The sequence below is a fragment of the Sciurus carolinensis genome, chromosome 11 (genome assembly GCF_902686445.1).
Source record: "Sciurus carolinensis chromosome 11, mSciCar1.2, whole genome shotgun sequence".
In the NCBI taxonomy this organism is placed as follows: Eukaryota; Metazoa; Chordata; class Mammalia; order Rodentia; family Sciuridae; genus Sciurus; species Sciurus carolinensis.
This window is the reverse complement of record NC_062223.1, coordinates 49,781,776-49,891,990: the sequence shown is the minus strand read 5'-3', so window position 1 is coordinate 49,891,990 and position 110,215 is coordinate 49,781,776. Positions and strand designations below refer to the sequence as shown.

At 37.4% G+C, this 110,215-nt stretch overlaps 2 protein-coding genes across 2 annotated transcripts in view; both read right to left on the bottom strand.

Moving 5' to 3' along the window:
- Positions 1-2,514: 2,514 nt before the first annotated feature.
- On the bottom strand, positions 2,515-93,649 carry Lgr4 (leucine rich repeat containing G protein-coupled receptor 4). Its single transcript, XM_047517362.1, has 18 exons — positions 92,988-93,649; positions 46,041-46,112; positions 27,966-28,037; positions 26,675-26,746; positions 20,711-20,926; positions 19,807-19,878; positions 17,835-17,903; positions 16,867-16,938; positions 16,611-16,682; positions 16,213-16,281; positions 14,463-14,534; positions 12,987-13,052; positions 12,180-12,251; positions 10,318-10,389; positions 9,891-10,016; positions 8,568-8,683; positions 8,226-8,309; positions 2,515-5,409 (listed from the first exon to the last, which is right to left on the bottom strand). Exons 1-18 carry the CDS (start codon positions 93,170-93,172, stop codon positions 4,133-4,135), a joined length of 2,856 nt encoding a protein of 951 aa, XP_047373318.1. The 5' UTR covers positions 93,173-93,649; the 3' UTR covers positions 2,515-4,132.
- Positions 93,650-109,036: 15,387 nt separating this feature from the next.
- Positions 109,037-110,215, bottom strand: part of Lin7c (lin-7 homolog C, crumbs cell polarity complex component) — a 10,178-nt gene continuing 8,999 nt past the window's right edge. Inside the window, exon 5 of the mRNA XM_047519139.1 lies at positions 109,037-110,215. This exon is cut by the window's right edge and continues 2,533 nt beyond it. The gene's annotated coding sequence lies outside the window, so the exon portion shown is untranslated.

The window sequence follows — 110,215 nt, the reverse complement described above, 5'->3', positions numbered from 1 at the left end:
TGCTAAGCCTCTAATCTTTGCTAAGCACTGGGGCAAATGATGGTCTTACTCTAAATTCCTCAACCTTTGGTGGTGACAAATTTACAATTAAAATATGCTGTGATATGTATTTTATGAGGAAAGAAAATTTTGTGGGAACTCAGGAGCATTCTCAGGGATTGGGGACGGGGATATATGTAGCAAGAGGTGACTGACACTGTAAAGCTGGATGCTTTGTTCATACTGACAAAACAGTATACACAGATATAAATGTAGGTGTCCGGTTCATAATTTGTATTACTGGTAGAAATATGTGAAAACGGACAATGACTAAAAATAGCACATAAAAGTTGTGACTGATCAAAGAGTAATACAGAATTCTTGATGAAATTTAGATCTACAAAAATTCAACAAAGGACCGTTAGATATGATAAATACTAGCAATCAAAGAATTCTGGAAGCAGGAACTATAATTAATAAAATATGATATGCCAGCTAGGGGTGTAGAGTGCTTGTCTAGAGCATATGAGGTCCTGGGTTTGATTCTGTGTCACAAAAAATAAATATGCATGCTTAAAACTACTTAAATGGAATGTTTTTAAATTCTAGTAACAACAGTGAAATGGAAGAAAATTGGAGCAATCCTATTGAGTAATAAATTAATCAAGGAATAAAACTATTTAGTGGAGGTTTTTAATTCTCTACCCCAATTATTCAATATTGGCAAGTATGGCTAAAACCTTTCATTAGAACATCTTTAGAATCAGTAACATCAGAAGACCCTGGGCTGTTTTAGGGCTTCACAAGAAAGCTTGAGAAGCAATTTCTCCACAGACATAACCTAATGAAAGTGTAGTAGAAAAATCATAGCTTTTATCTATGAAAGAAATGAGAATTTGAATCAATGATCTTCCTCTTAACAAATTTCCACAAACAAGCTGTTACGCTTTCAGATCCTAATTTCTCTGTAATAAATTAGGGAAATAATCTACCTCAATAATTATCTAATTAATCCTCAAAATTTCTAGCTCAGGATCTGACAGATATGAGTAAATTGTGTTACTTGAACTCAAAAACTTTTCCACTTTTAACTTTTTGGTACAAGAATCTAAAATGTCACACATTTCCCTTCCTCCTTTAGATGCTTTATAAACAAAAGAATGCCCTTTCCTTGATGCTTCAGGGTCATCATTATGACAAACAATTACATTATATTTTAGCAATACTGGAGTCCTAAAGGCTATGGGGCAGTTATGTGGTGTGGGTGCAGGTATTTGAACATAGTCCAGTCCTGTGGTCTCAACTGCCTTTCCATTACTGGAGCTAACAAGTCATAAAGGGTATAAAAAGCATTAAAAGGCAATCTTTCCCCTTAAGTTTTAGGGTCTTTTCTTACTACTCATTTATTTTCACTTTCATGGTATGTTTGAGAATTTTTTACTGGTTCTATAACTTGTAAGGGAAAATTGACTTTTCCTTAAAAATGCCTCTCTGACATTGTTAAAAGAATCATGCCATTTTCAGTCAGCTTTAAAATAATTGTCCCTAGACATTTATAGATTAAATAATATGATTCCTTGGATTGCTTCAAAAAAATATAAGAGGCAGAAGGATTGAGGGGGCTAGTGAATAGGGTAAAGATGAAACAGGGTTTACTCTATGCTGTGGATAACTATGGTGGTGGGCATGGGGAGGGGGTAGAGGGAGGGGTACTTATACCATTCTTTTTGTTATGAAAATTTCAAACACATATGAAGTTTAAAACAGGCACAGGCATACACATTTGCTAACACATACGAATACACAAAATATGTCCAGAATTAAGAGAACAAAGTGTTGATTGGGGTCTAATTTGCTGTGGTTCAGGGATTCACTTAAATTTCAATTGATCCTTTGTTTTCTCATTTGTCAAACGAGGGCTTGGGGATTGTGATACGTTTCTAGGCAATTGACTACATTTAATATCATGTAGGTATTTTTAATCATTTGCTTTAAATAAAGACTGAATGGTGGTATTCACTTATATTTCACAATAGTTCTTCCATGATATAGTTCAGATTTAAGACAGGATAAAACTTTTAAATTTCAGCTAAGTGTTCTTAAATTTTTACAGATGAGTATCAAACAGTATTTTCTAATGGTTACTTCCAATATTTTTCCTAATAATCTCTTCTCTATTTAAAAATTTAAAAATTTGTCCCCGTAATACTAATATAATTAATATACTTGGTTACAAATTAAGGCAAGATAGGTTGCTTTCTAGAAACTTTAATAATTCAAAACATTGAGTACAATATTGTATTTCATACAATATATAGCACAATTTTCCACAGATTTTATATATCTGCTATTCTATTTTTTAAAATGAATGAAATGAAAAGTTTTCAATAACTTGAATTTTGAGAAAAAACATTTAATTAGGATTCTTACCAAGTTAGGATTTAATATTTATCAGATGTGTAAATATACAAACCATGATAGCAATTTTTAAAACTTGTAAATAGTTGACCTTACAAAATTACAACACACTGTAAATAAATCCCTCCCACATTTTATACAAACTACATGATTTTGATATACAAAGATTCTGTTTTTACACTGACAATGTACAACTGAGCTTATTTACAATGAAAAAAGTATATAAACCACAATTTAACATTCAGCTACTGGCAGCCACTATAGTTTAGGAGGTAGGTAGCTTTAATTAAACGAAATGAACAGAAGCCACGTTTCCCAACTTGTGTTCTAAAAATAATTTACATAAGATAAAAATTCATTATATGCACAGTATGTACAGTTTAATTATTAAACTGCAATCTAGCTTAATATTTTTTAGTATATCCAGGATAACAATATGGCAGTGGGTTTGCTATTTAGCACATTGTTCAAAAAACATATTGCCAGCAATTATAACTTTAAGACTCCACAAAGGAACATGGCAGAAGACCCTAGATGAGAATCAGGTAAAATTTTTAATTTTCAAAGACATAGGACTAAGCCTTTTCTTTTTTTTCTCTCCATTAATGACATACCTGTCTTGTCTAACCAGAGCTCAGCATACGAGCTATTGAGTAGGGTTTTTGGTTTGTAAATCATAGTATGGGAAAATTTTATGGAAGCTTCTAAGTAATAACCGAAGTCCAGAAGAATCCAGCTCACTAAGAGATAAATGTAAGTGCTTTGTGTCATAATTATTCCCAGCTTCCTCCAATTACAAAAAATAATTATTTACCACAGTTTATTTTCTGTATAATCCATACTATAAAAAGATGATATAACAAAACTGGAAAATATCAGTAGAACCAATGATAAAGAAGCATTTATTAATGGGAACATTACAGGGAGCCATCAAATCCCTCAGGTACTATTAAAATCTCATTAGTTAGTAGTTTAGCCAAATCTACTTAAACTCACACAGCAATTAGCCATTTACTTTGTACTAGTAGTGTAATTTGCAAAACACTGAAAATGATGGTGATCGTACCAAAACAATGTAAAATGACCCCAAACAAATGTTCTGCTGGGTTTTTAAAAATCTAACAGCTGTTAATATGGTTTTTAAAACATCTTCAGGTTTTAGATTTACAAAGCACTTGAACAAAATTTATGATTCTCATGTCAAAGTGGAAATAGAAAACACTGATACCTCCATGTACTCTCACAGTTCTAGATGGGAGACAATCCCTTTTTTGGCCCTATAGTAAGTTGTCCTGAGATTAATGATGAAATATTAGGTAAAATTAGCAAGACTTTTTTGTCAGTTATATAAAGTCACATGTTGAACTATTTTTTTTAAATAGTAACAGCTGTCCTTTATCTTGTGCTTACTTCAGAAATACGCATAAATTTGCTCCTTATGGATTCGAAAAACCTAAGAGTTATATTGCTATACCACACCCAAAATCCTTTTAAAGTTGCATCTGTTTCAAATAGACTACACATTGCTTGGACATTGCATTTTTCATCAATTAATAATTTAGGCACCTGTTCTTTGAAAAATGTCTGGTTTGAGAAATAAACTGCCACCTTCCCCTTTTACGTGACACCAGGCAGTGATTACAGAAGTGCTTCCTAGATGAAAGAACAGAATAGGGTTCACTCTATAAACACTGTAATTTTGGTTGATGGGGAAAACAGTTACAAACACAGTAGTTCAGTCTTTAACTCTTGGTAGATTGTAAGCGTAGCGCACCAAAGGGAATCCTCGACTCTGATAGAAGCAGGCTCGTCCACAGGCCTGCACCTGGTCAGAACTGTCTGAGACAAAGGAGTCTTCTTCATCTGCATAGTCGGAGTGGGCTGACTGCGTGCCACAATCAGACCAATATCCCTCTGGTCTTTGGCAAGAAGCCACTGCCAATGCAGGACAGCTGTGTGATTTTATTAAGTGTTTGCATGATACTGGCTTTGTCAAAAGAAAGGATTCACAGCAGTCACACACAGTCAGGTTACCCTGCAAGTGTGAGTACATGCCACAGTCGTAGTAGAAATCCTGTTCCACACAACCACCTTGGCTACTGATGGAAACTGAAACTGATCCACTTTTCTTGGTAACGCGTCGCTTCAGTAACTTCCAGTCTTCTTTAAATTTTGGATTGAAGAAAACATACAGGACCGGATTTAGGCAAGCAGGCAGTGGGAAAAATATCAGAGTAACAGACTTCATTATTTCAGGACTGATAGAGATTGCAGTGATCAATGGTGCAAATGAGAAAAATGCAACAGGGCAAAAAAAGATGCAATTGGTGAAGATTAGCCAAGCAACATGCTTAATCATGCTAGACTGTGAGTTTTCTGAGAGGTCCTCTTTTTCCAAGTTGCAGTAAAGTTTAGTGTAGATGACGGCCATTAATAAAAATGCTAGTGAGTTTAACAGCACTAAGGTTACAGTAAATCCTAATGATGGCGTCTCTCCTGTGGGAAACGGCAAGCACAAGGGTGATGCAGAATATTCCCCTCTGTGGAAAAGGGGGAAACAGCCTGCTACTGCAGCACCCAGGAAAGCAAAAAGGGCAGCAACCCGGAACTGCTTGAGATGACTGCTTTTCCCATTTTTCATGATATTTTTTGCAGATAAGCTTCTTTCAACTGCTGCTAACATTAATAAAAATATGGCACTTTCTGAGGAGAAAACTGCAAGAAACCCAGCTGCTTTGCAGCCACTGCCAGTCTCCCACCAAATGCCAAATTCAGCAAATCTGCCCCAGGATACAGCATCAAGAAAAGTTAAGATGCCAGTATAGATTCCCATGAATAAGTTAGACACAGAAATCAAGCCTATGAACAACTTGGAGGAAGGCAGTGATGTACAAGAGGCGAAAGTTGTTAAAATGACTAGCAGGTTGAAAAACAATGCAACTAAGAAAATGAACCACACGGTAAGACGAATCATCCAGCTTCCGAGTAAATATTCACAGGGCTTAAAAGCACCTAACATGAAAAAGAAAGAGAAACATGAAAGACAATTTAGAAAATACCATATTTCACATGATATGCTTGATAGAATGACTAATGATAGTTAAATCTAGAATAAATCAGCTACCTAAATGAATTGAACCAAACTGAAGAAGCTATTACTTTTAAGATATTTCAGTCTAGGCTACTTTAAAAATTAAGCAGCTTTATCTGGGTGCAGTTGGCGCACACCTTTAATCCCAGTGATTCAAGAGGTTGAGACAAGAGGGTGGCAAGTTCAAGGCCAGCCTCGGCATCTTAGTAAAAGCCTGTCTCAAACTAAAAAAAATTAAAAAGCCTAAGGGTGGTACTCAGTACTAAAGTGCCCCAGGGTTCAATCTCCAGTACCAAAACAAAATAAAACAAATTGAGGATTAGTTTCCTTTATTATTTGGTAAGGCCATATAGGAATATTTCCAAAAAATTTCTACTTTTTCTTATGCCAAATATACAAATCACAATATCTAGCACATAAAATTACTTGAAATATTGAGGGTCTAGAATCAGATGGTTCATAACTTGCTACTCTTACCTTGAAAAGCAGCTTAAGTCTAATAAGTTGAATTTTCTAATATGTAGATAATAATGTCTATTTCATAGAGTTGACAGCTTAAGTAAAATTACATACATAAGGTACTTAAGCAGGCTACTGGTCACATAGTGGAATTTCAGTAAATGTTAGCTTCCTTCTCTTCCTTCCGAGTCCCTATATATTTTATTTTTTTAATATTTGAATTAGTTATTGATGAATCTTTATTTATTTATTTATTTATATGTGGTCTGAGAATCAAACCCAGTGCCTCACACATGCTAGGCAAGCACTTTACCATTGAGCCACAACCCCAGGCCCCTATATATTTTATAACTGTATATGTGTATGTGTATACATATATGTAATATAGTTTTAATCCATTTCTTATGGCACTCAAAGGCAACCTGCTGAGGCTCGTTCAGGTAGGCATAATTATCCCCACTTTCCATTCAGAGAAACTGACACATCAAAGCCTTTGTGACCTGAGAAAGGTCATTCAGTAAGATACACCAAATCACAATGATGTTAACTATTCATACAAATCTTGACACAAAACAAAACCCCTATATAATACACAATAGGATTGTAAGAATTCACTTAGTAGCTGAATTGCTGGTTCTAATAACTGACTTTGACAGGTAATGTCACAAATGACAAATATTTCATTTATAATTAAGGAGTGAAATTTTTGACTATAAAGAATAAGAAAACTATGTATTATAATTGCCTAAAAGATATGTTTTAACATTCTCAACTGTCATGAAATTTGACACAGACAATAAAGTACTTTCATCATCCAGATAGTCATAGACCTAAAAAGTCAGTTCTGCATTTATCATTTTTATCTGCATTTATCTGATTTTCAATGAACACTAATTTTTTTAATTTAAATTTATTTTCACTCCACCCTCAGGAAGTGCTACAATGGAAGTTCTTTATCACATTTTATTTTGGAAGGCAAGAGGGGGGAATACAGGGATTAAACCCGGGGCACTATACCACTGAACTATATACCCAGTCCTTGTATTTTCTATTTGGAGACAGGATCTCTCTACATTGGCGAGGTTCTCATTAAGTTGCTGATGCTGCCCTTGCACTTGAAATCCTCCTGCCTCAGCCTCCAGAATGGCTCCAATTACAGGCATACCCAGTACCGCAAAAGAATGCTGTTTCCTGCTGGGCAAGGTGTAGCACGCCTGTAATCCCAGCAGCTCCGGAGGCTGAGGCAGGAGGATTTTGAGTTCAAAGCCAGCCTCATCAATTGAGCAAGGCCCTAAGCAACTCAGCAAAACCCTGTCTATAAATAAAATATAAAAAAGGCTGGGAATGTGGCTCAGTGGTTAAGCACCCCTGGATTTAATACCTGGTACAAACAAAAACAAAAACAAAAGAAACTCAAGAATGCTGTTTCCTTCTCACTGGATCATAAGTTCTATGTACATTCTCCAACACTTGAATCCTTTGGGGGCAAGAGAGTGAGCTGCTCTCCAAACTTTCAAAAAATAATATCTGTACAATAAAATAAATTGCATAAACTTAAATGATTCTTGCTAGTCCCACATATTCATTTGGCAAGATTAAGCTTGTTCTCCACACAAGGAACTGGGTTAAATATTCAAAGAATACATATGTAGCCCCTCAAGCTCACAATTCACAGCACTGATGGTTCTGAGTTGTAAAATTAATGGCCAGATCTGCCTGTTACATCATACTAACGGGAATTTATTTGGTAGTACATGATTTAATAAAATATTTAAAACCTTGCCTTTATAGTAAAATGATAAATCCAAGTTCTTTGGTAGGCAAGGCAGAATATGACATTACAATCAAGTAAATATGTGGCATTGTTTAATAATTTTCCTAAAACTACAAGTTCAATGAAATAAATCAGAAAGAGAAGACAAGATTGCATTTAAAAAATAATAATAGGACTGGGTGGTGGTGTAAGCCTATAATCCCAGAGGCTCAGGAGGCTGAGGCAGGAGGATCACAAGTTCAAAGCCAGCTTCAGCAACTTAGTGAGACCTATCTCAAAATAAAAAAGTAAAAAAGGGCCAGTGATGCAGCTCAGTGGTTAAGCACCCCTGGATTCAATCCCTAGTACCAAAAAATAAAATAACAGCTGCTGGTACACTGATCACATTATGAATCAGAAGGTATTATAGGATCATCTAGTCCCACCCATCCCCAGGAAGATCAGATATATTTGCCCAATGATTACTTAAAGTAAAAATATGCAACCAAATGGGATGGGCATTACCTGTTGAAGGTGTACAATGGATAATGATTTGACTATGTTCTTCATTTTCAGCACTGCTGGTGACATTTGCTGCATCAGTGGTACCTGTATATACAATAAAGTACACTGAATTAAAATTTGGCAATTCAAAAGAACCAGATGTTCCCACAACTTTCTCTCTTCTGCATGATGTTAAAGTTCAGTGTATATACTGAACTTGATAATACATTAAACATGCCGGTAACACAGGAAAGACCATTTTTTTCACAGACCTCATATTGATCCTTCCCAAACTGATTACAATACATACACTTTGATTAATGCCTTAAGGAGTGTTCTGTTTCTAAAGGTTCATGTACTTGCCTTTCTCCTTTGTCACACTATGGTCTTGGAGGCTGTTATCTTCTGTGTTTAAATTTGCGTAAGAGTCACAGCCCCAAAATGCACAGCACTGATAAGCATATGGTACTGATAAAGACCTACGAAAAAAATTGTAAGATACACATTGAGTAGCAACTTCACTGACAAGATTTTGTTTTGTAAAAAGTATTTTAATCTTTGAAAACCACAACCCAAGGGTTGGAAAAGTCTGACTATCATGCTTTAGTCTGACCATTTATCCTCTGGGTACCTCAGTTTCCTTATCTATGTTAAGAGCTCTGGTAAAGCTCACAAAATGATCATAAAGCTACACCACAAGTTTCTCCCTTTCTATGAAGTGTCTCTTAAGAAAGTTCAGTGCAAATAAAGTCATATAAAGTTCATAACAATTCTGCAATTTAAAGTAAACCCGTTGTCAGGTGCAATGGCACAGGTCTGTAATTCAAGCTACTCAAGAGGCTGAGGCAGGAGGATCATGAATTCAAAGTCAGTCTCAGTCTCAGCAACTTAGCAAGACCCTATCTCCAAAAAAAAAAACAGGCTGAGGGTATGACTCAGTGAGTGGTAAAGGGCCCTCTGGGTTCAATCCCCAGTACTGCAAAAATAAGTAAATAAAATAAAAATATATGATTTCTTTTACAGGTTATAACCAGGTCAAATTTATCATACGAGACTGATAAGTTTCATTTAAAATTAATACTCTAGGTCATCTGTAAGTTTACACTATTAAATGAATTTACCTGGTTCATATAAATGTAGTGGAAGTACTTATTCTCTTCTCTCATTTTTTTGGTTTTGTTTTGTTTTCTCCAACCCACGGTGCTGGGGATTTGAACCCTGGTATTTCCACTTGCGAGACAAGTGCCTTACGAGATGGGTTATATTGTCAACACTCTCTTCTCTCATAATAACATTCCTGATCCTTTTTCATTACATTTAATAAAGTCCCTCCATAAGTCTCTGAAGTATTATAGCACTGTATCAATTTTCTGTTAAGTTCACACTTAAGTGGCTTCTGACATCTTGTTGCTCATGAGAAGTTCATGATATAAAAAAAGTTCTGATGAACATTTACAGGATGTTCTTTGAGAGCAACAAGGGCTTCAGTTCATGTTCTGAACAATTATGAAATAATGTTCATTTTCTATTTGTCACCAGTTTTTCAAGGATAGAGGTAGAAAACTCTTTTAAATTATAGCATACCAGAAAAATAAATCTAGGGACCACAGCAAAAATCCAGGACACTGTATAATTTGGGAGCCTAAATAACTCCAGTGGAAAAAAAAAAATAAGCAAAAAACATACCTGAGATTAACAAAATCTTTTGCTGCTAAGGCTTCTTTCAGCTTGAAGTTGCCCACAAGTTTCAGTTGATTTAGCCCATTCAGGCCTTCCGTAGGGAATGAAGTTAATTCATTGAAACTTACATCTCTAAAAATGTGAATGAGATTTTAAGTTAACTCCCTAAGGTGCAAATCACATAAAAACATCTGTATCTGTATTAACATCACAAATATTTGACTCTGAAGATGAAGTTTATGGATACTAAAATGATAGATCAGGAATGCATCTTGCCATCCAAAAAGCTGTATCAATGCAGCTTAGCATTTATGAAAAAGGAACCACCAAACAGAAAAAAAAAAAGTTTTATTTGACCATGTTAAAACACAAGTTTCTGTAACACTGTTTACTGCTTTCATGATATTACGAATACAATCATCTGTCTACTTACAGGTTAGTTATTGGCCCAAGTTTCGCAAAAGCTCTGTTGTGAATTTCCTGGATCTGGTTTCTACTCAGATCTCTGCAATTATAAAAGTAACACATGCAGTTTTTCAAATAAATGCTCAAATGCCAGTTAGTGACTTAGACCACACTACAGAATCTGAGGTAGTAACATCATTCTGCTGATACGATAGCAAAGATTTTCAACCTTGTCCAATAAGATCTGTCATGTTTATGTTGATTACCTCTCCTTTACAACAATCTAGTTCTTAGAATACACTCCTTGCACCTGTAATTCTCACTGGCATCTACTTCCAAGCAGTTGTGAATTTTCTCCACTTTATCATTTTGGCACCAGTTCAAAATTAGAAATGAAATGATAATAATCCTGGGTACTATTGACTAGGGGAGAAAAAGCCCAACTCATGACAAAGCTGAAAATAAAAACTGCTTCTTATTTGCCTTCTCAAAGGTTAGTGATAAGGCCCTGAGGGAAGACAAATAATCAATAAGCAAACATGAGAATTCCAGGAGGGCTTCAGATAGCATTCTTTCCCTAAGCAGGAAATAAAAATCATATCAATAGCAGAGATAGCTCTATATTCAAGAACACACCCTGAAGAATTCTAATACTACAGAATTAACAAAGCAAAGAAATAACCTGTAACCACGCTTAAATTGGGCCTGACTAGACATTTAGATATTGGATAAATTCGTTCCATAACACATCTCAGGGACAACAGAAAAACTTGACAAACTTGATTGTAAATCATGAAAAACAAAACAAAACAAAACAAAAAAAAAAAACAGTTTTTCATTGTTATAGCTTATCAGTGCTTCAGAAGTGATGGCAGCTTAGAGCCAGCCGGTTCTCATGCCTACCCAGGTCCACAGAAAAACTGATCACAACAAAGAAAAGTCCAGAAACAACCCAACCACCAATTAATTTTTTTTTTTCAATAGAACTCATGCTTGCTGCCTTTCTTTCTTTCTTTCTTTTTTTTTTGTTATAGTGCTGGGATGCAACACAGGGCCTGGACATACTAGGCAAGGTCTCTACCGTGGAGCTGCACCCCTAATCTCTCATTTCTTAAATGGGATCCACTGGGAAAACAGACAATAATATAAATTTGCTTCACTTTCAATTGTTCTAATTTTTTCTATTTTAAAAAGTAATATAGTATATTATGTTTTCTGCACTAAAGTTCTATAAAGCCTGTTAGTGACAAGTTTTGTCTTAGTTACCTCTATATTCCCAGGCTTAGTAGGGTACCTGGCACAAATTTGTACTCAAAAACAAATAATTTTTTAAAATTAGTACTTATTGCTGCTTATGAGCTCTATTTATCATGATAGATAACCGAGCAGAGGATTCAGCAAACACTTGGGTCTGGTCCCCTGTGGCAGACCAGAGAGTAAGTACTTTCACTACTCAATTCTGCCACAGCATGACAAAAGCAGCTTTAGATAACACTTCAACAGAAGGTCTGCCTGAGTTCTAGTAAAACTTAATGTGTAAAAATGGAAGGCAGGCTGGATTTGGCATACAGGCTGTAGTCTGCCTATCCTTACCATAATGAATTGACAAATCTCACTACTATAACTTGACAACTAACAAGATACATCTCTTAGGTTACATGCACTGTACTTTTTTCACTCACTAATGTACAGTATCATCAATTTGCTAGAGTAAGGAGTACTGAAATAGATATTTATATAATTCCAAGTGGTAGAGTTTCAAAAATACTATGTAAATCATATCTTTACATATAGCTAGTGACATGGAATAGTCCATTAAAATGGAAATACTGATATATTAACTTGTAGCTTGACAAAAATTTTGTCTTTAATAATCATAGACAAACTTACAGAATCCTTAGGGATACCAGGCCTTGAAAAGTACCTTCCCTTATTTGGTAGATTTGATTTCGTTGCAACGAACTAAAAAAAAAAGCAGAAAAAAAGAAAATAAAGAGAAAAAAAATTTCTATTTTGAAAAATAAAAACCTTGGTTAATCTTTCTATAAATGTAAAGAACTATTCATACATAACATATATTAATCTTTCTCCAAGTAAAGAGAACTGCTCTTCCCTCATTTGTAAAATGAAAAGGTTAGAATAATTGACATTCTGCCCCAAAATTATACTGAGAGTTAACTGATTCACTATTTAAATTTCTTTATGAAGCCTACTTAAGTGTGAGAGAAGGAAGATGACATAGTGAGAAATGATCCAATTAAGACCATAAAAGTTGCATGGGAAATTTGAGAAGATCAGAAAGAGGAGAATAAATGCCTTCCTCTCCCTCATCTTCCAATCCAACTTCCTCCAGAGCTGTCACTCTCTCTTACACACACACACACACACACACACACACACACACACACACATACAGTAGGTACCAATATTCATGTTCGAGTTCCCTCAATAGCAAGGACAAGTTTTTCCATGTTTGTTTTTTTAATATAACCACTCTCCTTCTAGAGCATCTAATAGAATACCTAATAAATTCTGACTCCATAGAAAGATCTGGTACAGTCAGACATTTTACATATGGGAATACCTCATTATACAAATCTCTAATTTCTTAATATTAAAACCATTTATTTAAAATAGGAAACACTCAATGAACTAAGAATACACCACAGTAAAAAGATAAGTCAAAGGCCAACTTACATTTCTTCCAGTGCATAGCAACCATTAAAACTTGGGAGATCTCTTATATTATTGTAAGACAAGTCCCTTAAAACAATAGAAATTAATAAATTAATGTTATCAGAATACTGTTAAAAGTTCTGAAAGCTGAAGCACTGAATGCAGCATTAACATATCTAAAAAAAGATATGCCTAACAACAAATCCCATCATTACATATAACTATACTGCACCAATAAAAAATGTGGAAAGAGAAAGAAAATATATGACTGAGTGGGAAAAGCAAAATATGCTGGGCATGGTGGCACACACTTGTAATCTCAGCAACTTGGGAGGCTGAGGTAGAAAGATTCCAAGTTCAAGTCCAGTCTTAGCAACTTAGGGGGAACCTCAGCAACTTAGTGAGACCCAGTCTCAAAATAAAGATTAAAAAATAAAAAAGGACTGGGAATGTAGCTCAGTGGTAGAGTACCTGTGGGTTAAATGCACAGTACAAAAAAAAAGAAGAAAGAAAAGTATCTATTGTTCTCTAAAGACTTATAAGTTTCTAGAAAAAGTCAGTGATACAATAGGCTTAATATTTGTAAGTTCAAGTACATACTGCTGAATATGGACAACATAAAATGGGTTAAAACATATTAAATTATATAAAAATATTTAAAATATACAAACATAAAAATTTTAAGTGGCAAATTGCAAATTTCTTAAAAATTGTATTTTTCTAAAATTGCTTATGCCACAAATAATTTCTATGTTGTTCTTTAACTTAAAAGCTATAAGAGGAATCGTATACTTATTCACATTTAAAAAATTATTTTAAGTGAAATGTCAGAATTGAGCTAATGCTTAATCCTACTGCAGCTCTCTGTCATGTTAATGGAGATCACCATGTTTAAGTATGAGACTCCACTACACCACTAATTACTTGCTTAGTCCAATCAGTCACTTGCTTTGTTACTATCTCTTGCCACTGAATACTTATTAACATCCTAGTAACTTAATTGTGTGTCCTGGTGAAACTTTCACATTATTGTTGATTTTTACTTTCAAGGTCAGCTTAAAAGTTTTTAGAAAGTTGCATATTCAGTTCATTCCAAATTTAAGAAAGCTTTAGGCTCTGCTTAGGTTACTGATGAAAGACAGAGGTTAGGGGGATAGGATACCCATGGGGAAATCAGAATAAGAACATGGAGTTAGGATGTGGAGGAAAAATATCAAGGGAGAAGCTAGCTTGGTTTTACTTTGTTCAAAATAAAGCCACAAAATACGTGATATGTACATATTGTAAAAAAAAAAAAAAAAAAAAAAAGGCAAATTCAAATGCACATTACCTTCCTGACTACCAAAATGCTTGTTGCTATTTACATGAAAGGAACAAACAAGAAATAATTATACCTCAAAAACCTCCTTAAGAAAATAGTTCATTAAAAAAAAAAAAAAAAAACCTAAACATTTGTAAAGTACATAAAAGAAAGGTAAGAGAGGGAATATGACTTACAAAGTTCTAAGCATCTTTTGTTCTTGGCACAAATTATCAGGTATACTGCTTATCTTTGTACCTGTCAAGGTCCTGTGGAAAAACATTGTTCACCTAAGAAATAATCCAAGTCAGGATAGTAAACAAAATAAATGCCTACATATTCACATATGGAGAGAGTCTTTGCATCCCACTGCCTAATTAATTACCTCATAAAGCTAGGAAGGTGAATAAACCCTCAATTCTGACACATCATCTTCACAGAAATGCAAAAAAAAAAAAAAAAAAAAAAGCCTGTGACACATGATGTTAATATTGTCCAGATAATGGGCTTGATTTCCCAGATAGACCACAAGAAAAACATGAACTCACAGTTGCAGCCTGGTCACAATCACTTGTAAGCTTTTTCACATCCTCATACCCAACACATTTGAAACCAACTTAGTATCCTGCCCCCAAAAGTTTTGTTAATATTAGTCAGCCTGGCTCAGCATTCTGAAATAGTCTTTTACTTTCCTTCCTTTCTATGCTCCCATTTGCAAAACCAATAGTTCCTGTTATTTCTTCCTTGGTAGTGTTCTAGAATCTGACTTTTTCTCTCCATTTTTACTGCTACTATGTAGATCAAGGGTGAAATGTTGCTGAGAGGAGTGAAGGAATCTGACAGATCATGCTATGTGTCCTGGGGCAACTCCAATGATGGACCTAGAGTCTCATGGTTACATGTGTGCATTTGGTCAAATGGACTATTCCCTTGCCTCCTCACTGTTCTATCTCTAGTCTCTTTTTGCCCTCCTCAATCCACCTGCTCAAACATTGTCAACACCATAATAGGTCAAGTTTAAACTCTTTATCTTAGGGCTTCCCAACTTTCTTTTATTTTTAATTTTTTGTCTGGGCACACCATGGTAAAACTCCTATGGTTAGAGAGCCTAACTGCTTCAGTTGCCACACCCCCAACCCACCACTTATCTGCAGGGTTGAGAGCAAGAATTAGATGCCCCTGAAACCCATTCACAGACCACTCACAGGGAAACTCTGCCATAACCAACTGTTCAGTGTTCAAGGTCTGTCATTTAAAACTCTGGTCCCAAACAATTTTCCAAATCTCTCTATAACATACTTTATCACATTATAAATATGTAATTCTTAGCTATGTTTAATCATTTGCATGCCATTCCTGAGAATATCCTTGGGACTCCCAGTTTTACTGAATTCTGCCTTTCTAAATACGAGACCCAGCTCTGAGAAATCTGACATTCAATTTTCAAACACTCTACTTCTTCCATGAAGACTTCTCAGATGGCCTACACTAATTAATCCCACTTCTGAATTTCTAATGCACTGATTTTACTTTGGCACTTAGTCACTGCTTTATATATTCAGTGACCCTTTCAGATCTTCTGTCCACATAGTAGGCTTATTCTCTTATTCTTATTCTTCTCCCTTTCTATGCTCTCATTTGTAATCACCAGTTCCTGTTATTTCTTCTTCTGTAATGTTCTAGCATCTGACCTTTTCTCTCCATTTTTACTGCTACTCTGCAGGTAAGGAGTGAAATGGTGCTGGGAGGAATGGAGGAATCTGACAGACCATGCTGTATATCCTGGAGCTAAATTTTGTCTGAGCCCAAACCCAATACATTCATCTCTGTGCATGATAGTCACAATGGGAATCTGGAGAATAAGCACAAACCCATCATCAACACTAAAAACCAAAGGCACCCTACTAGCAGACTTGGCACAAACCCTCCTCAAAGAGCCAAACTTACAGACTCTCCAGATGGATAGTTCCAGTCAGATTGGGGAACCACTGCACCATGCTTGCACCACGAATAACTCTTTGAGAAATTGAGAGAGGAGAAAGTTATTCAAAATAAGATCGTTTTCGTCATAGTATTTTCATTTTATCTTTTAAAGAGTTTAAAATTACAGTACCAACCAAAAACAAGCTATTTTCATCTCTATCTTACTTGAAAGTATGATACTTTGGTCAAGTGTTCACATCAATAAGAAGTACTATAAATTTTCAGAGTCATACTTTGGACTTCTGCCCAAGGGGGGGGAAATAAAAGATTTTCTTTTTTGAAGCTACAATAATAAATTCTTGTTTTCCATTAAAAGACCTGAATAAATATTCAGGTATGTTTTAAACTTGCATAATACTTACAAGGAATGCAGATCAGATAGATTGTGAAATGCTGAGTTCCCCACAAAAGACAGAGGATTATCATACAAGTGTCTATAAAGAAATCCCAGAAAAAAATAAGGTTTTCATAGGTTCACCAGCACTCTAATACTAAATCTATGTTCACAACGTATGCATATCTAAAGCCTGAATTTTTGTTCTTCATCTAGGTGTTTGACAAGGTATAGACATAGCTTTACATGATTTTATTCTAAAAGAAACTTTTAAAAATACTTACATAGTTCTTAAGAGTGGATTACCACCAAATGCTCCATCAGGGATAACAGAAATAGAGTTACTATGAAATCCCCTAGAAAAATAGGAGAAAAACATTTTGAGATATGTGTTGCCTGTGAAATAATAAGCTAAAATAAGTTAAAACTTAAGTGTCTACTGCTGTTCAGCATTACATAAAATACTACTGATAATTATTAAACATTTTCAAAAAGGTGAGAAATCTGAATTAATTCCATCTCATCTATTTCAGGACTATACCTAATTCTTCTTAAACTCACTACTCAGCATAGAATCTATCCAGTCCCTCATATGCATTTATGCATTGCTTCATCATTAAAGAACTTCATGCTATGAGAATCGTAAGATATTCTAGTCCCCAAATCTCTCTCACTGTAGCCTACATTCTGTCTTTAGGCAACGTATGTTAGGTTATTAGCTGTCAACTCGTAACACACAATCTCTGTTATGCTATATACATTATTCCTATCTCCGCTCATGACAAACCCAATACCCAAAATTCTCCCTCATGCCTTTCATTTATTTAAATATTTTCATTCTTTCAAGTCTGGTAAAATTCCTTTGCTTTAGTGATGCCTTTTCCAATGACCCCAAGCCTCACAGAGGTCTTTTTCTAGAATGATTTATTTATCCTATTCATTCAACACTCATTTCTACCCAGAAACAGCTATCTATCCATCCTCCATGGCTGCCTTCCTAGTGAGCCTAAGAATCCAAGCTTTTTAAAAGCAGAGATCATACTGTATTGTTTTAGCAACAGAATCTAACCCAATACAAAAATCTGCTCAAAACTGTTGTACTAGCCAACACAATCTATCAGTATGATTATGCATGTGCTTGTGCGTGTGTTATGGATACATGTAAGAGGACAAAGACAATCTAAAATCTCATAGTTAGAATATTAAATGGCAAGTTCTTGAGACATTAAAACAGGAATAAAGCAATACTCACAGCTCTTTTAGGCTAGGAAGAGCTTTAATAGCCTGAGGAAATTCATCCAAGTTATTATAATTCAAGTCCCTAGAAAAAAATGGAGAAAAATATGTAGAATATTGAACAGTGGTCATAATTTATATGAAATTTTGGCACAAATCTTTGTTAAAAGATCATAACTTCTGATTAATAATCTTTCTTTACTAACCATATTGTCATTTGAAACCCTGTAGAACTTTAACTAAATTTATATCTTATCGTAAAATGTTAAATAGGAAAAAAAATTTCCTCTTCTATGATGTTTTGGGTCAACATATTTACAAGATCAAAGAATTCTTAGAATCATGTAACACGGGAGGATTACATAAGCAAATTATACAAATGGTACTTCTCAGAAAATTCACTGTACAATAGAACTTACTAAGAATTCATTTATAGATGAAAGATACTTAAATGAAAGTGAGGCTTCCATTTGGATTTCAGGGGCTTCCTAATATTCTGGTATTTGGGGAGCTGATTTCAGCCCCATTGTCAACACAAGAACTTGATATAAGAATAGCCAGAAGGACCAGGGCAGATTCACATTTTTATTGTCCTTCTTTGTGCAGGTTATAAATTATTTAAAATGTTATATTAATTAGTAGAGAGATAAGCCATAGTGATCTATAATAAAAAGTCTAGTCCTTAGCATGTTCACATTTCAATTTCTCTTAACATAAAGAGCATGTAGACATATGATTAACAGTTGATTACAGGATGAGAGTAATACAAAATTCAAAGCCTAGCTCCTTTGAGAACTATGTTGTTTTCCTTTTCTTCATAGAAGAAAAATGGCAGGTAAAAATCAAACTAACTGGGAGGAAGAGATTTAATTTTAATATAATTTGAATAGCACACATAGCCTACACATCATCCTCTCAAGTTTTTATCTGTGACACTAAAGATTACACATTTAGCAAAGGAGGCCTGAGTTTGAAACTATCTTCTTGACAATGCTGAACTTTCAAATATCCATTGATGTCTTCTCTTTTCATTGTTTAGACAAGAAGGTAGATTAATAGAGTACTATAAGATTTGAAGTCTTCTCAGCAACTGACCTTAACCAGAAATTTTGGTAAAACAAAATACTACAAATCCTAAGCATTCCAATCAGGCTTCACTTGCTGTCCAACTGAGATCTTCTTTGAATCATTTACTAGCTCATAATGGCAAATATATGTTATCTTTGAATAGGAAATGAATGTACTCATATAAATTAAAACAACAAAAATAAACATCCTACTCTCAATTACATAGAGTGGGACAATGTCTGTTACTTAAATAGTGGTGTGATGTACAGTTGAAACAGCCAGAGTCCTGAACACCTCAGCTAGTGGAAACAACAAGAGTATGGTGTGCAAAATGTAAAATCGTGACTTGCTACATTTTAGCATGTGAAAGCAGATACAATATTCAACTCCACTGTAAACAACTAGCAAGGCAACGAAGATTATAGGGAAAAAACAACAACAAAAATTATCCAGAATTCATTTTAGAAGTTTCAAAGTTACAAAACTGCCATACATTTAATAAAATCATCATTTTTGAAAAGATATAAATCTTTTCAGATTGAGCTGCCTTTAATTCATATTTTGGGAGCGAGGGGCATGAAGTACACACATGACACTTTTAGTCAGAAATGTAGATTCATGGGCTGGGGTTGTGGCTCAGTGGCAGAGCGCTTGCCTAGCATGTGTGAGGCACTGGGTTCGATTCTCAGCATCACATATAAATAAATAAAATGAAGATCTATTGCCAACTAAAAAAAGCTAAAAAAAAAAAAGAAATGTAGATTCATAACTGGGTTATTTGATGGCAAGAATTTAGTCATGAATTAAAGCAAATTAATAGTGAACTGAAGTCAAGAACAGCATCTTTCTTTTTTCTGTAGTGAAATATACAATTGCACTGTTTATCACAGTGTGATTCCCCAATATGTGAATATACTTACAAGGTTTCCAGATTATCTAGTCCATCAAAACAGTGTTGACTCAGGCTTTTAATTTTATTGTTATGAAGATGCCTATGAAAAAAAGTATCAAAATGACTTTCACATTTCCAGTAGCAACTATTATAATTATTTCATATGTCTAAATTGATATGGCTTGAAGGAATGGTATAGCTAAACATTTCAACACTTGTCTATGGAAAACATAACTGGGTATTTACCTTTTTATCTACACTGCATGAATTCATTGAACATAGGATACCAATAGAAAAGGAAAATCTCTCTAATGGAAAAATGGTCCACACACTGAAGATTATTTAATATTAACTTATATCAAAATCATTGTCTTGATTAGCTCAATTTGTATGAAGCAAAACTTAGATGATGATGATATGGAAGAAGCATATGAGCTTTCATCAGAGAGATCTGTAAACAGACTTTTTTAAAATACCACTTTATCATGTCTGAGTGTTCAAAGATTAAAAGCAAAAAAATCACATACTGTATGAATAGGAAAGCTGGAAAAATATGAAACAACCTTGGGACTTATTTCTGGGAGCATCTCAAAATGATTTCACTTCTTTTAACACTGAATAAATAAATTCATTTCTGGGACACAAGCAAAAGCTGTACCAGTGTTTGCTAAATGACCTAATTTTTTTCCCTCATGATTACAAATGATCATTTCTATTATGGACATTCAAAAAGCATTATCAGATACTAATTCTTTAAATTCTTCTATTTTATATTTCAAAAAGTCATCACCTTTTAACTTGTACAACAGCAGCTGATCCAAACACTAACTATTCAGAAGCAGGATCTGTGAGGTATTTTCATACTAACTTGTCACAAGAAACTTGTTTTGAAATTAACAAAATATATGGTGTTGAAAGGGGTGAACACTTACAGAACCACCAGGCTTGACAGGTTGGTAAAGGCAAAGTCAGGGATGCTGGAGATTCTATTGAGAGCCAAGGTCAGCGCCTGCAGGGTGGGCAGGTTGCTGAGGGGATGCACAGGCACCTCCGTCAAGCTGTTGTCATCCAGCCACAGATGTCGTAACTGTACGAGTCCTTCAAAACTGTCCTCGGGGACTGAGGTAATATGATTGGCATCTAAACGCCTGACAGAAACAAACAACCACCACGTTCAGTAACAAATTCTAGCGGAATGAGTCGATCCGAGTCAGACGACTCTCAGAGCTTTCAAAAAAAAAAGTTATAAAAACGACCAAAGCTATGTATCCCTTACTTCTTTAATGTCACTAAATCTCATAAAATCTAATACCTTTTCCAAGTACTTTTTAAAAGTCAGTTCTTTCCCTTCCTTCACAACAGAGGGATGTATCCAAATCTAAATCCTTCAACTCTCTTTGTCTAAGAAGTTACTTTTTAAGAGAGATACACTTTAAAAAAGAAAGAAAACTCTCAGAAGCTCGAATTGGAATTTGTATTTCAGAGTATTCCTTAAAAAAAAAGAAGAAAAACTAAGCCAGCAAATAAGTTATTTTATATCCCAATGTTACTTTGTAACTAATGTTTTATACGTTTGGTTGCTACTCTGATTTGGGACCAAAGAGGAAAAAATCAGAAAATATTTGTAATTTTTTAAATAGCAATGAACCATTTCAACAGATTCTCAATTACCCTTATTACCACCACACAAGTTAAAAATATAAGTGTCACATTTGAGCAAAGCAACGTCTCTTCTTCTCTTAGCACATTCAAATACTTTTGAAAAATTAGTTTGCAAAAATTACCAGTTATTAAGAAAAGGTCAAATTGTTCACAGGAAAAATTAAGAAGCACCTCCAATTGATGTTACTATGGCTTTAAAACTTCTTCAATTTTTCCAAAAATTCTGGAATTAAGGGACACCTTACTAATAGGATTACTCATACTTAAAATTAAGTCCCCATCTGCAAATCTGGAAACTAGGTCCTGAGTGTTATTGTTGGCACAACCAGCTGCAATTGTTGGAATAATCACTTTTCAACACAAAGACGACCATATTAATATTAATATGATGAGGGGCAGTAGGTGCCAGGCAAATCACGACTTTTCTCATAAATCCCTTGTTGATGTTCAACACTTATATTCATGCTTCACAGCTTTGGACTTCTCTGTCAAAATTAGGGATCAGAAAAAAACTGATGAAAACTCAAACTGACAGTATATTTCTAAAGAGATGGAGGCTGGCAACTTTCTAGTTCAGGAAATTGTGAGTTTTAGAGATTTCTGTGCCTCCTGTTTTCTTGTCCTGCTCCAACTTCAGTTCCTGCCATAACTGTCCCTTTCTCCAGCTCAGTTCTAGGATCCTGCTCCCCACTGCTGCCCTAAACCCCAGATTCATTCTCCCTCCTAGAGGCAGAATAGCAGGAATTAGTAAGCACTGGTCCTGGTGAGTATCTGAAAGACACTTGCCTTCTGATAGAGTCAAGATAACTAAAGAACACTAGAAGGGGTGGGGCGGTTTAGGATACTGGGTAGCTACCTTAAGAATCTACCTAACAACAAACCTTTTTAGACTGGTCTACTCCTTGGGCTTTCTAGAATTTATCCCTGAAAACAAACCAGAATCCTCTATATTACAGACTAGCAAAGTAATGTCTACAGTGTTGTTTAGGAGATCTGCTTTAATGAATAGACAGGAATGTGTTCAAACATACTGATACAATTTGCAACCTCCTGACAGCTTCCATTCTTAAGAGACACTAAACATATAATCACACAAATTAGCCATATAATACAACTAAATTACACTTGTAGCTAATTTGATTTTCTGCAATGCAACTCAACATATTTAAATTGAGCATCTTGTTAGACACAAAGGATAAAATGCTGAATCACACAGGCCTGAGGTCTCTCCCCATGAGACTAACAAGGGAGAGGAGACACAAACTATAATAAATTACAGAATGTTTACAAAGTGCTATGAAATAAACAGGGAAGAGAGATGCTAAGGGGGAGAGAAGTTACTTAAAATGCACTTTGTCAGGGAAAGCATCTTTGGGAGACCTAGAAAGCACACAAGAAAAAGTGGAAGCAGGAACTGGGCACGGCAAGTATTAGGCAAAAGGTAAAGGCGGAAACCAGCTTGGTGAGATCCAGTAACTCCCAGGTCAGAGAGATTGGAAGGCAGGAACAAGGGAGTAGAGGGTCCAGTGGAACTCTGCTGGGGATACAAGTAGGTTCCAAATTATGCAGGTCTCTTTAGGTCAGGCAAGGGGATAGGCTTGCCTTTTAATTACAAATAGAAGTTCCTCTCCAATTTTTCAGAGTTACAGCAGTTTAAAAGTTTAAATTGCTTATTTTAATCATACTGATGACAATATATATGTGTATACACACACACATATATATCAATAAAACAATAAGCAAAGCACCCCCAAATACATAAATGAAAGCCCAAGAAATTAAGTCTTCTCTATAGAAGTCTTTCATTAAGATATGGTAAAACACTCTAATAAAGAAAGTTGTCCATATCTTTCTAACATAAATCCAGTACTATATACACTATGCTTTTGTGGATTCTATGCCATACCATCAAAGAAAAGGGATAGCCTTAACTTATAATGAGATAATGAGGTGAGTTTTGAGCTAAGATAGAGATGACACTATTTTGGGGGTATGGGGGTAGTGCCAGGTATTGAACTCAGGGGCACTCAACCACTGAGCCACATCCCAGCCCTGCTGTGTATTTTATTTAGAGTCAGAGTCTCACTGAGTTGTTTAGCACCTCGCTTGTGCTGAGGCTGGCTTTGAACTTGTGATCCTCCTGCCTCAGCCTCCCCAGCAGCGGGATTACAGGTATGCACCACTGCACCTAGCTGAGATGACACTATTTTCTATACAAAATAATAACACAACAATAATAGAACAGACACAGTTTCCCCTGTTTAAAAGTTTCCCCAAATTGTAAACTTGCACATAAGCTAGAGATTAAAATGAAGAATAATGGAAAATGGAAAAAGTTAAATAAGAAAAGGGATTCATGGTGGTAACTCAAATGGTTAATCCACATACTTCAATTCACAAGTGGGCATCAGAGACACACCCATAAATGGTAAGAGTGAGCATTTACACTGAGATCAATACTTCACAGAAAAACTGTCTTAAAATCCTGGCGTGGTACCAATGGCCTGAACTATTATTATTCATCCTAATAGACCAAGAAAATACTACAATTGATTCCTTTAGGAGGTGCTAATAGCATTATATCTCAAACTGGAGAGATTACAGGGGCTTCTTTAAGGTATTCTACTACTCAAATTACATATTGTAAGAGACAACCATTACTTTTAAGAACAATTTTATTATGAAAAGAATGACATGATATTAACCCTGACTTATTTTTGTCTGGAAAATGTGTTCCTATTCCCTATTCTCAAAAACCTATTTTAAATCTGAATCATGCATATTTTTTAAAACTTCTTGTCTTATATGGAATTACAGTGAAAATAATCCTACATACAGATATTTAGGTTGAAAGTTTATGTTATCAATAAATACTGTATAATCAAAAGTCCCCTTTTCTCTCTACTTCTAACTTAACAATAATTTAAATACAGTTTAAAATATACTTTAAAATTATTAAGGAAAATCTAAGAAATTTGATCTTTGAGATGCTTTAATATTCAATATAAATATGATCTAATATAAACTAAAACTTTTGGTAGAACTAATTCTGACATGTCATTTTAATATCCTGCTCAGGTAATTCCATAGCTAGGGCTTTAGCATAGCTGTTATGCTATCTTTTTATTAATACCAACAATTCATTATCAGATTTTATAGTAATCATCAAGCACATAACTTGTATCAAACCACTTCTGTTCAATTTCAACCCCTAATGAACTTTGTTCTTTTTAAGCACTATTCAAAACCACAAGGAAATCTTTTCATGTAATTCAGGTCTGAAGATCAGATTTTCAAACTGACTCAAGTGCTGATAAGATTGTTTTATGTCATGACAGAACCTCAATTATATCTAACTTGACCACTGCTAACAAACCCACGAATAGTTCCTTCTTATATAAAACAGTACTGACACACAGCAGTAGCTCCTTCAGTTTCTGCCACATATAAAAACAGACCAGTGCCTTCAATAACAAAAACTTTATTTTAAGTCCACTCCTCTTACTTCATTGCAATTTTGGAGATTATTTTATTTTGGGGTACTGGAAATTTAAACCAGAGGGTAATTTACCACTGAGCTACATCCCCAGCCCTTTTTATTTTTTATTTTGAGACAGGGTCTTACTAAGTTGTTTAGGGCCTTGCTAAATTGCTGAAGTTGGCCTTGAACTTTGATCCTCCTGCCTTAGCCTCCTGAGTCACTGGGATTATAGGCGTTTTGTGCACCACTGGTCTGAACAGGCGATAATTTAAACTAAGCAACTCACTCAATGAATGATGAACACATTATATGTTTTAAAAATGTTGTTTTAAAGGGGGAAACCTGGAAAAATACCACTTTAAGTCATCTCCATTATTAATAAATGTCACACATACTACAATGTACTTACTGGTTATTAATTAGAAATTATTTGTATGTTGTTGGTGGTTTTTTGTTTTGTTTTTTTGCTAATTTTCTGTTCTAAAGTTGAAAATGAGACTTTAGTTCTATTTTTGCTTTCAACCTAAGCCAAATATTTAGAATTGAATCATTAAGTGTTGGGAAATTACAATTCCATGCAAAGGTCTCAAATAAAATGAATTTTAAAAAAACAAAGGAAAACAAGAACTATTTAAAATGCTTAAATTCAGATCTAAGGAAGGTCAGATGTCTCCCTCCCTGCCTGAAATACGAGATGGCACAGACTCAGCAAAATAATAATTCTGTAAAGAAACTCATTTTAATAGTACATTTGGAAACTCCCAGTTAGTTGTGGTCCTTATATATCCCCAAACTTACATTTTTTTGTAAAGTGAACTACTTAATATACTCTATCTTAAACTTCTATTTGAACTAGAAATTACATGGCCAACACCCTGGATACTCCTTGTTTATGACAGATACTATTTAAAGTTTAACTTTTACAACATATACTTTATTAGTACACATTTTTATTTTCACAATAACCTCCCATTAGCAACTAGAATTTCTCAAAAGAAGTTCAGATTAATTAGAATTCTGAAACGGGTTTATCTGGTTTTGAATCCCCCACTCTATCCTACAAGTTATATGATGCTGGACATGTTATTTAAAGTTCTCCCTATAGCCATTTGCTCATTACTGGTCATGCAAGAAAAGCACTTACAATTTATATAAAAAATAAATTATTTCTATATAAAGAATGCAAAAAATAACAAAGTGCTATTTGAAAAAGCTTTGGGAAAACAAGAAACATGGAAAAAGAAGACGTAAAACCTAGAACATGCCACATGAAAACCAAGCTTTTTTTTCCAAAAAAGAAAAACCTGGAAAGGAGGCAGCTCAGGCAATTAAGTTATGCCAACATGGATTTGGTATGTTCACAGTAAGGAACTATAATCAATTTGTTCTGATGATTATTACCACCTGGAACAGAAATTTTGCTGTGACTATCAGGGTACAAAGCACTAGACACACTTAGTTCTGGTTCCAAAGAGATGTGACCGCTAGCCATGCACAGTTCATGGAAGGACACCCAGCAGCTGAATACTCAGCAGCTTTCTCTCAGCCTCTGTGTCAAGAAAGGAGGTGAACCGCACCACCTCCTTCTCCCTCACCAAGGATGTTTTCATAACAGCAACTGGTCATACTCATTTTTTATCCCAGAGGATAGGATAAATCTTCCCTTTCCTTGGGACTCCAGTTCTTTACACATTTAATAACCAGAGTGGTTTCCTAATAATTCAGGAATGCAGAAAACCAAAATATTACTTACAAAGACTGCAAAGCACTCAGTCCTCGAATGGCTTCACTAGGTACTGTTTTCAACTGGTTATTCTGGAGAGTTCTGGAAGAAAATTTTTGATAAGTGATTAGAAGAATTGGAACCATTTTTTCCTAAAAATATTTCCAATGGCAAAAAATGGGGCAGGGGTGGAGGTGAAAAGTACCCAGTACAAGAAAATCGCAAAAAAGCAAAAAGCATTAGTTGTAAAGCCAGAAATGAAACTTAATGCTGCTATCCCAAGCCACCTCATAACACAGACCTGCAGGGTAATCCACATTTCAAGGAATTTTTTTTCCTCTCTGAGAATAAAGGTATCCTAGTTAATGTTCATCATCCTAGGTATGGTTAATGTTAATTGGGAAGTATAACAAATTAATAGGGAGGTATAATAAGCAAACCCAATGGAATCCCCAATGCCTTTCAAACTGGAATAAAGCAGAGCCCAGAAACATGGACATTAGGTAAAGTCAGTTTTGCCAGGAGAAGAGCAAAACCTTAATTTAGGGACTACCAAACATGTTTTCAGTGCACACTGGGTAAGGCAGAAATAGAGCTTTAATCATCTAAGAATCAGGGCCTGGAGAACAGAGGCATATATCCATATTGAGAACAAAATCCTTTTAATTTTTGCCTAAAGCCATTCCTGTCACATTAATGAAATGACTGCCTAACATGAATCATAACCACAGAATGGAAGAGATACAGGACCCACCTAGCTCACAGGACCAGAGATCTGGTGACCTTGACCAGTAAGGTTGTAAGGAAAACAGAAGTGGGGGTAGTCAGTACACCTGTTTCTCAATCTGCCACACTCCAAGCTCCTGACCACTGTAGGGAATTTATTTCCTAATCCCTTCCTGGCTCAATAAATCATGGGTATCTCAACTCCTTCAGCTCTAACATGATTTTACCATTTGAAGTTCTTATAAACCCCTTTCCCATTAGGGTTGGCTAATTCAGAAATCTTGTAGCTATAAAGTAAGTAGAAATGAAGCCTATCAGTAAATTTTGATTCAATACATTAGTAGCACAAAAAGGCAAATGTTCAGCTATAATATCCTGGAGGTCAGAATACCTATTGTTTGGAGTTTTAACTTTCGTTATCTAGACTCGAAGTTGCCTAAATCAATCTCTAGCCTCCCATACTACCCATTGGCCACTCCTTAAATCTTTTAATCCTGAACTAAAAGAAACTGTGCTTAACCTAGCTCCAAGCATGTTGACTATGCAGAAAGAAAATACACAGCCAGCTGTGAAACTCCAAAATTGCATTACTTACAGAACTTTGAGTTCTTTCAACCCAGACAAGGCCTTTGGGTGGATAAAAGAAAGGTCGTTGCCAGCCAATTGTCTAGAAAAAAAAAAAGTAGCAAGAGAAAAAAATAGTAATTCAAACTTAAAATTCAGAACTCACAATAACCTAATCTGTGATTAAAGCTCTATGTTAAACATTTCTCAAGTCATCTGACATTAAACATGGACTTAAATCGTTGCTAAAATGATCCCAAGCTTCTTCCAATGAGATGAGTGTCTCTAGAATTTTTTTTTTTTTTTAACTTCCAATGCAATAATTTAAGCAGGCACATTTTTATTCTGGTGAGGTCAAGCAAGCCAAAACACATTAAGCCAAATTAAGTTTGCTATTCACGGTCACTCTCTGTAGCTCGCAGTGTTTTCCAAGGGCCTCATAAATACAGACTACTAGTCAGCAGGCAGTAGTGTTTATACAGATCAGAGCAAACCAGTCTGTCAAGGAAGAATGCCTTGGGGAGGCAAAGCCAGCCTGTTATCTCAGCATAACGAAGGAGCAGGTTCTGTGCAAAACGTGAGAGTTGTTGGAAACATGGCTTTCCAAGTAAAGGCTTATACGTACATTTTTAAAGTAAATATTTCCTTACAAAGTTTTTTGAAATGGCAAATTTATATGGAGATAAGGGTGGAATAAGGAAAAGACAGGAATTCTTTGGATCCTTTTGTAAGAAATCTGAGCACACGATTCACAGAGACTCACTTTTCCTCTCATTGTCACAGGCAGAGAAATGGGAAGAAAAGTTGAACAGATGGCATTAGGAAAAAAAAGCTAGAAAGAGTGCAGCAACTCACTTAGGTCACTTGTAAACAGGTTAAATGAAAAAATGTTTTCCAAGCATGTACTTAAAAAGGATAGTTGTATGTCCCTACAATCAAAAACAGGATTCTCAGTTTCTTAATTCTGTCAGGACAGTATCTCAAGCAGGTAGATTCAATAACAACAGTTAAAAAAATAAATCTACTCTCCTTCCACGTCTTGGGACCACACAGTCACGAAGTCTTCCTTTAAAATCCCTTCTTTGGGCTGGGCATGATGATGCATGCATGTAATCCCCACTACTTGGGAGGCCGAAGCAGGAGAATTGCAAATTCGAGGCCAGGCATACAACATCCTCTCCTTAGATTTTAGGTTCCCTCTTCCAATCTGTTGCACCCACATACCCTTATATTATGAACACAAGGAAGAATCCTTTACCAGCCTTAAAACTTAAAGTCAATGAGGTCTGAAACTCTCTTTAACTGCATTATTTTGTCTTGACGTTCTGACCCAAAGAAAATGCACATAGCCTCAGGAAGGATAAAAACTGTTCTTTACCTAGCATTAACAAAGACTGTAGCATAGATGTATTTACTGAAGAGGGGAGGTGAAGTGAAGCAACTCAGAAATCAAAAACATAAACACGTTGAACACTTTCTTCAGGAGCAAGGTTGACAATGCTGTATTTATTCTCAGGCAACACTGCAAGATTTCTCATACGACATTCTAGCACCTTAGCACTAGCCTTCATACCCGTGTGTGTGTGTGTGTGTGTGTGTGTGTGTGTGTAAGAATACTAAGGATACAGAGTGGTGAGTTTCACTGTGGCATATTCATACATGCATGTAACATAACTTGATCAGTTTTGCTCCCCAATACCTTTCAAGGATTCTCATAATTCAGTTTCACAATACCTTCCTTCATACCATCACATCAGGTTTTTTTGAAAAAGCCTCTTGGCCTTGTACCTCCCAGGGTTCACTATATATATAAAACAAGGGATTGAAGAAGGTGTTCAGTGCTACCATTTAAAAATTTCTCCTTGGCAAATCCTCTTGATTCTCAACCAGCCAGCTTTACCTCTACACCTCTTAAATGCTCCACTTAACAACTTCATTTTTCACCCTTAAATCCCCAACTGCAATGCTACTTCCCTTGAAAGTGTCAGTTTCACAAGCATGCCCTATTTGTAAATACTTAAGAGTACGTAAATGAATTGGTGGTAGGCTACTTTCTACTGGTTGTTCCTTGCATATTAGTCTTGCAGGTCAAGTACAAAGGCTTCCATGAACAGGGCTTGCATCTCACCCATCAATGTCAACACATCAGTAGAAATCACTTTCTCAGAAGTTCCTCCTAGAAAATGCTCTCACCATGTCAATGCCACAACATACTGCAGTCTACCTTGGTGCAAGCTCAGTACAAGCATTCTCAAGGTTTCTACACCTCAAGCTCACTTATCAAATTCAACTGATAATGCTCACAGCTATAATGCAAAGGTCTATTTTAAAAGACCAAATCACAACATAAGGGACTTAGGAGGCAGTAGTCATCTCTCAGGGACCTAAATAGTCATGTGACTCTGCTCCTCCTAGATGTCTGAAAGACCAGTGTTAAAAAGTTAAGAGTCCAGCCAAAAAAGATATACTATAAACAGACTGAGGCTTTCCAGGATTCTTATCTTTTTGTCTCTAATAGTTTTTAATGTCTACAGGCTTTCCTTGAGGAGTTCAGCATATTATGCTGAGCTCATGAAAAAGAGTATTTTATAAAGTAAGACAGGAAGTGGCAAAATGCAGAACACCTGATTGTCTTAACTTGTCAACAGAAAAGACTGTTTAATCACATTAGCCAAAATATTTGCTTCCTTTCCCCAAATCTCTGCCCCCTTGTAAACCATCGAAAAACTAAAGTAACCTAACTTCAAAAAGCATTCTCTTTCTCTTCCACTTACCGTTAATAGAAATGACAAAATGCGCTCTCTTCATGAGACTTATCCTGAAATGCAAACCAACTCTAATGCTCCACAAGAGGACACGCTACTTTGATTACTTTCTTACTAGGGTAAACTTATACCATGCTGGAGCCTTCAGACTCCATCTACCTAAGTTTACCAAGCTGCTGTATTTAATGAATAATAAACAGCAGTTTGGTAAGGGCTCTGCAGCTTCAGCAACTGCAGCCTCCAGAGCATTTTAACATTTTGTTTGTTTTATGAGCCAGTACTTCTTATAGCAGACCTTGAGGATGCTTTGTGTCTAAACATTCAGATCCAGGAAAGAGCAAAATGAATATACAGCAGGATTAGGGACAAAGTCATAAAATCTTTGGAAGAAAAAAAAAAAAAAAGCTATGAGTCCACAGTAGGTACAGGCACTGTGAGAGATAGGGTATATAGACATTCTTTCATTCTAATCATCTCATGACAACAACCCTGCTTCTTTAGTACCTGAGAGGCTAGGTGACTTAGCAGGAGTGGGGGCAGCGGGATGGTAGAGTAGGAAAGCCAGTTCTTTTCTGGCTGGTGACAATGTTTATCAACTTCCTCCTGAACCTCCTGGGGTGTCTCCAAGAGATTAGGAAATAATTCCCAGAGCAGAGGTGGAGCAGAGTGAACTTGGGCAAGTTAATAGCCTTGCTTGAGTATCAGTAGCCCTCACCCCACAGGCCAAAGCCAACAAAACGTGCCATGCATTAGGAGCTGCAATTATGGAGAAATTCCCAACAGACCAACAGTGCCATCCTTCCCATTGCCAAACAGAATGGGGACAGGATCACTGAGTGTCCAGGGGTAGTAACTGTCACTGGGACTCTGCTTAGGACTTAGAGCATTCTCTATTGTGTTTTTCCCAAGAAAAAAGTGGTGACTGGTCCAGAGGAAGATCTTTATTAGCAAAGACCAGCTACTTCCCATTCTGTGGCTGGGTTTGCACTTATGTGCCATGGACAAAAGTTGTCTAAGCGCCTCACTACCTGAGGTCCCAGTGGCTGCACTCAGGAAAGCTTTCTATTGATGACATTTTTTTCCTTTGTCCCATAGACAATCCTTTTTAAATTTTTAACTATTCTTCTAATGGCTGTTAATTCTAAAAGGGAGAAGGGAAAAAAAAGCTTTAGAGTGAGAAATGAAGGATGAAGGTGGTTTAATTTTCTGCATGTGCACATACATAGTTCCAGGCCTCACTTCCCTCTGTGCCCTGTGTCTTCTGCCTCCAAAAATCAGAGGGAGTGCTGCCTTGCAAGGTCTCAATCCATCCATTCCTATACTTCTTACTGTTACCTGAGTTTAGGCCTTATGATTTTTTTTTTTTTTTTTTGGTGGGTGGGGGGGCCTCTAGACTATTGCTATCTACTTCCACAAGACTCCTGCTTCAAACCTCTTAATTATAATACTGCAAAATCTAAATCTTAAAAAGTATAACTCAGAGCAGTTTCCGAAGGGCTCATTTTTTTCCTGCTGCATTAGCTGGACCCTTCAGTATGACCCCCTTCTTCTCCCACCTTAATCCTATGTTCCCTGTCTCCTACAATTAAGCACTGTTATATGACCAAACATGACATTCTTTCCCACCACTGACTCTGCTCACAGCATTTCCTTCAACTGAAATACCTGCTTGCTCATGTTGACCAAGTTGGAAATTACTATCAATATGAAGCCATCATGAGATCACCTGCCTTTAATTCCACAGAGACTTTATATGAAGTTTTTCCCTGGGTGCACCTTAGCCTCTCCTCTCTTTTATTCCTTCTATGACATTATGTTCTTTATGGGTGAAGGCTTATCATATTCATTTTGTATTCCCTTATATGTGAGACCTTACATGCAACAGCACTAGTATTTGCTCTACTGCCTCAACTAGTGTACTGTTCAATATAAGACCAGATTGGAAAACAATTCTGCTACATAAAGAGAGGAAATCTTCCTGATTATCTTTTCTGCATGTTTTCTCCTCTTTCATTTCTATTCCCTTAATCCCCTTCATGCCCCTTACAAGAAAGAAACTACTTGCTGAGCATGGTGGTACAAGCCAGTAATTCCATCAGCTCAGGAGGCTCAGACAGGAGGATCACAAGTTCAAAGTCAGTCCAGCACCTTAGTGAGGCCTTAAGCAACTCAGTGAGACCCTATCTCTAAATACAATACAAAAAAGGACTGAGGATGTGGCTCAGTAGTTAAATGCCTCTGAGTTCAGTCCCTGATACCAAAAAAGAAAAAGAAAAAAAAAAAAAAAAAAAAACAAGAAAAAGAAAAGAGAAAAGAGAAGAATGAATCACTTGGCTAAGTTTTAAAGTATAAAATCCTAGGACAATAACTTTCTCAGCATATGCTGAGAACATATGGGAACTCCAGTCTACCAGTCAACAGTAGTATCTTAATACACTCAATCTCATGGGCATTCAATACTGTGCACATGATCACACAGAATTGAAACAACTCTAACAGGACTTCAGATGGTGACATAGTCAACTTCAATGCAAATCCTTTTTATTCTGCTTGCTACAACAATCCCAAAAGCAAAGAGAACAATGATAGAGAAAGGAGAAAGAAGGCAAGGGTGGAGGAGAGGAGAAGAGCAATGTACTAGATTACCACTGGACTACTGGATTGGGAATCATGCTAGGAAACAGGATATAAGCAGTTCAGTATGTCATGTTCGTATGAAACTGTTCATTTATTATTCATAAGGACTATGGGTTTACATGAAGGGTTCCTTCCAGGGTAAGCTCTTTGAGGAGCAAGAATTTTCAATTATATCCTCATGTAGTATAAGGTATATACTACATGAATACTCTATGTGTCATCCCTTCCGGTAGGGAAAAAAAGCAGAAGCTGTGCTAGTTAAACATGGGACACTAGTCAGTGGTGGATATGAATGAGCAAGTCACATTTCAGAAGATAATCTGGGTCAGAGGGCTAATACCTTCATGAAATACACACAATAGGGCTGAGATTTCTTCACCTGGGAAGTGACTGAAAGAAGAGGTAAGGTAAAACAGAATAAAACCAATTGGTTCCTAGTCTGAGAAATGCCTGGATTTGTTTTTTTTATTTTTTTTTTTTCTGATCTGTTACATAAATTTCATTGAAGCCATTTGGTTGAAATTCTAGTCAAGAATTAGGGAAGTAAGGAAGACAATATATGTACTGACTAGACATGTATTGAGTTGGGGGAAGGCAGATGGGAGCTCAGTAGGTCCCAGCAGCTGTTGTGAGGAGGCAAAGGCAGGCCATAGCAACTGCAACAGGAAGGCAGGAGACATGCTTTGCACACAAACAATAGAGAGCTTTACTGCTGACAACTTCCCTCTCACATTATGGAGAGGCTGGGCACTAGGTTATACAGTTTCCCATTCACCTGTGTGCTTACCTTCATTTTGCAGAGGTGATTACAAGATGGATTGGCATTGTGCTATTGTCAAATCCTAACTGAAAAGGACTTTGGGCACCACCCTTCTCTCTAATCAACATTCATCTACCCCTCAGCAATGTCCTCTTCTACCTGGCTGTTTTTTTCTACACCTACCTTTGAAGCCACGCATATGAAAGTATCATAGATCATACCCAAACACGTCTGGGCTGCCTCTCCTGTGATGCCATTAAATTCCCTCAAGTGGGTGGATCGCCACAGCGTCATGCTACCTGCAAAGCATAACAGGCACAACCACCAGCCGTGACGCTTCCCTTGGAGAAGGCAGTTCCAGTTCAAAACTGAACCTGACAAGTAGAGCTATAGGAAAGCATTTAACAGGAGGTGAGTAACATTCTTTTGCTAAATATATTTTGAAATCAGCAGGATCCAAAATTTCAGTTTTAAAGAGCAAAAGGCACAACAATACATACTTCTATTATAAATCCTAAGTCATTATGCTAATTTAGATGGGAAGGTCTACTGTGTACTCAGAACTATGCCAAAAAATAAAGACCTCAAGAGGTATACTGCTTCCCCTTTAGGGATATTTGTATTAATACCGATAATATAAATGTGAATATTTGCTTAGCACTTGCATTTTTTCATTATCCTATTACAATGACCCTTAAAACAACCCTGTTGCTATGGCTTGGCAAGCTTATCACCGCCCATTCTTCGTGTATGTGTTGGTTTGGGTTTTTCTTGTTTGTTTGTTTGGTTGGTTGGTTTTTAACAGGTAAGGAAAAAGGAATATAAGTTTCTGTATTCTATGTGCCTTGCACAAAGTTCTACAGTGCAGGAAATAATGTAAACCTTAGAAATAAAATAATGTAAGTTCTAGAAGTAGAACAACATTGTTTTGTGTTTTTTTTTCTACCACTGATTTTAAGAGGATCAAAGAATATGGTTATTTTCTCAGTGAATAAAGAAGGTCAAAAACTAAACAGTGTCCATCCTAGTTCCCTTTGGATAGTCTTCCTACCAGAGTGAAATCTCATCAGATACAGTAGATCAAAGTGGACCTGGATCAACTAGCAACATCTTTCTTACCCTATTTCTTCACATACCAAGGAAAACTTTTCATCTCCATACAACTCTTGGGAAAGTATATGTGAAAACTGAATATGTTTTAAAAATATACATGTATTAACAAACCTCTATCATGGAAATTTCTAATGTTTTCAAGGTAGTCTTTCTTTGCAGAGAAGGGGAAAATTATTTCATATATATATATATATATATATACCATATTATATATTTTTATTTAAATGCACAAAAACTAATAATGCTTAACAAAAGTATGTCCCTGCCAAAACTTGGTATACAGGCCATCTAGAACTCTTCTACATATTAAAGAGTTTTATTTAAATCAAAGAAACTTTAGTTCCACCTGTACCAACTGACCTTTTTGTCTCCCATTTCCTGTTACAGTAACCCATAGAAGACTTTATTTTAGAAGTAAATCAATAAAAACCCTGGCAATAGTTAAAATTCCTGAGCAAAGTCATCCTAACAATCTAATCATTTCCCTCTGGCAGTTAAACACATGCAATATCCACCCATAGGAGGAAATGATATGTCACAGCTTTAAAAAACTTTACAGCTAACATCAACCAACAAATATTTATTGAGCTTCTCCCAAAGGCCAAGTGCCACAATTCTGCCACATTCCCTGTGGCCCCCCTCCCTTTTTTTTTAAATGTTCTACTTTGAGACGATCTCACTAAATTGCTGAGGCTGGCTTGGAACTTACAATCCTCCTGCCACAGCCTCCAGAGTCACTGGGATTAAAGGTATGAGCGAACACACCCAGTTCCCTTCTCCTAAATAAGGATAATCCATTAATCATAAACTTCCATGTAATTTACTTTTTATATAGGCTGATTAGGTGTCTTGATTGATAAATTCAAAATGAAATGAAATCCTTTGGCTTAAGCCCTCCTTCCATTTCAAGTTCAAAAATGTGGTTATTGTCACTCAAGGTCATACAGAAATATGACAATAGGCCATGCCTTTAGAGAGAAGTCAACAGACTTAAGAAGCCAAGTCCACAATGGGGCACAAAATAACAAGGCAAACAATCCAATGAGACTACAAGATGAGTTTGGAAAAGAAAGACCAAGGAGAGCTTAAAATGGACTGTATAAAATGGGCGAGATATGAACAGTATAAAGAGAATGTGGCACACACTGTTAGTTACCTACTGACCACTCATTCACGCCTTCCTTGAAGACCTGAGTCTGCTCAAATATCCTTCCTTCTCATGACTCAGCTCCCCCCTATCTTCTCCCCTCTATCCCTCCTACTGCTGAGAATTGGGTTTGGATGGCTGCAGCTGCAATGGACAGTCATCCAATGATCTGGACATGGAAATTATACATAAAAGAACTGCAGAGTAGAGAATATAAGGATCTACATCTCTGCTGACTTTGTGACACACAATAGTAGCTCCTGGTCACCAGGCTGTAGACTTCATATATATGCAAATAAAACAAAGCTTTATGTGTTTAAGTCACTGTTATTTGGAATTTTCCATCATAAAAAGTCAAATTTAATCCTAATGAAAGAATTTAGGAGAAAAGCACATGGGGCTGTAACAAAAGTTACACAATGTAAGATAGTACCTTAAATACACAAAGACTAGTAGGTTAAGAATATTTGTAAAAGTGCTGTTTATATATGCAAAATAAACACTGATTCTCAGCCTTTTGGCTAAGATCAAGCATATAATAATAAACAAATACTTCATCAGTAAGAAATTGGTTATGTAAAATGTGAAGCATCCAAATGATAAAATACTACATACTCACTAAATGATGGTAAAACTTAGATTTATCAATATGGAAACATTATAATATGACAAATAAACCATAAGTGGTATATGTGAGAAGATTCTATTTTTAAAAGAAATTGCACATGTACTCAGAATGTCTGGAAGGATATAAAATGCCTCCCTTGGTTCTCTCTCAGTGGTGAGAGGAGGGGTGATTACTCTTCTATACATCCAGATTTTAAAAACTAAGCATCCATTAACTTTATAATACTGAAAAACAAGCTGAGCTTATCTTAAGTACTTTTGCATTTTATTATTTTTTAAAGCAAGTATGTCTGTGATACAAACATTTCTTGCATCATCTCCAACATGATTTTCTATGAAACATATAAACAGCCTAAACTAATAAGTAGTAACAAACAAAAACTATGAACAAACCCTAAGTCAAATATAAAATATTGGGTGGAATAAGCATGGCCTGAGTAAGAATGGACAATATATGAAAAAAAAATGACTTGGCCTATTTCCTTGCTGGGAAATTTAATCATGCTAGTAGAAAATCAAGCACATTTTCATTAACTTGTAAAAACAATTACATTCAGCCAAAAGAACAAATAATCAGACTTGATTAAATAAATAACTGAACCAACAAACTGTGCTTTTATTTGCCTTTCTACACTTTCTGAATACCATGTCAAAAACTTTTAACGATGAACTGCTTGATTCTCCTGCTCGATTTTCCCTAGTCCCTTATTAAATTCTGATTTATCAAGCCTAAATTCTGAGTACATCACATCTTTTATACCACTGTTGGGTTAAGCACTATAGGACAAAATTACAGATCCAGCTGGGTACCACTATTCACAATTGGTATTATCTAGGCTTTTAATGAAACCTAACAATTCTTCAACAATTCTTGGTTCATTTCAGATTGACCCAATTTAACAAATATTTTCCACAGCCATGCACAGCCAATAGACTCTAGTGGGCTTTTTTTCTGCCCAACATGTCTTCTTTCTCCTTTCTTTTGCTTTCTTTGGGAAACCACCTCTCCAGTCTGAGTAGTCCTATTGGGGATGAATCCACAACCCAGGTTATACCACCACTATCCTACAAAGAGTGGTCAAGGACAGGCAGAGGAGGCAAACTTGGCCAACACAAGTCCGCCAAGGAGTTCTCTGCTAAAAGCAGTGAGGAATACTTAAGGTATGGATTTTGGGTCAAGATGCACTTGGTACTACTAAATATTATGTTTCCCACTGTATGAAGACAGGCTATTTGCAACAGAAGGGAATAAAGCAAAGAGACAATCAAAGTAGATATAATCAAAGCTAAGAAATGAAGAGCATGAGAAAACTCCCCTGTTGTGTGTGTGTATGTGTGTGTGTATGCACGCACATCCTTTTCTCTTGCTTTATTTTTATTTTTTAAGATATGAATATATTGGTACTGAACAGGAAGATATGTATGTACCATGAATAATAATACCAACTACAGATTTCTTTAAAACCAAAAAGAAACATGCTCAAATTAGAAATAAATGACTATTACATTTTTAAATTAAAACTAGTATTTTTTTTTAATGTTTGATTTCTTTTATGTAAACAAGATTGAGACCAACATGGTGGTACAAAGCAATTCTTTGCATGTAAAGCATAAAATAGCTCCCCTGAGGAGGAAGGAACCCAGGCTCCACCCAGATCCCCTCCCCTCCACCCTTCCCCCAGTCATCTTCGGTAACCACTGCGTCCAGTATCATTTGAAGTCAACTCCACCTCTGGACCTTACAGTTCTACAAGAAATAAGAAATCCTTTATTATGCATCAGCTAGGTTTCTGTCTCTTAAATTCAGTGGATTCCTAAGGTTTTATGCACTCTCCAAAAAAACAGTCCTTAAATGTCTGTTTCTGGAAAATGTCTTCCCCCCAACCCAAGTCACTCACACAACCCTACTAAAATGATCCTAAAACTATTTAAAGAAATCAAGACCTTTTTTTTTTCATTGCCTGGTCATGGGCATCTCTGTCCAGCATGTCATTGTGAATCCCTCAGTTCTCTATAAAACAAAGCTCTTCTCCCACAGTTCCTGGGGCAGAGTTCTGCCCTAGTTCTCTGGCACTTGGTCTCCTTCCCACACCCTGATTCAAGTGTTTCCCAAGGAGTTGTCTTTGGCCTTCGTCCCTTTTCTTCTACTCTCTCTCTCCCTTGACAAGCTTTTTCAATTTAATGTTTCCAGTAATCACCTCAAAATAAAAGACTCCCAAACCCATGGTACTTAATTCTATAATCTATGTTCATGAATTTCTCTTCTGAATTCCACTCCTCCATTTCCAGAAGTCCCTGTCCATATCGCACTCAAACTCAGCAAATTACTTGAAACCACATTTGGTATCTTCTTTTCTGTTACGGTTTCTCTTTCTGTGTTGTCTAATTTTGTCAAAGCTTCACCAAATTCCTAGCAGTCTTAAAGTGTTAGTGAGGTCTCCCCTAACATCCCAGCTGAGATATGCTCTCAATTCTGTTTCCATATATCCTTTTGCATTCTTTCCTCCTGCTCACTGCCTCTCATCTGCCCTAATTCAGATTCTCATAATTCTCACCTGGACTATTGCCATTAACTTCTTCATCTATCTGCTGGACCTCTTTCAGTTCCAAGCTGTATGGTATGAGATTGCATTTACTGAAGGTCATATCTGATCAGGTTATCCCCTACCTCAAAAAACTTCAACAGTCACTCAAGAGTTGAAACTCCATTACTTTTCCAAGAAAGGTCCTCAGTTGGGCCCTAATTCCATTCCAGTTGTTTCCCATAGCTTGCTTTCAAGGATTCAATGCAGCAACCAAACAATATTTTTACTACCCAGTCTGTCTCCCTATCTTTGCTCATGCCCCTTTGCACATCTTTGCACATTTCCTCATGAATAACTTCTACCACCCCTCAAGGCTCTCCAGAAATGCCAACTCTTTGATGAGGTCTTCTTTAATCTTTCTTGCTAGAAGTAATTTCCCGTCTCCTTTGAACTCCCTTAGCTGGAATATACTGTTCCTCTCCCTTGAAGGCAAGAACCTCATTTAATTCAGCACTGAACACAGTGCTTTACCTGACAGGTTTGTCAAATTAATGAATGATCTAGTTAGTCTTTCCTCAACCTCTACATGCATAGGAGCACAGTCAGACTAGGGTGAACACAAGGCCCCGTTACTAATGAGCTCTGTGACCTTGGGCAAGCAATTTAACTTTAGTGAGGAAAAACTCAGTCTCCTCATCAGTAAAATGGGAATAAGGGCAGCTTAAGGAGTTTTATGGGCTAAAACCAAACCAACAAAACAATGTTTTAGAAAGGTCTATGCAGCACCCAGTTAGTACAAGCTGCCTTCCTATTTCTCCCTTTTCATCCTTACTCTGCTCTGAGAGCTCCCTAAATGGCTGATTACAGGAAATGAGTGAATCAGACAAGGAATATCCCTTCATGAGCTCATTATGCACATCCCAACAGCAAGGGCGGAGATGCCCAGTACCAGGTCACCCTACCAGGGGGCATAAAGCGGAACCAGAGAACGCTTCCAAAGAATACTTTTAACTATCAAGCATCACCAAGACAACTGAGGAACTATTTCACTTTTTCTGAGAAATTACTCAAGTCAATAGAAGTTCATCTAGAAGGTTTCATCAAGGGAGTAAATGTTAAGTGAGTCAAACTAGTTTGGAAGAAAAAGGTAATTCCTTTGGGGTACAATATTAGAAGAGAACATTAGTCAGCTACTTTCTCCAGCTCTAAATTGACCCAGTAAGGCTATTTGACAATAATTAATTTTAAATTTATAAAACTATTTTTTTCATAGTCTTTACCTGAACTAATTAATGCAAAGAGTTAACATTGTTCAAACCTGGCAAAGAGAAATTATTTTAGGGTAAAATAGTAACAATAAGGGCAGTCAACGTTTATTAAGAGTTTATTATGTACTTCATATGCTAAAAACTTACATAGTACTCAATTAATGCTCACAAGGCTCCTATGACATAGGCTTTATTATTGTGGATTTACAGATGAGAAGATGGAGGTTTTAGAGAAGTGAAAACCCTCTCTGTGATCATACAGCTTGTATTTGATTTTAAACCTCCCTGTTCAGGACTAAGGATGTGGCTCAGTGGTAAAGCACTTGACTAGCATAAGGAGAGCCCTGGGTCCAATCCCCAGCACCACTAAAGCAAAAACAACCTCCATGTTCAAATTATTTACTAGCTTCCTTTTAAACTGCTTAGAACTGTCCTGAAGATAACCCCACATGACAAATAATCTCGAATCTGTACTCAGGGACCTAAGTTTCACTTTAGCATTGTGAAGTCTTCCAAAGTCAAATTATGTTTTGAAATAAATGGAATTATCCTAGTCATAGAGCATATTAAACAATAACTGACCGAGTGCCAAAGCCGATGATGGCTTCTACTGCTGTTGCCACATCCTAGTATTATCTACAGGGCTTTTCAGGACAACCTAAGGAAAAGTGGTTGGGATTCCTTCCTCTGTTTCTGACTAAATCGCTTTTACAAGGAGATTTTAGCCACACCCCAAATGGTTACCGATGCCCTTACAAGTCTAAAGGAGAGCCCAAAACATTTGTGGTCCCGGTCTATCAGGCAACACATCTTGCCAGTGCAAAGTGATGAATGTCTTCCAAAAATCCTGGTTTTCCTTTTAAATTGGCATAAGAGATACCTATATTGACCTACTCCAATTCCTACCTCCAGGCAAAATCACCTCTCCTCCCAATCTTTTAAAAGGAGGAAAGATAGCCACGTTTGTGATAATTAGTGAAACTTCCCTTCCCTCACATGGACATGACCCTCTATGGTCACAAAGCATTTTTGCACATATCATTCCACACTCCCTTTATAGTAGTCCTCTGAGGAGTCTCATTTTAAAGACTAGCAAAACGAGGTGCAAAAATCCAGAGACTTTCCCAACACTTTAGAACTTTGCATGTATTGCATTTACTGCCAGAATCTATTGTTTTTATATTCCCAGTGAGAGAAGGCAAGGCAGTGGAGGGAGGGGGGAAATCACGGGTAACAATGTGAACTCTATAACTTTCAAACATAAGTAAAATGTGATAATGAAACAGACAACAATATTTCTAATACATCTAACATCCATTGAAAAATTTGAATGAAATATTTCCCTAAGAATAAATACACATCCCTGAAAATAAATGTACTTCCCTCAGTGTTGTCTCCGCAAAACGAAAAATCCGGCACATGAACAGGAAGGAGTTCGGCTCTATCTTTGTAAAAGTGGCTTTCCTCATGGTTGTGAGAATGTACTTCTGTGCGTGGTAAAGCTCGATACACTTACTACTAACCACCATATCTTCATAAAATTGAATTCTTTGCACTCCAAACAGATTGGCTCTCTGTGTTCCCAGTCTCAGTAAAAGGTACTCAGTCATTCAAGACAAAAATTCTAGTCTCATCCTATCAAATTAAATTCCTTCAGGACAGAGTTTAAACTCCTCAGCGTCAAAAGCTCCTTCATGATCTGCCTCATCTCCTGACACTTCTCTAGATTTGCCTGTCGGTCCTGCCATAACAAGCCACTTCACATGTCCTTATACTGCTACCTCCATGCCTTTGCACATGCTGTGGAGCTCTTTCCAGGGCAGCCTTACACCACACTCATCTGGCTAATTCTTAATTCCTACGAGTCTGCAAGACTCAGTGGAAGCTATTCTGGGAAGCCTTTCTCAAATCCTAAAGTCTCAAGTAAACAGTGCTTTAGGTTCTGCTTACCCTGCAACACCTCCTCACCATGATGCCCCAAGTGTTAATTTTATCTCACCCTTAACATTAGATCAAGGTTATCCCACAGAACTTTCTGCAATGATGGAAATTATCTATACTGGTGCTAATACAGTAGCCCCTAACCACAGAGAGATATTGAGTGCTTGAAATGTGGCTAGTTTGGAGGTGGGGATGTGACTGACTGGCAGAATGCTTGCCTAGAACACGCAAGGCCCTGGATTCCATCCCCTAGAACCACAAAACAAAAACAGAAAACAAAACCTTGCAAAATGTGGCTAGTTCAACAAAGGAGCTGTTTCTTGTTTTTCTGTGTTTATTTGAACTAGAGATTTAACCCAGGGGTACTTTACCATTGAGCTACATCCTCAGCCCCTGTTAATTGTTTTTTTATTTTTATTTTATTTTTTTTTTGAGATAGGGTCTCACCAAGTTGCTTAAGGACTTACTAAATTGCTGAGGTTGGCCTTGAATTTGTGATCCTCCTGTCTCTCCAGGTGTTGGGATTACAGGCATGTACCAACACACCCAGCTTGGTGGAACTGTATTTTTAACTTTATTTAACCTTAATTATCTAAATTTAAATAGTTATATGCAACCAGGGGCCATGATATTGGACAATGCCACTCTAGGGAGGTTGTCAACTCCTCAGATAGAACCATGCTTGTGTCTGTATCCATGGTACCTACCACAAGACCTGGCAGAGAGTAGGATTCACTGTTTGTTGAAAGAATAAGCGTATAGATATCTATAAATTTTTCTTATATATTGCTAGAAAGTGATTTCACCCAGTACTCTAAGCATTCTAGATCCCTATATCAAATTTTGTCCAAACTCAGTCACATTTTATAAAGAACACCTCATTAACTAACATGGAAAAAAGCCCTCAGCAAATCACTCACTTCTCAGGGCATTCATCTTCACAATCACTCTTAAATGACTTCCAGATGACTTCTGGACAAATGGTTATGTTGTTTTATGAAATTTTACAATAGTCATGGCATGACATTTGGGAATGTCAGAATCAACTACATTGTTTTATAAAGAAAAAGCCAGACTTTTACCATGTGTATATTAATATGGAAAATAAATTCTTTTGAATGCCTAAAAGTATTGCCAGAGTATTAAAAATTATTTTGGAATTTTTTTTTTAAATATCACTTAGCTTTCCTAACTAAATTTATTTTGGAAATTCCATACCATATTTGGAGAAGGTATACCAGCTTGGTTTGATGGACTTTTTTACTGTGATAGGATACAGAGAGAACATGACCTACCTACAAAGACCTAGTAATCCAATTCAATTTGGTTCTAATTAAAAGCCTCAATTGACAGAATTCATGAGGTTGACATATGCTTGGTCATTTGAGATCTTATGAAATCCAAGATGTGAACTTCACAAAACAGAGATTAGCCAGATTTGACTCCATACCCAGTTCTCCACTATAGATCCCTTAAAGGATAACTGGCAATCAAAGGTATCAACGAAGGTGGTCTGCACACAGTGGACCCCATCCAGAAAGAGGGGAACTTCTCTATTCCCTGTCTGGTCCATCACACATCCCACAGAATTTGTACAATGGCTAAATAACCAATTGTTAGTGCCCTTTCATTACATAATTACTTCTGTAATGAGAGACTAATCCTAAAGCCTAAAACTATATGTGAAATAGAATAGAAGAGGGAAAGCATCCTAAAGCTTGATTAGGAGGTGAAAGTGTAGGCTTCAAATGACAGGTCGCTCCTTTTTAACTCAATTTAAAAATTTAACCAAGAATAACATTATTACAAAGTAATTAATGTTCACTATAGGAAAAAATATAGAAGGTCAAAGATGACATTTCATATGTATTCCACTGCTTTTTCTCCTATGCATTTCTAAAATGGTAAAATAAATATTAGCTAGCATTTACACAACACTCTATATCGTGTATTGTCCTAAACAATTAACATACCTTAATTCATTCCGTCTTCACCAGAATACTATAAGGGAGGGATTATTATTATCATTCACACCTTATAAACAAAGAAATTCAACAGAGACAGGCTAAGTAATCTGACTCAGCTCACAAACCTGTAAGTGACAAATAATCTCTCTTCAATTTTTGCTCTGGAAGCATTATGTTCAACTAAGTAGTGTAGGAAGAAAAAAAATTCTTAACTTTCTAAAATCTTTAACTGCTATTTCAATATTCTGTGAGAAACAGAGTACAACCTATGTATCTTATTTGATTCATATTCTGTGTTCTAAGGGAGAGGCTGAGATAAGAGAGGAGACATACACTGACTTGGATCTGATACTCAATAGTGGAACTGTGTGATGCAATCTGAATATGAATTTAGATTTCTTCAGGGCTACACCTTCTTGATGTTCCTAGTATCAAACTGTCACCTTACTACCTTCATTAACTTGGTCTCTAAAAAACTACATTAATTTGACCCAAGTCTGATTTTGTTTATTCACCAGGATTCCTTTGGGGCAGGGGACATATGCTGGGGATTGAACCCAGGACCTTGTGCATATAAGGCAAGCACTCTACCAACTGAGCTATATTCCTAGCCCTTTTCATCAGGATCCTTAAAGTATAATACATACTTTCCAATTTTTTTGAAAATCAGAAGTGTGTATTTTAATTACAGACTTCAAAAACATGTTCAGAAAGCAGCAAAATGGAGATTAAAACAAGCCAAAACCTTTTTTTTTCCCACAATGCAAACTGTTAAATCAAAAATGTGAGGTATAACTGACAAGTTCAGAAACCTACTTAAAGGTACACTTAGAGACCTGGCCAGGGTGGCCTTCAACCCCACCCTCGAAGGTCACCTGCAAATGTCCAAGGGGTTCTATAATCAGTTTCCTGCTCTCTGCTCACATGCTGTCAGAGCTGTCTGTTGCATCATGACCCTGAAACACTTTTTGTTATTTTTTTATGGTTCTGTTACCCATACAGCAACGCCTTTGGCAGCAAAGGTAATTATGCGGCAGCCTTGTTATCTCAGGATAACACTGTAATTAACTTGTGTCACTGCAGCACTCATGGTTATAATAATTGCAGCCAAAAAGGTCCTATGGAAGTAGCAGTTTTTGGTTCTGGCTTTTAAAAATAACTTCAGTAATTATACTGCTTTAAAAAAATCAAGTTTGTTTCCCCCTAGAAAAATATGATTTCCTTTGTAAAAAAGCCCACTGAAACTAAGCTATTTCAATGTTTCCAGCAGAAAATATTAGGCTACCTCTGTAATGAAAGGTCCCAAAGAGAATAGGGGTGAACATATTCAAAAACATTCCTCAGAGTAATACTTACAGCTCTTCTAGAAAAGGAAAGTTCTTAAATGCATCCTCTGGTAATTGCGTAATGTTGTTCATACTGATATCCCTGAAAAACATAAAGTTAAGAATATTGTTAACTAGGTGGTTAAAATGTTTAATTTAATAGAAAACTAATTCTGTGCTGAAATTTTGTAAACAAGCAAAAAAAATGAGGATAGAAGATGTAAGGAATGTTCATAATTCGGCTTTAGAATACCATGCTCAGAAAACATAGAAAGTTAAGTATTTTATTATAATTTCAGTATAATTTGTCTAAATTATAATTTAGAAAAATATCCAGATACTGGAATACCCCCCTTTAAATGTTCTTAGGAAAAAACTGTCTCAAGCTACGAGTGGGCCAGTGTGGCTTCCCAGTGTTCTGGTATGCGAAATATTGGACCTGATCAAAATAAGCAAATAGACACTGTAGGACTTGATCTAATAGAGTTGTAGGCCTCAGTAGCGTCTGGATTTACTGTCAGGGACTTTAAAAAAAAAAAAAAAAAAAGTCCTAGTTGTTTCTCAGTTACATTTTCTTTAAAACCTATAAAAGACCTCCAGGAAAGAGTTATAAGTGGATTTCATTTTTAGCCTATGAACAGATGCAGGCTAAAAACAAGTGCATACATGACAGGTATGCAGTTCATTTCCAGTTTTCCCTCAGAGCGTCAGCAGAAAGAAGAGAACTCACTCAACAATATAACTTTGTTATTAACTAGGTGAAAGAGCTAAAAAATACTTTATTAACCATCCCTCTCCTCCCTGGCAGCTGCTTTTGAATTGACTTTCTCTTGCATATGCCACCTCATATCAAGACCATGAAAGACAGGTTAAAGCAGTCTCATAAGGGAAGGTCACAGAATGTACTGGGTCAGCTTAGCAGCCTTCTTGAGCTACCTCTGCCTCTTATCTGGGGTCTGACCTGTGGTTGAGCCTCAGGTCTCTCTTTTGCAGAAATCACCATGAAAGTTCAAATGTGGAACATTTTCATTACTAGATTATATGCATTGATAAAAGGAGGCAGAAGTCAGCTAACAACAGTAATACATTTGTTTTCATCAATTTGGTCAGGTAAAATCTTTCTTTTTCTTTTCTTTTTTTTTTTTTTATTTTTTTTTCTTTGTACCAGAGATTGAACCCAGCAGTGCTTAACCACTGAGCAATATCCCCAGTCCTTTTTTGTATTTTATTTTGAGACAGGGTCTCACTGAATTGCTGAGGCTGGCTTTGAACTTGTGATCCTCCTGACTCAGCCTCCTGAGTCACTGGGATTGCAGGCAGGTGAGCCACTGCGCCTGGCAAGTAAAATCTTTTTGAGATGGAAAAAGCTTCAGTACTTCAACAAATAAATCCCATTTTACCATCATTCCTCTCAATAAAATTCAGAAGTGGAATTTGCCTCCCTTATTACTATCCTTTCCCCAAGCAGGTCTGGAAAACTTCTTGGCTTGGTAATAACAGGAACACCCACAGGAGCAAACTCAGCAGGAGCAGTAGACAGTAACACGGAATCAATGCTCCAAGATAAGACTGCACAAAAAAAATCTCACTTTGTCAATGGGGAAACTGAGGCTTACTGCAGTAAAATAACCTCCCCACAGTCGTTCAACAGTGATATAACAGGAAATGAGAACTCCAAGGACCATGATCTTAACTGCAAATCAAGAGTCTTCTTTTTCTTTTTTTTTTTCAAATCTTAGGATTCTGTTCAGGGGTAGACAAGATATAAAGTAAAAGCATGATCAGTGGTAGAATGCGTACAAAGTCCTGAGTTCAATCCTTAGCACCAAGAAAAAAAAAAAAAATCAGAAGGAATAGCGCCCCCAAGATGGTTGCATAATCATCAATGAATCTCAGGAAGTATACTTTTTGCATGACAGATGAGAAGAGAAAGAGAAAGAGAGAGGGGGGAGAGAGAAAGAGAGAGAGGGGGGCATTTGTTTTTACTAATTAATGAACCAAAGTTCATAAAATTTCTCTGAGCAAGAACTTCCCTTTAGATGAATCTTCTGACCACACAGATCCACAAGCATTCCAAAATTTCATATCCTTGAAAACAACTCAAGTTCTACAAAGATAACTTAAAAGAAAACCAAAATTAATATGCTTCTCCAGGTTTTTGTTTGTTCGTTTGGGTACCAGTGATTGAACCCAGGTTACTTAACCACTGAGCCACAGTTTCAGTCCTTTTTATTTTCTATTTTGAGACAAGGTCTTGCTAAGTTGCTTAGAGCCTCACTAAGTTGCTGAGGCTGGCTTTGAACTTGGGATCCTCCTGCCTCAGCCTCTGGAGCTGCTGGGATTATAGACATGCCCCCACCATACCCAGCAGGACTTGTTATTTTTAAATAGCAGGCCCCAATATTATTTTAGCCAGCAAAATCTAGAGAAGGGGAAAGGAATCTCTTTATTTCTCACAAATACTTGGACAAGATACAGGAGAAATAGCAAAATAAGGATGAGAAAAAGCAGGATCAGCTCCTACCACTGAACATTCGACCATGATAGGTTCCTGGGCCTCGGTTTGTTCAGCTGTAAAATGAAGGGGCTGAGCCAATGGCTTTGCTGGCTTTCTGGCCTGACATTACATTCTTTTATGATTCACCTTTTTCTGTAGTTTTTTCAGAGGGGCACACCCTTTCTGATGAAATAGATGAAGTTCATTTTATAGAATATTTCTGAACAATTTATCATAACATAAAATGTAAAGACTATTAGTTTTCCTTTATAAAACTACTGAGTCACTCCTGCTGGAAACACATTTGACCTTAACCAATAAAATCATTCTTAAGTATACAACAAAATTTTTAATTATATTGAGAGACGAAGCAATAATCTGATATGAGCAATCAGTGATTCTGCAAAATATCACACAATATTGGTGCTTATTAGTCATTCCAATAAAGGAAAGGAAAAAAATTCAACAATAATTTATTGCTTTACAAAATGAGGCACTCCATAGTTTTCTTTAAGCTTGGCACACCTCAGTTCAGGTATCAGAAAAACTGATTAACTGCTTCATCAGGAAAAAGGTCTGGAGAGAACTGATTAATTGCCTCACCAGAAAAAGACACATAATTAGAGACCATTTATGCCACACCGTTCTCTGCATTCCAATTTTTAAAAACACACTTACACATATGTAATTCTCATTTTTTTCCCCTCAGAGTAACAAGACATAACAGGCAGTTTTGCTGTGAGCTCTAAGTGCAATTAGTAGATTCCATATTTACAAACCAATACATGTTGAACATACAAATTTTGTTTCAAAGCTTCAGATTTGGAAGCAATACTTATTTCCAATATTTTCTACATTTCATATACTCAAAGAGGTTACTTCACTGTAGATGTTTCCCTTCATACCTTCTGGGCTTCAATTACAAAACATTTATGAATAAACTAAAAAATAGGTGTGTGTTGTGGGGGGTGGTATGCTACAAGATATTATCTCCAGAGAAGCTCTGGAAACATGTGGTTACAGAGTATAAGGTGGGTGGGTACTCATTTAAAATAATGAGGGCTAATGGCGATAAACAATCTACAGACAGTCTTAAGAGTAAATTCTAGACCTGACATCACCAACACCACAAGAGAATCCAAGGTACTCAGACTTCATAAATAAAAGGTTAGAAAGGATGCTGGGAGTGATGAGTTAAACCGTAACAATTCACAAATGGAAGCCCTATGCCAGTAATTACAAATACAGGAGACTCAGGAGCCACGTAAGTTATTAAAACACACAAGTAAAAGAAAGTTGCTTAGGAAATTTTCGGCTGGAAGATGCTCCTACAAATCAGTACCTTCAAATTCACATAAGTAATGTGATCTCACTGGCAACATTAGTAATTAAACTCAGTAATTCGCCTTTCTGGATTCCTACCAAGAAATAAATATAACAGAAAACACAACAACAAAAAAATCATTCAAGGTCAGAGCACTACCAACTCATAAACAACTCTGAAGGGCAATTTCAAGAGAGCTGGACTTGCACAATTTGTACAGACTTTAGAGCCAGACAGGCATGGATTCACTAGTACCAGTGTGAACTTTGGATTTCTGTTCATCTCTCCTGAGCCCTGACTTCTTCATCTGTAAAGCAGAGGCAGTAGTAACTGAACATTGTAGTTTGCTGTAAAGATCATAAAATGTCAAGTCACATATAATAAGATCCCCTGTAGTAGAATTAACTTATTTCACTACCACATGACTTCAGTGGAAGAGACAGGATCGAGGAAGCCCAGCATCACACTGCTTTGGTGACCTTCCCAGAAAAAAAATTACTTTTACAAAAGAGAAATTATAAATGCTACAGAAGAACTACAGCAAAACAACTGTTCCTAAATACTAAAGGAAACTCCAGGAGCTAAAAGAGGTTAAGCTGGAAGAGCCCTTCAAGATCATATGCTTGATTTAAAAAAAAAAAAAAGTTCAAGCCCAGTGATTGACAGTCATGCACTCTTCAATAAAAAGAAATTGAATTTTTATAGTAAATTTTTAGAAGGATGAGGAAAGACAGAATCCATAGAATCCATTCTCAAAAAGATTAGGATGGGTTCAAGCAATTTAATGATAATGCTGGGATAGAAACTAGAATTTTTGCTTAGAATTTTTGTAGCGGGAACCTTTTCTATACAAATTTGTTTTCATAACAGATTTCTTTATAGTTAGATCTCAAGATACATCGACGAGGACAGAGCATGGGTCTGCATTTCGTACCTACACAGCATAATACTCTCAACCTTTACCAGAGATCAGAAATAAAAGAGTACAAACCTGAATGCCCAAATACCAGCAGTCACTGATTTCAACACTAAGATTTAAAGTGTCCAATTGTTTAATTAAAACTGACAAATCTCCCCAGTGGTTAAACTCTCATCTTTTTACCCCATAAAATTCACTAATGCAAAGAAAAGATCATGTTTCAACAAGGCACCTTTTAAAATCCCTGTAAAATGCTTGCTAAGGGAGCCTAACCTGTCTGCAGATGGCCTAGCGTGTACCACTGCAGACTCTGTCATTGCATCCTCTCAGGGTCTGGGCCTTCTGCCACAGAATTATTTCATTTTTTATTCTGTGACTGGCCCGGTGTTATCTTAATTTGAATAAACCCTGTTATTTGTGTTAGATAAAACTGTACTGCTACTGCCATGTTGCTGATTATATCTCAAATATTACCTAGCAGATTAAAAAGTCACTGTATTACATACAGGTTCTAGGGAACATGGAGTTCTCTAGAAGGAGAAAATGGTGATGGTGTCCTTAAACTCAAAAAACATGCTGATAATGACCAAACACTAATCCTTTCCCAGTGACTTTTCCAGGGTCTCTGGTAATCAACCATAAATTTCAGGCCAATTTCCAGCTAACAGATGTCTACAGTATGACCAAAAATAAAAAACTAAAACTAATTTTGAAAAATGCCTCCACTGGAACAAATCTGAAGGGAAGGACTCTCTCATCACCAAATTTCTAGCCAAAGCTTATTAAGAGTTTAATTTCTGACACTATTCCACATCTTTGAGCAAGTCATCTTTTTCTCTCTACAGTTTCTACAATCACAAAAGTAACCTATATTCATTGCTTTTTTAAGAACTGAAATATGGAGAAAACCATCCACTATTATGAATACCCATAGACAACCACTGCCATATGTTATGGGTATCCTTACAGATGCTTTTTCTACAAGCACAAAACCATATAATTCTGAAGATTCCTAAGATTACTCACATGCAAAATGAATATTTTTTTTCTTTCTTTTTTTTCAGTACTGGGGATTGAACCCAAGTCATCACACACGCTAGGTAAGTGCTCTACCATAAACTATACCCACAGTCCTTCTCATTTTAATTTTGAAAAAGGGTCTCACTAGAGACCAGGTTTGCCTTGAACTTGATGATCCTCCTGCCTCAGTCTTCCTCCCAAGTAGATGGAATTATAGGCATGCACCACCATACCTAGCTTTAAAATAATTTTTAATAAAAGTGTGAATATTAAAGTCTAATATATAATGATGCTCTCATGGGATGGGAACATTTTGCTGTTGAAGGTAAAAACAAGATCATGTTGCAACATTCAATATAACTTTTGAAAAAGTGCACTATTTCATTTTTAAAACAAAATTAATAGCCACATATCCAAGAAGACACTGTTCTTCCCACTGCAAAAATGGGACCAAGACAATACATGCGCCATTTTAATCAGACTCTGCTCCACAGATATTTTTATGACACCACATGTTTTAGCACTCCTAGAATCCAACTAGATGTCGCAAAGGACAGCCTTCTAATATCTTGTGCAACATTTCTACAGTGAACAGTTTAGGGCAGCTGTATAAACTGGCTCTGTGCTATCTGGCATCTTCCTTGGTATTTCAAGCACGATGGTTCAGTGCTTTCCAGTGAAAGGAATCCAAATCTTGCTTCTTTGCAGTCTTTGAATCCTTACAAGGATAGCTACCACAACCACCATATTGACACTTAAAAATAAATATAATTCTACAGAGAAAAGTGATCAACTTGTGCTGGGTGCGGTGGTGCACACCTAGAATCCCAGCAGCTTGGGAGGCTGAGGCAGGAGGATTTCGAGTTCAAAACCAAAAAAATTAATAAATAAAAGTTATCAATTTATAAAGCCCTTGTGTGAGATTACTTGAATATATTAAATATATGATTCTCCTAACAACTCAGAAAGGTTAAAGGATATGCCTCTTTCAAATCTTAAAAAACATAAAAATAATATAATTTCTGCTGTCAGAGATAAAGATCACTTTATGATCACCTACTTTTATGGATTAAAATAATTTTAACACCTTTTAGAATTTTTCCATTAAAGACTTTCAAAATTGAATTGCCTTTGTTAAGAAAATAAAAAAATAAAAATAAGACTGAGAGGAAATATTTGCAAAACACATATCAGATACAGGATTTGTATTATAATATAGAAGAACCCTCAAAATCAATAACAGGAAAACAAACCATTTTTTTAAATGGGCAAAAGATTTGAAAAGGTACTTCACCAAAGAATATACACAAATGGCACGTGCATAAAAATGTTTAATATTAGTAATTAAGAAAATTCAAATTAAACCACATTATTAGAAAGGCAGAAATTTTAAAAAATAAAAACTGACAATATCAAGTGCTAATAAGGATGTGGAACAACTCAAACTCAATACACTGTTGGAGACAAAGCAAAATGGTGAAATAACTAAAACAGTTTAGTAGTTTTTCATAAAACGAAGCATACACTTATGACCACATGACCCAGCAATCCTAGATCTAAATAACATAATTGCCAAAACCTAGAAACAATCTGAAAACCCGCCCACCAGTGAATGGATAAAGAAATTCTGTTGTATCTTTTCAATGGAATATTACCCAGTAATCAAAAGGACCAGGTTACTGTTACAAACAAGGTGAATGAATCTCAAAGCAGCCAGATGCAAAAAGTGAACCTATAGTGACAGAAACCAGATCAGCAGTGGCCAATAGCTAGAGAGTAGTTTTGGAAAAGGTTAGCTATAAAGGGACATGATAACATTTTCTGAGGTGGTAAAATTGCTTTATATCCTGATTTTGGTAGCAATTATAAGATTGTGCAGTTTTTCCAAAGTCTTAGAATTACATATCTAAAAATGAAAATTTGCCTATAGAATTTAAGCCACAATACCTCTTTTGTCTTTTTGTAAATGAGAGTGTGTACAATGTATCTCCCTACATCTCTCACTCAGGAAAAAATAATTCATCTTATATCTAGAGGTCCTCTCTCTAAGCCCTACCTAAAATTAAATATATATATATATATATATATATATATATGCAATGGAGAGCACCAGCCTGAGAATCAGGAAAGCCAGGGCATTTTTTTGTTTGTTTGTTTTTTGATTTCTATCAACTTGCAGCAGGACACTGGGTTCAGCCTGTTCATTCTCTCCTTATTGAGCACCTGAGTCCTTATTGCTTCTGAGTCCTGGACCACATGAAACATAGCCTCTACCCTCAAGAGCTTTAAATAGTAGTGGAGAGATAATGACAAAATAAGTAAATGTCACAAAACACATGGCCCAACAAGGGAAGATGATCCAATCAGATCTGAAGCTCAAGAAATAAAAAAATGTATAAATGCATTCTACTGTCATGTACAACTAATTAGAACAAATAAAATTTTAAAATTAAAAATAAAAAAAGAAAGCCTTCCAGCTGGATACAGGGACACAAGTCTGTAATTCCAGCTACTGGGAAGGCTGAAGCAGGAGGATCACAAATTCAAGGCCAGCTGGGCAAATTAGTGAGAACCTGTCTCAAAATAGGTGTGTGCATGTACGAATATGTAACAACAAATCCTATCACTATTTACAACTATAATGCACCAATTAAAAAAATGTAGAAAAATTTTTAAAAATAGGTCTGAAGGATATAGCTCAGTGGTAGAGCACCCCTGGGTTCAATCCCCAATACCAGAAGAAAAGAGAAAGCCTTCCAGTAGGGCTCTTGTATGCATTAGAAAGGACAGATATTACTTTATAGACAGTTGTTATTTTGATCTGTGGCCTCACATATTTCACTGGCAATGTTTCTCAACAATAAAGGCAATTAGCATATTGAACAGGGAAATTCTTCATTATTCATAACCATCGTGTTCACTAGGGTGTTTGGCATAAAGGGTCTCCAGCATACTAATCTAGTGCAACTACTCCAAAACACTTAGCTTGGTAGCATGGAGAGGGACATGAAATCTATTCAGCATGTGGCAAAATTTTTAAAAAGAAATAGAATGAACAGTTAATATCCAAGTTAAGTGCATCACATGTAAGTATTGTTTCATGACAATTATTTAGATGTCTATATCATAAAGTATATATTTTGTATATAGTATGCACATACTTAAACAAATGGGTATGGTCATGAAGTAAATATAGTCCACATTTATGACTTAAAAAAAAGGAAAGCCTCTGAACTAGACAGCTGGTATCCTGGGGGAGGAGTGGGGGCTTCTAGGAAGAGGGACTATCTTGTGTGAAAGTGTGGCCAAGGAGATAAAACCATCAAGGAATTAGAGAACTAGGAGCTGTATGGCCAAAAAAGATAAGACCCTGATGGAATCTAAGCACGGTACACGGTATGGCTACAAATGACCCAAGCAGCTACCTGGAGGAGCAGAGAGTGCACCCCCAAGGCACCCTATGTGGCCTTCAGGAACCAGAACTTCCCTCTGAGAGGACAGAGGGCTGCCAGTGTTTAAGCAGGTCAGGTCTGCTACAGAAAGATCATTCTGGAAGTCATACAACAATGGGGCTTGGAAGAAGAATCCAGCCTCTCTGAATTTCAGCCTTTTCTAGCATAAAATATTTTATACTCACTAAGTTCTAAGGTCCCTTCCAAATCTATCATTATGACTCCTACTTTGGCATTCTTGATCCTGCACATTCCTTGCATAATTAGTAGAAAATAAGAAACCCTCAGATTCATGTTTTCCTCTCTGTGTAGGCACATTTGCTGGTGTTAGCAAATGTGTGAATGAGTACAGACTTAAACATACCCCCTTCAGAATTACAGGAGTTCAGCAATTAACAAGGACGCATGACTTCACTTTTAAAGGTTATGCTGTCATTGTTTATGCTCTTGATGAAGCAATACAGTCTATGAGACACTGAAGGGTGTGTTCTTTGGGGAGATGCAAAACCCTACAAGGTAGAGGAGAGAGAGAACAAAACACCAGTATGTAAATATCACAAGGAAATCATGTGTGGCTTACACACCACAGTGTTCAAAGGGAAACTTTAAGAAATCAAACTAGTTAGGCTAATTCAGTATTTTTTGATAGCAAAACAAGTTTGGCTTCTTTTTTGTTTTTGTCTCTTTTAACGGAAAGTAGTCTTCAAGTGTGAGATGTGCTCTAAAGAGAAAAACATAAAAAGTTCTAATTCTGGAGCAATGTTTATTAAATGGCAAAGAAAAATGAATGCCAAAGACACAAAGAACATTACTTTCTACAATTTGATCAAGTATTCTTCCATCTGGCATCACATGGAACAGATAAGGGGTCGACTACAATATTCCCTGTTTTCTTCCTATCTAACGGGTGTTCTCAGGCATTCTTTGGGTGTCAACAGCTGTTCTGGTAACCCTACGATGACAAAACAGTGTTCATTACCAGCCAAGACACACAGACAAATGCTATTTCAATAGTCCATTTAACATCAACAAGAAGTATTGTAAGGATTATCGTCTGGGCAGATTGGAAACACTCAATTACTTCATCCTCGCAGACAAAATGCACTATTCATAAAGAAACCAATCCAACAGCATGTATTATGGTAAATATTCTAATTAACTAAATGGTCTATGTTTTATTATGGCTACACTTATTAACAGGACTAATAGGAAAACATTACTTCATGGTCCTTGCCTTCAAACATGCACACCCACAAAAACTTCTGTTTAGATGTGTATTTTTTAAACTTCAGCTCACAACCAATTAATGGGTTGTGAAATCATTTTAGTAGGTCATAGCCAACTTAAAAAAAAAAAAAACCAAGATAGGAAAGAACAGAACAGTAAAATGTCAGAATGTACCAAATGTAACAAAGGTAAGCAGCATTTCAGAAAATTTTGTTTCAGCATGTGTGCTTTCTCTATTCTGACTGTAAACTCTGAATTTCCTGGTTAGCCTCAAGCTGGCCCCAGTTTGTGAAACACAGCCGGGAGTTCAAGGAATCAGCTAGTCAAACCAAGTACTTCTTTTTCTTCTATCTAAACTGAATCAAAACTATAGCTTTCCCAGCACCATGAGCTTGTCCCAATCAATTTCGTAACCATCAATGTCTCCCTTTCCCTTTGTCTGTACCCTAGTACTTTCATATTTAGTGACATCAGCTCTCTGAAATGGACAGGAACAGTATGAGAGAATGCCACTGAGATCCATGGAGTATTTAAAAGCCTTTGGAAAAATAAATAAATAAAAATAAAAATAAAAGACTTTGGTGTATTACTTCCATCTGTTCCAATAGAAGTGGTGATAAGCTGAGCCAGCTAAATTTCTACTCTGCTACCCTGTGTATAAATGTTTGTAAATACCTTGACAAAGTCCTGACTAGATAAGGTAATGATTTTAAGGTTAAAAACAAAATAAGCAAAATGCACAAAAAAACCTGCACTCCAATAAATTCCTTCTATCACCTCAAATCCACAAGGAGCCTCCCAATAAGCAATGCTTGTACATCCAAGAGCAGCTCTAATATCCAAGACACTGAGGCAACAACCTTGTTATGTTGAGGCAAGAGGAAAATTCTAAATGATGAGGCCATCTATACCCTGGAAGACCAGCTGCCAACGGTCCCGGCCTAAACCCAAAGGCAGGCACACTCTGGGATTTCACCATTCCCATAATGCAGGCTTGTGGGGCAATCACTTCCCTTCAGGGCAAGAGGCATGCAAGACACCCCTCCCAGACACAGGCACACAGACACACATGTGCACACACACACACACACACACACACACACACACACACATACCCTAGCACATTTTCCCTTCTCTCCTCTGCTCTGATGGCCATTTTTAAAAAAGTTTATAAAATGTATTCTATCCTTAAAGGAATGACTCAAAATTATAACTGGGATGACTCAATCATTTCTGTTAACCATTATGACAACAGACATTGATAATGACGGTTTATAAAAAGTCATTGAAGATATTCCCTTGGGAATGACTTACAACTCATTAAAATCATTAATGAGTTATTCAGTATAGAAGAGACTATGTAATCAAGTCACAACATCCTGAATCTTGGGAAGCAAAAATTCTCAAACCCAGTTTCTAATACTCCTGGACAGTTCCATTTGTGACAAGTCTTTTAAGTTCTAAAAAGTTCCAGAAAACAAAAACTTAATTACTTCTAATTTTTGCAATTGATATGGATCACATGGTTCTTTCTTGCTTGCTCTAGACAGAAAACCATGTGTTACCAAGAAATTTCCATAATAAGAAAAAAAGAGATATATAAATTTCAAGGCAGCACATTGTTTTCTGTCCAGGGAAAGAATACTGGGAGTTCTTGCTTCTTGACATTCATCTAAGAAATGCTCTCAAATCTGTAGTTGACTTGATGTTTTATTGAAACAGTTTGTGTTTCTAAACTGGTAATCAGAGAAGAAATGTCTTAGAAAACAAACTCTGAAAAGTAAAAGAATACCTAATCCCCACAACATCCAAAAAAACTAAGTACATACCTCTGATTCATACACATACACACACACACATACACACACATGGCCTTAATCATAATAAAAGAATATAAGATTAGAAGTTCAATTCAGATACATACAGTAATTGCACAATTCCAGTCAGCCTGGTACAATACCAATCTATACTTATTGTCCTAGCATAAATATTAATATTGTGCCCTTTCACTCTCAAAGCTATCCTAGCTTGAAGGATTAATGAGCCAATCATTCCACTGATGGCAAAAGGTATGGGCAAACCATGTTGGATGGATTGTGATGGGAAGTGATGGATGTTTGAGTTAGGATTACCTTGGGGAGAGGCTTAAATTAAAAAAAAAAAAAAACTAGCTCCTCCTCTATATGATGTTATAATGGTAATAATAATATAACAGACCTACATTTATAGAGTATCTGAAGAATTCGTCAACATCTCTTGGATAATTTCCTGCTCGTTTGCCTGGACCCTGTGCTCCATTAGGGTAGGGTCTGAGTTTTGCTTACTGCTGTATGTCAAGCCTCTATCACAATCTTTGATCATAGTATCTATTGAGTGAATGATGTCCCAGGCACTGCATTAAATGTTTTACATAGTAATTACATTATAGGCTCAGTACTTCCCAAAAAAAAAAAAAAAAAAAAAAAAATGCTTAGCAATTTTCCAACTCTCTAAAGGAAGTCAAAGGCCTGGTTGTAGGAGGAAGGAAAGGAGGAAGGACATATAAAATCTCTATTTTGCAAGTGATACCTAATCTGCTTCTGGGATAAACACTCAAGAATACAACATTTCTCAAGAACAGCAAAGAGCACCAATAACAGATTTCCTCCCACATCTATCACTATAACCAAATAATAACCTTACATGCAAACACATTTGGAGAAAAGCAAAAAAAGAGAAAGGTTTTCATTTAAATATAAGTTTGCTGGATTTAAAATAGCTTGGAAGGAATGATGTAAAATTGGATTTCAGTAAAACTAATTTTTCTTCCTCAAAATTTCAAAATACAGGCTATGTCCTATAAATAGCACCTCAAAGAACCACTGAACTAGAAAGCATGATGGTTAAGAGTTTCCTGCAAAAGCCAGACCCACAGCCTACTCACTCACTAGCTGTATAACCCCGTGCAAGTCCCTTAATCTCCCTGTGTCTCAGTTCCTACAAGTGTAAACAGGGATAACAATCTGATTTCAGAAGGTGGCTGCAAAGATTAGATGACATGACCTCTGACCAGTGCTTGGTCACAGCCCTCGTAGCACAAAGTCAGCTACTATAATTTTGTTCTATTATCATCACCACCCAATCACCATCTAATCTAACCAACTATATCATTTTAATAATGAGGCAAATGAGATCCGGGAGAGTTAAGTAATTAATAAATCAAACGATCAAGATCAGAATCCAAATGATAATCACAGTCTGGGACTCTCTACTACTTTAAGCTGTAGTGTGCTACAGTTATGTTTTAGAAACAGAACTTGGGAAAACAATTTCCCCAGAAAGAATGGGTCAAATGGTGCTTAGACTCAGGCTTAGGTTGAGTTAGTTGAACCTCTCACTGTAGCCAAATGAATGAATTGTTACAAAAACCTCAAAATGAGCAACAAACAGTATTATTTGCACTTAACCAAGTAATTGCATGGAGTCTTTTCTTACTTACGAAGAATACTGGTCCTTGAAGGAGCTTAATGAGTCTAAAGTGAGATAGATAAAATTTCTAATGTGGAATTCTGGATATCTTTAAAAGGTATTATACACAGCTTTCATGGTTATTTTGTTTTGTCTTGTCATTGTTTTAGGGTTTTGTTTTGTGTGGTTTGGGAAAATCAAACCCAGGGTCTCTCAGATACTAGGAAGGAATGATGTAAAATTGGATTTCAGTAAAACTAATTTTTCTTCCTCAAAATTTCAAAATACAGGCTATGTCCTATAAATAGCACCTCAAAGAACAACTGAACTAGAAAGCATGATGGTATAACTCAGTTATACCACTGAGTTACCTCTCCAGAGCTTTTCAAGGTTATTAATCAACAAATCTTTATTGGCATGATAAGTAAAATATTCTCTCTAATCTTGAGTGTAGAAATAAATAGCTGTGTTCAAGAGACAGCCAGGAAAAGGGGCACAGGTAACAGCCTCCAGAAGCTAGAGAACAGCTTGCATGAAGGTATATCCAGGGGACAGAGCCATCAAGGGAAGAGCAATAGACAAGCCTAACTGGGATAGGAGGCACACACGGGCACACCGGAGGCTGGGGCTATGAACAACTTATAAACATACTGAGGATACTGAACATCCATAAGAAGGGGTTTGTGGGGTGGAACAAGAAGGTACAGATGATTTTTTTTGGGGGGGGGGCAGGGGACACTGGGGATTGAACTCAGGAGCACTTAACCACTGAGCCATAAGCCACATAAAAAAAGAAAAAAAAAAAAAAAAAAAACAGCTCTTTTTACATTCTGTTTTTTATTTTGAGATAGGTTCTCCCCTAAGTTGCTGAGGACCTTACTAAATTGCCAAAGTTACAGATGATTTTTAAAGGAACATAAACAAGGCTGTTTTACAAAGAAGTACTGGTGGATGGACACAATTTCCCCATTCCCTACTTCTTCTTTACCACTACCTTTACTAAAATGTACATATGCTGGCACCCCCATTGGTCTACACTGAGTGATATTGTAGCCCCATGAAACTGATTGCTCTGAATATTGTAAGAATGCCAATGAGATTATTATTCATGAAGTTACACAGAATTTCCTTTATCAAAGCCCTTAGGGAGAAAGTCCTCTCTGACCTCGATTCTAAGAATAGCTCTTTCTCCTGCAGGACTTGTCCTCTTTATCTCATGGACAGCATGGGATCACAGAAGTGGCTCCTCTTTCTCCCTTCCATCAGCTACCAAGAGTCTCTGAGCCAAATTGGGAACCCATTGTTTACAAGCACATTTGTTCTGTGGGTAGCTTTAGTAATTCCTGTCTTCAGTTTATCTTTTCTTACCCAGTTTGGGGCAGGAGGTGTCTCTGGTCTTCTCATCCATTTAATTTGTATTTTATCTCATGTATTTTTTGTAAGCTAGTTTGAATTCTCTTCAGAACCAAGTAGACCTCACTAGTGTCCTGCAAGCACTCTGTGCCTGGAATATACAAACCAATAAATGCACAAGCATTTTCTGCTTAGTACTATAAAAGGAGGATCGCAGAGTTAAGAAGGTTGAAGTAGAAAGGTCACCTATGAGAGAGAATGAAGTCCAAAACAGCAGCACAAAGGACAAAAAAGATACATAAAAGCCCCTCAGAGACACTGCCTGCAAAACTTTGTGATTAGAAGTTGGGGGGATGGGAGGGGGGAAGTGAGCATGACACAGTGACTTTGTGTCCCTAGAGCTGGTAAAGCTGCCATCGCTCGCAGACACAAGAGGAGGGAAAGCACGGGGGTGCATTGAGTGGTGTGGTAGTATTATTACCCAGCAGATAGTTGTCAACCTAAGCCCTGAGCCAAGGCAAAATCTCAGAGCAGGTAAAGGTGTGGGAGAAGGCAACATGGAAAACTGAAACTGCAGAGCGATGGCTTTGCCTGGAGAGGAGGGAGAAGAAGATGAAGGAAATGGCTGAGAAAACATCTCTAGAAATAACTCTAGGAACAGAAAAGCAAGGGCAGGAGAGAAGCTGGGAGGACCACGAAGGCAGGGAAGGACCCGAAGGAAGAGCTACAAGGATAGGAAGTGCTCTGCTGCCCCGGAGTCAGGGAGCAGAGGAGCTGGGACTTGGTAACTGGATCCTTCCTCCATACGTTTATCACAGCCTGAATCTCCCATGACCAGAATATTTTCCCTCTTATTTTGGCACCAGAATAGAACAAAGAACAGGAGAGAATTTCCTGAGGTAACTGGGCAAGATTTAAAAGAGCAAAGGAGAAGAAAACCTGGTTTTAAAAAGGATGTGTGTAAACATGAGAAAGAGACTGCCTGAGGTGGAACTGAGGGGCGAGCTTCCTAGGAGAGGAGAGGGAGCCACCCCGAGACTGTCCCCCTGCAGGGGACAGACAGGGCAGGAGGGCAAGCCCTCCCCCCCAACCCCCACCCATGCGCAGATGGGGCTCCCAGCTGACCACACCTGGGCTAGCCGACAGGCCTTAGACATGTGTGGGTATTAGCATCTGTGCCCTCATCCTCTAAGTCCAGGATAATTTATTCTAGGCTCACTCTCATGGTGAATGTATTTCTCTCACTCCTACATCAAAACTATCTATTTTTTTCCTACTGTGTTTTCCCAACTCTTTCTGAGTTACGGTAATTAATCCAAATACACCATCACTTAAGTGCCAATCAAAGCTCCATCGAGATCTAAGAAGAACAATAGTATGCTTATATGCACAGACTATTAATTTAAATTACCAGTTGAGTCACTACATGCCAAAAATTAAGCAATGACACACACAGAGATTATACTCCACGTTAATATACTAAAGCAGAGGACTCAGAGAACAAGTTGTCCTGGACACCCAAGCTTTCCAGACAGCTAGAGACTCAACCTTAGGGGAACAGAACAGGGGGAGGCCACACTCAAATAACTTTCGATAATAACCATTTTTTCTAAAATGTTCTTTGTGCTTCTCTACTTCCTAAAACAGCACATATAAAAAATACAATGTAACCTTTTCATGGGCAGCCAATGATGAGCGTTGGCTGCTGTGATAAATCACTAGATACAAAATCGGAGGCACTCACCATTTCTCCTTCTCACCTCCACTGCCCCCACCCTCATCCTCACCATCCCGGGTTCTCCCTGAGTAACTACAGGAGTCTCCCTGCTTCCATGCTTGCCCTCTCCTACTCAACCTACACATGGCGGCCAAAGCAATCAGATTAAAATTTTTCAAAAAATAAAAAAAATTCATGTCACTCCTGCCCTTGGACCTCTAGTTGCTCTACCTATCAAGGCCCTACCTGAACTCCCCACTACATCCTTCCCCACCCCACTACCCGCAGGGGCCTTCCTTTCATTTATCACTGGGCTCCTATCCTCCTCTAGGCCTTTGCTCTTGCTTTTTTGCCTGGCCTGCTCTTCCCAGGCTCCTTGCAGCCTCATTCCTGCCTCCAGTTTCATCTAAATATCACCCCTTCAGATGGTCTTCCCTTAGCCCCTTTAACACGGCCCCGGTAACCCCAACCTTACCATTCAGTTTATTTCCTCTTTGTAGCTCTTCTCCTCTGAATGATCTTGTTTGTTTCCTTTCATTTCATTAGAAAACCACTTTCACAGGGCACATACCACCAGCCAACACTAACCACTCAAACAGGACTTCTCAAAGAGTGGTCTAAGTGTCACCGTGGAATTTGACAGAAATGCACATTTTCAGGCCATGCTCCAGATCTACTAATCAGACACTCAAGCAGTGTTTACAAGGGCTCCAGTAATTCTGACACAAGCTCAAATGTGATGTTTTGCTCCCTTACATGTTAATGATCTTCCCCATTTACAAGATCTAGTCTGTCTTGGTCACATTGTTTTTTCTCACTCCTAATCCAGTACTTAACACAGGTAGGTGATTGGGAGGAGGAGGTATGCCATTTCATAGCCAAGATCTGAGCTATGGATATGTTTAAATAGCCTGATGCTATTTGGGTGGCTTCTTCTGCATTTCTTCTTTTGTGACTCTTAGGTCACTATTTTTTCTTCCATATTTCTCAGGACAGAAGGACAGAAGGATTATCCATGATGACCAATCCTCAGAGTACCCCATCCTTACTAGCACCATTTCAGTCTCAAGCAGAACATAATGAGGGACAGCACTGGCTTTGCAGCAAGGTTGCATAGGGTCAAATCCACTGAATGCTAGCTGTGTGATCTTCAACAAATTACCTTCTGTACTTTAGCATCTTATCTAAAAACAATAAATAAGGGCATCTACCTCACAAGGTTGCTCTGAGAAATAAATAAGGTAATTCCTGTCAAGTGCTTGGATCATACCTGTCGTACAGGAAACACTTCATGTGCACTGGGCTATCGTATGTCACACTCTGCTGGTTACTATCTCTAGATCTTAGGCAGATTCTTGACCCTGGTGACTCAGGACTGAAATACTATACAACAGAGCACCCCACTCACTCCTAGGCAAAGAATTAAAAAAAAAAAAAAAAAAAAAAAAAGCCACATACCATTAGCACCAACACTATGTGAGATGGGATAATCTTTACAGTTCCCCATGTTTCCCTACTATATTTCAGTAGCCTTGTCCACTTAAACACCCTCTCTCTCCAACCTTGACTTTGGTCTTGATTTCAAAATGCTCAGAAACAAAACAATATTCATTTAACAAACGAGATACTTTTTGGGACTGCAATTCAGTAGAATGCAATTACACAGATGTGGTAAAGCCATCAGAGGAGAGCAGGAACCTGGCTGACCTACTCTGAAAAGAGTCCGTCCTAGAAAAGCCCCAATGGCAAAATTCAAAGAGAACACAGCAAAAACAACCATTTCTGCTCTATGAATGGCATAAACAGAGGAAACTGAAGAAAAAGAAATCATGGAAGAACAACTGACATACAACATGAAATTTTTAGATATACACAGAGCTTTCAGATAGTAGTAGTTACCAGGAGTGCCCAGGAGTGCCCAGGAGTGCCATACAAATCTGAGAACTTATAGAAGCTCCCCCAAGTTTTACTTGGCCTCTGGGGTCAAGTAAAAACTCCTCCCCATCCCCTTTGAAGGAGTCGAGACTCTCCATCAGATAAGACGACCTTAGCTTTCTCTTTCTTCCAAGCTTCACCTCTTCTCATCTGCTCTGGTTGGATCCTCCTCCCACCACCACAGCTGGCTACTGCCAATTTCTGTGCACAGTAGACCACCATTACTCAAAACCAGGGGCTGGTCTGTAAACTGTTACCAGTCCACATGAGACAAGCAGTGATGGTGAGAAGTTCCCATCACGGCAACTTGACAATGGAATTTTGTATCTTAAAATCAAAGAATAAAAGCCTGGGGTTTATATTATGTATATTTCCTTTTCTTCTCTTTTCTTTTTCCTATTTCGTTGTTTTCTAAAAATTAATCTTGATTATATTTTACAGAAGTAATGAGCCATGCCGGATTAGAAATCTTTACCAAAATAAAACCCCCAAATTGGTCCATTACCACAGGTATTTTAAAAAGCACTACCCTAAACATCTCACACAGAACAGTCTTCTACTCTAGTCTCCTACAATATAATTTTCTTTAAGGACTTCTCCAAAATATCCTCTCTGAACAATCCCACTCAGTATGGATTTTTTTTTTTTTTTTAAGGTTTATACCCCATCACCAATCAAGATGCTGAAATTTGTTTTATGGAACTCAACAGAAAAACAAAACAGATTATTCACTCTATTCCTGTGCAAATTCCTTACACCAAGGAACCCTGTCTTACTTGTTCATACCTCTCTTCATCTGCTGCACAACACAGAAGTAGCACAAAATCATGGATCAAATTCCGAGTTAGAGCGGGCCTTAAAAATGAAATCCAGTTCCCAAGAGCCACAGTCAAACTCTAGCCATGTGACCTAAGGAGGTCTTTTAACTATTCTGAACTTAATAGTTTCTCTTCTGGGATGCGAATTCTTCCCAACTCTAAAATTAAATGATGTCTGCATGTTCTTAGAAAGGCTCTCGGGTTACTCATGAGCAAATGGGGAAACATCTGTCCTACCATGAGGCTGGAGAGCAGAGGAGCATTTTGTCAACTACAGAGTCCTCTGTGAACTTGAAGGTGTCATTATTACTACTCCATATGCCCATGAAGGAGCATGGACCAAATATAAAAACGTCATATATTCTGCTTCCAGAAACAGAAGTCCTGGACGGTGAGAGACCTTCATGCTCAACATGGGGGAGCCACTGAAAATAGAGAACATCTGGTCTGGAGAAGCTGAAGAACTCTCCTGTAGATAAGAGAAAACTATCTCCACTGTTAGAGAAGAGCAAATTAGGTACAATGACTACGCTGTAGATGGGAAAGGAATTAACAATTCCTAAGTATCTAATATGTGCTTAGTGTTTACATCTGTAGCTCCTTTTAAAATTCATAACTCTGGCCTTACCTACCCAAAGTAAAATAATATTAGGTGGAGTAGAAGCCTATGTTCTTTTCCATTATGCCAAGCGAGAGGTCAGTTATATCACTGACAATAACAAGAAAGAACAGCATTAAAGCTGTTCAGTAAAAGAAGCTGTGGTCTTGTCACAGGAGATACTTAGAGAATAGGCAGAGGACCACCTGTCAGGAACGATGGAAAAAGAATTTCTACCATGGATGTGACTCCCACGATTCTGGTACCTTGAATCAAGTCAATGTCCACCCACAACCAGCAAATCTCACACAACCAGAGAGCTCAATACAGGACTGCTAGCTTTTTATTTTAACATTTAAGAACATTCATAAAACAATTCCATCCATTTCATACCCAAAGAAGTCAAAAGGGCATAATCTTAGAATAAAAGATGGCCCTGTGAAATTATTAAAAGTAGACTTGCTTTATAAATCTCAACATTACCCCTGGGTTCAACATTGCCCTTGGTTATCACCTAGGTAGCTGGGAACCCACAGCACCATGCCAGATGACCTGAGTACCCCCTTACCTCTTTCATTTCTATTAAAGAATGAAATTTTAATACTGACATTACCCTTTCTAGGTAACATTTATTTGATCAAGTGCCACTTCTAACCCACACTACTTTTAATAATAAAAGAGCTAGTTGGGCTGGGGTTGTAGCTCAGTGGTAGAGTGCTTGCCTGGCATGTGTGAGGAACTGGGATCGATTTTCACACATAAATAAATAAATAAAATAAAGGTCCAAAAAATTTTTTAAAATAAAAAAAAAGAGCTGGCAGCTAGTGCCAGGCACTATGACAAATGACTCCTCCTTGTCCTCACGACGATCATAAGAAGTAGGTTCCACACCAACATGTACATCCATAAGAATGGGATTCTAACTAGAATATATATGCCATGCTTGTATAATTATATCAAAATGGATTCCTCTGTCCTGTATAACTAAAAAGAAACACTAAATAAATAGGTTCCGTTGCTATTCCCATTTATCAGAACTGAAAATGGAACTGACCAAAGGTTCCTAGCAAAAATATCAAGCAGAATCCAAACATCTAGGCAGTCATTTCCAAAACTGTCCCCTTGATCACTACCCCATAATGTTAAAAAAAAAAAAAAAAAAAAAAAAAAAAAAAACACCTGTCAGGCACTGAGGGAGATTTTAATTAGTGTTCTAAAACCACTCACTTACCCTGAAAATTTGTCCTGTAACTATGGGAGTTTCATTTGGTTTGGGAGAAAGTGAAGCCATTTATATAACTAAACCATACATTTCATAATTTTTCATCATTTATGTGAAGGGGAGAAAAGAAATCTTAGGAAAATAAATCATGATAACAGTAGCAATGTCTTCCAAGAGCCCTACAATTTTTATAATTATAGTTTACAATATGGTGGTAAAAATAGGTAAAGAAGCACTTGCTCTTGTTGCAGGTGTTAATATCATTTGTTCATGATTTAATGTATGAGTATCACACACATGTAGTAATGCTAAGCCTAAATGTTATATATTTCAAAATTGTATGTTCTGTGACAGATAGGCCTCTGCCTTAGCTACACCTTACCTAGTCTTTGCAATTGCATTGTGGGGAGATGCTGAAGGGAGACTGAGGAAGTAGGGGTGAAAAACCTGCATCTGCCTATTTAGCACAAGCTAGTTTTAATTTCAAATAGCCCCCACCCCATTTTACTTTGGTTTTTCTGTTGTTTCCACCCACTATTTAGATAGCAACATGAGCCAAAAAAGTTAAGATGGGTCAAAAATTTGGGAGAAGGCAAGCTAAAAAGCTTGGCTCAGAACACAAACTGCCACTTATGTGGCCGGACCAGAACAACCAACATAAACATGTAAGTTAGTCCAAATATACGCACATCATTTTTATTTTAAAACTTATTTTGCATCTCAGTAATTTTTTCCTTAAAAATAGCCAAGAAACCCTACTGTTTCGGTCATTTTTTTTTTTATAAATTGCTATTTTGAAAAGAAATCATAATTATCCATGTGTGGTGGATAAACCAATGATATACTATTTCCTACTGTTGAAAAAAAAGTTTTAAAATGATACCTAGTAAGTAATAACTGAACCTAATGTATCTCCATAAAATGTACTTTTTTTTTTTTTTTAACAAAATGCTTTGTAAATAGTGAGTTAAAATTAGGAGAGAGAGAGAGAGAAGCTATTTTTACTGAGTGCCACCAGGTCAGGTATTTCCTGCAGGAATGGTGAATAGATTGTCCTCCCAATCCATGTCATACTGGACATAGAAAGAAGGTGGCTGTATTTTTAATTTTTTTTTTATTTTTTGATGGTGCTGGAAATTGAACCCAGAGCCTTGTACATGCTAAGCAAGCATTCTACCAATTGAACTATTTCCCCAGCCCTCTACTTTTTATTGTTATATTCTTGGTGGTACTGGGGATTGAACCCAGTACTACCTTTTGGCATGCTAGCCAAAGGCTCTACCACTGAGCTATATTTCCAGCTGGAAGGTGATTCTACTTTGTGAATTTTTACTTGAATCTCTTTTAAGGCAACAGAATTGTATGTGTGTGTGTGTGGGGGGGGGTATTATATTAAAAGAAGCTAGAGAGATGTCAGCCCCACCCACATGGGTCAATTCTTTTAATCAAACTCAGTAAACACACACAAACAAACATACTGCCAACTAGTTCTGCTAGTAGAAAATCCAGGCCAATATGGGCCCCTGCAACAATTAGCCCATCCAAAATGTCAATGCCAAGGCTAAGAAACTGAGCATACAAGGACACTGACATTTTCATAAGTTTACGTTGTACATAAGATTTTCCATTTTAAGTGTACAGTTCAGTGGCATTAAGTATATTCATACTATCATACAACTATCACCACTACCTATCCATAGAACTCTTTTCACCTTACAAAACTGAAACCTCTAACCCAACTAAATAATTAACTCCCCATTCCCCATACTGCCAACCCTTGCCTCCACCATCCAACTTTCTGTTTCTATGAATTTGACCACTCTAGATGTTTCATACAAGTGGAGTTATACAACACTTATCCTTTTGTGACTGGCACATTACACTTAGATAACATTTAAGGTCCATCCAGGTTATAGTGTCAGGATTCCTTCCTTTTCAAAGCTGAATGATATTCCATTGTATGTGTATACAGCACGTTTAATTTTTCCATTCATTGTCATAGATACTTGGGGTGCTTCTATGTGCTGACTACCATTAGTAACTTACTATGTGGAAGGTGTGTGAGTATCTCTTCTAAATCCTGCTTTCACTTCTTTTGGGTATAAGCCCAGAAGTGTAATTACTGGATCATATAATAATCCTGTTTTTAATTTTTTGAGGAAGCACTTTGCTGTTTTTCAAAGCGGCTACACAATTTGTATACCCTCGGGTGCATTTTTAATGGAAAAGGCTCCAGATAACAGATTTCTTCTGTCTACGGATCTATATCCCTCCATTCATGAAGCAAGTAATGAGCCAATACTTTAAAAATTGGTGTACAATGAATCAAAATGCTGTCTGTAAAAAATTTTTTAAAAATTGGTGTACCCTTAAAGGAGCCCTAGAAAACAATATTTTAATACAAATAGTCACCCTAATTTTCCTTGAAGTGTAATTCTATAATGCATCTTACCCAGGGTGAAAAGGTATGAAGAGACATGTAGAATGTGGGAGGAAAAACACCTGACTGCCTGCCCAGCAGATGACCCTTCTTCAAACCAATCCTGAAAGCTACCCCTGACTCCCATCTACATAGAAATAATCTTCACATCATCTTGAATTTTCTATGTGGCACCTGTTGGTATTCTTTGAGAATGAAGGTCTTTCTCTTTTTGAGCTCTCTTATTTACATGTACCTTATGAGAAAAGAGTCTGGTTTTACAAAGTAAGTACCTCCATCAAAGTTCAATCCAGGTTTCTATGAATTAATATTGGAGGCAATATAGTTTTACATACTTATACCCAGGACAAAAGTAAGTCCAGATGCTCAGGATGAGTTTTAATTCCAATATATTTTCGACTTTATTCCCTTAGGCTTTTACTATAAAGTACGATTGCCATACCTGCAGGGAAATATTTGAAAGAGAAGAAGGTAATATTTCATATATCCAGAAATTTTTAAAGAAGTGACTCTCAAAAGGTAATCCCCAGGATTAGCAGCATCAATATCACTTGGAAATTAATTAGAAATACAAGTTATTGAGCCCTACCCTAGGTCTACTGAGTCAGAAATTCAGGGGGTGGGGCCCAGCACTCTATGGTTTACGCAGGCTTCCTGGTAATTTAATGCCCAATAAAGTGGCACAATCATGAACCATTATTTAGATCATACAAAGTTCTCCTACCTCATGATATCTGGGCTTCACAATAACTTTACAAGGCAGGTAGAGCTGTGAGGGTATCTCTTCTTATAAATGGGGAAACTGAGGCCCAGAGCAGTCAGTCACCTGACTTTCTTAAAGTAACACTGTTAAGCAAACAGAGTTAGAGCAACAACTAGTTTCAGAATCATATATTGTGTAGGTCTTGAGAACCACATAGCCAAGTATCCTTGATGTGCAGGATGAGGCAACCGGAGCCCAGAGAAGGGTAAGTGATCTGAGCAAGATCACACAGCATCCTATTAGAAAGGCTTTCAATTCTCATTCTCCAACGAACCATTACATCCAATCAGGCAGTCTCTGCCAGTTAATTATCTCCTCAAATGATGAGTTGCCCAAGGTAAGAACTTAGCTTGGGACCCACTAGGATATTTCTCCAAAACAGGGGAACAATTAACTAAAAAGACTGACCTCAGTGGGGGAAGACAGTAAGGAAATTGATGAGAGAGGAAAAAGGAATGGAGAGTAGACATTAATCTAACAAGAGAAAGCAATGAATGAATGATGGAGAGAAAGTAAAAGGACTCACCAAGGGCTTAATAAGGTTGAAAACTTTGTGCATCAATAGAGAAATGAAGCTGGGAAGAAAGGGAGAAAGGGGGACAAAGAAAAAAGGAGGATGTGGTCACAGGTATTTAGCAATCACACCTGTTCACGAGATCAAAATATGACCATGAGGGGAAACGCTAAAGTGGAGTTGAAACCTGTCTTATCAGTATGATGGAAATGAATGAAATGGAGACAAGGCTGTTGGAAGGACTGTCCGTGGGAGGTAACTGACAGAACGGATAGTCAGGGACAGGGTGGCAGAAGTGAGATCATCAGATGCCTGGACCCTAATTCCTCTCTAAATGGGACCAACAGAGAAGTCACTAGATGACATATTTGTGAGGGGTCAGAATGCACAGTCATGGACCATGGAAGGAGCAGGAGTTGTGAGTGAAGAGGAAGCCCCATGACCTGCAGACAGCACGAAGGGTGGTAAGAATTTCAAAACTACTCTCTGGACAGCACAGGGAGATGAGCAGCCTCTAACCAAAAGCCTGCAGGGAAAGCAGCCCTGGAGAAAAGCCACTGAAGAGGCTGAGGTTGTAGGAAAGTGTACCAGCCCTGGAGGGAGGGTTTCAGAGAAATGGAGCAAGCAAGTGTTAGAGAAGGAGAAGAGGGGAAATCAAACCTGGGAAGAAAAGTCGCACGACTCAGCTCCAATACCACCTTTTTTGGGAGGTCCAGAGATAACAGACTTACTTTCTCTAGGACTAGGGTTAGGGCTAAATGAACTTCAATATAAAACAACTTGTTCAACTGATAATATAGGCCTATGCAGTTATACAACTATACAACCATCTACCTTGCCACGATTTTATTTTGTTTCACAATTTTAGGGACCTCTCAATTCCATTTTAATGTCCTGATATCTACCATGAGTGACATAATCATCTTGAAAAGATAACTGAATTAAGAGTTACCAGTATGCTGCTGTCTGCGAAGACTCTGAAATGAATATGCTCTTCCCCGTGTAGAAGAGCACCATGCTGGTTCTGTTCTAGGAAAATGAATAAGAGAGGGCTGCAGAGAGAAACCATTTATTCTCACTAAATTCAACCCTCTGCTTCTTGAAAACCTGGTTGAAGAAAAAAATGACTCCTACCTCATTTAGGTAGGAGTCGCTGCTCATAGTAAAGGAGAGAGGAAGGGAATCAGCACTCACCAAACACTTCCTGCGTCCCAGGAACTGTATGCTCACTTCATGTAATTTCTCAAAATCACTCTGAATGATATATAACATTAATTCCAACCAGAGAATTAAACAGAAACTCAAAAAGGTTAAGAAACTTGTCCAAGGAGACAGTAGGCAGGGCACCTTGTCCACTGCACCAGGATGCCTGGAAAGATAAAAACAAAAGCCTCGTCCTGCTGAAGGACATGGTGGCTAACTCCCCAACTCCCCAGCTCTACCTCCTGCCCACTAGAACAGATCTGAGTAGAGTGGACCCTGAAAATGGAACCTCTGCCTTCCCACAGCCACACCCACTCTTACACATTCATTGATATGAAAACACAGGGAGATATTCTCAAGTTCATTCTTACCACTGAACTCCAAAGAGGTCAGAAGTCTGCACTCATGGGTAGGTGGTCTCTGAGCCTCATTTGTCCCACTGAAATAGTCAGTATATCAAAATAGCTTGAGATTCAGGCCGGATCATTCTGCCTTCCATTCATTAATTTGCAACTTTAATAAGTTACTAGGGGTTTTATATAAGAATAAAATAAGGAGAAGTTGCAGCAGCTTGCAAATGGACATTCATAAATAGAACTTAAATGTGGAACTCCGAAGTACATATGCATTAAATACATGCACACACTTTAAAAAAGAGAGAGAATTATTAAACAGCGTCCCCCTTTCATGAGAAATTCCAGGGCATATTCATAACAAGAGTCAGACAGATTTTGTTTTCTACCACATAGTTCTATAAAAATAAACTGTCATCACAACATCCTTGTGGTAGTAAAAGGCCATATTTGCCTGCAGTTAAATCCAACAGCAGCTGCTCTATGGAAAAAGACGGCCCAATAATTGGCTTCTTTCACCTCTGTTAATCACGAACAAAAGTGTCATTCAGTTTCAAAATGAACAAAATGCTCCAATGGATGGTCAGCTAGCTGAGCCAATGGGGTGGAATAACAATAACCCTGTAGCATTTTCCTTTTTCCTTTTGTTTGGTCTTTCAAAGCCCTTAATTAAGACCTGCACAAAGCACCCCTACAGGCTTTTTTCAATGAGGCATTACACGCCTGTTTTCTTGTATTTAAAGAAAAAAAAATAGCAGGGATTTTCTGAAACACATTAAACAGAATACACAATTTCCATTTATTTGCAACTGAAATACTGTTAAAATTTTAAAGCTTAAATATTATCATCCGTAACAAAGCGAGTTCTTTCCATCTCAGGCTTGGAGAGTGGAGGGTGAATGAAGGGTTGGTTGGAAGGAGGTGGGAAAGCAGGAGCTGGGGCAAGGGAGGGGACTGCCAACTCACAAGTGTTGTTAAACCACTTCTCCAGAAATAAAACCAGGAGCAGCCGTAATTTAGAAAGACCTAGATTGGTCTTCTCAACCTTTCAATAGCTTAACACATACAAACTGAAAGAAACAGCAAAACACATGAGATTCTTAAAGCAAATGACTGGACAACTGAAACAAAGGCCATAGAAGTTAGAACTGAATCTGCTGCTTCTTAGAAACTACTTCAAAATCACATTGAAATAGATAAAGTACTGTTACAATTAAACTGTCTCTGTAAGAACTTTGTAGAGTTCTATAATTAATTTCTTCTTCTATCCTGGCCTGAACAAAGAGCTTCATATAATGATGGTGGATAAGAATCAGAATGTCTAAGCTTTAAAAATATCCATAGCCTAATTAACTTTTCATTATTCAATTTTCTTTCTGCACAGCTTTAAAAAGGCTGTTGTGTTCGTTTTTAAATGCTATGAAATATAATCTTTCCGGGTTTTAGACTGCTCTGAAAATACCTACTTCTGCCTATAATTTGTTCTTCCCTCCCCCCTCTCACAAATATCCTGAGTGACAGCTTAATGTGACAGCTTTCTTGCCACAATTCACCAAAGGGGAGTGGCAGGTAGGGTTCTCAGAGAACAAATACCTAACAAAGCCATCATTCTGGGGAGTTACTTTCAATCTGTCAATCCAATCCATCAAGTGGAATGTGCTCCACTATTCTCTTGTAAATGTGCTTATTTCAAACAAGGCAGAACGGGGCAGCTGCCCTGCAGAAGACTAAATGACCCAGCTCAAATGTCACCTCGGCTGTGAAGCCTTCCCACTCCCCAAAGCAAAGTTCCCTTCCTTCCTCTTGCTCCCACACCCCTTTGTTCATCCCTCCAGTAGGGCACTCTCACACTGTATTCAGTTTGGCTAATGTTATCTTCACCAAACTATATCACCTATGGGCACTTGTGAGCCAGCATGACAGAGAGGAAGGCAAAGGCTCTGGGGTCAGAGGACCTAGGTTCAAATATGGTATGAAGTTGTAAACCAGGATCCTGGATATATCTCCAACATGTTTGACTTACGTGCACTTAAACATGTTGTGCCTTAAAATAGGGATAATCAAGTAATCTAACAAATGGAAGACTCAGCACAATGCCTGGCACACATGAAGAACCTGGTTAAGTGTTAAAACAAGAACAGTCTCTAATTTCCCTCCTGCCCTCCCTGAACAGTGTAACACACCAGGAAGTACCCTAGGCACATACTTAATGTTCATGGCATAAACTTTACCTGTGCAACTTAACTAATTCACAGAACATCGCTGAAGTGCCATTCCAAAGGCAATTTCCCCATGTCCTTCTAATTATTCAACACTGATGAGTACATACGTTACATGCAAAGGAAAATAAAGTTAAGGGAAAGACTAAAAAGATGTAGAGTGAGAACTGACTCTTGCCCTCAGGAAGCTTGTAAGTAGTGCTGAGCTGAGTGAGGATCTACAATAATCTGTCTATTGTATGGATGGCTGATGTTACACTTTTACAATATACTTAACTAATAATGCTTTTTCTCAAAAGTGTATTAAGTCTTCAAATATTTTTAAAATGTTAACTACAACAAAGGGTCTTATTCACCAAAAGAAGAGAAAGAAACAGGGTTTAAGGATGTTGTTTTACTTTTTTTGTGATACTGGGGATTGAAACCTGGGCCTCTTGTACGCTAGGCAAGTGCCCTAACGCTGAACTACACCCAGGACCCTAGGATGTTATTTTTAATATACTTCACTGAACGTTTAATTCTAATGGTCCACATTAATATAGGACCATGCCTGTGTTCCAGATATATATCCTGTGGTTCTATGATTATAGTTATTGCTCTCTGTAGCACTGTAAGAGTCAAAACTACCAAGGCATGAAATTAAAGAATTTGAGTCATGAACAAATGTGTAGCAAAATCACTTTGTTTTCAATAACACTCCTTCCAAGGACTTTACCATTAAATACAGGAACACTTGATTAAATGTAGTCACTCTGGTAAGCCCTAATTTAATGAAATCATTACTAAACCAAAACCATTATTCTTTTAAATAAGTCATCCTAAGTTTTAGTTGTTCTTTAGCTGAAAACATTATATATAATGTTCATTCTATAATGAAAAGCTACACATTGCTTCATTGTCCAAATTATTTTTTGTCCAAATTATTTTGTCATAAAACACCAACTTCCTGAGAGTCTGAATTATGCATTAAAGCTGCAAATATACTTATTTGCATTTGAACACGTCAGGCAGATTTACTGCATCCCATTCTCTTTCAAGGAGAATAATAACATAAAACGAACTCCTTAAATCAGTCATCATAGCAACCTCCCTGAGGGCAGGGAGCTGCTGCACTTTGCCTGTATGCTAGACCACCAACACATGACTTTTTTCACTCATACATTGATATTAATAAGTCAAACTATGTCCACAGTCTCATTACAGGCATCAAAGATGAATGTAAATGGTGGTATCCATCATCTACACACTGTCCAGAGAGTCATTAGCTGTTTGTAAAATAATCAATGCTCATTTAAATATAATGAATCCTCAAAACCTCCCCAAGTTTCAAAAGGATAACACAGAATTTAGTGTAGTACAAGAACAAACTTTGGCAGAAGTTTATATCAATCAATGTGTGAAATGCTGAAAATGGTTATGATTTGTCAGGAAAATTCTGTTACTAGAGACACTACTTCAGAAAAACAAATGATATACATCTATACTAGACTGAATACCTTAAAGTCTTTAAAAAATAACCCAGGAAATTTGGGTAATCCCCCTTTACCTTGGTTTCACTTTCTGTGGTTTCAGGTTCCTGTGGTCAACCCTGGTCTGAAAATATTAAATGGAAAATTCTTGAATTTAAAAAAATAAATAAATAAAAAATACCCCAGGAAATGGAGAGTAGTCTCCCCTTAGCTTCAGTTTTCATTGTCCATGGTTTCAGTTATCCGTGGTCACCCATGATCCAAAAATATTAAATGGAAAACTCCAGAAGTAAAATTCTTAAGTTTTACATTACACACCATTCTGAACTGTGTGGTGAAATATCATGTCCTCCTGCTCCCCCTCACCCAAAATGTAAAGCATCCCTTTTATCCAAAGGATCTGCACCGCTACTAGCCACCTAGAAGCTAATATGACACCAACTGTCATGGTATCACAGTGCTTGTGTTAAGTAACCCTAATTTTAATTAATGAGAGTCCCAAAGTATGAGAGTAATGATGCTGGCAATTCTGAAAAGAAAAAGTCATATGGCTAAGAAAAGCCATAATGTGCTTCCTTTAAGTGAAAAGCTGAAAGTTCCTGACTTCATAAGGAAAGAAAGAAAATCATACTACTGAGGTTGATACGGTCTGTGGTAAGAATGAATCGTCTATCCGTGAAATTGTAAAGAAGGGAAAAGAAATGCTCAGTAACTTTGCTGTCACACCACAAACTGCAAAAGTTAAGACCACTGTGTGCACAAGTGCTTAGGAAGGAAGAGGCACTAAAGTCATGCAAATACATAAAGGAGAAAACCATACACACAGGGTTTTGCAACTTCAGGAATTCACTGGCAGTCTTAGAACTTATTCCCTGTGACTGCTATATCTCAGGAGGGCTTCTATTGTTTCTGCTGGTCAATCCTTAAATGACTGGAACTGTTTTATTACCTATATCTCTTTACTGAGTGTTCTGACATTTCTAAGGTGAACAAAATCAGCTGGTTCCCCTAACCACTGAAGACTTAAGGTAATAATGTCCTATACGTATGAAAATTGAAAGATGGAACCTAGCTGGATAAAATAACTCCCTTAAAAACACCTTCAATTAAGTCTCATAAATCCAATATTCTGCTTTCGAATGGTATAGCTGTGATCCACCAACAGATCAGCTTACAGGTATTTTTATTATATTCAATTACCTTATCATGCCATTATTATTCCAGAATCCCTCTAACAGCAATGAAATCATTAACATTGTTCAAGGAAATGAAAGGGATAGAATTTTGAAAATGGATGACAAGGGGCCTTAGAACTAAAGCTCTAGAGCTGGGTTCAGTAGTGCAAGCCTGTAAACCCAGTGGCTCCAAAGGCTGAGGAGGGAGGATCGCAAGTTCAAAGCCAGCCCTAGTAACTTAGCAAAGCCCTAAGCACCCCGGCAAGACCCTGTCTCAAAATAAAAAACAAAAAGGGTTGGGGATGTAGCTCAGTGGTTAAGGGCTTCGGGCTTCAATTCCAGAAGCCAAAACAAACAAACATACAAAAAAAAAACCAAAAAAACTAAAGCTCTAAAACCATGTTGCCAAAAAAATTAAAAAGCAACATTCAACAAGTCTTATAAATTATATATAGAGCATATGGGCATATGACTACTTGAAACAAAGTCCTGGGTAGAATTAATACTTTCAATTCCTCCTGGCAGAATACTTTCCTTCTGACAGAAAATAAACACTTTCAATTCCACAAATTTCCATTTGGAAAATGAAAAAACTGAACTTACTATAATGTTGTTACTTTAAAATTAAAAAAAAAAAAAAATCTCAAAATTTTGCTCTCATCTCCATTCCTTGCTCTGAGGTTCTGAATGCAATAACAACTGCAATTTAAAACTAAACAAACAAAAAACATCTTTTTGCCAGCCCTGCATAGAAACCTCTCTATTGGAACCAACAAGTCTAATCCTCCTGTTTGCCGAGTAATGCGCAATGGCATAACACCTAGCAATCTAGTCCATACCATATAACTAGGTATAACTTTGTTGAGTTTCATGGAATTGCCCAACAAAAACACTTAAAAACTGAAGTTTTTACTATTCAAAACTACTTTTCACGACCTAAAACTAAAGTTTAAAGAGTCTAGTCTTATTTCCAAAGTCGGCATAATTTTTCACCTAAAATAATAAAATGTTAAATTTTAAAATCAAGACCACCAGAGCACTGTTCAGTACCATTTAGTCATGAATGGCAACTCCAGACAAATGCTTTACACTATTCCTCTAAGAACACCCACCAATCATCACTCAAAAACTGAGGCCTAAGTCACTGTGTCAAAGGTATAAATTATGTCCCAAAGACAGCTCCAGGCACTACTAAGCTTGGAATTGCTTACTGAGCAACCATGTTGTTCCAAACAAACTAAATGTTTAAGAGGCTAAAGGGCAGTGGAGGCAATTATTGGAAGGAAATTTCTCACTAGGCCAGAAAGGAATAATTAAGTCTTTGCATGCTAAATCACATCACTAGAGTTAACAATGAAGTAATCAAGTGTAAATGGTGACAAAGCCCATCTATAGGACTCATGAAAGGAAATTAAGGTTGTGGGTAATCTAGACTATTGTTGCTTAAATACCACAAAAATTAGTCCCTAAAACTTCATTCATTCATCCTCTCTTTATACAAATGTGAGTGCTTTTTGTGGGAGGCAAGAAATTGGTTAATCTAGCAATTAAGGCAAATATACTGAATCATCAGAAGTAAAACACCACTCAGCTACTAATTCACAGGCAGAGATCCAACATCGTTCCCATACTACTTAGACTGTACCAAGTGCTCAGTAATGAAATACTTCCATGATAAGAGGTACATTGTGTACTCCGTTCAAAAATATGACTCGAATCATTTAAGATTATACACCTAATATATACTTTTGATATTGTACTCCCTGTACTTCAGAACACAGAATTCACACACACATGTGTGCATACACACTAGGCTAGTTGTGGGAGTGTGTGGATAGGAAGCTGGGGAGAAAGATAGAGGCCACTCGTATGATCTTCTAACAACTGTTCAATAACACATTAAAATTGATTACACATTCTGAGGAAGCAAAATAACACTCTGAGGCTCTGGAGTTAAAAGGACTAGACTGAAACTTTGATTCTGCAATCACAGGTTACAGAGGTTGAAACTGTGGTACCTCAAAGAGTCTTCTCTATTTTAGGGGTAAGGTCAAGACTAGGACTTGAACTCAGGACTCTAAGCTGATCTGGTAAGTTTGTTATTATTTTTGTTGCCCGAAATAATTTAGGTAGGACTCACTAGACATTGCAAAAATAGCACAGTGAGTTCCTTCACCCAGCTTTGCCTCATGGCAACATCTTACATAATCATAATATACTAGCTGAACCAAGAAATTCATTTTGGTACAACATATTTACTAAACTAAAGACCTCAACCAGATTTTACTGCTTTTTATGTACACTAATTTTTTTTTTTTTTAAATCCCATGGACAGCTTCACAGAGCACCACTATAACCATAAGAAACTGCTCCTTCACCACAGAGAAATTGTCTCCTGGTACCCCTTTATAGTCACACCATCTTCCCATCTCTAATCCTAGCCACCACTATTCTGTTCTCCATCACTACAGTTTTGCATTTCTAGAGTGTTATACCTAGAATCAGAACAGGATCTCTCCCCTATTAAATGGAAAACCAGAGCCAGATCAATTATATTCTATCAATCCTTAATAGAAGTTCACTGAGAAGGGAGGCAAGGTCTGAAAATACCAACAAAATTTGTTGTTAAAATTTACGTAATTGAAAGGTTTAGCAAATGTCTACAAATAAGTGTAATATAGGCCCTTGGGGAGTGTGAACTTTTTGTATCCTCCATGGAAGACTCCATTACCTCTTTAATGGATGGTCCATAACACACAGAGTTTTAGGTCTACTGCATGAGGTGATCTTTAAGATCTCTTCCAAATCTACACCCCCAAGGAGCTGAGAACAGTTTTAGCAGAGGACAAAACAGACTTAACTTCTCCAGAACAAATTCCTCATCATAAAATAAGCAGTTCCTATATCTAATATATGTAAGATGTATTAATGCCTAATCTAGAAAAAGCAATAAAGGATACTTGTTGTACCACTCACTCAACCAATAACCCTAGTCTAAGAACACAAAGACAGAACACCCATCTGCAAAACCCTACTCCTTACCTTTGGTAATTAGACCTTATTCCCCATGGTTTCTCTATCTCTGAAATGGGAATAATAACAGCATGTGCTTCAGAGGGTTGCTGGGAGGATTAAATAGAGACCACATGTAAAGCATGTCGCTTGGTGTGTGGCACTGAATAGCATTAGCAACTAAGTTAATAACAGGATGATGGGGATGATTTGTCTAAAACAGCAAGACAGACCATAAAGCTTGTCATGACTAAGATGGCAACAAAAACCAAACGGGAAAGCAAAACGCTTCCAGGACAAGACAACTTTTAGAATCACCTAGCAAACGACTGTCCAGGATGGGGCTGGCTGTCACCGGCACATTGAAACCATGCCACAGATTCAATCATGAATAGGCCCACTGCTAAAGGAAAATGCACACAGATCCAAATAGGAACTCATGAAGTCTGTAAAATATTAACGGCTTAATAAACATCAGCTCACACTATCAACAAACACAGTGTTCAAGTCAACTGAAGAGTACCAACTAAATTAATACCAAGTTGACTAAATGAAATGCCTCGGGGGGAAAAAAAGGCTCATGGGTGATTCACTTTTATGCTGACTTCCCTATAAAAACATCTTCAACAGGAGAGGCAGGAAATTCCAGTGAGTGAAGGGGCAGCTATATGGAAACCATCATACTGCACACTTGCCTTTTTAATCTGCACATTTAGAAATTTTCTCCTAAAGAAAACAGAAAAGTGAGTCCACTAATAGGTCTGCTCATCAAATATCACCAGTGAATTCCACGAAAGGAAGAAAAAGCAAGCCAAAAAGCATATGACTGATACCTCCCTGACACAGAAAAACAGTATTTAATGATGTGAATGCTTTTAAATGAAGAGGAACAAAATGCAGGACTCACAGGCAAAAATATTTTTTTAAAAAGGCAGGGAAACTGAGAGAACCAAAATGAAATCTAAGAATTCTACTCTTAAAGTACAGACTTTTAAACAAAATCATCTTTTAACAGGTTTTGTTAATACTACTTTTATGCTAACCATATATAGAAGTTATGAGTAACGGGTGATAACAAATCTCATTACAGTTCTGAGACATTAAAATCAAGACCAACATTTAGTTACCATATGACCAGGATACAGGCATTTATGCAAGTGAAATAAAAACCTGTACTTGTACAAGAACCTCTATGTGACCTCTATAGTGGCTTTACTGGTAACTGTCCCAAAATGGAAACAAGGCAAAAGTTCCTCAACTGGGGATTGGACAAGTTGCAGTACACCCATGCAATGAAACACTCCTTGGCAATGAAATGAATATACTATATTGACATAGGCCAACAACACGGTGGAATCTCAAGTGCAGTGTAATGAGTAGAAGCAGATACAAAAGACTGCATTCAACTTCATTCAATTTATAAGACTTTCTGGTAAAAGCAAAACTGTATCAAGAGACACAGGGTGGAAACAGTTTAAGAGTTATGGGCAGCCCAGGGTGGGTAGGGGTTTAACTACCAAAGGGCACAAAGAAATTTGGGGCAGTGATGAAAATATTCTAAATCTTGACAGTGATGGTGGTCACATGACTGTACACATTTCAAAACTTGCAGAACTGTACACTAAAAAAGATCGGTTTTAACATAGAGAGGTTTGAGGCATTTTCCCTATGAACATACAGCTATGAAAGTCAGTTAAAGTAAGGAAGATGAACATTCCAGGATGAAACCATTTATTTTAGGATAAAAGATAGAGGCACTAAAAACAAGGGTAACCTTAGTAAGATTCATTTGTGAAGAATCCTAAAACAGAAACTTCTTTAAAATTAAGTCTTCTTAGAGTCGGCAAATTTAAAGAAAAGAGTTCATCAAGAATTACAAAAGGGTTTTACACTTACAGGAGAAAATGTGAAAGGCAATAATTTCTATAAGCATATTATTAAATGGCTTATGTTCAGTAATGATACTAAGAACCATCAGATATACCTTTTGGATAAGATGAATACAACAGTTTAAATACATAGATATTTGGTCATATTTGGGACTAAAGATCAGTTCCTTTAGATACATCAATCCCTGTCAAAGTCAGTCTGTATATCTGGGAAACAATGAAACCATCAGTCAGGCTGGGATTACTTTAGGTTTGGAAGGACCCAGAGAAATTGATGCTATATTTCCTCTTTGAATATCCTAAGATTTTTTTCTTCTTACTAAAGGCTACCCCAGCTAGGTGGTGCCAAGGACAAATTCTTTTAACACAGAATAAAACCTGAGAAAGATGGGTATTAACTTATATCTCTTTCCCACTTTCTTGGTCACCTCCTGTCATACCTGCCAACAAGCCTCCACACTATAGATTCAGATTGTACAAAGCAAAGCCTTAATGCTAGCAAGGATGTACTATGCAACAAGAACCTGTCTAAGCAGCAGGTTCTCATGGCTACCATGAGAATGATCAATTGATTGCTTTCTGGGGACTGACAAAAAGACAAACATAAAGGCAGGCAGTCCTCCAGGCATGTCCTACCAGGAATCCAGCATCTGCATTCCCAATATATATCACATATCAAATCTAGAAGAACAGCACTCAAATGCCCTGTACACACATGCACATCTAAATGAGTGCACACACTCACACATGTACACGGACACATGCAAATCCCCTTTGGTGAAGTACATGACTAAGAAACGCCCCCCCTCCAAGAAAGCAGACCACACAGACTTAATTTAAACTGATATTAGAAACTGGCTTATCCAAAACACAGGATTTCCTTTCCACAGAAAGTACCCAGGCTTTGGAAAACAGTTTGATTCCTAGCAGCAGAGCCTGTGGTTAGTGCACAAATTTGCCAACCTACCATGAAGTATGAAACCTTCTGCTGCCTGCCCTCGCAGCCCCAGACTCTGTTTGCAAGGGATAGGAATGAAATATTCCATATGTTTTCTTTGTCAGTGACATGGCTATTGAAAGCAAGGCCACGGTAGTCTCCCTGCTGAGGGACTGGGTCAAGCTATTCATGTGTAACCAGGCAGATGTCAAGATGGTAATGGGAAAAACATCTCAAACTTTTTTTTTTTTTTTTTTTTTAAAGACACCCTGGATAGAAAATGCACAACTGTATTTGAACCACTCGGTCAGTCTAAATAGGTTTCCAGCACTACTGCCACTGTTCCACTGTTGTTCTGACTTTCTAAGACATTTTAAAAGTAGGTCTGAATCAAAACCCAGAAAAGTTTTTAAAAGTTTTTAAAGTTTCTGAAAAAAAATTAATTTTGCTTAGGAAGAATGTCAGGGGCTGAGACCGTAGTTTAGTTATACAAGGCACTGGGTTCGATCCCCAGCACCAAAAAATAAATAAGAATGCCATGTAACTTTTCAGAACTATAACAGATTTTCAAGAAAGGATTTTAGTACTAAAATTACTTTCAAGAGAATAAGTTTTTCTTTATCCACAAAATGTGAACATTAGACTCAAATGTAATATATATATGTATGTATATGTATAATAATTAGTAATCTATCACTCTCATAGTACTTATAAGAAAAGTTCTCTCATAATCTGAATATTTCTAGAACACAGTGATGTGAAGAAACAACAGCTAAATTGTCAGTCCTGAGAACATTCTATCCATGCTAGGTCTATCAATGGAAAGAGACCTGAGAAGGGGGTTCTCACTAGTTTAAGAAGAGTTTGCATTGCTTAATGAAAATCCTCAGTGTCGCAAAGTCCAGCTATAATGAGGAAAGTCACATGTCCTTTGCTCTGAAGAGAAACCCATCCCCCTCTCAGGATAGTTCCTTGCTACTTGATCAGCCATCTGAGGAAAGCAGTACCAAGACACAGAGACAAAGGTAAAAGAGTCTAATCTCCCCTGGGCTCTCTCTGCCAGGGGAACCATACCTTCCTGCCATCAGGCTTTCTTGTTAGAAAGGCAAGGAACACTACCTGCAAGAAGGTATCTTCATAAACACTCCTATTTCTCCATCAGGATCTTTATAGATTTCTTCATGGATTTATGGATCTGCCAGCTGACTGGTCTTTTTCACAGTAGCTCACCTGTAAAGTCCAGAACAGGTCTGGAACCTGATATACATTCACAGAATCAAAGAAGTAGTGTCCAGAACGTCATATCACAAGTAACACACATATAAAGCTGCTTAGTGACTCCCAAAAGAAATAACAACAAATAGAGTCCTCACTTTGTGTCAGTAAAAGAAGCCATGATGAAGAGAGTTCCTAGGTGAGATATGGTCATAATTAAGCTCCTTTTTGCAGATGGGAAAACTAATATCCAAAGTGGCTGTCTTACCCAATCTCAAAGACGCTTCCTAAACTCAGGCGTCTTGATTCCTTGTGCCAAACTCTCAAAACATTAAAAAATAAAAAATCATTTTGAAAGTTAGTTAATAAAAATATTCCTATAAAGGAAGACTGCACAGCCAATAGTAACACAAAATGCTGGATGACAGGCCTATGGACTCAAAAAGACCTTGGAGAACCGAAGGCCAATCAGAAAATTTTTCTTTGCAGTAAAATATTAAGATTAGAGAAAACTAGTCAAATGAGATGAACTAACAGAAATAGCACAGAAAGGATGAAAACTGGGATTATGTTAGACTGGTAAGTAAACACCAATTAGTAAAGCCCAAATGGGTAATTTTTAAAAGATGATATTAAAATATTTGAAAGAGATTATATTCATTTAAAATTGCCTTCTAAACTCAGATCTAATTATATGAGAATTCTGTGACTATTTCAACTTAATGTGAGATAAGTAGGGTTTGAAGAAGCCTAAAGGGCCATTATGACATTTAAAAAATAAAATATTAATTTAGCACCTAAAACAGAAGACTGAAAAGCACATGGACAGTCTTTAAGAAACTTGAAGGTCCATAGTTGATACTATTTGTTTTCTCCCCACCAACTACAGAACAGAGGCTAATAAACTTCACGGCAGAGTTGCTAAGGTGTTAAGTTATTCCAGAGACAGTGCTCTCTCATTTCTCTTGCAAGAAAGCAGCTCTCTCAGCCAGTGTGCGCACACAGGAAGCATAACAATCTAGAACAGAGTGGCAACCATGGGTCACCCCTCTCCTGAAATATCTGGTCTACCAATATGTATTATACATATGGTTTTCCTTAAGGGTTTCCATGCAGGAAGCATATTCCAAACAGAAATGGGGGGGCGGTGCATAAGTTAATCAAGGTCATAGCCCAAATCCTGGCATTTTAGAAGAGACTACCAACTTGGATGCTCACCTACCTCTTGGCACCTTCAACACCAGAAACCTGGAGTAAGTGAGAATGATAAAATTGATCTCCCTTCACATGAAAACAGCACTAACCATGCTCTTATGTGAGTTTCGATGTCACCACTTGTACTAAATTACTCTGCGGTTTATACCAAAAGTTACACCAGGGAACCTCAAAGCCTAAGGGGAGTGGAGAAGAGAGACCTAAAGCAATCCTAGGCACATTCCTTAGCCAAGCCTAGAATAGCTCCAAGGTAAAGGAGTCATCTCCCTGCCAAATTTATGTCACTCTTCTGAGAAAGGAAAATTTCCCCAAATAGAACTTTAAAAATATAAGGGAATGATTTTTCTGGATACTGGGTTCTACATTTTGATTCAAATACAATATCAAACCTATTGTGTCATCAGGGTGCAATGAGACTTTCATTCTGTCAATGGTCAACTTTATTTTTAAAACTCTGTATCAAAAATTTTAAAAAGTAGCTACAGTCTTCTAGTATAAAAAGAAAACAATTAGCTAAGAGGGTTTTCACAGTCTTACATATCTTGATTTACAATACTTAACTAAAAATTAAATATGAAGGATAAAGGTCACTAAATGTCTTATAATATATTAAATATGGTTCCTCCACATGTTTTCTCACCAGCAGACAGACTAGCCCAGGATCTAACCATACACTCAGCTGCCTCCCAAATATCTATGGTTAACATTTCCTTACAAAAGATATTCTTATATCGTATGGGACAACACACTGTCACAAGAGTGTTGTTCAAGGTTTTATTCATAAGAGCTTTCAAGTACAAAAAGTTAAGAAATGTATTTTAAAACATTTTTTTAATGTTCATTTCCTGGGCCTAGACCATCAGAGGGCATTTCCCAAACCTCAACCACTTGCATCTAAAATAAGAGATGCACAATTCCAAATCTTGTGGTTGGGGAGTACCTGGCTAGAGCACTTTTTCGACAATTAAAAAATAAGTCATGGTACAAAAACACGTTTTATAGACTAAAAATAATGAACCCAAACATTTGGAGTTTTAATTACCTGGACATAATATACAGTACTTCAGGACACTTTCAAGAATCTTGTTAAAAATAGTCCAACCATATACAGAGTTTAACAGTAAATATTTACCCATGAGTCAATATGGAGTATAATACTACAAGAGTACATCATGCTACTTAAAAGGGGTATTTGAGCACCAACTTGCTAAAGATGTTAGAAAGTTGAGAAGTTATCGAGTCTACATGAACTATAAAATCATGACCTGTTTCATGCTAAGACTAATTTCTAACAATTTATGAGACCAGTTTCAGACAATAGTACTGACACCTGGCATACAGTGTGACCATCAGGTGCTTAAAGGGTCAAAAGAAGTGTCAAGAAGGCAGACAAATTAGCCATTGTGCAAGAATACTGATTTGCTAAGTGCCCTAGATTTCTTCCCCTCACTGATGGGTTTTAAAATTAGAGTATTTTATCATCTTCAGTCAAACTTAAAAAAAAAAAAAAAAAAAAAACACACTTTGAACAGAGTTGGGGGGGATAAAAGGGAAAAGTATCTATATATATAGGAAAACAAGCTTCAGCATTGCCAAAAATGGGTCACATGGGACAGTTAAAGAGCAAACTGAATAGAATATTTCTAAACCTGAAACCTTGAGATCTAGTTTTAAAAATGGAAAGAGAAAAGTCCTCTTATCAAGAACAACCTAAGGTGGATTTGTTACACTTTTCAAACTTAAAGGCACATTTAGCAGGGTTTAACTTTTAACCCAGGTATATCACCAAATATTGTGATTTTATGGATATTATATAGACAAAAAGTAGAAGACAGTCTTAGAAAGATTTGAATGAACCACTAAATCATTCTTACAACTTTATTTAATATTTTACACAAAGTCACAGAAATTCAAAACAAAGGGGCATTGGCCACCATCTAATTCAAGATCTATCATTTATTGAAAAGAAAAATAATAAAAGAATAGGTTCAATCAAGGAGAGCAGAAACCAAAATCTAAACTTGCAGGCTGTCAGTACTTTCCACTATTATAAAGATGACTAAAATAAAAATCTAAGAGACAGACAGATTGACAGAGACAGAGGCCAAGAAAATGCCTAAACTTGCCTGGATCCACCTACTAATACAAATCTTTGATCTTTCCTGAGAGATTAAGTTGTCAAATGTTGCCTTACAATTCTCATGCGAAGAGCCAGGTACCTGGACATTAAACATGCAATAGGATAACTGCCATAAGCATTTACTTCAAATGGAAATCATAAAATATTATTGGTTACTTCAAACCGTAAGGAGCACAGAATAAGAGAATTGCTAATTCAAATCCTAAGTACTACTTCAGTCACATCTAACATGTTACTTTGTGAGACACTGAGCTTCCCATTCAATGAAAATATTCCAGTTGAACTGGATAACTCAGAGTCTCCTAGGAGAGCGAGATTTATACACATATGTTTCACTAAACACAACAGAGAAGACTCAGAAGTACATGAAAATAAAAACTCCAGGTTGTAAAGTATAGCTCAGTGGTAGAGTGCTTGCCTGGCATGTGTGAAGCCTCAGGTTCCATCCCAGCACTACAAAACACATACATACATTTAGTTAAATTAAAAAATCAAACTAAATAGAAAGTTCTTGTTATAGGTGTTATTTTTTTTTTTTAACAGATGAGGAAACAAAAGCCCCTGAAGAGTTAGGCACACCATTACCTCAAGGTCACTCCAGTGAATTATTGACAGACCTGGACCCAGTTCCCATGTTCCCAGCAGAATGCTCCTTCCTCTGTAGCATTTAAAGAGAACCAGTGGTTCATTAGTTTTTAAGATAAAAGACCTATATTGAAAAATGCTCATATATTGTCCTTGTTTTGAACAAAGTTCACTTGTATATAAAAACAACACATTTCTAAAAAGACACACTAGGCTAAATACTGAAATTACAGATAATAATTCATAAATAAAAGAATATCAAAACTCTTCCCTCAATAAGGTGCATTAAGCCACTGATTACTGATCTGACCTGCCAACAAACACAGAGCAGATATTGGAAAATGTTTAAGAAAATACTTTAAAATGATACCAGTGAAAGAAGAAAGGTGTTCTGTGTGTACTGAGAAAAATACACCTTCGAGAAGAATCTGGGATGACACACCCAAAGGAAGAAGGAAAAGCAACAGATTCTTTAAGAAAAACACTTCAAAGCCCTTCAGGTAACCATCAATTCTATACAAAATCTCAGTAGCCTGCTTATGTACAGGATACACACACTGTGAAGGTTTGAGCGATTATGACTAATTACATGGAAGTAAGGACATTGAGTAATTTTTTGTACAGTATCCAAATTACTGAAACAGAGTGATTTTATTTTGCAAGTGTTAAGCCGTACCCACAGGAAACAAGCAAGGTTTTTCTACCCTAGCAAAGTGCCTTAGCTACCATGCGTTCTGCAACAAGTCTCCATGGCAAATTTCCTAACACACACTTGTAAACACAAAGAACTCCTCTAAGTGCATGTTAAAAAACAGGCTTGTGAGACTTCAAGTAGAAGAATATTCTGTTGCTCTTGGGATCTTTTCCTGAGAGGAGCATAACATTATCATCACCTCACCTTCCTTAAATTGTATAAGAATTACAAAATATTAGAATCTTCCAGAAGCAAGAAGCAGCCTTAGAGATAATCTAGGGAATTCAATTGCTTTATTGTTAAGATAAGGAAATTGTCACCCTCCACACACATACACAAAAAAGTGGAATGACTTGCCCAAGGCCACACAATTACTCAGTGGTGAGGTAAGGGCTATGATCACAGGCTCAGATCTACCACTCTCTTACAAAGCCACAGAAACAGCCTTTATAATCTTAAAATTATGTGCCAGGCATAATCTAGGATATGAAAATTTGTGCTCTGGGTCTACAGGTCTCAAACTTTATAGCAGTGACACATAAACCAGAGGACACATGTACACAATTGCCTCCTCACCATCACTGTGACTTCCTCTCTTCTCCCCCTATCTTGGAATGTAGCTGATACCACTAACATAGGAATAACCTTGAATCCTTTTGATAAAATAAATGTCGGAATTTTAATATTAGTAAGATCACTTCCTCTAACAGACCTCAGGGTGAATTGTGACACAGGATTGAAAACATAAATAATCACTACAGGTGCAGCAAATGGCGTGAACGCAGGAATTCCATCAACAGTACTGCGAATTACATCTACTCCATCCCCAGACTCTGGTACGGCAGCTTTCAGCAGGAAACAGACAGTCTGACTGAACAAGTTCAAACGAGCCTAGAGGAGAAGCAGGTATCCTCTCTCTGGGGCCTTCTCAAATCTGGGCAAAAGGGTAAATGCTGAGAATGCTGAATTTGACAATACCCTGTGGGAATGGGATCTGAATTCCAAGTTCCAATTCTGCTTCTCAGTGTGACCTTATGTCCTTATTTATTCACTCCTGCATGTTAAGAGCCTCCTGTGTATTGTTTGTGGACTCAAGATTTGAGTAAAATAAAATCCCTGATCTGTCAGTCCTCAGGTCTCTAAAGTGAATGAATACTTGCCTCCCCACATAAGATAAAAATACTATCACTTGGAGGAACCATTGAGGAATGAGAAAAATAAATAAATAAATAAAGCACTTTGATTAATAATTATAGTCTCATCCTTTTAACTGCTATTTTTGTGTTCGTAATTTTATGTATAATGTGCTCCAGAAATTAAGAATAGCTGAACAAACACTTAGGGACCATGGATCTAATTCCTTGATGTGTGTTGTGTCACTGTGGCTCAGCAAAGCTGCGGTGGGACAGCAGACTGGAAGTAGTTGGTAAGTCACCCCAGATAATCCCAAGGTATCTTGTGAGTTTGAGCACAGTGTGCAGAGCAGACCTGTAGCACCTGTCCCTCCTCATCCAAGGATTCTGAGCATTAATTGGATTACTCCTGAGAAAAATGTAAACATATTGCCTTTGAAACCTCCTTTAGAGAGGGATACAGTAAATACTATAAACTTTCTGAGGGTGAAATGAGGAATCTTAGGGGGAAATAAGGAGGTATCAGAATGTACCTATAGGTCACAAATCAAGAAGAAAGTACAACACATTTGCTCACCACCACAGCTCAGAAAGTGCTGTCATGATGCTGGTTTAGGCACTCTGATCTGGACTGGGGCCAGTTATTTTCTGTTTCCCAAGCCATGAACAGTAACTTTCCTAAGACTCAAAGTTGAAGACATAGCATTTCACTGCCTCCAGTGACTTGTACAGGAAGATGCCTGATGCTCTCTAGAGAGAAACATGCTCTCATAAAAATGTGACATTTCTGACTGACTTTAGATACTAATGTAAAACAGGTACTTTTTCTTAGAGGGCAAGTTTGCTCCTTAAAATCCAAGAATTCTGCAAAACAAGATCTTCACAACTGGTCTAAATAGTAAGTCATGCTTTTCCATACATGGAGAGACTTGAAAGAAGTTCTGGGAAGGCACCTCTCTGCCTCAATTCTCTTGGAGTTTCTAAAGAATTTGGGAATTTAAAAATGAGAGGAAAAAAAAAAAAAAAAGCCCATTTCTTCTATCCATATCTTCTTTTCCTGCTCAAACTTTGCCAAAGCACCTTTGTGAGCAAAATGTTCCATGCTGCAAAGTTTACTTTTTTGATGAAAAGTTAAACTTCCCCATGCTGCAAAGAACTGATTTCAAATAACCAACAGCTAAAACCTGGGGGTTGGGGGGCAAAGACTACAGGACAGAGTACGGTGAGGTAGAAGAATGAAACAGGTTTCAAGGCATAGGCCCTCAGTGCTCACTAAAGCCCATACTGAGAGGACAAGCAGAACAGCATGTCACCACCCACCTGGAAATGAAGCAATGTTCTGGCCTGCCTAAAAGGGATTTCTTAACAGGGTCTGCTATTCCTTTAAAACTGTCTATTTCTAAGAGGACCCTTTCAGTAGCTATAAGGTAAAAGGAAATTCCCTTCATCCAAGGGCCTCTCAACCCCTTCCTCTCTCAAACAGTTCTTTCACTACTCCTGATTTAATCATTCAACCGGCCACACAACACAAGAAAGAAGAACAAGAGCAAGCAACAAGCCCAGCACTCAATTACCCTATTCATTCTCTATCAGTGGCATTTGCCAACACCACCTCCAACACCTATTTCAGATTCCTCCTTTTCTGAAAGGAGTATTTAACGCTCTCAGGGCTCAATTTGAGGAGGAAGGTTTGGGAAGTTAGAACTATTTGAAGGACTCTCACGTCTTGTACCTGTGGACTGGGCTTAGCATATACACTGGAACTTTTTTTCCCTTCTAACATCTGTACCTCCGCTCAGCACTCCTTCTTTAAAGGCTTTGTTGGGTCGGAAAAGTATTTTCACCAAGACAAGCCTGTAATTTCTCCTCCGTCTCTCTTGTTTTCTGCGGCTCCCTGCGTGGTCCAGAACCCTGGCATGTGTGGATGAGTTCTGAGCAAATCTGGGCCGAGGTGCCAGAACTCACTAACACTGGAGTCAAACTGGACGGCAGCTCGCCCCGACTGAGGTACAGGTGTTTCTTCTCCTCGCATGCTGGAACCCAGGGGGGCTCCAGGTGGCTGCCCCACGGAACAAGCCTTGCTCTGGAGGCTGTGGCCAAGTTCTCAGCGCCCTCACCCCCGCCAATAGCGAAAGTTCGCCAAGCGAGCAGGGGCCCGAATGAGAAGGGGAGGTCACGTAAAAAGGGTGCCATGGGCAAGCATTTCCAGAATCCTCCCTCTTTCTTGACCCTAGATACACTTGAGATTTGGTGTTGGGGGGAGGGGATGATTGTGTCCGAAAACTCTGGGAAAGAGCCTACGGTGGCTCGGACCCCGGACTGGTAAAGTTTGGAAAGCACGCGGCGCGGCTTTCCAAGCACCCCACACACACACACAGGTGATCGGCGTACCCGCCACACCGGAGAATGGGGGTGGGGTGGGATCGACCACCGGCCCCGCCCCGCAGCACCCTCGCCAGCCCCCCGCCCCCGAGCCCCACCGCCTGCACTCACAGCGCTTGGGTGAAGGCACTGAGCCCCTCGGGTACAGCCGTCAGCCCCTTCCCGGAGCAGTCCACACGACGGTCGCCGTCGCAGCTGCAGGGCGCCGCACAGAGAGGCGGCGCCGCGCCGCTGGGCCCGGCCGAGCCTAGCAGCCCCAGGGCGAGGAAGCAGAGCAGCCCCAGCGGGCCCGGCATTGCTGCGGCCGCCTCCCGCGCCGGCCTCTCCCGCGGCGCCGCTCGCTGAGAGCGCCTCCGCTGCCCTCCGACGCCCCCCGCCGACCCCGGGCAGCCGGCCTGCGGGCTGGGGCGGGGGCTGTGTCCTTCGGAGGTCCGCGTGGGCTCGGCCCCTTCAGCAGTCCGTCGCAGCAGCGCAGGGACTCAGCGCTCCGGAGTTTCGCCTTTCCCGCTGCTCCATGGAAGCGCAGAGGCAGCCCCACTCCTCTGGCGGCTCAGGCCAGCCGGCCCGGCCCGGCACAACTGCCGGGGCCGCGCTCTGCCATCGCACCCACCTCCCTGCCCACGGCCTCCAGCCGCAGCCGCTCTTCAAGGTTGCGGAGTGCAGGCTTCAGCCATGCCGGCCCCTCGCCCCTGCCCCCGCCCCGGCTCTCGCACAAACACCCAAACTCTCGGTCTCTCTCAGCCGCGGCTCTAGCTCTTCCCGTCCTTTTCCCTTCTAGGGTTGCACGCTCCGGTTCCCAAGCCCCCGGCCGCGGGGTTATGCAAATCACTTAGGTACATGCAAAACTAACCCTTCTCCCGGAGCGCCATTGGTCCGTGGAGGTCTCGAGCTTATTACTATGCAGGCAGAGGATCCGCCATTGGCCAAGAGTAGGACAAGAGGGGCGTGTTTCTCGGGCGTGAGTGACAAGGTAGTGGTGGTGGTGGTGGTAGTGGTTCCAGGCAAAATCCCTGACTTGGCTCGATTTGCGTGGCAGGTTGTGGATTGAAGGTAAAATGATCGGAAGACGAGGAGTCTGGTTTTTCCCTCCCCCCACTCCGTCTTTTTCTTCTACTCCGCAGAAATTGGATCTCCTAAATTGGATGACCTGAAAAGTAAAACTCGCCTCCAGCATTCAGTTAAGTTTCAAATGACTCTCCGCTGTTCCAAAGGGTGAGGACATTGGGAGCTATGCAAACGGAAAAATGATTTGGGGAGACAAGGGAAAACGTTTCCCTCATTTTGACCCAAATCTTTGGGTTTTAGTTATGTATTAAATTAAAACAGTATAACCCACTCCAGCAGCTCACTTCAACTGGGATCTATACCCTTCTTCATGTACACTTGGTACCTAATCTTAGCAACTAATCATCCATAAATTAAACTGCTTCCTCACACACTTTAAAATCCTAAAACCTAGGGATGTTGTAGAGGTCAACAGGTGATGTTTCTCAACACTGGACAATTTCTCCAGACAACAAAACATTTAAGTGATAGGTGGCTACCTTTGAGAAGCCAAAGGAAACCTTAGGTTAGAAATTCTCAGCATTCCCTCTTTTCTGAATTTGGATTCCCCACGGCCTAACAGAATTCACAGAATCATTGTCTGTACCAGATTCAAGTATATGGGTACCTGCCTTCTTGCTTTCTGCTTTGTCTTTGAGTTGCTTTTCTCCATACTGGAGACACATTTTATGAATCCATTAAATTAAAGCAAAAAGGGTTTAAAATGTCACCATCATATAAAGTTAACTAGTCATCTCATGTAGGTAAAATTAAAGACAATGGAAACAAGTTGGTACAGACCAATAAGCTCTCTTAAAATGAAAAATTTTCATTATCTTTGTGTTCAAGAGTTTATCATAAAAATAATTCCAGGTTGGGCAAATGACTAACATACTATAAATTTATTCTAGAGAGTCAATAAATACAGACATGACTTCACAGTTTTAGGAATGACATATTTCCACTGACTGTAGAGTCGAAAGAGAACTTATAGTTGGGCAACTCTCTGAACTCTCAGATACTGTGCTCTGCCCAAGATCATCATAGGCAACTCCTGGCTCCTCTTGTCTGGTGTTCTAGGATCCTTCCCTAAATTGATTTTCATTGTCTAAGTCATTTCTATTATTTTCCAGAAACTTTCATGAGTAAATGAAGTGAGGAGAAAATTCTAAAATTTCTTTGATTTTTTTTAAGGCCTGTCTTTTCTGTTTTATTTCTTATTGCACACACACATGTCGTGTGTGTGTGTGTGTGTGTGTGTGTGTGTGTGTGTGTGTAGTTCTGGGGATTGAATCTAGGGGCACTCCACCTCTGAGCTATGTCCCCAGTCCTTTTTATGTTTCATTTTGGGACAGGTTCTCAGGCTGACCTCAAACTTGAAATCCTTCTGCCTCAGGCTCCCCAGTAGCTGGGATGGCAGGCATGCACCACTGCCCTTGATCCTTTCTTCCTTAAAAAATGATGAAAGATGAGAATTTCTCTTGCCAAGATATCACTACCCTCTGCTTGTTTAAAATTAACAATTATTATTCTGATCAATTTTATTTGTTTTTAAATTATTTTTTATTTTTACAGGCTGCCTTTTGATTCATTGTACACAAATGGGATACAACTTTTCATTTGTTTTTTTTTTAATATTTTTATTTGTAGATGGACACAATACCTTTATTTTATTCATTTATTTTGTGTGGTGCTGAGGATCGAACACAGTGCTAGGCAAGTGATCTACCAATGAGCTACACCCCCAGCCCCCCAACTTTTCATTTCTATGGTTGTACACAATGTAGATTCACACCATTTGTGTAATTGCACATGTACATAGGGTAGTAATGTCTGTCTCAGGCCACTTGATTAATTTTATTGCTATCAAAAAATTCATCTCCTTTTTTTTTTAAGTAGTGTTTTGGGGCTGGGGATGTACCTCAGTGGTAGACCACTTGCCTAGCATGAAGGAGACTCTGGGTTCAATCCCCCGAACCACAAAATATTAAAAATAAAACACATAATGTTTTTCAAATTTTAGTGATCATAAGAATAACATGCAGAGTTTGATAAAAATAAATGCAGAATGATGTAGTAGGCCTGGGTGGAACTCAGGAATCCACATTTTGAAGCACATCAAGTTAAAGTGATACAGGTGGTCTATGGTCCATATTTGGAGAATGTTATTCTTTTCTTTCCAGGAATAAAATTTTATGCCTGGAAACTTGGATGAAATGAGACATTCAGATTAAAAAAAAAAAAAAAAAAAGAGAGAGATGTAGATTTTGTTAAAGAATAAATTCCTATTGTTTGTCAGATGAAAAAGTTAAGAAAAAAGGGATTCAAATTTGTGACTTAGTCAAAAAGACAAAATATTACAAACAAATAACTTTCTAAGGAAGAAAAATGTTAGGCTTCATTAAAGAGCTAGTATTTCTTACAGTTGCTACATTACGTGAGCTTCACATTAATGATAAATTGACCTATTCATCTTCATCTCTTAAATAAGATGTTCCAAGAGAGCATAAAAACAAAAATCCAAAACCAAATGAAACAAAAATCCACCTTAATTTTCCATAAACTATAAGGAGTAGAAAGATTTGAAGATAATCAAAATACAAAAATAAATAAATAAATTCAATACTGGGAATTGAACCCAGGGGTGCTTTACCACTGAGCTCATCCTAAGTCCATTATATTTTTATTTTTTATTTTGTGACAGAGTTTCAATGAATTGCCAAGTCTGGCCTAGAACTTGCCATGTTCCTGCAAGTCACTGGAATTACAGGTGTGCACCACTGCATCTGGTTGCTATTGTTAATTAATATTCATTACTATATTGGATTCCATTTATAAAATATACCCAGTGTTTACCAGAGAACAGAATCAACAGAACATGTAAAGATATATAGGAAGAGATTGATTATGAATTATTGGCCCGGGCAATTAATGAAGCTAGATCTCAGAATCTGCCATCTGCCTGCTGAAGGTCCAGTAAGTCCAATGGGTTAATGCCAATCCAAACCCAAGAGAACCAGGGTAACTGCCGAAATCCAAAGGAAGAAGAAGATGGGTGTCCAGCTCAAGCAGAAAGAGCAAATTCACTCTTCCTCCAACTTTTTGTTCTACTCAAATCCACAATGGATGGGATGTCTACGTGCTTCAATGAATGAGGGCATCTTTACTCAGTCTACATATTCAAATCCTAATTTCTTTTAGAAACACCTTCACAGACAGACATAATCTTTTACCAGCTATCTGAGTATCCTTTGCCCAGTCAAATGGACATATACAATAAATCACCTCTTAGTATGTATTTATCCATCGTCGTGGTTAATACTGTTTATTTTAATTTTTATAACAATGCAATTAGGAATAATCTTGTATATATTTCCTTGCTCGCATGCAGGACTTTCTCTAAAATGTGTATATTTCCTTTATATGATACCGTGTGTGTGTGTGTGTGTGTGTGTGCACCTGTGTACGTGCATGTATTTCTGGTAGGGGGATTTCTCTATCATAGATTATATACATTAACCATTACTAGATGTTGCTAAATTACTCTCAAAAGTAACTGTATTTATAGTTCCCTTAGCAGAGAATAAGAATCTCCATTACTCTACATCTCACAATCACTTGGTATTGCAAGACGTAAAATTTTGCAAATCTATCTCATATAAAATGAAATCTGTGTGGTCTAAATTTGAATCTCCTCGAGTACAAGTGCATCTTTTCCATATATTTGTTGGACATTCCAATGTGCTCTTCTCTGCATTGCCTATTCATTTTATTTGCCTGTTTGCTTCCTATTGGACTGTTTACAATTTGTTTTTATTGTTTTATAGTACAGGTCCAGACAGTAAATATTTTGGGCTTTGTGGGCCATATGGTTTCTGTCACAATTTTTCAACTCTACCATTGTAACATGAAAGCAACAATATATAATATAAAAACAAATAGATGTGGTGTGTTTGTTCTAATAAGTTTTTTTTTTTTTCCCCACAAAACAAGTATTGGACTAGTTATTGATCATAGACCATAGTCTGTCAACTGTGCTTGCAATAAAGGATATTAATCCTTTATTGAACTCTACTGATTATTTTTGAAAACCATTTACAAGATTATGTAAAATTCAGAGTGACACACTTCAAAGGTGACCACCTTTTCTGGCAAGTTGAGATCAAGCAATTTCAAACTTTTGATGTCATTGTGAGCTGATACTGAAGATTCTATTGCAGGATGAGCCAAGAAGAACCCGTGATGAGTTTTAAAATACCTCATAACAAATGGCTCAGAGGAAGTCCTTGGCACTTAGAATTTACCCTACCCTTTTTCCAAAAGTCAACCCAAATATTTTTGGCATAATTATTCTTGATCTAATTAGGTAACCTGTGAGAAATGACTATTGAGTTTAAATAAAAGCACAGGTCCAAAATTGCCACTTGAAATTAGAAGCTGAATATGTAGCCAGTAAATATATATGTATTTATATATACCCACACACATGTACAAAAACATTTCAAACTGTGATAGATTCAGAGAATAAAGACTATTGGGTCTAATCCCCACCGATCAAACATCTGTCAACATATACTCTAATAAGTGAGTCTTCAAGATAAGAACTATTTCCACCATCAATTGCCATTGGATTGTGTCCATGCTCTGAGCCTCCACACTTGTATCCAGGACTTTGGGATGGAGACACTCCCACGTTAGGTCCCCAAACCTAGCTGTCATCCTCTTAAGTCTTAAGTAAGGTGCTTTTTCTCACTTGTCTTTTCCTTCAGTGTCTCAACATCACTTATTGTTCATAGGAAATGACATTTAATTTTTTAGGAATCATTTAAAACAATCATCATTTTGATGGACAAGAAAATAGTAACGATGTAAAATCCCTAACAAATAAAAACATTCTTTTAAGCTACACACATGGCTGAATTTGAGTTTCTGGCCCCTCTTTATTCGAAGCTTGGGCAAGTGTTGAGGGTGGCCAGCAGCTGCACATGCCACCTGTGCATAGCCAATGGACCTTTGGGATGGGAGAGCTGGTAGTGAGCTTTTGGCAGGACTGACTTGAAGCCAGCCTTTTTCAAAACATCACCAAAACAGCCTCTTACTCTCCTGACCTGGTTGAATATCCCAAGGTCAGATATCCTTTTCAGTTCTTCCGAAGACCCATATTGACCGCAGAGTTCAAAACAGTTGGATAAATATCAGCAGCATTTTCCTATTCTTGCCTAATCCTTTCTAAATCTGATTTTCTTTTCTTGATCTTACTCTTTCAATTTTAACACAAGAGGAGAATGAAACTCAAGGGAACAACTTCTGAATTACCGAACCACAAGTGGGCTCCATAGTCTGAGTATGTAAACTACTGGGGAGAAACAGAACTAGGTAAAAAATTCAATGAGTGTTGAAGAAACCAGATATTGTTGAGAGATAGAAGAGTAAAGGCAAGAAATATCAGAGTAAAACCCAGAGTAAGATGATTACTGCCTGGTTGTGCTGACAATTTTTTAAGACAAAAATGCCAACACGAAGTTCAGTCATGGAATCAAGGGTATTTTATCTCCTCAGAATTCTAAATAAAACTTTAAACACTTTGGAAAGACAATTGTTTTAGGGAGCTATGTGCAAAATCCATGCATACCACAATGCACATACTGAAAACCAGCACTCAAGGTGGGGCAGAGGTTGTTTTGAAATATCCTGGAAAGTTCTTCCCTATCTGCACAGACATATTTGAAAAGAAATCTAGAAAAGAAGGAGGTAATAAGAGATTTAAGAGAGAAACTTTTGGTAGGATGTGGAGGAAAGACTTCACATTTTCCTAAACTGGACATAATACAGTCTCAAAAAAAGACACTCCCAAATACTTCTTGGGTGAATCCCAAGCAATTATTTTTTTTGTCTAGTGACTGCTTACTATGATTTTTCAAAATAAAAGGAGCAACAAAATGGAAAATTTAACAATCCTAAGGTTTTTGAAAATGTCAAAGAACTGAAAACAAAAGATTCAGGGTTGGGCGGCTGGGATGTGGCTCAGTGGCAGAGTGCTTGCTTAGTATGTACAAGGCCCTGTGTTCATTCCCCAGCACCACAATAAATAAATAATCAATCCTGAGGCAATTCTTTTAAAAACACAGCAAACTACCAACCATGTGTAATTTTCAGATTACTTTGGAAAGGAAGAAAACAAAATCAAACAAACTACAGAGACCAGGTCATGGTGCTGGAAAGTGGTGCCAAATATGGTATTTACAGGTCTGGTTGGCAAAATCTGGTACTATTTACTGATATTTCTCTCACACATGTATTAAGTATTAAAATATATGAATCTAGGTTATAGAAGGCTATGGAGCAAGTTTAAAAATTTACTAATATTTAAAATTTACTAATATAAAATATTAGTATAAAATTTACTAATATTTAAAAATTTAATATGAAAGATAAAGTGGAGATATTGAGGTGATAGGGAACACATTATAGGCATTCTTCCAGTGTATTCCCTTCATTATAAAATAACATAAAGTTGCAAAACTTTTTAAAAATTTTTTTTAATTTCATTTTTTCAAGAAAGATTACCACGTACCTACTCAGATCTAATCTACTAGGGACTGAATGGCCTCAATTAATGCAGAAATGTCTATATGTAAATCACATGGGGGAAGATTTTAAAAATAGAAACCCTCAGGTTCCACTTTCCTTGATTCTATTAGAGTAGGTCTCAGGTGAAACCCTGGATTCCCAATGTTTAAAAGTTCCTGATTCTGATGTAGCCCTACACCCTCACTTATGACTCTGAGAAGCAGAAACCAATACAGGATTACTCGTGTGAGAGATTTGTTAGGGGAAAACTTTAGGAGGGGAAATGGAGAAGGAACCGAGGAAGACTGGTAGAGCCATCAGACTGGGGTGCAGGCCTGGACCCAGGTAAGGAAGAAAAGGAAGGAATCATCTTAGACTGAAGACAAAGGAAGGCGAGTCTGAGATTGCAGTGCAGTTCTGTAAAAAATTTCAACAAGGCCAAGGGGGGACCCCAAAACAAAATCACCTAACAGAGCAGTGCCAAGTCTCCAGGAATAGGCCTATTTAGTGTCTTGGCTGTGAGTCACTGGCTGGGAGCAGTCAAGCATGTGGCCTGAGCACAAAAGTGGTGAAGGATTTCTATAAGGCTGAAGAAGGCTGACCAGCATCCCTGCCATTCTTGGACACCTCTAGTTAGCATATTCATACCTCCACAGGTAGGAAAGTCCACCTTTGCACAGTTCTAGTGATTAGAATGTTCTATCTTATGTTGTACCAAATTTTCTCCTTATTGTTTTTTAAATCCTCAGAAATAGAGGATTACAAATAGAAGGAACCTGGAGGTCATGGGTTAAAACCCCTCATTTCATAGTCAGAAATCATAATCATGCAAGGCTACATACTTCTTAGTAGCAAAACTGGAGCTAACATCCAGGCCAATTGCTCTTTTCGTCTATAATTGCTCTCATTTTTAGCTTTAACTTTCATGGAAAATAAAAAATTTTTGGCAAATTTGATGTCAATAAAAAGCAAGTTAATCTCAATGACTCAGACACTAGAAATTGCCATACTTCCTTTGATATTATTTTTCTCAAACATCCTCTTTGAGCATGAATGAATGTAAGAAATATAAAGTCAAAGATTATTTCAATTCAGTTAAGGTTTTTCATATTTAGTAGAAGGAACAAAAATAATACTAAATATACTTCCATCAAACCTTCATACTGGACTGTGGACAGTTACTCATGTCATTTATTTTATGTATATATTCTTTTGGGTTTGGGGGGGAAGAGTTGCTTCTCCACATTTAAGAATATTAAAATTTTGTAAAATACATTTCAATTTAATTTTGAGTTCAAAAGAAAAGATCAGGTGCAGTTTATAAGCTTAGACCTAATCTTTAGCTAGTAAGAACTGCCAGAAATTTCTAAAGTAGAAACAATGACACTTTGGCGCCACCTTGTGGTACAAAAGTAAAGAGACAGATTATCCGTAGGCTGTATAATAAATCTGCTTTTCATTTACAGAAAGTGATAGGGAAAATTGTGTGTGCATGTGCGATTGATTCCTTTCTACTTAGTTTCAATAAAAATATTGATATTATAAAATAATCACACATTTGAGACCTTAAAGCTATTTTGCCACTATTTGCAACTAAGGTGATTTAAAATTGTGAAATTTGTTTCCAGCTATTCTACTCACAAAATTTTGCGTTCACGGTTTTTTTGTTGGAAGTGGAGAGTGATACCGGGGCTCTTGACCACTGAGTCACATCCCCAACCATGTTGTGTATTTTATTTAGAGACAGTATCTCACTGAGTTCTTAGCACTTCGCTTTTTCTGAGGCTGGTTTTAAACTCGTGATCCTTCTGCCTCAGCCTCCCAAGCCGCCAGGATTACAGGCATGCACCACCATGCCTGGCTTGTGTTCGTGTTTTACCTGGCTGCTGGAACACCATACTTGATGGATTTTACTTCTACCTCAATGGCGACTCCATTTCCATTGTTGGCAGACAGAATGAGGATCGGCTTGAAAAATCTGGAAGGAAGGTGCAGGCCCTTATCTGTGTGGCAAGTGAGCAAACTACGTGTGGGACTGATCAGAGTTCAGTCCTGGCGAAGAGTCAACTGGTTGTGTCAGTCTGGCTAATTTTGAGGAAGCCCGTTTTAGACCCTGTCAAAAACCCTAATTCCCCAGACATTAGACTCTATATGTAGCTTCAAGTCACACCATTCCAGTCTTTATTCAAAAGTCATCTTCTCAGAGGCCTTTCCTGTAGCATGACTGCATTCTCTCAAATTGTTTGTTATCTCAACAAGTATTGTCTGCTATGTGCCAGGCATGGTTATCAGCTCTGGTGAGAATGAATGAATGAATGAATGAATGATGACAGTCCTGCATACCCTTCAAGTTTATAGTATTGGGGTGGGGCGGGAAGAGCTGCAAAAATAGACAAGCAAATACATACCAGTGGAGAATGAAGGAGATTTCAGGCAGAGGGAACAGCAAGTATAAAGGTCTTGTCATCTCGGAGACTAAAGAACAGCAAAGCAGGAGACAGAAGCTGGGTTATGCAGGGTGCGGAGGATCACAGTTAGATATTTATTAGGTTTTTATTCTCACTAGGGTGGGGAGCTGATGGTGTTAGAAAGGGAACATCATCAGCACTCAACAGGTGCTTTAAAAAAAATAGTGTATTTGGTGATTGCTAGCACAATAGTAGTACAGTTGGTGCTGTTAAGAATTCTGGTAAAAACTGCCCGGACACATTGGCCCTGTCCCTGAACCATCCCAGACACAACCCAGCATGGGATCACAAGCTGTGAACCTTGAGAAGAGATTTAATACTGAGTCTTATTTTTCTTATTGCTATTTAGCCCTCCCATCCTGCTGGATTTCATAATGTTCATCACCAGCTAAATTTACATTACTTGTTTTCTCATTCATCTGTCTCTCCAACAATATGAATGCCTTCTTATGTCTTCTTTATTGTTGTATCCTAAGCACACTGTCCAGTACATGATAGTTGCTAAGTAAACGCAGAGTGAATAAATGCAGTAATGAATTTTATAGTTTCTACCCACTGAAACTCAAACATAAAGCTCATTTTATTGAAATGTATTGTTATGGTTTGGCTCTGGAATGTCCCCGAAAGGCGCGTGTACTGAAGGCTTGATTCCCAGTGCTTCAGTGTTCAGGGGTGGGGCTACTGGGAAAAAATTAGATCATGAGGGCTCTGACCTCATCCGTGTATTAATCCCTTGATGGGTTCTGATAGCTGAATGGACTATTAGGATGTGGTGGAAACTGTAGAAGGTGGAACCCAGTTGAATGGAGTGGGTCCTTGGGGGCGTGCCTTTGGGGATGATGTTTTGTCCTTGGCTCTTTTCTCTTGCTCCTTCTTTGCTGCCCAGCCGCCATGAGGTAAATATAGCTTTTCTCTGCCACATCTTTCTGCAATGCTGTTTTGTCCAAAGAAACGGAGCTGACCCTGGACTGAAGCCTCTGAAAGCATGAGTCAAATAAATCTTTCCTCTTTATTTTTCCCCCTCAGGTATTTTGTCACAGCAATGAAAAAGCTAATGTGAATGAAATCATTGCTGGTAAATTTCTTCTAACTTTTCTCATTGTTTCTTCAGTTAGCTCCTTCTGACATACTTAAATAATTAATAAAATATTTATTAAAACAGATATTAGTGACTGTACAAATTTCAGCTATTGGGCTGGGGATATAGCTCAGGGGACCCACACTTGCCTACCATATGTGAGGCCCTGAGTTTGATCACCAGCACCACAAAAGAAAGAAGAACAAAGTTTAGCAACTAAGATTTGGAATTTTTTATCATAAAAGATTAAAATAACCTTCATTGTTGTCTTCCATAAATTTAATTTGATATGTTAATGGAATGAAGTTATAAGATTGACAAAGATATTATGCTTTTGTATTAAATGTCCTTGCTAGGACATTTAATATCAGGATCAGGTGACAATTTCAAAATATCACATGCATGAATGTTTTTGTTTCCAACATAAGTTCTTGATCTATCTGTGAACTTCTAGAAAGTAAGCCAATTCAACAAGGTATAACAAATCAACATACTAGGTTTCAGGCACCTTGCCAAGTGATGGAGGTACAGTTATGATCCTTCTTGCTGTCATGGAACTTAAACTCTAATGGAGAAAATGCAATTAAAAATGTTAAAAATATCTTAACCATATTAACAAAATGATGAGGAACCCACCTTTAGAGGGAGTGGATGGAAGGGTTAATGGAAGTGGTGACTTCTGCTGACACCTGAGTGAGGAGCAGCATTAATCGAAGAACCAGACAGCAAGTTTTCCAGTAAGGGGAACTGGTGTGGAGTATAACAAATGGGGCAGTGAAATGAGAACTTACTCGAGAAGTAGGAAATGGATTCTGCAGAACCTTTTAAGTCATGGCAAGGTATTTTGATTTTATCCTAAGTACAAGGAAGTTTTAAGGAGAGAGCAATGTAATCAGTTCTGGTTGAATTCATTAATGCCTTGCATCAAGGTCATGGATCATAAGAAGCCTACAAAAACTCTCCTCGGTTTAATACTCCTGGCCAAAGGCAAATTCTCATCACAGTCCAACTGGAGCAATGGCTGCTACAGAAACTTCTCAGTGCTTACAGAAACTACACCACAGCCTAGAGTTGAGTTGAGAAAGATATGGTTAGGTAATAGCTGACAGACTTAAATGAGAAAAAAGCTACATTGTGTGGGGCTGATTGAGCCCAGGTGGGACAAGCTCAGGAGTCCCAGACAAGTCCCAAGAGGAACAAACTCAATTACACAGCTGCACAGGTGTCTATGGAAGTACTGGAAAACTTAAGAGCACAGCATCCTTCCTACTATCAAAAGCCAGGAATCTCATCCTTCCTTAGTCAAGGCTAATTCTATGGGAATCTTTTATTGCACATGGAAGAAACCACATTTAATTTTACCGCAGTACCCATTTTTGATAGTGATGCCACCAAAAGGTGGATTATTACATATTCACTTTTTAGATACTATGACAAAAAAAAAAAAAAAAAAAAAAAAAAAAAAAAAACCTACAAATTGGGTGACTAAAAGGAAGTTATTGTCTCACAGTTCTGGAGGCTAGAAGTCCAAGATCTAGGAATCAGCAATACTTCTCAGGGATGCAAGGGGCATCTGATCCACATCACTCTCCTTTCTCCTGGTGGTGTGTTGACACACTTTGGCACTCCTTAACATGTAGAGAAGCATTTCTATGAAATCTTCGTGGTCTTCCTACGTGTGTTATTTGTGTCCAAATTCTCTTGTTTAGTAAAGACACTAGCCATATTGGATTAGGGTCCACTCTAATGAACTCATTTTTTGTTTTAAACAAATGTAGTAATCTTCCCTTTTGCTCTTGAATTTTTAAAAATTTTATGGGTTCTTTTTAGTTATACATGACAGAATTCATTTTCTAATTTTTTTTTTTTTTTTTTTTTTTTTTTTTTTGCGGTGCTGGGGATCGAACCCAGGGCCTTGTGCTTGCAAGGCAAGCACTCTACCAGCTGAGCTATCTCCCCAGCCCCTCATTTTTTAATTTTTAAAAATTTTTACAGATTGCATTTTGATCGTTGTATACAAATGGGGTACATCTTTTCATTTCTATGGTTGTGCATGATGTAGATTTTGATGTAATTATAGAAGAAATACACCTTATTCTAATTAGGACCCCATTCTTGTGGATGTACATGGTGGTGGGCTTCACTGTGATATATTCATATATATACAAAGGAAAATTCTATCAGATTCATTTCACTGTCGTTCCTTTTCCTATACACCTGCCCTTCCCTCCATTACTCATTGTCTAATCAGCTGAACTTCTATTCCCTCCCTCCCCTTACTGTGGGTTAGCTTCCACATATCAGAGAAAACATTTGACTTTTGGGGACTGGTTTATTTCACTTAGCATGACAATATTCAGATCTGTCCATCTACTGGCAAATGAGACAAGTAACAATAAACATTGGCAAAGATGTGGGGGAAAAGGTGGTACTGCAAAATGGTGCAACCATTCTGAAAAGCAGTATGAAGACTCCTTAAAAAACCAGGAATGAAATCACCATTTGACTCAGTTATTCCACTCCTCAGTATACATACAAAGGATTTAAAATCAGCATACTACAGTGACACAGTCACATCAGGTTACAGCAGCTCAATTTGAAATAGCTAAGCTATGGAATCAACCCAGGTATCCGTCTTCAACAGATGAATGGATGTGATAATACACAACAGAATACTACTCAACCATAAAGAATAATGAACTCATTTTAACTTGATTACCTTTGAAATACCCTATCCCCAAATAAGGTCATAATATGAGGTACTGGGGATTAGGAGTCCAATATATCTATTTTTGTTTTAGAGACATAATTCGACTTGTAACACCTTAAAACACAGTTACAGGTTAGGCAGCATCTCAATTCAGGGCTCAAAAGATTGTCAAATAAGAGATACCAGAAACATAGGAATGGATAAAGAAATGTGGTATATATACACAATGGAATATTACTCAACCACAAAGAAGAATGAAGTACATGGATAGGACTGGAGATTATCATGAAATAAGTCAGTCCCCAAAATCCCAGGGCAGAATGTTCTCTGATATGCAGATTCTAATACATAATGGGGGCAAGGGGAGAAGAGAAGTTCATTGGATTACACAAAGGGGAATGAAGGAAAGGGAGAAGGGAGGGGAATAGGAAAGACAGCAGAATCAATCAGACATAACCTTCCTATGTTCATATATGAATATATGACCAGTATAACTCCACATCATGTATAATCACAAGAATGGGAAGTTATACTATATGTATGTATATGTCAAAATAATCTACTGTCATGCATAACTAAATTTTTAAAAATACCAGAAATAAAACTTTTCAATTGGTTTTAGGTTTTTGTTGCCCTCTGATGAATTACGTTTTAAAAAAAAAAAAACTACCACATACAGAAAACTTACATGCTTCCAATGCCCATTTTGAGAATTTAATTATTATTATTATTATTATTATTATTATTGGTACTGGGAATTGAACTCAACAACTGAGCCACATCCCAGCCCTACTTTGCAATTTATTTAGAGACAGGGTCTCACTGAGTTGATTAGGGTCCTAGCGCCACCATGCCAGGAACTCTTTGTTTTTTGAGATGTGTCCTGCTATGTTGTCCAGGCTGGTCTCAAAACTCCTGGGCTCAAGCGTCTGCCTTAGTCTCCAAGTAGCTGGTACTATAGGCATGTGCTGTTGCTCCAGGTTTGTCCCTTTCATAAAATGTAAAATCCAAGGAATAAAACTGACAAATGGGTTCTGTATGAATTTTACCTTTTGCTTTGTATATAAACCTTAAAGATTTCATCAAGAGAAGGTTATTTGCCACTGAAGAAATAACTGTTCAAAAACCTCAGTCACTTCCTTACATTAAAATCAGAATAATCAAAAATACTGAAACTGACAAAAGAATTCAAAGATTTAGGGAACTGTCTGGCTTACTGAAATTTCGAAGAAACTAAGGCCTAACAATTTTTTTTTGTTATATTCTGGTTGCCTGGTACATTATCATGCATTTTTGTGTCTTTTTTTTTTTTTTTTTTTTTTTTTTTTGCAGTGCTGAGGATGGAATCCACACCTAGCCTTATTCATGCTAGGCAAATAATATGCCACTGAACTACACCTTCAGCATCACCCGTATCCATCCATGCTTTTTAAAAGTTCATGATGGGGCTGAGGAAGTAGCTCAGTGGTAGGGCACTTGCTTAGCATATACATGAGGCAATGAGTCGAATACCACATGCTAGAAAAAAAAAAATTCACGATGGTAAATTATGCCTTATATCACATGACACCAGCAATTCACTCTCTCTAGCTAGGTCATCTTCTTACAAACTGCTTTTCTAACAAATCCCTTACTTGCACTTATCTTCCAATGATTTTCATTCTAAATGTGGTCCGAACACTTCATTCCTCAAAACCACACTAATGTTAGAATTCCATGAGCTTCTTTGGACAGAAATGTACAATTTCTTTATGAATCTTATTCTTCCTAAAATTTTTAAGCATAATTTAAAGGTTATATTTTATAGGCTTCAAAATAAGAACATGGTTACTGGAGTATGATTATTTCCTTTTTGCTGATAAGGTCCTAAAGCTATTTCACGTTGAAGGAATATAAAAGCAAAGAAATAGAACGTACTATGCCAGGCACCTTTCTAAGGGTTTTACAGATAATGGCATAATACTTATAATAGATGACAGATGAGAGAACTAAGGAATGGAGAAATCAGTAACTTATCTAACATTCACAGTAATGTTGGAACTGGTATTCAAATCACAGAACTTAGTGACCACAGTCCATGCTGTCTATCACACACCACACTGCCTCTCTTGCAGTAACAGAAATTGTCCTTTGGTTACATTTTATGAAATACAAAGCAAAATACAGAAACTTAAGAGTTTCATTTAGGCAATCACCATTAATTATATTTTTAACTTATGCAAAATTATTTTGTAACACTTTTCAGAAACACATCTATTTCTAATTGCATCAATTTTTTTCAACTCCAATGAACAAGGACATAACATACAAATTTATTTTAAATAAGTTAAGAATCAGAATTAAATTGATAAATGAAGTCATCTGTTGAAAAAGTGTTATTTGACATCCATTTTGGAGAAATATTATCTCAAACTAAAAAAGTAGAAGCATATCATTTGCCAGTATTTTTAAAAATCATGTCCAGATACAAATTAGTTTTAAAGTTCCTGAAAAGCAATGAGAAAGCAAGTAAATTGTTTTTATCCATTATGCAACTATTACTAAAACAATCTTTAAAGAAACATTAGTGAACTTTGGACAATAAAAACTATAAAACCAGACTGCTGGCAGAGTAAACAACAAACTGTAAGTTAGAAAATTCTTAAACATACATTTATTCAGGAAATACAATTACTAGAGGCCTTGATATTTCAATGATCATTCCACATTATAAAATACTCACAACATGTATTCTTTTAAGTCTATACCAAGTCATGCTGATATTCTTTCCAGATAAGCCATACTATTTCTTCTACTAAATGCTATAATATCCATTTTAATTTTAATTGTAAACAAAGTACTTGAGCCAAACTACTTAAGTACTTGAGCATGAAAATAAGAATATTAAAAAAAACCTAAAAACTTTAGGAGGAAAAAATGACAAAGGGAAACCCCTCCCCAATGCATCTGAATCATCCAACTTTTAAAGACGGAGGCCACTATAATCTAGCATTACAGTAAAGGATAAAGTGACCTTATTAAGACAGCATGTAATTATCAATATTTCTCATCTGTAATTTTTAAGCATGCTTTTCCAAAGAATAAACACTATTTTTGTACGTTTGAAAGGCAAAGGGAGCAGAAAGATGAAACATTAAAGTTTACATTTAAACTACTAGATTTTTTTAAAAAGAAAAAAAGGCAGACTATTACTACTTTTCAATTAAGAAACGACAAGTACCTTTTATTCCTAAAGAAATTACTAGAAATAAAATCAATCATTAAGTAGCTACAAATTGGAGTATTCTATTCTGATACTTGCAAACAGAACTAGTGGTTCTTAACCCTGGACGTTCATTAGAACCACCTGGTATGTTTTTTTAAAAATGAGTGATCCTGATTTAATTGTTATGGGAGGGTATCCACGTTATCAATATTTTTTGAGCTCTGAAGGGCATTTTAATACACAGCTAAGACTGAGAAACACTGA

Bases quoted from the DNA above. Each gene is read 5' to 3' on its own strand.
- Lgr4 (XM_047517362.1), bottom strand. From the start codon at position 93,172: ATGCCGGGCCCGCTGGGGCTGCTCTGCTTCCTCGCCCTGGGGCTGCTA. The intron at 20,927-26,674 runs GTAAGTAATATT...TGTTTCTGTCAG, and splicing joins CTGAGTGCTTTGCAGTCTTT to GCGTTTAGATGCCAATCATA. The intron at 5,410-8,225 runs GTAATGCCCATC...TTTTCATGTTAG, and splicing joins CCATTGTACACCTTCAACAG to GTGCTTTTAAGCCCTGTGAA.